Below are 144,179 nucleotides of genomic sequence, written 5' to 3' on the forward strand. Positions count from 1 at the left end.
TACGTGATCCAAACCAGAAAAAACCCAGGATCCGTTCAACAAGTATGTGAAGGATGCGAAAGTATGAGTCTGATCAGTGGAAATCACAGGCCTTACCTAGACCTAACTTGCGTTGTCCTCTAAAATATTGATCGAAACCAGGTTTAATTGACTGTTTCAGCGTGGTACCACATTACTACGTGATACAATCCAGAAACAGCCCAGGATCTAGCCATCAAGTATGAGAAATATGCGAAAGAATGAGCCTGATGAGAGCAAATCCCAGACCTAACCTAGACCTAACATGAATTATTCTCTAAAATATTGATCGAGACCAGGTTTAATCGACTGTTTCAGTGTGGTACCACATTACTACGTGATCCAAACCAGAGAAAACCGAGGATCAGTTCAACAAGTATGTGAAGAATGCGAAAGTATGAGTCTGATGAGTGAAAATCCCAGGGTTATCCTAGACCTAACATGCGTTATCCTCTAAAATATTGATCGAAACCAGGTTGAATTGACCGTTTCAGTGTGGTACCACATTACTACGTGATCCAAACCAGAAAAAACCCAGGATCCGTTCAACAAGTATGTGAAGCATGCGAAAGTATGAGTCTGATAAGTGAAAATCTCAGGTCTTACCTAGACCTAACTTGCGTTGTCCTCTAAAATAGTGATGGAAACCAGGTTTAATGAACTGTTTCAGTGTGGTACCACATTACTACGTGATCCACTCCAGAAAAAACCCAAGATCCGTTCAACAAGTATGTGAAGAATGCGAAAGTATGAGTCTGATGAGGTCAAATCCCAGACCAATCCCAGACGTAACTTGCGTTATCCCATAAAATATTGATCGAAACCACGTTTAATCGACTGTTTCAGTGTGGTACCACATTACTACGTGATCCAAACTAGAAAAAACCCAGGATCTGTTCAACAATTATGTGAAAAACGCGAAAGTATGAGCCTGATGACGGCAAATCCCAGACATATCCCAGACCTAACTTGCGTTGTCCTCTAAGATATTGATGGAAACCAGGTTTAATTGACTGTTTCAGTGCTGTACTTCATTACTACGTGATGCAATCAAGAAAAAGCCCAGGATCTAGCCATCAAGTATGAGAAATTGGCGAAAGAATGAGCCTGATGAGAGCAAATCCCAGACCTAACCTAGACCTAACATGAATTATTCTCTAAAATATTGATCGAAACCAGGTTTAATTGACTGTTTCAGTGTGGTCCCACATTACTACGTGATCCAAACCAGAAAAAACCCCGGATCCCTTCAACAAGTATGTGAAGAATGCGAAAGTATGAGTCTGATCAGTGAAAATCCCAGGCCTAACCTAGACCTAACATGAGTTATACTCTAAAATATTGACCGAAACCTGGTTTAATCGACTGTTTCAGTGTGGTACCACATTAGTATGTGATCCAAACCAGAAAATAACCCATGATCTAGCCATCAAGTATGAGAAATATGCGAAAGAATGAGCCTGATGAGAGCAAATCCCAGACCTAACCTAGACCTAACATGAATTATTCTCTAAAATATTGATCAAAACCAGGTTTAATGGACTGTTTCAGTGTGGTACCACACTACAACGTGATCCAAACCTGAAAAAACCCAGGATCTGTTCAACAAGTATGTGAAAAACGCGAAAGTATGAGCCTGATGAGGGCAAATCCCAGACATATCCGAGACCTAACTTGCGTTGTCCTCTAAGATATTGATGGAAACCAGGTTTAATTGACTGTTGCAGTGTTGTACTTCATTACTACGTGATGCAATCCAGAAAAAGCCCAGGATCTAGCCATCAAGTATGAGAAATATGCGAAAAAATGAGCCTGATGAGAGCAAATCCCAGACCTAACCTAGACCTAACATGAATTATTCTCTAAAATATTGATCGAGACCAGGTTTAATCGACTGTTTCAGTGTGGTACCACATTACTACGTGATCCAAACCAGAAAAAACCGAGGATCAGTTCAACAAGTATGTGAAGAATGCGAAAGTATGAGTCTGATGAGAGAAAATCCCAGGGTTATCCTAGACCTAACATGCGTTATCCTCTAAAATATTGATCGAAACCAGGTTTAATCGACTGTTTCAGTGTGGTATCACACTACTACGTGACCCAAACCAGAAAAAACCCATGATCTGTTCAACAAGTATGTGAAAAACGCGTAAGTATGAGCCTGATGAGGGCAAGTCCCAGACCTATCCCAGACCTAACTTGCGTTATCCTCTAAAATATTGATCGAAACCAGGTTGAATTGACCGTTTCAGTGTGGTACCACATTACTACGTGATCCAAACCAGAAAAAACCCAGGATCCGTTCAACAAGTATGTGAAGGATGCGAAAGTATAAGTCTGATCAGTGAAAATCTCAGGTCTTACCTAGACCTAACTTGCGTTGTCCTCTAAAATAGTGATGGAAACCAGGTTTAATGGACTGTTTCAGTGTGGTACCACATTACTACGTGATCCACACCAGAAAAAACCCAAGATCCGTTCAACAAGTATGTGAAGAATGCGAAAGTATGAGTCTGATGAGGTCAAATCCCAGACATATCCCAGACCTAACTTGCGTTGTCCTCTAAGATATTCATGGAAACCAGGTTTAATTGACTGTTTCAGTGTTGTACTTCATTACTACGTGATGCAATCAAGAAAAAGCCCAGGATCTAGCCATCAAGTATGAGAAATATGCGAAAGAATGAGCCTGATGAGAGCAAATCCCAGACCTAACCTAGACCTAACATGAATTATTCTCTAAAATATTGATCGAAACCAGGTTTAATTGACTGTTTCAGTGTGGTCCCGCATTACTACGTGATCCAAACCAGAAAAAACCCCGGATCCCTTCAACAAGTATGTGAAGAATGCGAAAGTATGAGTCTGATGAGTGAAAATCCCAGGCCTAACCTAGACCTAACATGAGTTATACTCTAAAATATTGATCGAAACCAGGTTTAATCGACTGTTTCAGTGTGGTACCACATTACTACGTGATCCAAACCAGCAAAAACCCAGGATCAGTTCAACAAGTATGTGAAGAATGCGAAAGTATGAGTCTGATCAGTGAAAATCCCAGGCCTAACCTAGACCTAGCTTGCGTTATCCTCTAAAATATTGATCGAAACCAGGTTTAATCGACTGTTTCAGTGTGGTACCACATTACTACGTGACCCAAACCAGAAAAATCCCATGATCTGTTCAACAAGTATGTGAAAAACGCGAAAGTATGAGCCTGATGAGGGCAAATCCCAGACCTATCCCAGACCTAACTTGCGTTATCCTCTAAAATATTGATCGAAACCAGGTTTAATTGACCGTTTCAGTGTGGTACCTCATTACTACGTGATCCAAACCAGAAAAAACCCAGGATCCGATCAACAAGTATGTGAAGGATGCGAAAGTATGAGTCTGATCAGTGGAAATCACAGGCCTTACCTAGACCTAACTTGCGTTGTCCTCTAAAATATTGATGGAAACCAGGTTTCATTGACTGTTTCAGTGTGGTACTACATTACTACGTGATGCAATCCAGAAAAAGCCCAGGATCTAGCCATCAAGTATGAGAAATATGCGAAGGAATGAGCCTGATGAGAGCAAATCCCAGACCTATCCCAGACCTAACATGAATTATTCTCTAAAATATTGATCGAAACCAGGTTTAATTGACTGTTTCAGCGTGGTACCACATTACTACGTGATACAATCCAGAAACAGCCCAGGATCTAGCCATGAAGTATGAGAAATATGCGAAAGTAAGAGCCTGACGAGGGCAAATCCCAGACCTATCCCAGACCTCACTTGCGTTGTCCTCTAAGATATTGATGGAAACCAGGTTTAATTGACTGTTTCAGTGTTGTACTTCATTACTACGTGATGCAATCCAGAAAAAGCCCAGGATCTTGTCATCAAGTATGAGAAATATGCGAAAGAATGAGCCTGATGAGAGCAAATCCCAGACCTAACCTAGACCTAACATGAATTATTCTCTAAAATATTGATCGAAACCAGGTTTAATTGACTGTTTCAGTGTGGTCCCACATTACTACGTGATCCAAACCAGAAAAAACCCAGGATCCGTTCAACAAGTATGTGAAGAATGCGAAAGTATGAGTCTGATGTGCGCAAATCCCAGACCTATCCCAGACCTAACATGCGTTATCCTCTAAAATATTTATCAAGACCAGGTTTAATTGATTGTTTCAGTGTGGACCCACATTACCACGTGATCCAAACCATAAAAAACCCAGGATCCGTTCAACAAGTATGTGAAGAATGCGAAAGTATGAGTCTGATGAGTGAAAATCCCAGACCTAACCTAGACCTAACATGCGTTATCCTCTAAAATATTTATCAAGACCAGGTTTAATGGATTGTTTCAGTGTGGTCCCACATTACTACGTGATCCAAACCTGAAAAAACCCTGGATCTGTTCAACATGTATGAGAAATATGCGAAAGAATGAGCCTGATGAGAGCAAATCCCAGACCTAACCTAGACCTAACATGCGTTATCCTCTAAAATATTTATCAAGACCAGGTTTAATTGATTGTTTCAGTGTGGACCCATATTACTACGTGATCCAAACCAGAAAAAACCCAGGATCAGTTCAACAAGTATGTGAAGAATGCGAAAGTATGAGTCTGATGAGTGAAAATCCCAGTGCTAACCTAGACCTAACATGCGTTATCCACTAAAATATTGATCGAAGCCAGGTTTAATCGACTGTTTCAGTGTGGTATCACACTACTACGTGACCCAAACCAGAAAAAACCCATGATCTGTTCAGCAAGTGTGTGAAAAACGCGAAACGGTGAGCCTGATGAGGGCAAATCTTAGACCTAACCCAGACCTAAGATGCGTTATCCTCTAAAATATTTATCCAGACCAGGTTTCATTGAATGTTTCAGTGTGGTACCACTTTACTACGTGATCCAATCCAGAAATAGCCCAGGAGCTAGCCATGAAGTATGGGAAATATGCGAAAGTAAGAGCCTGATGAGGGCAAATCCTAGACCTATCCCAGACGTAACTTGCGTTGTCCTCTAAAATACTGATCGAAACCAGGTTTAATTGACCGTTTCAGTGTGGTACCACATTACTACGTGATCCAAACCAGAAAAAACCCAGGATCCGTTCAACAAGTATGTGAAGGATGCGAAAGTATGAGTCTGATCAGTGGAAATCACAGGCCTTACCTAGACCTAACTTGCGTTGTCCTCTAAAATATTGATGGAAACCGGGTTTCATTGACTGTTTCAGTGTGGTACTACATTACTACGTGATGCAATCCAGAAAAAGCCCAGGAGCTAGCCATCAAGTATGAGAAATATGCGAAGGAATGAGCCTGATGAGAGCAAATCCCAGACCTATCCCAGACCTAACATGAATTATTCCCTAAAATATTGATCGAAACCAGGTTTAATTGACTGTTTCAGCGTGGTACCACATTACTACGTGATACAATCCAGAAACAGCCCAGGATCTAGCCATGAAGTATGAGAAATATGCGAAAGTAAGAGCCTGATGAGGGCAAATCCTAGACCTATCCCAGACGTAACTTGCGTTGTCCTCTAAAATATTGATCGAAACCAGGTTTAATTGACTGTTTCAGCGTGGTACCACATTACTACGTGATACAATCCAGAAACAGCCCAGGATCTAGCCATCAAGTATGAGAAATATGCGAAGGAATGAGCCTGATGAGAGCAAATCCCAGACCTATCCCAGACCTAACATGAATTATTCCCTAAAATATTGATCGAAACCAGGTTTAATTGACTGTTTCAGCGTGGTACCACATTACTACGTGATACAATTCAGAAACAGCCCAGGATCTAGCCATGAAGTATGAGAAATATGCGAAAGTAAGAGCCTGATGAGGGCAAATCCTAGACCTATCCCAGACGTAACTTGCGTTGTCCTTTAAAATATTGATCGAAACCAGGTTTAATTGACCGTTTCAGTGTGGTACCACATTACTACGTGATCGAAACCAGAAAAAACCCAGGATCCGTTCAACAAGTATGTGAAGGATGAGAAAGTATGAGTCTGATCAGTGGAAATCACAGGCCTTACCTAGACCTAACTTGCGTTGTCCTCTAAAATATTGATGGAAACCAGGTTTCATTGACTGTTTCAGTGTGGTACCACATTACTACGTGATCCAAACCAGAAAAAACCCCGGATCAGTTCTACAAGTATGTGAAGAATGCGAAAGTATGAGTCTGATGAGTGAAAATCCGAGGGCTAACCTAGACCTAACATGCGTTATCCTCTAAAATATTGATCCAAACCAGGTTTAATGGACTGTTTCAGTGTGGTACAACACTACTACGTGATACAAACCAGAAAAAACCCAGGATCTGTTCAACAAGTATGTGAAAAACGCGAAAGTATGAGCCTGATGAGGGCAAATCCCAGACCTATGCCAGACCTAACTTGCGTTGTCCTCTAAGATATTGATGGAAACCAGGTTTAATTTACTGTTTCAGTGTTGTACTTCATTACTACGTGATGCAATCCAGAAAAAGCCCAGGATCTGTTCAAAAAGTATGTGAAAAACGCGAAAGTATGAGCCTGATGAGGGCAAGTCCCAGACCTATCCCAGACCTAACTTGCGTTGTCCTCTAAGATATTGATGGAAACCAGGTTTAATTGACTGTTTCAGTGTTGTACTTCATTACTACGTGATACAATCCAGAAAAAGCAAAGGATCTAGCCATGAAATATGAGAAATATGCAAAAGTATGAGCCTGATGGGGGCAAATCCAAGACCTAACCCAGACCTAATATGCGTTATCCTCTAAAATATTTATCAAGACCAGGTTTAATTGAATGTTTTAGTGTGGTACCACATTACTACGTGATGCAATCGAGAAAAAGCCCAGGATCTAGCCATCAAGTTTGAGAAATATGCGAAAGAATGAGCCTGATGAGGGCAAATCCTAGACCTAACCCAGACCTAACATGCGTTATCCTCTAAAATATTTATCAAGACCAGGTTTAATTGAATGTTTTAGTGTGGTACCACATTACTACCTGATCCAAACCAGAAAATAACCCAGGATCTGTTCAACGAGTATGTGAAGTGTGCGAAAGTATGAGTCTGATGAGGTCAAATCCCAGACCTATTCCAGACCTAACTTGCGTTATCCTCTAAAATATTGATCGAAACCAGGTTTAATCGACTGTTTCAGTGTGGTACCACACTACTACGTGATACAAACCAGAAAAAACCCAGGATCTGTTCAACAAGTATGTGAAAAACGCGAAAGTATGAGCCTGATGAGGGCAAATCCCAGACCTATGCCAGACCTAACTTGCGTTGTCCTCTAAGATATTGATGGAAACCAGGTTTAATTGACTGTTTCAGTGTTGTACATTACTACGTGATACAATCCAGAAAAAGCAAAGGATCTAGCCATGAAGTATGAGAAATATGCGAAAGTATAAGCCTGATGAGGGCAAATCCTAGACCTAACCCAGACCTAACATGCGTTATCCTCTAAAATATTTATCAAGACCAGGTTTAATTGAATGTTTTAGTGTGGTACCACATTACTACGTGATCCAAACCAGAAAAAACCCAGGATCTGTTCAACGAGTATGTGAAGTGTGCGAAAGTATGAGTCTGATGAGGTCAAATCCCAGACCTATCCCAGACCTAACTTGCGTTATCCTCTAAAATATTGATCGAAACCAGGTTTAATCGACTGTTTCAGTGTGGTACCACATTACTACGTGATCCAAACCAGAAAAAACCCAGGATCAGTTCAACAAGTATGTGAAGAATGCGAGAGTATGAGTCTGATGAGGGCGAATCCCAGACCTATCCCAGACCTAACTTGCGTTATCCTCTAAAATATTGATCGAAACCAGGTTTAATTGACTGTTTCAGCGTGGTACCACATTACTACGTGATACAATGTAGAAACAGCCCAGGATCTAGCCATCAAGTATGAGAAATATGCGAAGGTATGAGCCTGATGAGGGCAAATCCTAGACTTAACCCAAACCTAACATGCGTTATCCTCTCAAATATTTATCAAGATCAGGTTTAATTGAATGTTTCAGTGTGGTACCACATTACTACGTGAACCAAACCAGAAAAAACCCAGGATCCGTTCAACAAGTATGTGAAGAATGCGAAGGTATGAGTCTGATGAGTGATAATCCCAGGGCTAACCTAGACCTAACATGCATTATCCTCTAAAATATTGATCCAAACCAGGTTTAATGGACTGTTTCAGTGTGGCACCACTTTACTACGTGATCCAAAGCAGAAAAAACCCTCGATCAGGTCGACATGTATGTTAAAACTGCGAAAGAATGCCCCTGATGAGGGCAAATCCCAGGCCTAACCTAGACCAAACATGCGTTGTCCTCTAAAATATTGATGGAAACCAGGTTTAATTGACTGTTTCAGTGTGGTACCACATTACTACGTGATCCAATCCAGAAATAGCCCAGGATCTAGCCATGAAGTATGAGAAATATGCGAAAGTATGAGCCTGATGAGGGCAAATCCTAGACCTAACCCAGACCTAACATGCGTTATCCTCTAAAATATTGATCGCAACCAGGTTTAATGGACTGTTTCAGTGTGGCACCACTTTACTACGTGATCCAAAGCAGAAAAAACCCTCGATCAGGTCGACATGTATGTTAAAACTGCGAAAGAATGCCCCTGATGAGGGCAAATCCCAGGCCTCACCTAGACCTAACATGCGTTATCCTCTAAAATATTGATCCAAACCAGGTTTAATGGACTGTTTCAGTGTGGTACAACACTACTACGTGATACAAACCAGAAAAAACCCAGGATCTGTTCAACAAGTATGTGAAAAACGCGAAAGTATGAGCCTGATGAGGGCAAATCCCAGACCTATGCCAGACCTAACTTGCGTTGTCCTCTAAGATATTGATGGAAACCAGGTTTAATTTACTGTTTCAGTGTTGTACTTCATTACTACGTGATGCAATCCAGAAAAAGCCCAGGATCTGTTCAAAAAGTATGTGAAGGATGAGAAAGTATGAGTCTGATCAGTGGAAATCACAGGCCTTACCTAGACCTAACTTGCGTTGTCCTCTAAAATATTGATGGAAACCAGGTTTCATTGACTGTTTCAGTGTGGTACCACATTACTACGTGATCCAAACCAGAAAAAACCCCGGATCAGTTCTACAAGTATGTGAAGAATGCGAAAGTATGAGTCTGATGAGTGAAAATCCGAGGGCTAACCTAGACCTAACATGCGTTATCCTCTAAAATATTGATCCAAACCAGGTTTAATGGACTGTTTCAGTGTGGTACAACACTACCACGTGATACAAACCAGAAAAAACCCAGGATCTGTTCAACAAGTATGTGAAAAACGCGAAAGTATGAGCCTGATGAGGGCAAATCCCAGACCTATGCCAGACCTAACTTGCGTTGTCCTCTAAGATATTGATGGAAACCAGGTTTAATTTACTGTTTCAGTGTTGTACTTCATTACTACGTGATGCAATCCAGAAAAAGCCCAGGATCTGTTCAAAAAGTATGTGAAAAACGCGAAAGTATGAGCCTGATGAGGGCAAGTCCCAGACCTATCCCAGACCTAACTTGCGTTGTCCTCTAAGATATTGATGGAAACCAGGTTTAATTGACTGTTTCAGTGTTGTACTTCATTACTACGTGATACAATCCAGAAAAAGCAAAGGATCTAGCCATGAAATATGAGAAATATGCAAAAGTATGAGCCTGATGGGGGCAAATCCAAGACCTAACCCAGACCTAATATGCGTTATCCTCTAAAATATTTATCAAGACCAGGTTTAATTGAATGTTTTAGTGTGGTACCACATTACTACGTGATGCAATCGAGAAAAAGCCCAGGATCTAGCCATCAAGTTTGAGAAATATGCGAAAGTATAAGCCTGATGAGGGCAAATCCTAGACCTAACCCAGACCTAACATGCGTTATCCTCTAAAATATTTATCAAGACCAGGTTTAATTGAATGTTTTAGTGTGGTACCACATTACTACGTGATCCAAACCAGAAAAAACCCAGGATCTGTTCAACGAGTATGTGAAGTGTGCGAAGGTATGAGTCTGATGAGTGATAATCCCAGGGCTAACCTAGACCTAACATGCGTTATCCTCTAAAATATTGATCCAAACCAGGTTTAATGGACTGTTTCAGTGTGGCACCACTTTACTACGTGATCCAAAGCAGAAAAAACCCTCGATCAGGTCGACATGTATGTTAAAACTGCGAAAGAATGCCCCTGATGAGGGCAAATCCCAGGCCTAACCTAGACCAAACATGCGTTGTCCTCTAAAATATTGATGGAAACCAGGTTTAATTGACTGTTTCAGTGTGGTACCACATTACTACGTGATCCAAACCAGAAAAAACCCAGGATCAGTTCAACAAGTATGTGAAGAATGCGAGAGTATGAGTCTGATGAGGGCGAATCCCAGACCTATCCCAGACCTAACTTGCGTTATCCTCTAAAATATTGATCGAAACCAGGTTTAATTGACTGTTTCAGCGTGGTACCACATTACTACGTGATACAATGTAGAAACAGCCCAGGATCTAGCCATCAAGTATGAGAAATATGCGAAGGTATGAGCCTGATGAGGGCAAATCCTAGACTTAACCCAAACCTAACATGCGTTATCCTCTCAAATATTTATCAAGATCAGGTTTAATTGAATGTTTCAGTGTGGTACCACATTACTACGTGAACCAAACCAGAAAAAACCCAGGATCCGTTCAACAAGTATGTGAAGAATGCGAAGGTATGAGTCTGATGAGTGATAATCCCAGGGCTAACCTAGACCTAACATGCGTTATCCTCTAAAATATTGATCCAAACCAGGTTTAATGGACTGTTTCAGTGTGGCACCACTTTACTACGTGATCCAAAGCAGAAAAAACCCTCGATCAGGTCGACATGTATGTTAAAACTGCGAAAGAATGCCCCTGATGAGGGCAAATCCCAGGCCTAACCTAGACCAAACATGCGTTGTCCTCTAAAATATTGATGGAAACCAGGTTTAATTGACTGTTTCAGTGTGGTACCACATTACTACGTGATCCAATCCAGAAATAGCCCAGGATCTAGCCATGAAGTATGAGAAATATGCGAAAGTATGAGCCTGATGAGGGCAAATCCTAGACCTAACCCAGACCTAACATGCGTTATCCTCTAAAATATTGATCGCAACCAGGTTTAATGGACTGTTTCAGTGTGGTACCACTTTACTACGTGATCCAAAGCTGAAAAAACCCTCGATCAGGTCCACATGTATGTTAAAACTGCAAAAGTATGACCCTGATGGGAGCAAATCCCAGGCCTAACCTAGACATAACATGTGTTGTCCTCTAAAATAAAGATGGAAACCAGGTTTAATTGACTGTTTCAGTGTTGTACTTCATTACTACGTGATGCAATCCAGAGAAAGCCCAGGATCTATCCATCAAGTATGAGAAATATGCGAAAGAATGAGCCTGATGAGAGCAAATCCCAGACCTAACCTAGACCTAACATGAATTATTCTCTAAAATATTGATCGAAACCAGGTTTTATTGACTGTTTCAGTGTTGTACATCATTACTACGTGATGCAATCCAGAAAAAGCCCAGGATCTAGCCGTCAAGTATGAGAAATATGCGAAAGAATGAGCCTGATGAGAGCAAATCCCAGACCTAACCTAGACCTCACATGAATTATTCTCTAAAATATTGATCAAAACCAGGTTTAATTGACTGTTTCAGTGTGGTACCACATTACTACGTGATCCAATCCAGAAATAGCCCAGGATCCGTTCAACAAGTATGTGAAGTATGCGAAAGTATGAGTCTCATGAGTGAAAATCCCAGACCTAACCTAGACCTAACATGCGTTATCCTCTAAAATATTGATCCAAACCAGGTTTAATGGACTGTTTCAGTGTGGTACCACACTTCTACGTGATCCACACCAGAAAAAACCCAAGATCGGTTCAACAAGTATGTGAAGAATGCGAAAGTATGAGTCTGATGAGTGAAAATCCCAGGCCTAACCTAGACCTAACATGCGTTATCCTCAATAATATTGATGGAAAGCAGGTTTAATTGAGTGTTTCAGTGTTGTACTTCATTACTACGTGATGCAATCCAGAAAAAGCCCAGGATCTGTTCAAAAAGTATGTGAAAAACGCGAAAGTATGAGCCTGATGAGGGCAAGTCCCAGACCTATCCCAGACCTAACTTGCGTTGTCCTCTAAGATATTGATGGAAACCAGGTTTAATTGACTGTTTCAGTGTTGTACTTCATTACTACGTGATACAATCCAGAAAAAGCAAAGGATCTAGCCATGAAATATGAGAAATATGCAAAAGTATGAGCCTGATGGGGGCAAATCCAAGACCTAACCCAGACCTAACATGCGTTATCCTGTAAAATATTTATCAAGACCAGGTTTAATTGAATGTTTTAGTGTGGTACCACATTACTACGTGATGCAATCGAGAAAAAGCCCAGGATCTAGCCATCAAGTTTGAGAAATATGCGAAAGAATGAGCCTGATGAGGGCAAATCCTAGACCTAACCCAGACCTAACATGCGTTATCCTCTAAAATATTTATCAAGACCAGGTTTAATTGAATGTTTTAGTGTGGTACCACATTACTACCTGATCCAAACCAGAAAATAACCCAGGATCTGTTCAACGAGTATGTGAAGTGTGCGAAAGTATGAGTCTGATGAGGTCAAATCCCAGACCTTTCCCAGACCTAACTTGCGTTATCCTCTAAAATATTGATCGAAACCAGGTTTAATCGACTGTTTCAGTGTGGTACCACACTACTACGTGATACAAACCAGAAAAAACCCAGGATCTGTTCAACAAGTATGTGAAAAACGCGAAAGTATGAGCCTGATGAGGGCAAATCCCAGACCTATGCCAGACCTAACTTGCGTTGTCCTCTAAGATATTGATGGAAACCAGGTTTAATTGACTGTTTCAGTGTTGTACATTACTACGTGATACAATCCAGAAAAAGCAAAGGATCTAGCCATGAAGTATGTGAAATATGCGAAAGTATAAGCCTGATGAGGGCAAATCCTAGACCTAACCCAGACCTAACATGCGTTATCCTCTAAAATATTTATCAAGACCAGGTTTAATTGAATGTTTTAGTGTGGTACCACATTACTACGAGATCCAAACCAGAAAAAACCCAGGATCTGTTCAACGAGTATGTGAAGTGTGCGAAAGTATGAGTCTGATGAGGTCAAATCCCAGACCTATCCCAAACCTAACTTGCGTTATCCTCTAAAATATTGATCGAAACCAGGTTTAATCGACTGTTTCAGTGTGGTACCACATTACTACGTGATCCAAACCAGCAAAAACCCAGGATCAGTTCAACAAGTATGTGAAGAATGCGAGAGTATGAGTCTGATGAGGGCAAATCCCAGACCTAACCCAGACCTAACATGCGTTATCCTCTAAAATATTTATCAAGACCAGGTTTAATTGAATGTTTTAGTGTGGTACCACATTACTACGTGAACCAAACCAGAAGAAACCCAGGATCCGTTCAACAAGTATGTGAAGAATGCGAAGGTATGAGTCTGATGAGTGATAATCCCAGGGCTAACCTAGACCTGACATGCGTTATCCTCTAAAATATTGATCCAAACCAGGTTTAATGGACTGTTTCAGTGTGGTACCACTTTACTACGTGATCCAAAGCAGAAAAAACCCTCGATCAGGTCAACAAGTATGTGAAAAACGCGAAAGTATGAGTCTGATGAGGGCGAATCCCAGACCTATCCCAGACCTAACTTGCGTTATCCTCTAAAATATTGATCGAAACCAGGTTTAATTGACTGTTTCAGCGTGGTACCACATTACTACGTGATACAATGTAGAAACAGCCCAGGATCTAGCCATCAAGTATGAGAAATATGCGAAAGTATGAGCCTGATGAGGGCAAATCCTAGACTTAACCCAAACCTAACATGCGTTATCCTCTCAAATATTTATCAAGATCAGGTTTAATTGAATGTTTCAGTGTGGTACCACATTACTACGTGAACCAAACCAGAAAAAACCCAGGATCCGTTCAACAAGTATGTGAAGAATGCGAAGGTATGAGTCTGATGAGTGATAATCCCAGGGCTAACCTAGACCTAACATGCGTTATCCTCTAAAATATTGATCCAAACCAGGTTTAATGGACTGTTTCAGTGTGGCACCACTTTACTACGTGATCCAAAGCAGAAAAAACCCTCGATCAGGTCGACATGTATGTTAAAACTGCGAAAGAATGCCCCTGATGAGGGCAAATCCCAGGCCTAACCTAGACCAAACATGCGTTGTCCTCTAAAATAGTGATGGAAACCAGGTTTAATGGACTGTTTCAGTGTGGTACCACACTACTTCGTGATCCAAACCAGACAAAACCCAGGATCTGTTCAACAAGAATGTGAAAAACGCGAAAATGTGAGCCTGATGAGGGCAAATCTTAGACCTAACCCAGACCTAAGATGCGTTATCCTCTAAAATATTTATCCAGACCAGGTTTCATTGAATGTTTCAGTGTGGTACCACTTTACTACGTGATCCAATCCAGAAATAGCCCAGGATCTAGCCATGAAGTATGAGAAATATGCGAAAGTAAAAGCCTGATGAGGGCAAATCCTAGACCTATCCCAGACCTAACTTGCGTTATCCTCTAAAATATTGATCGAAACCAGGTTTAATTGCCTGTTTCAGCGTGGTACCACATTACTACGTGATACAATCCAGAAACAGCCCAGGATCTGTTCAACATGCATGAGAAATATGCGAAAGAAAGAGCCTGATGAGAGCAAATCCCAGACCTAACCTAGACCTAACATGAATTATTCTCTAAAATATTGATCGAAACCAGGTTTAATTGACTGTTTCAGTGTGGTCCCACATTACTACGTGATCCAAACCAGAAAAAACCCAGGATCCGTTCAACAAGTATGTGAAGAATGCGAAAGTATGAGTCTGATGAGTGAAAATCCCAGGCCTAACCTAGACCTAACACGCGTTATCTTCTAAAATATTGATCGAAACCTGGTTTAATCGACTGTTTCAGTGTGGTACCACATTACTATGTGATCCAAACCAGACAAAACCCAGGATCTGTTCAACAAGAATGTGAAAAACGCGAAACTATGAGCCTGATGAGGGCAAATCTTAGACCTAACCCAGACCTAAGATGCGTTATCCTCTAAAATATTTATCCAGACCAGGTTTCATTGAATGTGTCAGTATGGTACCACTTTCCTACGTGATCCAATCCAGAGATAGCCCAGGATCTAGCCATGAAGTATGAGAAATATGCGAAAGTAGGAGCCTGATGAGGTCAAATCCCAGACCTATCCCAGACCTAACATGCGTTATCCCCTAAAATATTGATCCAAACCAGGTTTAATCGACTGTTTCAGTGTGGTACCACACTACTACGTGATCCAAACCAGAAAAAACCCAGGATCTGTTTAACAAGTATGTGAAAAACGCGAAAGTATGAGCCTGATGAGGGCAAATCCCAGACATATCCCTGACCTAACTTGCGTTGTCCTGTAAGATATTGATGGAAACCAGGTTTAATTGACTGTTTCAGTATTGTACTTCATTACTACGTGATGCAATCCAGAAAAAGCCCAGGATCTAGCCATCAAGCATGAGAAATATGCGAAAGAATGAGCCTGATGAGAGCAAATCCCAGACCTAACCTAGACCTAACATGAATTATTCTCTAAAATATTGATCGAAACCAGGTTTGATTGACTGTTTCAGTGTGGTCCCACATTACTACGTGATCCAAACCAGAAAAAACCCAGGATCCGTTCAACAAGTATGTGAAGAATGCGAAAGTATGAGTCTGATGAGTGAAAATCCCAGGGCTAACCTAGACCTAACATGCGTTATCCTCTAAAATATTGATCGAAACCAGGTTTAATCGACTGTTTCAGTGTGGTACCACATTACTACGTGATCCAAACCAGAAAAAAACCCAGGATCAGTTCAACAAGTATGTGAAGAATGCGAAAGTATGAGTCTGATCAGTGAAAATCCCAGGCCTACGCCAGACCTATCATGCGTTATCCTCTAAAATATTGAACGAAACCAGGTTTAATCGACTGTTTCAGTGTGGTACCACATTACTACGTGACCCAAACCAGAAAAAACCCATGATCTGTTCAGCAAGTATGTGAAAAACGCGAAAGTATGAGCCTGATGAGGGCAAATCCCAGACCTATCCCAGACCTAACTTGCGTTATCCTCTAAAATATTGATCGAAACCAGGTTTAATTGACCGTTTCAGTGTGGTACCTCATTACTACGTGATCCAAACCAGAAAAAACCCAGGATCCGTTCAACAAGTATGTGAAGAATGCGAAAGTATGAGTCTGATCAGTGAAAATCTCAGGCCTTACCTACACCTAACTTGCGTTGTCCTCTAAAATAGTGATGGAAACCAGGTTTAATTGACCGTTTCAGTGTGGTACCTCATTACTACGTGACCCCAACCAGAAAAAACCCAGGATCTGTTCAACAAGAATGTGAAAAACGCGAAAATGTGAGCCTGATGAGGGCAAATCTTAGACCTAACCCAGACCTAAGATGCGTTATCCTCTAAAATATTTATCCAGACCAGGTTTCATTGAATGTTTCAGTGTGGTACCACTTTACTACGTGATCCAATCCAGAAATAGCCCAGGATCTAGCCATGAAATATGAGAAATATGCGAAAGTAAGAGCCTGATGAGGGCAAATCCTAGACCTATCCCAGACCTAACTTGCGTTATCCTCTAAAATATTGATCGAAACCAGGTTTAATTGCCTGTTTCAGCGTGGTACCACATTACTACGTGATACAATCCAGAAACAGCCCAGGATCCGTTCAACAAGTATGTGAAGAATGCGAAAGTATGAGTCTGATGAGTGAAAATCCCAGGCCTAGCGTAGACCTAACATGCGTTATCCACTAAAATATTGATCCAAACCAGGTTTAATGGACTGTTTCAGTGTGGTACCACATTACTATGTGATCCAAACCAGAAAAAACCCAAGATCCGTTCAACAAGTATGTGAAGAATGCGAAAGTATGAGTCTGATGAGTGAAAATCCCAGGCCTAGCGTAGACCTAACATGCGTTATCCCCTAAAATATTGATCCAAACCAGGTTTAATGGACTGTTTCAGTGTGGTACCACATTACTACGTGATCCAAACCAGAAAAAAACCCGGGATCAGTTCAACAAGTATGTGAAGAATGCGAAAGTATGAGTCTGATCAGTGAAAATCCCAGGCCTACGCCAGACCTAACATGCGTTATCCACTAAAATATTGATCCAAACCAGGTTTAATGGACTGTTTCAGTGTGGTACCACATTACTATGTGATCCAAAGGAGAAAAAACCCTCGATCAGGTCAACATGTATGTTAAAACTGCGAAAGTATGACCCTGATGAGGGCAAATCCCAGGCCTAACCTAGACCTAACATGGGTTGTCCTCTAAAATATTGATGGAAACTTGGTTTAATTGACTGTTTCAGTGTTGTACTTCATTACTACGTGATGCAATCCAGAAACCCCAGTATCTAGCCATCAAGTATGGGAAATATGCGAAAGAATGAGCCTGATGAGAGCAAATCCCAGACCTAACCTAGACCTAACATGGATTATTCCCTAAAATATTGATCGAAACCAGGTTTAATTGACTGTTTCAGTGTGGTACCACATTACTACGTGATCCAAACCAGTAAAACCCCAGGATCCGTTCAACAAGTATGTGAATAATGCGAAAGTATGAGTCTGATGAGTGAAAATGCTCGGCCTAACCTAGACCTAACATGCGTTATCCTGAAAAATATTGATCGAAACCAGGTTTAATGGACAGTTTCAGTGTGGTACCACACTACTACGTGATCCAAACCAGCAAAAAACCCAGGATCTGTTCAACCAGTATGTGAAAAACGCGAAAGTATGAGCCTGATGAGGGCAAATCGCAGACCGATCCCAGACCTAACTTGCGTTATCCTCTAAAATATTGATCGAAACCAGGTTTAATTGACTGTTTCAGTGTGGTACCACATTACTACGTGATCCAATCCAGAAATAGCCCAGGATCTAGCCATGAGGTATGAGAAATATGCGAAAGTATGAGCCTGACGAGAGCAAATCCTAGACCTAACCCAGACCTAACATGCGTTATCCTCTAAAATATTTATCAAGACCAGGTTTAATTGATAGTTTCAGTGTGGTCCCACATTACTACGTGATCCAAACCACAAAAAACCCAGGATCCGTTCAACAAGTATGTGAAGAATGCGAAAGATTGAGTCTGATGAGTGAAAATCCCAGGCCTAACCTAGACCTAACATGCGTTATCCTCAACAATATTGATCGAAACCTGGTTTAATCGACTGTTTCAGTGTGGTACCACATTAGTATGTGATCCAAACCAGAAAATAGCCCAGGATCTATCCATGAAGTATAAGAAATATGCGAAAGTATGAGCCTGATGACGGCAAATCCTAGACCTAACCCAGACCTAACAAGCGTTATCCTCAAAAATATTTATCAAGACCAGGTTTAACTGAATGTTTCAGTGTGGTACCACATTACTACGTGATACAATCCTGAAACAGCCCAGGATCTAGCCATGAAGTATGAGAAATATGCGAAAGAATGAGCCGGATGAGAGCAAATCCCAGACCTAACCTAGACCTAACATGAATTATTCTCTAAAATATTGATCGAAACCAGGTTTAATTGACTGTTTCAGTGCTGTACTTCATTACTACCTGATGCAATCCAGAAAAAGCCCAGGATCTAGCCATCAAGTATGAGAAATATGCGAAAGAATGAGCCTGATGAGAGCAAATCCCAGACCTAACCTAGACCTAACATGCGTTATCCTCTAAAATATTGAGCGAAACCAGGTTTAATTGTCTGTTTCAGTGTGGTCCCACATTACTTCGTGATCTAAACCAGAAAAAACCCAGGATCCGTTCAACAAGTATGTGAAGAATGCGAAAGTATGAGTCTGATGAGTGAAAATTCCAGGCCTAACCTAGACCTAACATGCGTTATCCTCAAAAATATTGATCCAAACCTGGTTTAATCGACTGTTTCAGTGTGGTACCACATTACTATGTGATCCAAACCAGAAAATAACCCAGGATCTGTTCAAGGAGTATGTGAAGTGTGCGAAAGTATGAGTCTGATGAGGTCAAATCCCAGACCTATCCCAGACCTAACATGCGTTATCCTCTAAAATATTGATCGAAACTAGGTTTAATTGACCGTTTCAGTGTGGTACCTCATTACTACGTGATCCAAACCAGACAAAACCCAGGATCTAGCCATCAAGTATGAGAAATATGCGAAAGAATGAGCCTGATGAGAGCAAATCCAAGACCTAACCTAGGCCTAACATGCGTTATCCTCTAAAATATTGAGCGAAACCAGGTTTAATGGATTGTTTCAGTGTGGTACCACACTACTTCGTGATCCGAACCAGACAAAACCCAGGATCTGTTCAACAAGAATGTGAAAAACGCGAAACTCTGAGCCTGATGAGGGCAAATCTTAGACCTAACCCAGACCTAAGATGCGTTATCCTCTAAAATATTTATCCAGACCAGGTTTCATTGAATGTTTCAGTGTGGTACCACTTTACTACGTGATCCAATCCAGAGATAGCCCAGGATCTAGCCACGAAGTATGAGAAATATGCGAAAGTAGGAGCCTGATGAGGGCAAATCCTAGACCTATCCCAGACCTAACTTGCGTTATCCTCTAAAATATTGATCGAAACCAGGTTTAATTGCCTGTTTGAGCGTGGTACCACATTACTACGTGATACAATCCAGAAACAGCCCAGGATCTGTTCAACATGTATGAGAAATATGCGAAAGAAAGGGCCTGATGAGGTCAAATCCCAGACCTATCCCAGACCTAACTTGCGTTATCCTCTAAAATTTTGATCGAAACCAGGTTTAATCGACTGTTTCAGTGTGGTACCACATTATTACGTGATCCAAACCAGAAAAAACCCAGGATCCGTTCAACAAGTATGTGAAGAATGCGAAAGTATGAGTCTGATGAGTGAAAATCCCAGACCTAACCTAGACCTAACATGCGTTATCCCCTAAAATATTGATCCAAACCAGGTTTAATGGACTGTTTCAGTGTGGTACCACACTACTACGTGATCCAAACCAGAAAAAACCCAGGATCTGTTTAACAAGTATGTGAAAAACGCGAAAGTATGAGCCTGATGATTGCAAATCCCAGACATATCCCAGACCTAACTTGCGTTGTCCTCTAAGATATTGATGGAAACCAGGTTTAATTGACTGTTTCAGTGTTGTACTTCATTACTACGTGATGCAATCCAGAAAAAGCGCAGGATCTAGCCATCAAGTATGAGAAATATGCGAAAGAATGAGCCTGATGAGAGCAAATCCCAGACCAAACGTAGACCTAACATGAATTATTCTCTAAAATATTGAGTGAAACCTGGTTTAATTGACTGTTTCAGTGTGGTCCCACATTACTACGTGATCCAATCCAGAGATAGCCCAGGATCTAGCCATGAAGCATGAGAAATATGCGAACGTAAGAGCCTGATGAGGGCAAATCCTAGACCTATCCCAGACCTAACTTGCGTTATCCTCTAAAATATTGATCGAAACCAGGTTTAATTGTGTTAGGGGGAGGAGGTTTGAAAATACCTCGCCTAACGGGGGTCCGGATCTCGAGGGAAGGAACGGACGGAGAGTAAGCGATACAATTATAATTTTATTTTCGCCGGATCGCCTTATGCGACCAAGCCGTTTATTTAGTCAATAAAGGTTTGAGAATCGGCCGACGTCTGCCAGACGATCAGTGTGGTCTGTGTTGTTACCCTGAAACAGAAAGAGATACGACTAGGCGTTAAATACCTGTCGACGTGAGTCACGTCGCTTGTCTTTCTCTCTTTGGTACGCTCCTGGTCGGTGCTTGTCGCACCTAGGAGCGGGAATCTCTGCCGCCGCGATACGCAGCTAAGCTAGTGGACTGTACGTGTGTGAGCGTTCCCTTTAAACCGGGAATCGCTCGCTTTCTTCCAATTAGGGAATTTCCTCTCGGTTTTCTGTTCGACTGCAACACTTGATTGTCGCAGGAGAGGGTGCCTAGAGGGAGGTTGTAAGGCTCCAACCGTCACCCGGTCCTCGGCCCCTTACCGTCTTCGTATGCGTGTGTACGGAACACGATGCGGTGCAGTCTTTCAATGGCGTATAGGACGTCTTACTATTGAGACTGGCACCACGACGCCTTGTGAGTCGCGTTCTACGCGCAGTGACCGTACAAGACTGGCGATCAGAGAACAACGCTCTGGCATTCGCCGGAAGCTGGGCTTAGAATAACTCGTCCCACGCTCCGACTGGAAGGCGGCAAGTCCACCCAAGGTATTTACGCCAATAAGGCCCCTTTAGATGGTTGTAAGACCGTTCGATTGAATCAAGGGAGGATCGAGTCTTAATCTCGATACCTCTCGCACGACCGCTGTTTGCAGCGATACGCGGAAAATTCGGGAACTCGATGATACCAAAGAGTTTCCCGCAGTCTTTAATCGGGTCGTACTCACGACCGAATCGATTAACTGGTTTGATTCGACAACCGGAATTACACGCAGTTTACTGGGGGCAGTTTGCTTACGCAAGCTAATCCCGTAAAGCTGCGGCTATACGTCGGTTGCCCGCTTTGTGAAAATTCGAATAACTCGAACTTTCAACGTCGCGTGGGAATCAACCGCTAGAACCCGAGAATTTTCTTTATGCCTTTTTTTTCTTAATTTGTTCGAATGCTCGAATAACTCGAAGCAATTCGAATATTGTGAGGGCCTGTTGAATTTCAACGAATGCTCGAATAACTCGAAGCAATTCGGAATATGTTAAATTAGGGAAAGCGTGATCGTTTATCGATCCGCGCTTGGCAGGCTCTCGTTAGCAAGTGACGGACGAGCACGCGCTGCCGAAAAGTACGCGTAAGAGAGGGGGAATCCTCCGACGCGCGGCGCTGTCGCCGTGGCTCTCGTCCGTCTTTTTCTAACATGTAATTATCGCACCTTCTCTATGGTCGAGCGTTTAACCGAAAAGTTCGAAATCGAACGTTACTGTACTGCTCGCGTGACTTACAGAAAAACTCAAGGAGCGAGAGTTTTTCTGCTGCCTTCTGTTTCGAGTCGCGGACGCGTCGACCTAGAATGTTCTGGTCGGTCGCGTATGTTAAAAACAAAGCGGATTAACGGCTAATTACGGGTTTAAATAAATTCGAATTAACTCGATCTTTAAACATACCGCCCCCCTTGCACGGTCCGTGCAATATACATGGGGAGCCCTCTCCGCGGTCACTTCGCGATCGAAACACATAAAGAAGGTTGCAATGTTGAGAAAAAATTTTGTACTTGAAAAATTCAAGGTACTTACTCAGCGGCGAGATCGGCCCCGTCTATCCTCCAACACTTGGAGGGTGGCGAGGACAGTTTCCGCGATAGCGGTCCTGTCCGTTGTTTGGCGGTACCCGTGACGCCTATACCGGGGGCGTTGAATTGCCGGATTTACCCTTTCCCTGGGGCGGTTTCCTCCGGCTTCCGGTGCTGGTCCGCGGTTCCTTCGCCTCCGGGTGTTCCTGCACCGCTCGTTGGACCTGGGTGTCGCGGGGGTGGTGGCTGGTCCGAGGTCTGCACCTGCCGGTGGCCTCGCAGCAACGGCGGGTAGTACGGCGGTGCCCGGGTGCTCTCCCGGCGTCCTTGGGGCAGCTTCGGCGGGCCGGAATTTGAGGTCGATCAACCTCCCTCCTCTGGCCCACTTCAATTTGAAGTGGCCCCCGGGGGCCTTGCACCGGAGCCGCCTTGTTGACCATGGTACATGCGCCGGGATGGTCAAGACGTCTTGTCCTAGGTTCAACAAGAACGCTGGCGGCTGGGTGGCTGTCGGCCCAGGCAATACCTCTGGGGCGGCGGGGAGAGTTACGTCCACCAGCGTTTCTTGGGGCTCTGCAGCTCTTGATGTGCCGGAATGCGGTGGCTCCACGAGCTGCAGAAGTCGGTCGAACTGGTGATTGATATCGGGTGTCGGGGGTGACCCCACCACGGTCACTAAACTTTCGTCACTACCACTGGAGGACATGGTTTCTAATTTCTCGTGAGGCGAGAACTGGGCGAATTTGTCCGCGGGTCCCGCTTTTACGCGTGGACCCTCGCGGATCGCTCCCTTCCAGGAAATTAGTCGGATAGTAGGGTATCACTTCCCCTCTCATCCTTCTGTCTCCGACGGCGTAGGATATGTGGGAATCAACACCGTTTTGATTTCAAACGGCTGTATTCCCTGTCCTTTTCTCTGTACAACAGGATTCGGGACTTTGTTTATCCTATGCGGCTCCTTCGTCGGCCGTTGTCGAAGTTGACTCATCGACGGGCAGTCTACACAGTCGCGTAATTGGACGCGTGTATGTAGATGTGGCCGTGCGTACTTTTACCACACGCACACGTCTGTCTCGGCCTGGTAATACTTCCTCAATTCGTCCCATTTCCCACTGATTTGGGGGGAGAAGAGGATTTTGTACAAGAACCAAGTCGTTTGGTTTTAACTGCACTTGGGTGGTGCGCCACTTATAGCGGCTCTGGAGATGCGTGAGGTAATCTCGCGTCCAATGTTTCCAGAGCTGCTCATGGAATTTTTGAATGGCCCTCCATCGCGTAAGCCGCGAGAGGGTTTCCGTTTCCACGGACTCGACCGGGAGTGCATTCATCGGTCCCCCAATCAGGAAGTGGCCCGGTGTAAGAGGTGCATAATCCTCGGGACAGTCGCTGAAAGCGGCGATCGGTCGCGAATTCAAGCTCGCCTCGATCTTACAGAGTAATGTCTGCATTTCTTCGCTTGTGGGCGTAAATTCTCCGAGGATGCGTTTCAGGTGATGCTTCACCGATTTCACACCGGCTTCTTGCATACCACCAAAGTGGGGTGCACTGGGTGGATTAAACTTCCACGTAATGCCCTTTTGACCGCACTTCGTTCTCATTTCTGGTGTATGATACACCGCATTGAAGTGTGCCTTCAATTCGCGATCCGCCCCTACGAAGTTTGTTCCGTTGTCACTGAACATACAGGACGGAACTCCTCGGCGAGCGATGAACCGGTCGAAGGCGGCCAGGAACGCACTCGTCGTATAATCGTGTACGAGTTCGATGTGCACGGCTCTTGTCGCGAAACAGACGAACACAGCTATATACGCTTTATGAGCCGTTTTTCCCCGACCCGCGGAGTCGCGGACCCGAAACGGTCCAGCGTAATCGACTCCGCAGTTTGTAAAAGGTCGTGCTGCTTGGCTGCGCTCCGGTATTAAATCCTGCATGATTTGCGTGGATGTGTTCGCTTGCCATCTCACGCATCGTATGCATTGGTGGATAACCGTGCGCGCTGCGTTTCGGCACCCGATGATCCAGAATTTCTGTCTCACCGTGTACATGGTTAATTGCAAACCCCCGTGCAACGTGTCCACGTGGCATTGCCGAATTATCATGTTGGAAACATGATGTTTCGGCAGTATTATCGGGTGTTTCGTTTCCCATGTCAGCGTCGCGTTCTCCAATCTTCCGCCCACTCTCAAGACATGCTTGTCATCGAGGAAAGGGTTGAGGCCTTTCAAGGGAGACTTTGCAGGGATTCCCTTGTGCTCTTCTAAACACCGGTACTCTTCCGCAAAATGCGTACGTTGCAAGTAGCGTGCAATTCTTTCCGTTGCACGCTGCATTTCCCATGCTTCGACAACTTTTGCATCAAATGACCTCTGTTCTCCAGCCAGCGGCCTCCGGAGCCGGAGGCAATAGGCGGTGACTCGTAACAGCTTACTCCATTTGGAAAATCGGAATACGAAATCCCATTCCTTTTGTGGAGTCGCCAAGAGGGTATGCGATGCGCGTTTACCCTCCTCGGTCTCGAGAGAGGCCGGTGCTTTCGGCCAATTTTCCTCGGCTTGTCGAAGCCATTTCGGTCCAGAGATCCACAGCTCCGACTGAATGAGTTCCGCAGCTTCTACACCTCGCGAATTTAAATCTGCGGGGTTGAAGCGTGTGGGAACGTGTCTCCATTCAGCTTTCGGGAGCAAGGTCTGGATTTTTGACACGCGGTTGGCTATCACAACCTTCCATGTCGAAGCATGCTTTCTCAACCAGGCGAGTGCAATTGTAGAATCTGTCCAGCAGATTATACGGTCCATCTCTATGGGGAGGGACCGTTTCACGTGCACGACAAGCTCGGAGAGAAGTACAGCCCCGTTCAATTCCAGAACGGGGATGGATTGTGTTTTTATCGGAGCCACTCGTGTCTTTGCCATTATTAACGTGGTAAACACTTCATTGGTGTTCGTCGTCACTCGTAAATATGTGACGGCCGAGAAGGCAGCGAGCGACGCGTCGCAGAATCCGTGTAATTCCACAGAAGCTGCATTTGCTCCGTATCGGATCCATCTGGGGAATTTTAATTCCTTGAGACTGCTCCAATCCACGCAGAACGTGTTCCACGTTTTTTGCGTATCCGCGGAAATTTGATCGTCCCACTGGAGTTTCTCCAGCCATTGGGACTGCATCAAAATTTTTGCGCGAATTACGACTGGTGATAACCAGCCGAGCGGATCGAAGAGCTTCGCAATTTCCGAAAACAAGTTTCTTTTTGTCAGCGGTACCGCAGACGGTTGAAATCGTTGCAGATTAAAATAGAAATAGTCTCCGGAAGGGATCCAACGTAAACCAAGCACTTTTAGTTCGGAATCATCGAACAGAGTGAGGTCTACGGCGTGGGAGTGAGCGCTTTGGGGAATATTCTGCAATAATTGTGCCGAATTTCCAGCCCACTTTCTCAATTTAAACCCACCTCCCTGCAGGAGTTCGCAGACTTGCTTGCGAATTTTCTCGAGCAGGGATTTGTCGGGCGCTCCCATAAATACATCGTCGACGTATATATCCTTCTCGAGAATCGGAGCTGCGAGAGGGTACCTCTCTCCATCTTGCTCCTTTAATTCAAGAAGAGTACGCATCGATAAATATGGGGCGCACGCCGTACCGTATGTTACGGTATTTAATTCGAACGCTTTAAGCGGTTCGTTTGTTGACGTGCGCCAGACGATGCATTGAAAACGACGGTCCTGTGGGGCGACGAGAATTTGTCGAAACATCTTCTCGATGTCAGCCACCAACACGTACTCATACAGGCGCCATCTCGTTAAAACTGAGGTGATGTCATTTTGTAATTTTTGCCCTACGTGTAGGACGTCGTTAAGGGATCGTCCTCCGACCGTTCTGCTGGTTGCATTAAACACAACCCGCAATTTGGTCGTTGCACTTTCCGTGCGTATGACCGCTCGGTGCGGAATGTACAATCGTCCTTGGTCAACAGGCTCAATTTGAGTCATGTGACCTAATGATTCGTATTCCGCAAGGAACTCAGAGTATTCTCTGTCGAGGGTCGAATCCGCGTCGAGTTTACGCCGCAGCCTTGTTAATGCGGACAGCGCTATATGGAGCGAGCGTCCTAACGCTTCGTCCGGCCTTGAGTGATTCAAGGGCAATCGAACTATGAACCTTCCGGTCGCGTCCCGCCGTACGGTTTTTCGGAAGAGTGCTTCGCACTCTTCTTCCGCCTTCGAACGTACCGAAGTTACGGGGATTTCTTCGGTCTCCCAGAACCTTCGAATTGCGTAGTCCAGCGATTCGAGAACGGTGCAATGCAGCGTTCTTATGGTTTTCCGGGCTTCGCCTGCAGCGTTTATCGGGCCGGAAATAACCCAGCCGAACGCTGTTTCTTGGGCGATGGGACCATTGGTCGACCCACGTCGGAAACCCGCTCGAATTATCTGAGCGTAAAGGTCCGCGCCGATAAGAATTTCTATTGTTTGATCGGCTGCAGGATTCGCGTCGGCCAGCGTTAATCCTCGGAACGCATTGTAAACAAGCGCGCTCGCCGTCGGTGTGCGGTAGGTCGTGATTTTCGGCACGACGTACGCGTTTCCAGTACACACCGGTTTCGCTTCGTTTTGCGAACCGAGGTTTAAATTTACGCTATATTTTATAGCTTGCGTTTGACCGCCCCCCAAGCCCGATACCGTGGCTGGGGTTCGTATCCGCTTAAGGTTGAGGTCGTTAGCCAGCCCAGCGGAGATAAAGGACGTCTCCGATCCTTGGTCCAACAGTGCGCGAGCGATTCGTGTCGCACCGTTCTTACCGAATACGCGCACTCGTGCCGTAGCTAACATCACAGGCCTCGGTGCGCCTGTACCGAGCGCGGTACAGTGCGACGTCGAGGCCGGTTTCACGTTAGCATTCGAAGCCGAGCTTTTTTGCCTTGGCTTCGATTTGGCCGATCGCGTTGGCTGGTCACTTACACGACTTTCCTGTTTTCTGCCGTGTACGTTGCTGGGTAACGGCCTCGCACTGGCTTCCTCTCGTGTGCATTCGTAGTGCAGCAGGGAATGGTGCCTCCCACTGCACTTGTGACACACCAGAGGGCTCTGGCACTGCATTACGGTGTGTGAGGAAGCGAGGCACTGCAAACACCATTGACGACTTCGTACGTATTGACTACGTACTCTCGCCGGCAATACTTTAAAATTATGGCATTGCACTAATTGGTGTGGCCCAGCACAAAACCCGCACACTTCCGTTCGCACCGGCCTGACTCGTCCGTCGTGGTCCAAATTCGGCCCTCTTGGAATGGGAACCGGGTTGGAATTCACCACGACGTTGTGACTCCTCATGGCCTTTGAAGCGACACTCTTTTGTCGAGTGTCGATAAGCTTCGGTGCTCGAGGCTTCATTTCGGGCGCGAGGGCTGCCTCTCGCCGGTCTTCGTTCATCGAGAGCAAGGCTTGCGCATGATGGTCGATGAATTTCCTAACGTCTTCGAACGTAGGGTACTCGGTCGAGGGGCCCAACGTCCTCTGCCATTCCAACTCCAGTTTTGGAGTGAAATGTTGTTTCGCCCAGTGAGCGAGCAGCCATTCGAACAGCTGCTCGGGGGTTCCTCTTTTTCGGAGGGCAGCAATCGTCCCTGTATAATCCACAGTGATTTGTTGCATGCTGGCCAAATCGTTTAAATCGATCGGCTTCAAGTACAGCAGTTTGTCCAGCAGTTTCCCGGTTATCAAACGTGGAAGGCCGTATTTCTCTTTTAGAGTTTTCCAGGCTTCCGGGAAATTTCGTCCGACGATTTCAAATGACGAAATCGTCGCGAGAGCTGGTCCCTCCAAGCATGCGTTCAGATGAAATAATCTCTGTACGTCCGAGAGCGATGCGTTTCGGATCACACCTGAGGTGAAAAGATCCTCGAAATGTTCCCATTCTCGAGGGTCACCTCCGAATTTCGGCAATCGCTGCTTCGGGAGCTCGATTAGCATGTTGGGTGGCTGTACTTCCGTTGTCGCTGGTTTGGCTTCAGCGACTATTCGGTCGATCTCAGTGGTAACGTAATTCTGGAATTCCTGGAATTCGTTTTCCGCACTGAGGAGGTAGCCCGGCTTAAATAGCACGTAGGCTTGTCTTTTCGCGGCGGGAATCATTCTCCGCACGCTCATGTACAACGTTCGGGTATCACGCCATAGCTGCGTGGCGTATGTGAGTTTTTCCTCAAGGAGTTTCTCCGAGTACTTGGCTCTACCCATCTTTTTTAGATTAACGGTCAATGCTTTGAGACGATCGAACTCTTCGGTCAATTCCGTGAGTTGATCCTCAAGGTCGGACCGCGACAGTTCCTCTGATACCGCCATAGTGATTAATCGAGGGGCAATCAACTCGATTTAAACTCTGTCGTGGTAAACCTTCACGCACAAGAGTGTTCACTCTTTTCCCGTTCCAATCAACCTCGTTTCGATCCGGCTCGAAGGACCTTATGTTAGGGGGAGGAGGTTTGAAAATACCTCGCCTAACGGGGGTCCGGATCTCGAGGGAAGGAACGGACGGAGAGTAAGCGATACAATTATAATTTTATTTTCGCCGGATCGCCTTATGCGACCAAGCCGTTTATTTAGTCAATAAAGGTTTGAGAATCGGCCGACGTCTGCCAGACGATCAGTGTGGTCTGTGTTGTTACCCTGAAACAGAAAGAGATACGACTAGGCGTTAAATACCTGTCGACGTGAGTCACGTCGCTTGTCTTTCTCTCTTTGGTACGCTCCTGGTCGGTGCTTGTCGCACCTAGGAGCGGGAATCTCTGCCGCCGCGATACGCAGCTAAGCTAGTGGACTGTACGTGTGTGAGCGTTCCCTTTAAACCGGGAATCGCTCGCTTTCTTCCAATTAGGGAATTTCCTCTCGGTTTTCTGTTCGACTGCAACACTTGATTGTCGCAGGAGAGGGTGCCTAGAGGGAGGTTGTAAGGCTCCAACCGTCACCCGGTCCTCGGCCCCTTACCGTCTTCGTATGCGTGTGTACGGAACACGATGCGGTGCAGTCTTTCAATGGCGTATAGGACGTCTTACTATTGAGACTGGCACCACGACGCCTTGTGAGTCGCGTTCTACGCGCAGTGACCGTACAAGACTGGCGATCAGAGAACAACGCTCTGGCATTCGCCGGAAGCTGGGCTTAGAATAACTCGTCCCACGCTCCGACTGGAAGGCGGCAAGTCCACCCAAGGTATTTACGCCAATAAGGCCCCTTTAGATGGTTGTAAGACCGTTCGATTGAATCAAGGGAGGATCGAGTCTTAATCTCGATACCTCTCGCACGACCGCTGTTTGCAGCGATACGCGGAAAATTCGGGAACTCGATGATACCAAAGAGTTTCCCGCAGTCTTTAATCGGGTCGTACTCACGACCGAATCGATTAACTGGTTTGATTCGACAACCGGAATTACACGCAGTTTACTGGGGGCAGTTTGCTTACGCAAGCTAATCCCGTAAAGCTGCGGCTATACGTCGGTTGCCCGCTTTGTGAAAATTCGAATAACTCGAACTTTCAACGTCGCGTGGGAATCAACCGCTAGAACCCGAGAATTTTCTTTATGCCTTTTTTTTCTTAATTTGTTCGAATGCTCGAATAACTCGAAGCAATTCGAATATTGTGAGGGCCTGTTGAATTTCAACGAATGCTCGAATAACTCGAAGCAATTCGGAATATGTTAAATTAGGGAAAGCGTGATCGTTTATCGATCCGCGCTTGGCAGGCTCTCGTTAGCAAGTGACGGACGAGCACGCGCTGCCGAAAAGTACGCGTAAGAGAGGGGGAATCCTCCGACGCGCGGCGCTGTCGCCGTGGCTCTCGTCCGTCTTTTTCTAACATGTAATTATCGCACCTTCTCTATGGTCGAGCGTTTAACCGAAAAGTTCGAAATCGAACGTTACTGTACTGCTCGCGTGACTTACAGAAAAACTCAAGGAGCGAGAGTTTTTCTGCTGCCTTCTGTTTCGAGTCGCGGACGCGTCGACCTAGAATGTTCTGGTCGGTCGCGTATGTTAAAAACAAAGCGGATTAACGGCTAATTACGGGTTTAAATAAATTCGAATTAACTCGATCTTTAAACAAATTGCCTGTTTCAGCGTGGTACCACATTACTACGTGATACAATCCAGAAACAGCCCAGGATCTGTTCAACATGTATGAGAAATATGCGAAAGAAAGGGCCTGATGAGAGCAAATCCCAGACCTAACCTAGACCTAACATGAATTATTCTCTAAAATATTGATCGAAACCAGGTTTAATCGACTGTTTCAGTGTGGTACCACATTACTACGTGATCCAAACCAGAAAATAACCCAGGATCTGTTCAAGGAGTATGTGAAGTGTGCGAAAGTATGAGTCTGATGAGGGCAAATCCCAGACATATCCCAGACCTAACTTGCGTTGTCCTCTAAGATATTGATGGAAACCAGGTTTAATTGACTGTTTCAGTGTTGTACTTCACTACTACGTGATGCAATCCAGAAAAAGCCCAGGATCTAGCCGTCAAGTATGAGAAATATGCGAAAGAATGAGCCTGATGAGAGCAAATCCCAGACCTAACCTAGACCTAACATGAATTATTCTCTAAAATATTGATCGAAACCAGGTTTAATTGACTGTTTCAGTGTGGTCCCACATTACTACGTGATCCAAACCAGAAAAAACCCAGGATCTGTTCAACAAGTATGTGAAGAATGCAAAAGTATGAGTCTGATGAGTGAAAATCCCAGGCCTAACCTAGACCTAACATGAGTTATACTCTAAAATATTCATCGAAACCTGGTTTAATCGACTGTTTCAGTGTGGTACCGCATTACTATGTGATCCAAACCAGAAAATAACCCAGGATCTGTTCAAGGAGTATGTGAAGTGTGCGAAAGTATGTGTCTGATCAGGTCAAATCCCAGACCTATCCCAGACCTAACTTGCGTTATCCTCTAAAATTTTGATCGACACCAGGTTTAATCGACTGTTTCAGTGTGGTACCACACTACTACGTGATCCAAACCAGAAAAAACCCAGGATCTGTTCAACAAGTATGTGAAGAATGCGAAAGTATGAGTCTGATGAGTGAAAATCCCAGGCCTAACCTAGACCTAACATGAGTTATACTCTAAGATATTGATCGAAACCTGGTTTAATCGACTGTTTCAGTGTGGTACCGCATTACTATGTGATCCAAACCAGAAAATAACCCAGGATCTGTTCAACGAGTATGTGAAGTGTGCGAAAGTATGAGTCTGATGAGATCAAATCCCAGACCTATCCCAGACCTAACTTGCGTTATCCTCTAAAATTTTGATCGAAACCAGGCTTAATCGACTGTTTCAGTGTGGTACCACACTACTACGTGATCCAAACCAGAAAAAACCCAGGATCCGTCCAACAAGTATGTGAAGAATGCGAGAGTATGAGTCTGATGAGTGAAAATCCCAGGCCTAACCTAGACCTAACATGAGTTATACTCTAAGATATTGATCGAAACCTGGTTTAATCGACTGTTTCAGTGTGGTACCGCATTACTATGTTATCCAAACCAGAAAATAACCCAGGATCTGTTCAACGAGTATGTGCAGTGTGCGAAAGTATGAGTCTGATGAGGTCAAATCCCAGACCAATCCCAGACTTAACTTGCGTTATCCTCTAAAATATTGATCGAAACCAGGTTTAATCGACTGTTTCAGTGTGGTACCACATTACTACGTGATCCAAACCAGAAAATAACCCAGGATCTGTTCAAGGAGTATGTGAAGTGTGCGAAAGTATGAGTCTGATGAGGTCAAATCCCAGACGTATCCCAGACCTAACTTGCGTTATCCTCTAAAATTTTGATCGAAACCAGGTTTAATCGACTGTTTCAGTGTGGTACCACATTACTACGTGATCCAAACCAGAAAAAACCCAGGATCCGTTCAACAAGTATGTGAAGAATGCGAAAGTATGAGTCTGATGAGTGAAAATCCCAGACCTAACCTAGACCTAGCATGCGTTATCCCCTAAAATATTGATCCAAACCAGGTTTAATGGACTGTTTCAGTGTGGTACCACACTACTACGTGATCCAAACCAGAAAAAACCCAGGATCTGTTTAACAAGTATGTGAAAAACGCGAAAGTATGAGCCTGATGAGGGCAAATCCCAGACATATCCCAGACCTAACTTGCGTTGTCCTCTAAGATATTGATGGAAACCAGGTTTAATTGACTGTTTCAGTGTTGTACTTCATTACTACGTGTTGCAATCCAGAAAAAGCCCAGGATCTAGCCATCAAGTATGAGAAATATGCGAAAGAATGAGCCTGATGAGAGCAAATCCCAGACCAAACGTAGACCTAACATGAATTATTCTCTAAAATATTGAGTGAAACCAGGTTTAATTGACTGTTTCAGTGTGGTCCCACATTACTACGTGATCCAATCCAGAGATAGCCCAGGATCTAGCCATGAAGTATGAGAAATATGCGAAAGTAAGAGCCTGATGAGGGCAAATCCTAGACCTATCCCAGACCTAACTTGCGTTATCCTCTAAAATATTGATCGAAACCAGGTTTAATTGCCTGTTTCAGTGTGGTACCGCATTACTATGTGATCCAAACCAGAAAATAACCCAGGATCTGTTCAACGAGTATGTGAAGTGTGCGAAAGTATGAGTCTGATGAGATCAAATCCCAGACCTATCCCAGACCTAACTTGCGTTATCCTCTAAAATTTTGATCGAAACCAGGTCTAATCGACTGTTTCAGTGTGGTACCACATTACTACGTGATGCAAACCAGAAAAAACCCAGGATCAGTTCAACAAGTATGTGAAGAATGCGAAAGTATGAGTCTGATCAGTGAAAATCCCAGGCCTAACCTAGACCTAGCTTGCGTTATCCTCTAAAATATTGATCGAAACCAGGTTTAATCGACTGTTTCAGTGTGGTACCACATTACTACGTGTCCCAAACCAGAAGAAACCCATGATCTGTTCAACAAGTATGTGAAAAACGCGAAAGTATGAGCCTGATGAGGGCAAATCCCAGACCTATCCCAGACCTAACTTGTGTTATCCTCTAAAATATTGATCGAAACCAGGTTTAGTTGACCGTTTCAGTGTGGTACGTCATTACTACGTGATCCAAACCAGAAAAAGCCCAGGATCTAGCCATCAAGTATGAGAAATATGCGAAAGAATGAGCCTGATGAGAGCAAATCCAAGACCTAACCTAGGCCTAACATGCGTTATCCTCTAAAATATTGAGCGAAACCAGGTTTAATGGATTGTTTCAGTGTGGTACCACACTACTTCGTGATCCGAACCAGACAAAACCCAGGATCTGTTCAACAAGAATGTGAAAAACGCGAAACTCTGAGCCTGATGAGGGCAAATCTAAGACCTAACCCAGACCTAAGATGCGTTATCCTCTAAAATATTTATCCAGACCAGGTTTCATTGAATGTTTCAGTGTGGTACCACTTTACTACGTGATCCAATCCAGAGATAGCCCAGGATCTAGCCACGAAGTATGAGAAATATGCGAAAGTAGGAGCCTGATGAGGGCAAATCCTAGACCTATCCCAGACCTAACTTGCGTTATCCTCTAAAATATTGATCGAAACCAGGTTTAATTGCCTGTTTGAGCGTGGTACCACATTACTACGTGATACAATCCAGAAACAGCCCAGGATCTGTTCAACATGTATGAGAAATATGCGAAAGAAAGGGCCTGATGAGAGCAAATCCCAGACCTAACCTAGACCTAACGTGAATTATTCTCTAAAGTATTGGTCGAACCCAGGTTTAATCGACTGTTTCAGTGTGGTACCACATTACTACGTGATCCAAACCAGAAAATAACCCAGGATCTGTTCAAGGAGTATGTGAAGTGTGCGAAAGTATGAGCCTGACGAGTGAAAATCCCAGGCCTAACCTAGACCTAACACGCGTTATCCTCTAAAATATTGATCGAAACCTGGTTTAATCGACTGTTTCAGTGTGGTACCACATTACTATGTGATCCAAACCAGAAAATAACCCAGGATCTGTTCAAGGAGTATGTGAAGTGTGCGAAAGTATGAGTCTGATGAGGTCAAATCCCAGACGTATCCCAGACCTAACTTGCGTTATCCTCTAAAATTTTGATCGAAACCAGGTTTAATCGACTGTTTCAGTGTGGTACCACATTACTACGTGATCCAAACCAGAAAAAACCCAGGATCCGTTCAACAAGTATGTGAAGAATGCGAAAGTATGAGTCTGATGAGTGAAAATCCCAGACCTAACCTAGACCTAACATGCGTTATCCCCTAAAATATTGATCCAAACCAGGTTTAATGGACTGTTTCAGTGTGGTACCACACTACTACGTGATCCAAACCAGAAAAAACCCAGGATCTGTTTAACAAGTATGTGAAAAACGCGAAAGTATGAGCCTGATGAGGGCAAATCCCAGACATATCCCAGACCTAACTTGCGTTGTCCTCTAAGATATTGATGGAAACCAGGTTTAATTGACTGTTTCAGTGTTGTACTTCATTACTACGTGTTGCAATCCAGAAAAAGCCCAGGATCTAGCCATCAAGTATGAGAAATATGCGAAAGAATGAGCCTGATGAGAGCAAATCCCAGACCAAACGTAGACCTAACATGAATTATTCTCTAAAATATTCAGTGAAACCAGGTTTAATTGACTGTTTCAGTGTGGTCCCACATTACTACGTGATCCAATCCAGAGATAGCCCAGGATCTAGCCATGAAGTATGAGAAATATGCGAAAGTAAGAGCCTGATGAGGGCAAATCCTAGACCTATCCCAGACCTAACTTGCGTTATCCTCTAAAATATTGATCGAAACCAGGTTTAATTGCCTGTTTCAGCGTGGTACCACATTACTACGTGATACAATCCAGAAACAGCCCAGGATCTGTTCAACATGTATGAGAAATATGCGAAAGAAAGGGCCTGATGAGAGCAAATCCCAGACCTAACCTAGACCTAACATGAATTATTCTCTAAAATATTGATCGAAACCAGGTTTAATCGACTGTTTCAGTGTGGTACCACATTACTACGTGATCCAAACCAGAAAATAACCCAGGATCTGTTCAAGGAGTATGTGAAGTGTGCGAAAGTATGAGTCTGATGAGGGCAAATCCCAGACATATCCCAGACCTAACTTGCGTTGTCCTCTAAGATATTGATGGAAACCAGGTTTAATTGACTGTTTCAGTGTTGTACTTCACTACTACGTGATGCAATCCAGAAAAAGCCCAGGATCTAGCCGTCAAGTATGAGAAATATGCGAAAGAATGAGCCTGATGAGAGCAAATCCCAGACCTAACCTAGACCTAACATGAATTATTCTCTAAAATATTGATCGAAACCAGGTTTAATTGACTGTTTCAGTGTGGTCCCACATTACTACGTGATCCAAACGAGAAAAAACCCAGGATCTGTTCAACAAGTATGTGAAGAATGCGAAAGTATGAGTCTGATGAGTGAAAATCCCAGGCCTAACCTAGACCTAACATGAGTTATACTCTAAAATATTCATCGAAACCTGGTTTAATCGACTGTTTCAGTGTGGTACCGCATTACTATGTGATCCAAACCAGAAAATAACCCAGGATCTGTTCAAGGAGTATGTGAAGTGTGCGAAAGTATGTGTCTGATCAGGTCAAATCCCAGACCTATCCCAGACCTAACTTGCGTTATCCTCTAAAATTTTGATCGAAACCAGGTTTAATCGACTGTTTCAGTGTGGTACCACACTACTACGTGATCCAAACCAGAAAAAACCCAGGATCCGTCCAACAAGTATGTGAAGAATGCGAAAGTATGAGTCTGATGAGTGAAAATCCCAGGCCTAACCTAGACCTAACATGAGTTATACTCTAAAATATTGATCGAAACCTGGTTTAATCGACTGTTTCAGTGTGGTACCGCATTACTATGTGATCCAAACCAGAAAATAACCCAGGATCTGTTCAACGAGTATGTGAAGTGTGCGAAAGTATGAGTCTGATGAGATCAAATCCCAGACCTATCCCAGACCTAACTTGCGTTATCCTCTAAAATTTTGATCGAAACCAGGTTTAATCGACTGTTTCAGTGTGGTACCACACTACTACGTGATCCAAACCAGAAAAAACCCAGGATCCGTCCAACAAGTATGTGAAGAATGCGAGAGTATGAGTCTGATGAGTGAAAATCCCAGGCCTAACCTAGACCTAACATGAGTTATACTCTAAAATATTGATCGAAACCTGGTTTAATCGACTGTTTCAGTGTGGTACCGCATTACTATGTGATCCAAACCAGAAAATAACCCAGGATCTGTTCAAGGAGTATGTGAAGTGTGCGAAAGTATGAGTCTGATGAGGGCAAATCCCAGACATATCCCAGACCTAACTTGCGTTGTCCTCTAAGATATTGATGGAAACCAGGTTTAATTGACTGTTTCAGTGTTGTACTTCACTACTACGTGATGCAATCCAGAAAAAGCCCAGGATCTAGCCGTCAAGTATGAGAAATATGCGAAAGAATGAGCCTGATGAGAGCAAATCCCAGGCCTAACCTAGACCTAACATGAGTTATACTCTAAGATATTGATCGAAACCTGGTTTAATCGACTGTTTCAGTGTGGTACCGCATTACTATGTTATCCAAACCAGAAAATAACCCAGGATCTGTTCAACGAGTATGTGCAGTGTGCGAAAGTATGAGTCTGATGAGGTCAAATCCCAGACCAATCCCAGACTTAACTTGCGTTATCCTCTAAAATATTGATCGAAACCAGGTTTAATCGACTGTTTCAGTGTGGTACCACATTACTACGTGTTCCAAACCAGAAAAAACCCAGGATCTGTTCAACAAGTATGTGAAGAATGCGAAAGTATGTGTCTGATGAGTGAAAATCCCAGGGCTAACCTAGACCTAACATGCGTTATCCTCTAAAATATTGATCGAAACCAGGTTTAATCGACTGTTTCAGTGTGGTACCACATTACTACGTGATGCAAACCAGAAAAAACCCAGGATCAGTTCAACAAGTATGTGAAGAATGCGAAAGTATGAGTCTGATCAGTGAAAATCCCAGGCCTAACCTAGACCAAGCTTGCGTTATCCTCTAAAATATTGATCGAAACCAGGTTTAATCGACTGTTTCAGTGTGGTACCACATTACTACGTGTCCCAAACCAGAAGAAACCCATGATCTGTTCAACAAGTATGTGAAAAACGCGAAAGTATGAGCCTGATGAGGGCAAATCCCAGACCTATCCCAGACCTAACTTGTGTTATCCTCTAAAATATTGATCGAAACCAGGTTTAGTTGACCGTTTCAGTGTGGTACCTCATTACTACGTGATCCAAACCAGAAAAAACCCAGGATCCGTTCAACAAGTATGTGAAGAATGCGAAAGTATGAGTCTGATCACTGAAAATCTCAGGCCTTACCTACACCTAACTTGCGTTGTCCTCTAAAATAGTGATGGAAACCAGGTTTCATTGACTGTTTCAGTGTGGTACTACATTACTACGTGACGCAATCCAGAAAAAGCCCAGGATCTAGCCATCAAGTATGAGAAATATGCGAAAGAATGAGCCTGATGAGAGCAAATCCCAGACCTAACCTAGACCTAACATGCGTTATCCTCTAAAATATTGAGCGAAACCAGGTTTAATGGACTGTTTCAGTGTGGTACCACACTACTTCGTGATCTAAACCAGACAAAACCCAGGATCTGTTCATCAAGAATGTGAAAAACGCGAAACTGTGAGCCTGATAAGGGCAAATCTTACACCTAACCCAGACCTAAGATGCATTATCCTCTAAAATATATATCCAGGCCAGGTTTCATTGAATGTTTCAGTGTGGTACCACTTTACTACGGGATCCAATCCAGAAATAGCCCAGGATCTAGCCATGAAGTATGAGAAATATGCGACAGTAGGAGCCTGATGAGGGCATATCCTAGACCTATCCCAGACCTAACTTGCGTTATCCTCTAAAATATTGATCGAAACCAGGTTTAATTGACTGTTTCAGCGTGGTACCACATTACTACGTGATACAATCGAGAAGCAGCCCAGGATCCGTACAACAAGTATTTAAAGAATGCGAAAGTATGAGTCTGATGATTGAAAATTCCAGGCCTAACCTAGACCTAACATGCGTTATCCTCTAAAATATTGATCGAAACCTGGTTTAATCGACTGTTTCAGTGTGGTTCCACATTACTATGTGATCCAAACCAGAAAATAATCCAGGATCTGTTCAAGGAGTATGTGAAGTGTGCGAAAGTATGAGTCTGATGAGGTCAAATCCCAGACCTATCCCAGACCTAACTTGCGTTATCCTCTAAAATTTTGATCGAAACCAGGTTTAATCGACTGTTTCAGTGTGGTACCACATCACTACGTGATCCAAACCAGAAAAAACACAGGATCCGTTCAACAAGTATGTGAAGAATGCGAAAGTATGAGTCTGATGAGTGAAAATCCCAGGCCTAACCTAGACCTAACATGCGTTATCTGCAAAAATATTGATCGAAACCTGGTTTAATCGACTGTTTCAGTGTGGTACCACATTAGTATGTGATCCAAACCAGAAAATAACCCAGGATCTGTTCAACGAGTATCTGAAGTGTGCGAAAGTATGAGTCTGATGAGGTCAAATCCCAGACCTATCCCAGACCTAACTTGCGTTATCCTCTAAAATATTTATCGAAACCAGGTTTAATTGACCGTTTCAGTGTGGTACCACATTACTACGTGATCCAAACCAGAAAAAACCCAGGATCCGTTTACAAGTATGTGAAGAATGCGAAAGTATGAGTCTGATCAGTGAAAATCCCAGGCCTAACCTAGACCTAACATGAGTTATACTCTAAAATATTGATCGAAACCTGGTTTAATCGACTGTTTCAGTGTGGTACCACATTACTATGTGATCCAAACCAGAAAATAACCCAGGATCTAGCCATCAAGTCAGAGAAATATGCGAAAGAATGAGCCTGATGAGAGCAAATCCCAGACCTAACCTAGACCTAACATGAATTATTCTCTAAAATATTGATCGAGACCAGGTTTAATCGACTGTTTCAGTGTGGTACCACATTACTACGTGATCCAAACCAGAAAAAACCGAGGATCAGTTCAACAAGTATGTGAACAATGCGAAAGTATGAGTCTGATGAGTGAAAATCCCAGGGCTAACCTAGACCTAACATGCGTTATCCTCTAAAATATTGATCGAAACCAGGTTTAATCTACTGTTTCAGTGTGATACCACATTACTACGTGATCCAAACCAGAAAAAACCCAGGATCAGTTCAACAAGTATGTGAAGAATGCGAAAGTATGAGTCTGATGAGTGAAAATCCCAGTGCTAACCTAGACCTAACATGCGTTATCCACTAAAATATTGATCGAAGCCAGGTTTAATCGACTGTTTCAGTGTGGTATCACACTACTACGTGAACCAAACCAGAAAAAACCCATTATCTGTTCAACAAGTATGTGAAAAACGCGAAACTGTGAGCCTGATGAGGGCAAATCTTAGACCTAACCCAGACCTAAGATGCGTTATCCTCTAAAATATTTATCCAGACCAGGTTTCATTGAATGTTTCAGTGTGGTACCACTTTACTACGTGATCCAATCCAGAAATAGCCCAGGATCTAGCCATGAAGTATGAGAAATATGCGAAAGAATGAGCCTGATGAGAGCAAATCCCAGACCTAACCTAGACCTAACATGAATTATTCTCTAAAATATTGATCGAGACCAGGTTTAGTCGACTGTTTCAGTGTGGCACCACATTACTACGTGATCCAAACCAGAAAAAACCGAGGATCAGTTCAACAAGTATGTGAAGAATGCGAAAGTATGAGTCTGATGAGTGAAAATCCCAGGGCTAACCTAGACCTAACATGCGTTATCCTCTAAAATATTGATCGAAACCAGGTTTAATCGACTGTTTCAGTGTGGTACCGCAATACTACGTGATCCAAACCAGAAAAAACCCAGGATCAGTTCAACAAGTATGTGAAGAATGCGAAAGTATGAGTCTGATGAGTGAAAATCCCAGTGCCAACCTAGACCTAACATGCGTTATCCACTAAAATATTGATCGAAACCTGGTTTAACCGACTGTTTCAGTGTGGTACCGCATTACTACGTGATACAATCCAGAAACAGCCCAGGATCTAGCCATCAAGTATGAGAAATATGCGAAAGTATGAGCCTGATGAGGGCAAATCCTAGTCCTAAGCCAGACCTAACATGCGTTATCCTCTAAAATATTTATCAAGACCAGGTTTAATTGATTGTCTCAGTGTGGTCCCACATTACTACGTGATCCAAACCAGAAAAAACCCAGGATCTGTTCAACAAGTATGTGAAGAATGCGAAAGTATGAGTCTGATGAGGGCAAATCCCAGACCTATCCCAGACCTAACTTGCGTTATCCTCTAAAATATTTATCGAAACCAGGTTTAATTGACCGTTTCAGTGTGGTACCACATTACTACGTGATCCGAACCAGAAAAAACCCAGGATCCGTTCAACAAGTATGTGAAGAATGCGAAAGTATGAGTCTGATCAGTGAAAATCCCAGGCCTAACCTAGACCTAACGTGAGTTATACTCTAAAATATTGATCGAAATCTGGTTTAATCGAATGCTTCAGTGTGGTACCACATTACTATGTGATCCAAACCAGAAAATAACCCAGGATCTGTTCAACGAGTATGTGAAGTGTGCGAAAGTATGAGTCTGATGATGTCAAATCCCAGACCAATCCCAGACTTAACTTGCGTTATCCTCTAAAATATTGATCGAAACCAGGTTTAATCGACTGTTTCAGTGTGGTACCACATTACTACGTGATCCAAACCAGAAAAAACCCAGGATCCGTTTACAGGTATGTGAAGAATGCGAAAGTATGAGTCTGATCAGTGAAAATCCCAGGCCTAACCTAGACCTAACATGAGTTATACTCTAAAATATTGATCGAAACATGGTTTAATCGACTGTTTCAGTGTGGTACCACATTACTATGTGATCCAAACCAGAAAATAACCCAGGATCTAGCCATCAAGTCTGAGAAATATGCGAAAGAATGAGCATGATGAGAGCAAATCCCAGACCTAACCTAGACCTAACATGAATTATTCTCTAAAATATTGATCGAGACCAGGTTTAATCGACTGTTTCAGTGTGGTACCACATTACTACGTGATCCAAACCAGAAAAAACCGAGGATCAGTTCAACAAGTATGTGAAGAATGCGAAAGTATGAGTCTGATGAGTGAAAATCCCAGGGCTAACCTAGACCTAACATGCGTTATCCTCTAAAATATTGATCGAAACCAGGTTTAATCTACTGTTTCAGTGTGGTACCACATTACTACGTGATCCAAACCAGAAAAAACCCAGGATCAGTTTAACAAGTTTGTGAAGAATGCGAAAGTATGAGTCTGATGAGTGAAAATCCCAGTGCTAACCTAGACCTAACATGCGTTATCCACTAAAATATTGATCGAAGCCGGGTTTAATCGACTGTTTGAGTGTGGTATCACACTACTACGTGAACCAAACCAGAAAAAACCCATTATCTGTTCAACAAGTATGTGAAAAACGCGAAACTGTGAGCCTGATGAGGGCAAATCTTAGACCTAACCCAGACCTAAGATGCGTTATCCTCTAAAATATTTATCCAGACCAGGTTTCATTGAATGTTTCAGTGTGGTACCACTTTACTACGTGATCCAATCCAGAAATAGCACAGGATCTAGCCATGAAGTACGAGAAATATGCGAAAGAATGAGCCTGATGAGAGCAAATCCCAGACCTAACCTAGACCTACCATGAATTATTCTCTAAAATATTGATCGAGACCAGGTTTCATTGACTGTTTCAGTGTGGTACTACATTACTACGTGATGCAATCCAGAAAAAGCCCAGGATCTAGCCATCAAGTATGAGAAATATGCGAAAGAATGAGCCTAATGAGAGCAAATCCCAGACCTAACCTAGACTTAACATGAATTATTCACTAAAATATTGATCGAGACTAGGTTTAATCGACTGTTTCAGTGTGGTACCACATTACTACGTGATCCAAACCAGTAAAAACTCAGGATCAGTTCAACAAGTATGTGAAGAATGCGAAAGTATGAGACTGATGAGTGAAAATCCCAGGGCTAACCTAGACCTAACATGCGTTATCCTCTAAAATATTGATCGGAACCAGGTTTAATCGACTGTTTCAGTGTGGTACCACATTACTACGTGATCCAAACCAGAAAAAAACCCAGGATCAGTTCAACAAGTATGTGAAGAATGCGAAAGTATGAGTCTGATGAGTGAAAATCCCAGGGCTATCCTAGACCTAACATGCGTTATCCTCTAAAATATTGATCGAAACCAGGTGTAATCGACTGTTTCAGTGTGGTGTCACACTACTACGTGACCCAAACCAGAAAAAACCCATGATCTGTTCAACAAGTATGTGAAAAACGCGAAAGTATGAGCCTGATGAGGGCAAATCCCAGACCTATCCCAGACCTAACTTGCGTTATCCTCTAAAATATTGATCGAAACCAGGTTTAATTGACCGTTTCAGTGTGGTACCACATTACTACGTGATCCAAACCAGTAAAAACCCAGGATCAGTTCAACAAGTATGTGAAGAATGCGAAAGTATGAGACTGATGAGTGAAAATCCCAGGACTTACCTAGACCTAACTTGCGTTGTCCTCTATAATATTGATGGAAATCAGGTTTCAATGACTGTTTCAGTGTGGTACTACATTACTACGTGATGCAATCCAGAAAAAGCCCAGGATCTAGCCATCAAGTATGAGAAATATGCGAAAGAATGAGCCTGATGAGAGCAAATCCCAGACCTAACCTAGACCTAACTTGCGTTATCCTCTAAAATATTGATGGAAACCAGGTTTGATTGACTGTTTCAGCGTGGTACCACATTACTACGTGATACAATCCAGAAACAGCCCAGGATCTAGCCATGAAGTATGAGAAATATGCGAAAGTATGAGACTGATGAGTGAAAATCCCAGGCCTTACCTAGACATAACTTGCGTTGTCCTCTATAATATTGATGGAAACCAGGTTTCATTGACTGTTTCAGTGTGGTACTACATTACTACGTGATGCAATCCAGAAAAAGGCCAGGATCTAGCCATCAAGTGTGTGAAAAACGCGAAACTGTGAGCCTGATGAGGGCAAATCTAGGACCTAACCCAGACCTAAGATGCGTTATCCACTGAAATATTTATCCAGACCAGGTATCATTGAATGTTTCAGTGTGGTACCACTTTACTACGTGATCCACTCCAGAACTAGCCCAGGATCTAGCCATGAAGTATGAGAAATATGCGAAAGTAAGAGCCTGATGAGGGCAAATCCTAGACCTATCCCAGACCTAACTTGCGTTATCCTCTAAAATATTGATGGAAACCAGGTTTGATTGACTGTTTCAGCGTGGTACCACATTACTACGTGATACAATCCAGAAACAGCCGAGGATCTAGCCATGAAGTATGAGAAATATGCGAAAGTATGAGCCTGATGAGGGCAAATCCTAGACCTAACCCAGACCTAACATGCGTTATCCTCTAAAATATTTATGAAGACCAGGTTTAATTGATTGTTTCAGTGTGGTCCCACATTACTACGTGATCCAAACCAGAAAAAACCCAGGATCTGTTCAACATGTATGAGAAATATGCGAAAGAATGAGCCTGATGAGAGCAAATCCCAGACCTAACCCAGACCTAACATGAATTATTCTCTAAAATATTGATCGAAACCAGGTTTCATTAACTGTTTCACTGTGGTACTACATTACAACGTGATGCAATCCAGAAAGAGCCCAGGATCTGGCCATCAAGTATGAGAAATATGCGAAAGAATCAGCCTGATGAGAGCGAATCCCAGACCTAACCTAGACCTAACATGCGTTATCCTCTAAAATATTGAGCGAAACCTGGTTCAATCGACTGTTTCATTGTGGTACCACATTACTACGTGATCCAAACCAGAAAAAACCCAGGATCTGTTCAACATGTATGAGAAATATGCGAAAGAATGAGCCTGATGAGAGCAAATCCCAGACCTAACCTAGACCTAACATGAATTATTCTCTAAAATATTGATCGAAACCAGGTTACATTAACTGTTTCACTGTGGTACTACATTACAACGTGATGCAATCCAGAAAGAGCCCAGGATCTGGCCATCAAGTATGAGAAATATGCGAAAGAATCAGCCTGATGAGAGCGAATCCCAGACCTAACCTAGACCTAACATGCGTTATCCTCTAAAATATTGAGCGAAACCTGGTTCAATCGACTGTTTCATTGTGGTACCACATTACTACGTGTTCCAAACCAGAAAAAACCCAGGATCTGTTCAACGAGTATGTGAGGTGTGCGAAAGGATGAGTCTGATGAGTGCAAATCCCAGACCTATCCTTTTCCTAACATGCGTTATCCTCTATAATATTTATCAAGACCAGGTTTAATTGATTGTTTCAGTGTGGACCCACATTACTACGTGATCCAAACCAGAAAAAACTCAGGATCCGTTCAACAAGTATGTGAAGAATGCGAAAGTATGAGTCTGATGAGTGAAAATTCCAGACCTAACCTAGACCTAACATGCGTTATCCTCTAAAATATTGATCTAAACCAGGTTTAATGGAATGTTTCAGGGTGGTACGACACTACTACGTGATCCAAACCAGAAAAAACCCAGCATCTGTTCAACAAGTATGTGAAAAACGCGAAAGTATGAGCCTGATCAGGGCAAGTCCCAGACCTATCCCAGACCTAACTTGCGTTGTCCTCTAAGATATTGATGGAAACCAGGTTTAATTGACTGTTCCAGTGTTGTACTTCATTACTACGTGATGCAATCCAGAAAAAGCCCAGGATCTAGCCATCAAGTATGAGAAATATGCGAAAGAATGAGCCTGATGAGAGCAAACCTAGACCTAACCCAAACCTAACATGCGTTATCCTCTAAAATATTGATCCAAACCAGGTTTAATGGACAGCTCCAGTGTGATACCACTTTACTACGTGATCCAAAGCAGAAAAACCCTCGATCAGGTCAACATGTATGTTAAAACTGCGAAAGTATGAGTCTGATGAGAGAAAATCCCAGACCTAACCTAGACCTAACATGCGTTGTCCTCTAAAATATTGATGGAAACCAGGATTAATTGACTGTTTCAGTGTTGTACTTCATTACTACGTGATGGAATCCAGAAAAAGCCCAGGATCTAGCCATCAAGTATGAGAAATATGCGAAAGAATGAGCCTGATGAGAGCAAATCCCAGACCTAACCTAGACCTAACATGAATTATTCTCTAAAATATTCATCGAAACCAGGTTTAATTGACTGTTTCAGTGTGATCCCACATTACTACGTGATCCAAACCAGAAAAAACCCATGATCCGTTCAACAAGTATGTGAAGAATGCGAAAGTATGAGTCTGATGAGTGAAAATCCCAGACCTATCCCAGACCTAACTTGCGTTATCCTCTAAAATTTTGATCGAAACCAGGTTTAATCGACTGTTTCAGTGTGGTACCACATTACTACGTGATCCAAACCAGAAAAAACCCAGGATCCGTTCAACAAGTATGTGAAGAATGCGAAAGTATGAGTCTGATGAGTGAAAATCCCAGACCTAACCTAGACCTAACATGCGTTATCCCCTAAAATATTGATCCAAACCAGGTTTAATGGACTGTTTCAGTGTGGTACCACACTACTACGTGATCCAAACCAGAAAAAACCCATGATCCGTTCAACAAGTATGTGAAAAACGCGAAAGTATGAGCCTGATGAGGGCAAATCCCAGACCTATCCCAGACCTAACTTGCGTTATCCTCTAAAATATTGATCGAAACCAGGTTTAATTGACCGTTTCAGTGTGGTACCACATTACTACGTGATCCAAACCAGTAAAAACCCAGGATCAGTTCAACAAGTATGTGAAGAATGCGAAAGTATGAGACTGATGAGTGAAAATCCCAGGACTTACCTAGACCTAACTTGCGTTGTCCTCTATAATATTGATGGAAATCAGGTTTCATTGACTGTTTCAGTGTGGTACTACATTACTACGTGATGCAATCCAGAAAAAGCCCAGGATCTAGCCATCAAGTATGAGAAATATGCGAAAGAATGAGCCTGATGAGAGCAAATCCCAGACCTAACCTAGACCTAACTTGCGTTATCCTCTAAAATATTGATGGAAACCAGGTTTGATTGACTGTTTCAGCGTGGTACCACATTACTACGTGATACAATCCAGAAACAGCCCAGGATCTAGCCATGAAGTATGAGAAATATGCGAAAGTATGAGACTGATGAGTGAAAATCCCAGGCCTTACCTAGACATAACTTGCGTTGTCCTCTATAATATTGATGGAAACCAGGTTTCATTGACTGTTTCAGTGTGGTACTACATTACTACGTGATGCAATCCAGAAAAAGGCCAGGATCTAGCCATCAAGTGTGTGAAAAACGCGAAACTGTGAGCCTGATGAGGGCAAATCTTAGACCTAACCCAGACCTAAGATGCGTTATCCACTAAAATATTTATCCAGACCAGGTATCATTGAATGTTTCAGTGTGGTACCACTTTACTACGTGATCCACTCCAGAACTAGCCCAGGATCTAGCCATGAAGTATGAGAAATATGCGAAAGTAAGAGCCTGATGAGGGCAAATCCTAGACCTATCCCAGACCTAACTTGCGTTATCCTCTAAAATATTGATGGAAACCAGGTTTGATTGACTGTTTCAGCGTGGTACCACATTACTACGTGATACAATCCAGAAACAGCCGAGGATCTAGCCATGAAGTATGAGAAATATGCGAAAGTATGAGCCTGATGAGGGCAAATCCTAGACCTAACCCAGACCTAACATGCGTTATCCTCTAAAATATTTATCAAGACCAGGTTTAATTGATTGTTTCAGTGTGGTCCCACATTACTACGTGATCCAAACCAGAAAAAACCCAGGATCTGTTCAACATGTATGAGAAATATGCGAAAGAATGAGCCTGATGAGAGCAAATCCCAGACCTAACCTAGACCTAACATGAATTATTCTCTAAAATATTGATCGAAACCAGGTTTCATTAACTGTTTCACTGTGGTACTACATTACAACGTGATGCAATCCAGAAAGAGCCCAGGATCTGGCCATCAAGTATGAGAAATATGCGAAAGAATCAGCCTGATGAGAGCGAATCCCAGACCTAACCTAGACCTAACATGCGTTATCCTCTAAAATATTGAGCGAAACCTGGTTCAATCGACTGTTTCATTGTGGTACCACATTACTACGTGTTCCAAACCAGAAAAAACCCAGGATCTGTTCAACGAGTATGTGAGGTGTGCGAAAGGATGAGTCTGATGAGTGCAAATCCCAGACCTATCCTTTTCCTAACATGCGTTATCCTCTATAATATTTATCAAGACCAGGTTTAATTGATTGTTTCAGTGTGGACCCACATTACTACGTGATCCAAACCAGAAAAAACTCAGGATCCGTTCAACAAGTATGTGAAGAATGCGAAAGTATGAGTCTGATGAGTGAAAATTCCAGACCTAACCTAGACCTAACATGCGTTATCCTCTAAAATATTGATCTAAACCAGGTTTAATGGAATGTTTCAGTGTGGTACGACACTACTACGTGATCCAAACCAGAAAAAACCCAGCATCTGTTCAACAAGTATGTGAAAAACGCGAAAGTATGAGCCTGATCAGGGCAAGTCCCAGACCTATCCCAGACCTAACTTGCGTTGTCCTCTAAGATATTGATGGAAACCAGGTTTAATTGACTGTTTCAGTGTTGTACTTCATTACTACGTGATGCAATCCTGAAAAAGCCCAGGATCTAGCCATCAAGTATGAGAAATATGCGAAAGAATGAGCCTGATGAGAGCAAATCCCAGACCTAACCTAGACCTAACATGAATTATTCTCTAAAATATTGATCGAAACCAGGTTTAATTGACTGTTTCAGTGTGATCCCACATTACTACGTGATCCAAACCAGAAAAAACCCATGATCCGTTCAACAAGTATGTGAAGAATGCGAAAGTATGAGTCTGATGAGTGAAAATCCCAGACCTATCCCAGACCTAACTTGCGTTATCCTCTAAAATTTTGATCGAAACCAGGTTTAATCGACTGTTTCAGTGTGGTACCACATTACTACGTGATCCAACCCAGAAAAAACCCAGGATCCGTTCAACAAGAATGTGAAGAATGCGAAAGTATGAGTCTGATGAGTGAAAATCCCAGACCTAACCCAGACCTAACATGCGTTATCCCCTAAAATATTGATCCAAACCAGGTTTAATGGACTGTTTCAGTGTGGTACCACACTACTACGTGATCCAAACCAGAAAAAACCCAGGATCTGTTTAACAAGTATGTGAAAAACGCGAAGGTATGAGCCTGATGAGGCCAAATCCCAGACATATCCCAGACCTAACTTGCGTTGTCCTCTAAGATATTGATGGAAACCAGGTTTAATTGACTGTTTCAGTGTTGTACTTCATTACTACGTGATGCAATCCAGAAAAAGCCCAGGATCTAGCCATCAAGTATGAGAAATATGCGAAAGAATGAGCCTGATGAGAGCAAATCCCAGACCTATCCCAGACCTAACTTGCGTTATCCTCTAAAATATTGATCGAAACCAGGTTTAATTGACCGTTTCAGTTTGGTACCACATTACTACGTGATCCAAACCAGAAAAAACCCAGGATCCGTTCAACAGGTATGTGAAGGATGCGAAAGTATGAGTCTGATGAGTGAAAATCCCAGGGCTAACCTAGACCTAACATGCGTTATCCACTAAAATATTGATCGAAGCCAGGTTTAATCGACTGTTTCAGTGTGGTATCACACTACTACGTGAACCAAACCAGAAAAAACCCATTATCTGTTCAACAAGTATGTGAAAAACGCGAAACTGTGAGCCTGATGAGGGCAAATCTTAGACCTAACCCAGACCTAAGATGCGTTATCCTCTAAAATATTTATCCAGACCAGGTTTCATTGAATGTTTCAGTGTGGTACCACTTTACTACGTGATCCAATCCAGAAATAGCCCAGGATCTAGCCATGAAGTATGAGAAATATGCGAAAGAATGAGCCTGATGAGAGCAAATCCCAGACCTAACCTAGACCTAACATGAATTATTCTCTAAAATATTGATCGAGACCAGGTTTAGTCGACTGTTTCAGTGTGGCACCACATTACTACGTGATCCAAACCAGAAAAAACCGAGGATCAGTTCAACAAGTATGTGAAGAATGCGAAAGTATGAGTCTGATGAGTGAAAATCCCAGGGCTAACCTAGACCTAACATGCGTTATCCTCTAAAATATTGATCGAAACCAGGTTTAATCGACTGTTTCAGTGTGGTACCGCATTACTACGTGATCCAAACCAGAAAAAACCCAGGATCAGTTCAACAAGTATGTGAAGAATGCGAAAGTATGAGTCTGATGAGTGAAAATCCCAGTGCCAACCTAGACCTAACATGCGTTATCCACTAAAATATTGATCGAAACCTGGTTTAACCGACTGTTTCAGTGTGGTACCGCATTACTACGTGATACAATCCAGAAACAGCCCAGGATCTAGCCATCAAGTATGAGAAATATGCGAAAGTATGAGCCTGATGAGGGCAAATCCTAGTCCTAAGCCAGACCTAACATGCGTTATCCTCTAAAATATTTATCAAGACCAGGTTTAATTGATTGTCTCAGTGTGGTCCCACATTACTACGTGATCCAAACCAGAAAAAACCCAGGATCTGTTCAACAAGTATGTGAAGAATGCGAAAGTATGAGTCTGATGAGGGCAAATCCCAGACCTATCCCAGACCTAACTTGCGTTATCCTCTAAAATATTTATCGAAACCAGGTTTAATTGACCGTTTCAGTGTGGTACCACATTACTACGTGATCCGAACCAGAAAAAACCCAGGATCCGTTCAACAAGTATGTGAAGAATGCGAAAGTATGAGTCTGATCAGTGAAAATCCCAGGCCTAACCTAGACCTAACGTGAGTTATACTCTAAAATATTGATCGAAATCTGGTTTAATCGAATGCTTCAGTGTGGTACCACATTACTATGTGATCCAAACCAGAAAATAACCCAGGATCTGTTCAACGAGTATGTGAAGTGTGCGAAAGTATGAGTCTGATGATGTCAAATCCCAGACCAATCCCAGACTTAACTTGCGTTATCCTCTAAAATATTGATCGAAACCAGGTTTAATCGACTGTTTCAGTGTGGTACCACATTACTACGTGATCCAAACCAGAAAAAACCCAGGATCCGTTTACAGGTATGTGAAGAATGCGAAAGTATGAGTCTGATCAGTGAAAATCCCAGGCCTAACCTAGACCTAACATGAGTTATACTCTAAAATATTGATCGAAACATGGTTTAATCGACTGTTTCAGTGTGGTACCACATTACTATGTGATCCAAACCAGAAAATAACCCAGGATCTAGCCATCAAGTCTGAGAAATATGCGAAAGAATGAGCCTGATGAGAGCAAATCCCAGACCTAACCTAGACCTAACATGAATTATTCTCTAAAATATTGATCGAGACCAGGTTTAATCGACTGTTTCAGTGTGGTACCACATTACTACGTGATCCAAACCAGAAAAAACCGAGGATCAGTTCAACAAGTATGTGAAGAATGCGAAAGTATGAGTCTGATGAGTGAAAATCCCAGGGCTAACCTAGACCTAACATGCGTTATCCTCTAAAATATTGATCGAAACCAGGTTTAATCTACTGTTTCAGTGTGGTACCACATTACTACGTGATCCAAACCAGAAAAAACCCAGGATCAGTTTAACAAGTTTGTGAAGAATGCGAAAGTATGAGTCTGATGAGTGAAAATCCCAGTGCTAACCTAGACCTAACATGCGTTATCCACTAAAATATTGATCGAAGCCAGGTTTAATCGACTGTTTGAGTGTGGTATCACACTACTACGTGAACCAAACCAGAAAAAACCCATTATCTGTTCAACAAGTATGTGAAAAACGCGAAACTGTGAGCCTGATGAGGGCAAATCTTAGACCTAACCCAGACCTAAGATGCGTTATCCTCTAAAATAGTTATCCAGACCAGGTTTCATTGAATGTTTCAGTGTGGTACCACTTTACTACGTGATCCAATCCAGAAATAGCCCAGGATCTAGCCATGAAGTACGAGAAATATGCGAAAGAATGAGCCTGATGAGAGCAAATCCCAGACCTAACCTAGACCTACCATGAATTATTCTCTAAAATTTGATCGAGACCAGGTTTAGTCGACTGTTTCAGTGTGGCACCACATTACTCCGTGATCCAAACCAGAAAAAACCCAGGATCCGTTGAACAAGTATGTGAAGCATGCGAAAGTATGAGTCTGATCAGTGAAAATCACAGGCCTTACCTAGACCTAGCTTGCGTTGTCCTCTAAAATATTGATGGAAACCAGGTACCATTGACTGTTTCAGTGTGGTACTACATTACTACGTGATGCAATCCAGAAAAAGCCCAGGATCTAGCCATCAAGTATGAGTAATATGCGAAAGAATGAGCCTAATGAGAGCAAATCCCAGACCTAACCTAGACCTAACATGAATTATTCACTAAAATATTGATCGAGACTAGGTTTAATCGACTGTTTCAGTGTGGTACCACATTACTACGTGATCCAAACCAGTAAAAACCCAGGATCAGTTCAACAAGTATGTGAAGAATGCGAAAGTATGAGACTGATGAGTGAAAATCCCAGGGCTAACCTAGACCTAACATGCGTTATCCTCTAAAATATTGATCGGAACCAGGTTTAATCGACTGTTTCAGTGTGGTACCACATTACTACGTGATCCAAACCAGAAAAAAACCCAGGATCAGTTCAACAAGTATGTGAAGAATGCGAAAGTATGAGTCTGATGAGTGAAAATCCCAGGGCTATCCTAGACCTAACATGCGTTATCCTCTAAAATATTGATCGAAACCAGGTGTAATCGACTGTTTCAGTGTGGTGTCACACTACTACGTGACCCAAACCAGAAAAAACCCATGATCTGTTCAACAAGTATGTGAAAAACGCGAAAGTATGAGCCTGATGAGGGCAAATCCCAGACCTATCCCAGACCTAACTTGCGTTATCCTCTAAAATATTGATCGAAACCAGGTTTAATTGACCGTTTCAGTGTGGTACCACATTACTACGTGATCCAAACCAGTAAAAACCCAGGATCAGTTCAACAAGTATGTGAAGAATGCGAAAGTATGAGACTGATGAGTGAAAATCCCAGGACTTACCTAGACCTAACTTGCGTTGTCCTCTATAATATTGATGGAAATCAGGTTTCATTGACTGTTTCAGTGTGGTACTACATTACTACGTGATGCAATCCAGAAAAAGCCCAGGATCTAGCCATCAAGTATGAGAAATATGCGAAAGAATGAGCCTGATGAGAGCAAATCCCAGACCTAACCTAGACCTAATTTGCGTTATCCTCTAAAATATTGATGGAAACCAGGTTTGATTGACTGTTTCAGCGTGGTACCACATTACTACGTGATCCACTCCAGAACTAGCCCAGGATCTAGCCATGAAGTATGAGAAATATGCGAAAGTAAGAGCCTGATGAGGGCAAATCCTAGACCTATCCCAGACCTAACTTGCGTTATCCTCTAAAATATTGATGGAAACCAGGTTTGATTGACTGTTTCAGCGTGGTACCACATTACTGCGTGATACAATCCAGAAACAGCCGAGGATCTAGCCATGAAGTATGAGAAATATGCGAAAGTATGAGCCTGATGAGGGCAAATCCTAGACCTAACCCAGATCTAACATGCGTTATCCTCTAAAATATTTATCAAGACCAGGTTTAATTGATTGTTTCAGTGTGGTCCCACATTACTACGTGATCCAAACCAGAAAAAACCCAGGATCTGTTCAACATGTATGAGAAATATGCGAAAGAATGAGCCTGATGAGAGCAAATCCCAGACCTAACCTAGACCTAACATGAATTATTCTCTAAAATATTGATCGAAACCAGGTTACATTAACTGTTTCACTGTGGTACTACATTACAACGTGATGCAATCCAGAAAGAGCCCAGGATCTGGCCATCAAGTATGAGAAATATGCGAAAGAATCAGCCTGATGAGAGCGAATCCCAGACCTAACCTAGACCTAACATGCGTTATCCTCTAAAATATTGAGCGAAACCTGGTTCAATCGACTGTTTCATTGTGGTACCACATTACTACGTGTTCCAAACCAGAAAAAACCCAGGATCTGTTCAACGAGTATGTGAGGTGTGCGAAAGGATGAGTCTGATGAGTGCAAATCCCAGACCTATCCTTTTCCTAACATGCGTTATCCTCTATAATATTTATCAAGACCAGGTTTAATTGATTGTTTCAGTGTGGACCCACATTACTACGTGATCCAAACCAGAAAAAACTCAGGATCCGTTCAACAAGTATGTGAAGAATGCGAAAGTATGAGTCTGATGAGTGAAAATTCCAGACCTAACCTAGACCTAACATGCGTTATCCTCTAAAATATTGATCTAAACCAGGTTTAATGGAATGTTTCAGTGTGGTACGACACTACTACGTGATCCAAACCAGAAAAAACCCAGCATCTGTTCAACAAGTATGTGAAAAACGCGAAAGTATGAGCCTGATCAGGGCAAGTCCCAGACCTATCCCAGACCTAACTTGCGTTGTCCTCTAAGATATTGATGGAAACCAGGTTTAATTGACTGTTTCAGTGTTGTACTTCATTACTACGTGATGCAATCCAGAAAAAGCCCAGGATCTAGCCATCAAGTATGAGAAATATGCGAAAGAATGAGCCTGATGAGAGCAAACCTAGACCTAACCCAAACCTAACATGCGTTATCCTCTAAAATATTGATCCAAACCAGGTTTAATGGACAGCTCCAGTGTGATACCACTTTACTACGTGATCCAAAGCAGAAAAACCCTCGATCAGGTCAACATGTATGTTAAAACTGCGAAAGTATGAGTCTGATGAGAGAAAATCCCAGACCTATCCCAGACCTAACTTGTGTTATCCTCTAAAATTTTGATCGAAACCAGGTTTAATCGACTGTTTCAGTGTGGTACCACATTACTACGTGATCCAAACCAGAAAAAACCCAGGATCCGTTCAACAAGTATGTGAAGAATGCGAAAGTATGAGTCTGATGAGTGAAAATCCCAGACCTAACCTAGACCTAACATGCATTATCCCCTAAAATATTGATCCAAACCAGGTTTAATGGACTGTTTCAGTGTGGTACCACACTACTACGTGATCCAAACCAGAAAAAACCCAGGATCTGTTTAACAAGTATGTGAAAAACGCGAAAGTATGAGCCTGATGAGGGCAAATCCCAGACATATCCCAGACCTAACTTGCGTTGTCCTCTAAGATATTGATGGAAACCAGGTTTAATTGACTGTTTCAGTGTTGTACTTCATTACTACGTGATGCAATCCAGAAAAAGCCCAGGATCTAGCCATCAAGTATGAGAAATATGCGAAAGAATGAGCCTGATGAGAGCAAATCCCAGACCTATCCCAGACCTAACTTGCGTTATCCTCTAAAATATTGATCGAAACCAGGTTTAATTGACCGTTTCAGTTTGGTACCACATTACTACGTGATCCAAACCAGAAAAAACCCAGGATCCGTTCAACAGGTATGTGAAGGATGCGAAAGTATGAGTCTGATGAGTGAAAATCCCAGGGCTAACCTAGACCTAACATGCGTTATCCTCTAAAATACTGATCGGAACCAGGTTTAATCGACTGTTTTAGTGTGGTACCACTTTACTACGTGATCCAAACCAGAAAAAATCCAGGATCAGTATGTGTGTCCCATAATCCCAGATACAAGTATGTGTGTTAGAAACTAAGGGTTCTAACCGGGGTCCGGACGAGGGAAATACTAGGGAGAGTGATTGATAAGTTTTTTATTTTGTAATTTTCGCTTGGCGCTTTGCGACAAGCCTTTTATTTAATTTTAACAAAAAAAAATGAAAAAAATAAAAAAAATATAAATTACAAAAAAACGAGAATTATTTTATAATCCAGCCGGGGGTGGAGATTCACCGGCGTTGCCCCGGTTGGGATGGACCTTGGTTGCTGTAACAAAGGTTTGTTCAGATTAAATACGTGCGTACACGTATCGTAAACACGCTCGTCAGCTGTTCGCCTCGCTCTCCTAGCGGCTAGCTGTGCGCTGGGAGGGGGGAATCGGCTGTCGTTCAACGTGAATCAGTGGACTGTAAATTTGTACTTGTACGCTGATAATTATTTATGGAAACTATCAGCGATACGTTTGCCCTGAAGAGAAGAGAATTCACTCGTATCTGTCGGGGGCGACTTAGCCACGGACGGGTCACCAAATGGAGGTCGTAAAGCTCCAAATGGGTGGATCCCGTGAGCACGCTCTCCGTGCGGGTGACGTAGGAACGTCGTGCGAGGTGATTTCCTGCGACACTGTAAAATTACTGCACGGCGATCGTTTCTACCGGGGGCCGTGACAGTAAAGTGTCCTTTGCAAAAAATCCCTCGCGGGTCCAACCGCACTATAAAGCCTACCCAGCGACCGTGTTGCACGGGGACCGTATTTGGTAGGCGGCGTGACGGAAGGTGAGGCGACCTTGAACCCGAACTCCTCCGTAGGGTGTACGGTCGACTCGTACACCGACGGGTTTTTGGAGAGGGTTTTTTGGCGACCTTTGCACGAAGAGCACTCCACGAGGCGGTACCGATTCAACGGTATGACCTTTGGGAGGCTCCAAAGCCGTATAGCTTTAAAGGGATTCTGGGTGGGTGCACCCTGAGTCCCTTACGTCGCGGTCGCGGCAACGACTGCAACGTACAATCCTTCCTAGCGAAGGCGGTCGCGCCACGCGCTGCGTGTATTACGACCTCCCTTTTGTCGCAGGTAGATTGTTCTGGGAAACTCTAACCGCAGCAACGGAGAGAATTCTTTTTTATACAAGTCCGAATATTATGTGCGAGTCCGTACTTGAGGAGCGAGATCTTCTGGGATCCGCTCCCGTTGGCAGTCGGCTCGTGAATAATTACGAATATTGTCGCGGATCGACAGACGAAGACTCGGTCGCGCCTTGTCGTCGCGATGCGGCGCTGCCGAATTCAGCTGTCGATCTCTTTTCAATATATTATACGGTTCTCTCTCTCGACGCTGACGTCACGATACCGTTTAAACCGGTGCGAAGCGAATCTTCGCGTGAGGTCGGCGTACAAAAACACGTAAACGGCTGCGGTTTTAAATCGTCCGAACGTTCAACGAACCTGACGAACGCTTAACCTTCCGCAGTGTCACGTACACAAACGGATACGGGAATCGCAGCCGAGAATTTAATGTTTTCAGACTAACGCGATTTTAAATAGTTTTTTAACATATTTAAACATACCGCCCCCCCTTGCACGAATTGTGCAATACCCGGAGAACGCGGTAGTCCCGTACGGTCACTTTTTTACGCGGAGAGAGAGAACTCGCGCACTTTTAATTGTAAAAAATCAAAAGTACTTACTATTGACCAGCTGCAGCCTGTTGAAGGAATCTCATGGACGTGGTCAGCATCTGGTCCGCCATGGCGAAAGCCATGGCGATCTGACCGAACGCCGGCTGCCAGGTCCTTCTTTTTTTCTTTGCCGGGGCCGCTGGGGTCTGCGGCTGCAGGCCGCTGGTGGACGGTCCAGGGGTGGCCGGGGCGAGTTTCGCCTGTTTCCTCCGTTTCCGCTTTTGTTGCGGAGCTCGGTCGGTGGGGGCAGCCAAAGTCGACCCTGGCACTGCTGGTGGTGGCGGCGGGGTCGATTCCTCCAGTTTGTCGGCCCGCCACGCACAGGACCGCATGTGTCCGTCCTTGTCCCATCGGAGGACGTATTGGCCTCCGGGGGCCCGGTAGTGGTATTTTCGGGTTGTCGTTATAACCCTGGCCGGAATCCTGAATGAGTCGACCCCGAAATTGAGGGTCACCTCCGGTTCTCCTGGCGCCTGTACGGTGGTAGGCTCCTCTTTATTGCCTCTCGGGGATATGGGCCTTTCCCCGAGCTGCAAAATGCGCCCGAATCGCTCATCGATTTCCGGGTCCCCGGAAAAGGATACCGCACTACTCTCGCAAGATATGTTGGACGCGGTGTCACTCATGATGCTGTCGTTTAGGAACTGAGCGGTTTTCGATTCCGCGAATTCCGTTACGATTCGGGGGCGCTCGGATTATTCGTTACGCCCTACCAATAATCCAACTCAGATTGGTGGATTCGTAACCCCCACTAATCCGTTTGAACTTTCAGTGACAACGGTCAGGTGAGAATCAACACCGTTTATTTCTAGAAACGGTCGTTTCTCACCTTTCGATCACTTTCGGCCGTTGGATGTTATGGTTTTTATGTGACCTCGTCGGCGTCGCTAACCGTTGCCGACTCGGTTTCTTCCACAGGCAGCTTACACAACCGCGTAATAGGTCGCGTAAAAATGGATTTTTCCGTGCGTATTTTAACAACACGTGCATTTCCATCCCTGCCGGTGAATACCTCCTCTACTCGTCCCATTTCCCATTGATTCGGGGGGAGGAGAGGATTTTGCACTAAAACTAAGTCGTTTAGTTTTAATGTTTTTTGGGCTGTACGCCACTTATAACGATTCTGGAGGTGCGTGAGATAATCACGTGTCCAATGCCTCCAGATTTGTTCGTGGAATTTTTGAATCGCCCTCCATCGTGTCAAACGGGAGAGTTTTTCAGTTTCCACTGATTGTGTCGGAAGCGCGTTCAGCGGACTTCCGACTAAGAAATGCCCCGGTGTGAGCGGCGCGTAATCGTCCGGGCTATCACTCAAAGCGGCAATCGGTCGCGAGTTTAAACTCGCTTCGATTTAACAAAGCAATGTTTGTAACTCTTCGCTTGTGGGAGTGAATTCGCCCAGAGTCCGCTTCAGGTGAAATTTCACCGATTTCACACCGGCCTCTTGCATGCCACCGAAGTGCGGTGCACTCGGTGGGTTAAATTTCCATCTAATTCCTTTTTGACTGCATTTATTACGCATTTCTTGCGTGTTGTACACTGCTTCGAAATTTTCGCGTAATTCTCGATCTGCCCCGACAAAGTTCGTTCCATTGTCACTGAAAATGCAGGATGGAACTCCCCTTCGTGCAATGAATCGATCTAATGCTGCCAAAAAGGCACTCGTCGTATAATCGTGGACGAGTTCGATGTGGATGGCCCGTGTCGCGTAACAGACAAAAACTGCTATGTACGCTTTGTGGGCGGTTTTTCCTCGACCGGCGGAGTCGCGGACAAGAAAAGGTCCCGCATAATCCACTCCGCAGTTCGAAAATGCTCTCGCCTCGCGGCAACGCTCAGGTATTAAATCCTGCATGATTTACGTGGAGGTTTTTACCCTCCATCTAACGCATCGCATGCATCCATGGATTACCGTTCGCGCTGCATTTCGACAGCCGAGAATCCAAAATCTTTGTCTTACTGTGTACATGGTCAACTGCAATCCCCCGTGCAACGTGTCAATGTGGCACTGCCGAATTATCATCGTAGAAACGTGATGTTTCGGCAAAATTATGGGGTGCTTGGTTTCCCATGACAGTGTTGTATTTTCCAGTCTGCCTCCGACTCTCAAGACATCTTTGTCATCGAGAAAAGGGTTCAGACTTTTTAATGTTGATTTTGCTGGGATTTTTCGGTGGTTTTTCAAACACCGGTACTCCTTTGCAAAATGCGTGCGCTGGATGTAGCGGACAATTCTCTCGCTTGCGAGCTGCATCTCAGACGCGTCAACGATCTTCGCATCATACGACCTTCGCTCACCTTGCATCGGTCCCCTCAGTCGGAGACAGTATGCGGTTACGCGAAGTAGCTTATTCCAGGTCGAGAATCGAAATACAAATTCCCATTCTTTCTCCGGAATTGCTACGTGGGCGTGCACTTTGCGCTTCCCTTCTTCGGTCTCGATGGACGAAGGCGTTTTCGGCCAACAATCTTTCGATTCCGTTAGCCAACTTGGTCCTGAAATCCACAGCTTAGATTGAAGGAGTTCCGCAGCTTCCACTCCGCGCGAATTCAGATCCGCGGGATTGAAGCGGGTGGGAACGTGCCTCCATTCAGCATTCGGAAGTAACGTTTGGACCTTTGACACACGGTTGGCGATTAAAACCTTCCATGTGGAGGCGTGCTTTCTCAACCATGCCAATGCGATCGTGGAATCTGTCCAGCAGATTATTCTGTCGACCTTCAATGAAAGTGACTTCTCCACGTGCACAATAAGCTCGGCGAGCAGCACGGCGCCGTTCAATTCCAGTACAGAAATTGACTGCGTTTTAATTGGAGCCACTCGCGTTTTTGCCATTATCAATGTCGAGGAGGTGACATTGCTCATTGTGGTCACTCGTAAGTAAGTGACCGCTAAGTAGGCTGCGAGCGAAGCGTCACAAAATCCATGAATTTCCACGGAAATTGTGTCGGCTCCATAATTAATCCATCTGGGGATTTTTAGCTTATTTAAGCTGCTCCAATCCACGCAAAACGTATTCCACGTATTGAGCGTATTCGCTGAGATTTGATCATCCCACTGGATTTTTTCCAGCCATTGGGATTGCATCAGAATCTTTGCGCGAATCACGACTGGTGATAACCAGCCGAGCAGATCGAACAACTTAGCAATCTCCGAAAACAAATTCCGTTTTGTCATCGGCAAGGCAGACGGCTGAAACCGTTGCAGATTGAAATAAAAATAATCGCCGGACGGTATCCAGCGTAAACCTAATACCTTTAATTCGCTGTCATCGAACAAGGTAAGGTCGACGGCGTGGGAGTGAGCGCTTTGGGGGATATTTCGCAATAACAATGGCGAATTTCCTGCCCATTTTCGCAGCTTAAACCCACCTCTTTGTAGGAGCTCGCAAACTTGGTTGCGAATTTTCTCCAACAAAGACGTATCGGGTGCTCCCATAAAAACGTCGTCTACATAAATGTCCTGCTCGAGAATCGGGGCGGCAAGGGGGTACCTGTGCCCGTCCTGATTTTTTAACTCAAGGAGGGTTCGCATCGACAGGTATGGTGCACACGCCGTACCGTACGTTACGGTATTTAATTCGAACGCATTGAGCTGTTCGTTTTCGGGTGTGCGCCATAGGATGCATTGAAAACGACGATCCTGCGGGGCGACGAGAATCTGTCGGAACATTTTCTCAATGTCAGCCACCAACACGTATTCATACAGACGCCATCGGGTCAAGACTGACGTGATGTCGTTCTGCAATTTTGGACCTACGTGTAGGATGTCATTTAATGAACGACCGCCGGTAGTTCGGCTTGTCGCGTTAAATACGACTCTTAATTTAGTCGTTGCACTCTCGGTGCGTATGACCGCTCGATGCGGAATATAGAGTCTGGTCTCGTCAATAGGCTCTATGCGAGTCATATGACCCAGCTCCTCATATTCCTCGAGAAACGTCGTATATTCTCTTACGAGGGTCTGGTCGGTGTCCAATTTTTTCCTCAACCTCCCAAGGGCGGAGAGAGCGATTCGATAGGAGTTTCCTAACGCTTCGTCCGGTCTCGGGTAAGAAAAAGGCAATCGGACGACAAACCGTCCTGTCGCATCTCGAGCGACGGTTTTTTGGAACTGCATTTCACACTCCTCCTCCGCCTTGGTGTGTACCGAGGTCGAAGGGAGTTCTTCGACTTCCCAAAACTTGCGAATCGCCGTGTCCAGCGATTCGAGGACGTTACAGTGCAACGTCCGCAAAGTTTTGTTTTTACTGCCCTTAGCATTTATTGGGCCGGAAAGAATCCAGCCAAATGCAGTTTCTTGGGCGATTGGACCTGTACTGCTTATTCGACGGAAACCCGGTCGAATAATTTGCGCGTACAGGTCCGCACCGGTCAACACTTCAATCGGTTGACCGGAAGCTGGATTTGGATCTGCAAGCGGCAGATCCCGCAGCGCGTCGCATTTGAGTGCACCGGCCAAGGGCGAGGCGTAGCTCGTAATTTTGTGTACGATGTACGCTCTCGTCTCGACTAACGGCGCGGTATCTTGTACCGTTCCCAAATGCATCTGCACGCTGTATTTAATTTGTTGGGTTCGGCCGCCCCCCAAGCCCGTCACTGTGGCTGGGGATTTCCTCCGCGAGAATTTGAGGTCATTTGTCAAATTCGCGGAGATGAAAGACGACTCGGAACCCTGATCGATCAGTGCGCGCGCGATTCGCGACGCACCGTTCTCTCCGTACACACGCACGCTCGCCGTGGCTAACAGCACAGCCTTCGGTACGTCTGCACCGAGCGCGATACAATGTGACGTACCGGGCTGTGACGTCGTTGCCTGTGACGTCGTGGTACGAGCTGCTCGTTCGGCAGGTTGCGGCCGGCTCGATGGAGCCGTATACCGCTTTTTCGGGCGTTTGTCCGACGAAACCGTTGTCGCAGGTTTACGACTTTCGGTTTCGCTACGAAAGGTCTCAAAATGCAGCAGAGCATGATGTCTGCCCTTGCACTTCGGGCACCCCTCCTCGGATGGACAACGCGCGTTTCCATGCTGAGGTGACAAGCAGAGAATGCACCGCTGGCTATCTTTTATAAACTGATAGCGGCGGTTCGGCGTCAAGTTTCTGAATGCACCACATTTGGTCATTCTGTGCTCAAGGCCGCAAAATCCGCAGGTCACAGTTTTCTCAGCTGGACTTTCTAGAACGGAGTTGTGACTCCGTACTTTATGTTTCGGTGGGTGTTCGGTCGTAGGCTTGCTCGGACCTTCATCTAACATAGTTAGAGCCCTTGCATGCCCCTCCAGGAACTCTATCAGCTCGACATGCGAGGGATAGTCCGGGGTGAGACGTTGCGACCGTTCCCACTCAGCTTTCAGAGGCCCTTCTAAATGGCTTCGAATAGTATGGGCAAGCAGCCAGTTTCGCTGCTGTAAAATCGTGCCCGTTTTTCGAATGCCGCAAGGGCCTGTTTGAAAACGACGACGACCTGATTTAGGCTATCGAGATCATCTCTTTTAATCGTTTTCAGTTTGGTCAGTTGATTAAGCAATTTGGCGGTCACGATACGTGGTAACCCGAATTGTTCTTTCAGGGTTTTCCACGCCACTTCGAAATTCTCATCGGTAACTTCGAGGTGCGCGATCGCTGCCAACGCTTTATCCTCCAGACAGGCGTTCAGATATTGCAATCGATGCACATCTGCAAGCCTCGGATTATTTATTATGCCGGAGGTGAACAGATCCGCGAAATGTCTCCATTTACGTGGGTCACCTCCGAACTTGGGGAGCCGTTGTTTTGGAAGTTCGATAGCGACGTCATGGGGGCTGACCGACGTGGGTGCCGCTTTTGATTCAGCGGCCAGTCTGGTCAGCTCCGTGGTAACGTACGCCTGGAATTCCATATATTCCGTCTCCTTATTCTCTACGCCACCTTTTGCGAGGAAGTCGCACGTGTTGCGTTTCGCAGGGGCATATTTTCTCCGAATCGACAAGTACTGCTCAATAGCTTCCTTGTATTGTTCGGATACGGTGGCGAGCTTTGTCCTGAGGAGCTCCTCAGTGAACTGAGCTCGGCCACGTTTCTTTAAGTAAGAGATCGACCTTGACATCATGTCGAACCGGGTGATCAGGTCGTCGAGATCGCCTTCGAACTCGCTTCGACCTTCATCCTTGGCGACAGACATGGTGATCTCTAATTCGAGGATTTTACAATCTACTCGAAATTAAGTGGTTCCGTAAGCAGCGACTTACGTGAACGTACTGCAACTCTTTCCTGTTCTTTCAACCTCAATCCGGCTCGAAGGACCGTTTGTTAGAAACTAAGGGTTCTAACCGGGGTCCGGACGAGGGAAATACTAGGGAGAGTGATTGATAAGTTTTTTATTTTGTAATTTTCGCTTGTCGCTTTGCGACAAGCCTTTTATTTAATTTTAACAAAAAAAAATGAAAAAAATAAAAAAAATATAAATTACAAAAAAACGAGAATTATTTTATAATCCAGCCGGGGGTGGAGATTCACCGGCGTTGCCCCGGTTGGGATGAACCTTGGTTGCTGTAACAAAGGTTTGTTCAGATTAAATACGTGCGTACACGTATCGTAAACACGCTCGTCAGCTGTTCGCCTCGCTCTCCTAGCGGCTAGCTGTGCGCTGGGAGGGGGGAATCGGCTGTCGTTCAACGTGAATCAGTGGACTGTAAATTTGTACTTGTACGCTGATAATTATTTATTGAAACTATCAGCGATACGTTTGCCCTGAACAGAAGAGAATTCACTCGTATCTGTCGGGGGCGACTTAGCCACGGACGGGTCACCAAATGGAGGTCGTAAAGCTCCAAATGGGTGGATCCCGTGAGCACGCTCTCCGTGCGGGTGACGTAGGAACGTCGTGCGAGGTGATTTCCTGCGACACTGTAAAATTACTGCACGGCGACCGTTTCTACCGGGGACCGTGACAGTAAAGTGTCCTTTGCAAAAAATCCCTCGCGGGTCCAACCGCACTATAAAGCCTACCCGGCGACCGTGTTGCACGGGGACCGTATTTGGTAGGCGGCGTGACGGAAGGTGAGGCGACCTTGAACCCGAACTCCTCCGTAGGGTGTACGGTCGACTCGTACACCGACGGGTTTTTGGAGAGGGTTTTTTGGCGACCTTTGCACGAAGAGCACTCCACGAGGCGGTACCGATTCAACGGTATGACCTTTGGGAGGCTCCAAAGCCGTATAGCTTTAAAGGGATTCTGGGTGGGTGCACCCTGAGTCCCTTACGTCGCGGTCGCGGCAACGACTGCAACGTACAATCCTTCCTAGCGAAGGCGGTCGCGCCACGCGTTGCGTGTATTACGACCTCCCTTTTGTCGCAGGTAGATTGTTCTGGGAAACTCTAACCGCAGCAACGGAGAGAATTCTTTTTTATACAAGTCCGAATATTATGTGCGAGTCCGTACTTGAGGAGCGAGATCTTCTGGGATCCGCTTCCGTTGGCAGTCGGCTCGTGAATAATTACGAATATTGTCGCGGATCGACAGACGAAGACTCGGTCGCGCCTTGTCGTCGCGATGCGGCGCTGCCGAATTCAGCTGTCGATCTCTTTTCAATATATTATACGGTTCTCTCTCTCGACGCTGACGTCACGATACCGTTTAAACCGGTGCGAAGCGAATCTTCGCGTGAGGTCGGCGTACAAAAACACGTAAACGGCTGCGGTTTTAAATCGTCCGAACGTTCAACGAACCTGACGAACGCTTAACCTTCCGCAGTGTCACGTACACAAACGGATACGGGAATCGCAGCCGAGAATTTAATGTTTTCAGACTAACGCGATTTTAAATAGTTTTTTAACATATTTAAACAATGTGAAAAACGCGAAAGTATGAGCCTGATGAGGGCGAATCCCAGACCTATCCCAGACCTAACTTGCGTTATCCTCTAAAATATTGATCGAAACTAGTTTTAATTGACTGTTTCGGCGTGGTACCACATTACTACGTGATACAATCCAGAAACAGCCCAGGATCTAGCCATGAAGTATGAGAAATATGCGAAAGTATGAGCCTGATGAGGGCAAATCCTAGACCTAACCCAAACCTAACATGCGTTATCCTCTAAAATATTTATCAAGACCAGGTTTAGTTGAATGTTTCAGTGTGGTACCACATTACTACGTGAACCAAACCAGAGAAAACCCAGGATCCGGTCAACAACTATGTGAAGAATGCGAAAGTATGAGTCTGATGAGTGAAAATCCCAGGGCAAACCTAGACCTAACATGCGTTATCTTCTAAAATATTGATCCAAACCAGGTTTAATGGACTGTTTCAGTGTGGAACCACTTTACTACGTGAAACAAAGCAGAAAAAACCCTCGATCAGGTCAACATGTATGTTAAAACTGCGGAAGTATGACCCTGATGAGGGCAAATCCCAGGCCTAACCTAGACCTAACATGCGTTGTCCTCTAAAATATTGATGGAAACCTGGTTTAATTGACTGTTTCAGTGTTGTACTTCATTACTACGTGATGCAATCCAGAAAAAGCCCAGGATCTAGCCATCAAGTATGAGAAATATGCGAAAGAATGAGCCTGATGAGAGCAAATCCCAGACCTAACCTAGACATAACATGAATAATTCTCTAAAATATTGATCATGACCAGGTTTAATTGATTGTTTCAGTGTGGTCCCACATTGCTACGTGATCCAAACCAGAAAAAACCCAGGATCCGTTCAACAAGTATGTGAAGATTGCGAAAGTATGAGCCTGATGAGGGCAAATCCCAGACCTATCCCAGACCAAACTTGCGTTATCCTCTAAAACATTGATCGAAACCAGGTTTAATCGACTGCTTCAGTGTGGTACCACATTGCTACGTGATACAAAGCAGAAAAAACCCTCGATCAGGTCAACATGTATGTTAAAACTGCGGAAGTATGACCCTGATGAGGGCAAATCCCAGGCCTAACCTAGACCTAACATGCGCTGTCCTCTAAAATATTGATGGAAACCAGGTTTAATTGACTGTTTCAGTGTTGTACTTCATTACTACGTGATGCAATCCAGAAAAAGCCCAGGATCTAGCCATCAAGTATGAGAAATATGCGAAAGAATGAGCCTGATGAGAGCAAATCCCAGACCTAACCTAGACATAACATGAATTATTCTCTAAAATATTGATCATGACCAGGTTTAATTGATTGTTTCGGTGTGGTTCCACATTACAACGTGATCCAAACCAGAAAAAACCCAGGATCCGTTCAACAAGTATGTGAAGAATGCGAAAGTATGAGCCTGATGAGGGCAAATCCCAGACCTATCCCAGACCAAACTTGCGTTATCCTCTAAAATATTGATCGAAACCAGGTTTAATCGACTGCTTCAGTGTGGTACCACATTGCTACGTGATCCAAACCAGAAAAAACCGAGGACCAGTTCAACAAGTATGTCAAAAACGCGAAAGTATGAGCCTGATGAGGGCAAATCCCAGACCTATCCCAGACCAAACTTGCGTTATCCTCTAAAATATTGATCGAAACCAGGTTTAATCGACTGCTTCAGTGTGGTACCACATTGCTACGTGATCCAAACCAGAAAAAACCGAGGACCAGTTCAACAAGTATGTCAAAAACGCGGAAGTATGACCCTGATGAGGGCAAATCCCAGGCCTAACCTAGACCTAACATGCGTTTTCCTCTAAACTATTGATGGAAACCAGGTTTAATTGATTGTTTCCGTGTGGTCCCACATTACTACGTGATCCAAACCAGAAAAAACCCAGGATCCGTTCAACAAGTATGTGAAGAATGCGAAAGTATGAGTCTGATGAGTGAAAATCCCTGGGCTAACCTAGACCTAACACGCGTTATCCTCAAAACTATTGATCGAAACCAGGTTTAATTGATTGTTTCAGCGTGGTACGACATTACTACGTAATACAATCCAGAAACAGCCCAGGATCTAGCCATGAAGTATGAGAAATATGCGAAAGTATGAGCCTGATGAGGGCAAATCCTAGACCTAACCCAAACCTAACATGCGTTATCCTCTAAAATATTTATCAAGACCAGGTTTAATTGAGTGTTCCAGTGTGGTACCACACTACTACGTGATCCAAACCAGAAAAAACTCAGGATCCGTTCAACAAGTATGTGAAGAATGCGAAAGTATGAGTCTGAAGAGTGAAAATCCCAGGCCTAACCTAGACCTGACATGCGTTATCCTCAAAAATATTGATCGAAACCTGGTTTAATCGACTGTTTCAGTGTGGTACCACATTACTATGTGATCCAAACCAGAAAATAACCCAGGATCTGTTCAACGAGTATGTGAGGCGTGCGAAAGTATGAGTCTGATGAATGCAAATCCCAGACCTATCCCAGACCTAACATGCGTTATCCTCTAAAATATTTATCAAGACCAGGTTTAATTGAATGTTTCAGTGTGGTACCACATTACTACGTGATCCAAACCAGTAAAAACCCAGGATCCGTTCAACAAGTATGTGAAGAATGTGAAAGTATGAGTCTGATGAGTGAAAATCCCCGGCCTAACCTAGACCTAACATGTGTTATCCTAAAAAATATTGTTCGAAACCAGGTTTAATCGACTGTTTCAGTGTGGTACCACACTACCACGTGACCCAAACCGGAAGAAACCCAGGATCTAGCCATCAAGTATGAGAAATATGCGAAAGTATGAGCCTGATGAGGGCGAATCCCAGACCTATCCCAGACCTAACTTGCGTTATCCTCTAAAATATTGATCGAAATCAGGTTTAATTGACTGTTTCAGCGTGGTACCACATTACTACGTGATACAATCCAGAAACAGCCCAGGATCTAGCCATGAAGTATGAGAAATATGCGAAAGTATGAGCCTGATGAGGGCAAATCCTAGACCTAACCCAAACCTAACATGCGTTATCCTCTAAAATATTTATCAAGACCAGGTTTAGTTGAATGTTTCAGTGTGGTACCACATTACTACGTGAACCAAACCAGAGAAAACCCAGGATCCGGTCAACAAGTATGTGAAGAATGCGAAAGTATGAGTCTGATGAGTGAAAATCCCAGGGCAAACCTAGACCTAACATGCGTTATCTTCTAAAATATTGATCCAAACCAGGTTTAATGGACTGTTTCAGTGTGGAACCACTTTACTACGTGATACAAAGCAGAAAAAACCCTCGATCAGGTCAACATGTATGTTAAAACTGCGGAAGTATGACCCTGATGAGGGCAAATCCCAGGCCTAACCTAGACCTAACATGCGTTGTCCTCTAAAATATTGATGGAAACCTGGTTTAATTGACTGTTTCAGTGTTGTACTTCATTACTACGTGATGCAATCCAGAAAAAGCCCAGGATCTAGCAATCAAGTATGAGAAATATGCGAAAGAATGAGCCTGATGAGAGCAAATCCCAGACCTAACCTAGACATAACATGAATTATTCTCTAAAATATTGATCATGACCAGGTTTAATTGATTGTTTCAGTGTGGTCCCACATTACTACGTGATCCAAACCAGAAAAAACCCAGGATCCGTTCAACAAGTATGTGAAGAATGCGAAAGTATGAGCCTGATGAGGGCAAATCCCAGACCTATCCCAGACCAAACTTGCGTTATCCTCTAAAACATTGATCGAAACCAGGTTTAATCGACTGCTTCAGTGTGGTACCACATTGCTACGTGATACAAAGCAGAAAAAACCCTCGATCAGGTCAACATGTATGTTAAAACTGCGGAAGTATGACCCTGATGAGGGCAAATCCCAGGCCTAACCTAGACCTAACATGCGTTGTCCTCTAAAATATTGATGGAAACCAGGTTTAATTGACTGTTTCAGTGTTGTACTTCATTACTACGTGATGCAATCCAGAAAAAGCCCAGGATCTAGCCATCAAGTATGAGAAATATGCGAAAGAATGAGCCTGATGAGAGCAAATCCCAGACCTAACCTAGACATAACATGAATTATTCTCTAAAATATTGATCATGACCAGGTTTAATTGATTGTTTCGGTGTGGTCCCACATTACAACGTGATCCAAACCAGAAAAAACCCAGGATCCGTTCAACAAGTATGTGAAGAATGCGAAAGTATGAGCCTGATGAGGGAAAATCCCAGACCTATCCCAGACCAAACTTGCGTTATCCTCTAAAATATTGATCGAAACCAGGTTTAATCGACTGCTTCAGTGTGGTACCACATTGCTACGTGATCCAAACCAGAAAAAACCGAGGACCAGTTCAACAGGTATGTCAAAAACGCGAAAGTATGAGCCTGATGAGGGCAAATCCCAGACCTATCCCAGACCAAACTTGCGTTATCCTCTAAAATATTGATCGAAACCAGGTTTAATCGACTGCTTCAGTGTGGTACCACATTGCTACGTGATCCAAACCAGAAAAAACCGAGGACCAGTTCAACAAGTATGTCAAAAACGCGGAAGTATGACCCTGATGAGGGCAAATCCCAGGCCTAACCTAGACCTAACATGCGTTTTCCTCTAAACTATTGATGGAAACCAGGTTTAATTGATTGTTTCAGTGTGGTCCCACATTACTACGTGATCCAAACCAGAAAAAACCCAGGATCCGTTCAACAAGTATGTGAAGAATGCGAAAGTATGAGTCTGATGAGTGAAAATCCCTGGGCTAACCTAGACCTAACACGCGTTATCCTCAAAACTATTGATCGAAACCAGGTTTAATTGACTGTTTCAGCGTGGTACGACATTACTACGTGATCCAAACCAGAAAAAAACCCAGGATCTTGTCAACGAGTATGTGAAGTGTGCGAAAGTATGAGTCTCATGAGGGATAATCCCAGGCCTAACCTAGACCTAACATGCGTTGTCCTCTAAACTATTGATGGAAACCAGGTTTAATTGACTGTTTCAGTTTGGTACCACATTACTATGTGATCCAAACCAGAAAATAACCCAGGATCTGTTCAACGAGTATGTGAGGCGTGCGAAAGTATGAGTCTGATGAATGCAAATCCCAGACCTATCCCAGACCTAACATGCGTTATCCTCTAAAATATTTATCAAGACCAGGTTTAATTGAATGTTTCAGTGTGGTACCACATTACTACGTGATCCAAACCAGTAAAAACCCAGGATCCGTTCAACAAGTATGTGAAGAATGCGAAAGTATGAGTCTGATGAGTGAAAATCCCCGGCCTAACCTAGACCTAACATGCGTTATCCTAAAAAATATTGTTCGAAACCAGGTTTAATCGACTGTTTCAGTGTGGTACCACACTACCACGTGACCCAAACCGGAAGAAACCCAGGATCTAGGCATCAAGTATGAGAAATATGCGAAAGTATGAGCCTGATGAGGGCGAATCCCAGACCTATCCCAGACCTAACTTGCGTTATCCTCTAAAATATTGATCGAAATCAGGTTTAATTGACTGTTTCAGCGTGGTACCACATTACTACGTGGTACAATCCAGAAACAGCCCAGGGTCTAGCCATGAAGTATGAGAGATATGCGAAAGTATGAGCCTGATGAGGGCAAATCCAAGACCTAACCCAAACCTAACATGCGTTATCCTCTAAAATATTTATCAAGACCAGGTTTAATTGAATGTTTCAGTGTGGTACCACATTACTGCGTGAACCAAACCAGAAAAAACCCAGTATCTGTCCAACAAGTATGTGAAGAATGCGAAAGTATGAGCCTGATGAGTGAAAATCCCAGGCCTAACCTAGACCTAACATGCGTTATCCTCTAAAATATTGATCCAAACCAGGTTTAATGGACTGTTTCAGTGTGGTACCACTTTACTGCGTGATCCAAAGCAGAAAAAACCCTCGATGAGGTCAACATGTATGTTAAAACTGCGAAAGTATGACCCTGATGTGGGCACATCCCAGGCCTAACCTAGACCTAACATGCGTTGTCCTCTAAACTATTGATGGAAACCAGGTTTAATTGACTGTTTCAGTTTGGTACCACATTACTATGTGATCCAAACCAGAAAATAACCCAGGATCTGTTCACCGAGTATGTGAAGTGTGCGTAGGTATGAGTCTGATGAGGGCAAATCCCAGACCTATCCCAGACCTAACTTGCGTTATCCACTAAAATATTGATCGAAACCAGGTTTAACCGACAGTTTCAGTGTGGTACCACATTACTACGTGATCCAAACCAGAAAAAAACCCAGGATCTTGTCAACGAGTATGTGAAGTGTGCGAAAGTATGAGTCTCATGAGGGATAATCCCAGGCCTAACCTAGACCTAACATGCGTTGTCCTCTAAACTATTGATGGAAACCAGGTTTAATTGACTGTTTCAGTTTGGTACCACATTACTATGTGATCCAAACCAGAAAATAACCCAGGATCTGTTCACCGAGTATGTGAAGTGTGCGTAGGTATGAGCCTGATGAGGGCAAAACCCAGACCTATCCCAGACCTAACTTGCATTGTCTTCTAAAATAGTGTTCGAAACCAGGTTTAATCGACAGTTTCAGTGTGGTACCACATTACTACGTGATCCAAACCAGAAAAAAACCCAGGATCTTGTCAACGAGTATGTGAAGTGTGCGAAAGTATGAGTCTGATGAGGGATAATCCCAGACCTATCCCAGACCTAACTTGCGTTATCCTCTAAAATAGTGATCGAAACCAGGCTTAATTGACTGTTTTAGTTGTGGTACCACTTTACTACGTGATCCAATCCAGAAATATCCCAGGATCTATTCATGAAGTATGAGAAATATGCGAAAGTATGAGCCTGATGAGAGCAAATCCTAGACCTAACCCAGACCTAACATGGGTTGTCCTCTAAAATATTTATCAAGACCAGGTTTAATTGATTGTTTCAGTGTGGCCCCACATTACTACGTGATCCAAACCAGTAAAAACCCAGGATCCGTTCAACAAGTATGTGAAGAATGCGAAAGTATGAGTCTGATGAGGGCTAATCCCAGACCTAACCTAGACCTAACATGAATTATTCTCTAAAATATTGATCGAAACCAGGTTTAATTGACTGTTTTAGTTGTGGTACCACTTTACTACGTGATCAAAAGCAGAAAAAACCCTCGATCACGTCAACATGTATGTTAAAACTGCGAAAGTATGACCCTGATGAGGGCAAATCCCAGGCCTAACCTAGACCTAACATGCGTTGTCCTCTAAAATATTGATGGAAACCAGGTTTAATTGACTGTTTCAGTGTTGTCCTTCATTACTACGTGATGCAATCCAGAAAAAGCCCAGGATCTAGTCATCAAGTATGAGAAATATGCGAAAGTATGAGTCTGATGAGGGCTAATCGCAGACCTATCCCAGACCTAACTTGCGTTATCCTCTAAAATAGTGATCGAAACCAGGTTTAATCGACTGTTTCAGTGTGGTACCACATTGCTACGTGATCCAAACCAGAAAAAACCCAGGATCAGTTCAACAAGTATGTGAAAAACGCGAAAGTATGAGCCTGATGAGGGCAAATCCCAGACCTATCCCAGACCAAACTTGCGTTACCCTCTAAAATATTGATCGAAACCAGGTTTAATCGACTGCTTCAGTGTGGTACCACATTGCTACGTGATCCAAAGCAGAAAAAACCCTCGATCAGATCAACATGTATGTTAAAACTGCGGAAGTATGACCCTGATGAGGGCAAATCCCAGGCCTAACCTAGACCTAACATGCGTTGTCCTCTAAAATATTGATGGAAACCAGGTTTAATTGACTGTTTCAGTGTTGTACTTCATTACTACGTGATGCAATCCAGAGAAAGCCCAGGATCTAGCCATCAAGTATGAGAAATATGCGAAAGTATGAGTCTGATGAGGGCTAATCCCAGACCTATCCCAGACCTAACTTGTGTTATCCTCTAAAATAGTGATCGAAACCAGGTTTAATCGACTGTTTCAGTGTGGTACCACATTGCTACGTGATCCAAACCAGAAAAAACCCAGGATCAGTTCAACAAGTATGTGAAAAACGCGAAAGTATGAACCTGATGAGGGCGAATCCCAGACCTGTCCCAGACCTAACTTGCGTGATCCTCTAAAATATTGATCGAAACCAGTTTTAATTGACTGTTTCGGCGTGGTACCACATTACTACGTGATACAATCCAGAAACAGCCCAGGATCTAGCCATGAAGTATGAGAAATATGCGAAAGTATGAGCCTGATGAGGGCAAATCCTAGACCTAACCCAAACCTAACATGCGTTATCCTCTAAAATATTTATCAAGACCAGGTTTAATTTAATGTTTCAGTGTGGTACCACATTACTACGTGAACCAAACCAGAAAAAACCCAGGATCCGGTCAACAAGTATGTGAAGAATGCGAAAGTATGAGTCTGATGAGTGAAAATCCCTGGGCTAACCTAGACCTAACACGCGTTATCCTCAAAACTATTGATCGAAACCAGGTTTAATTGATTGTTTCAGCGTGGTACGACATTACTACGTAATACAATCCAGAAACAGCCCAGGATCTAGCCATGAAGTATGAGAAATATGCGAAAGTATGAGCCTGATGAGGGCAAATCCTAGACCTAACCCAAACCTAACATGCGTTATCCTCTAAAATATTTATCAAGACCAGGTTTAATTGAATGTTCCAGTGTGGTACCACACTACTACGTGATCCAAACCAGAAAAAACTCAGGATCCGTTCAACAAGTATGTGAAGAATGCGAAAGTATGAGTCTGAAGAGTGAAAATCCCAGGCCTAACCTAGACCTGACATGCGTTATCCTCAAAAATATTGATCGAAACCTGGTTTAATCGACTGTTTCAGTGTGGTACCACATTACTATGTGATCCAAACCAGAAAATAACCCAGGATCTGTTCAACGAGTATGTGAGGCGTGCGAAAGTATGAGTCTGATGAATGCAAATCCCAGACCTATCCCAGACCTAACATGCGTTATCCTCTAAAATATTTATCAAGACCAGGTTTAATTGAATGTTTCAGTGTGGTACCACATTACTACGTGATCCAAACCAGTAAAAACCCAGGATCCGTTCAACAAGTATGTGAAGAATGTGAAAGTATGAGTCTGATGAGTGAAAATCCCCGGCCTAACCTAGACCTAACATGTGTTATCCTAAAAAATATTGTTCGAAACCAGGTTTAATCGACTGTTTCAGTGTGGTACCACACTACCACGTGACCCAAACCGGAAGAAACCCAGGATCTAGCCATCAAGTATGAGAAATATGCGAAAGTATGAGCCTGATGAGGGCGAATCCCAGACCTATCCCAGACCTAACTTGCGTTATCCTCTAAAATATTGATCGAAATCAGGTTTAATTGACTGTTTCAGCGTGGTACCACATTACTACGTGATACAATCCAGAAACAGCCCAGGATCTAGCCATGAAGTATGAGAAATATGCGAAAGTATGAGCCTGATGAGGGCAAATCCTAGACCTAACCCAAACCTAACATGCGTTATCCTCTAAAATATTTATCAAGACCAGGTTTAGTTGAATGTTTCAGTGTGGTACCACATTACTACGTGAACCAAACCAGAGAAAACCCAGGATCCGGTCAACAAGTATGTGAAGAATGCGAAAGTATGAGTCTGATGAGTGAAAATCCCAGGGCAAACCTAGACCTAACATGCGTTATCTTCTAAAATATTGATCCAAACCAGGTTTAATGGACTGTTTCAGTGTGGAACCACTTTACTACGTGATACAAAGCAGAAAAAACCCTCGATCAGGTCAACATGTATGTTAAAACTGCGGAAGTATGACCCTGATGAGGGCAAATCCCAGGCCTAACCTAGACCTAACATGCGTTGTCCTCTAAAATATTGATGGAAACCTGGTTTAATTGACTGTTTCAGTGTTGTACTTCATTACTACGTGATGCAATCCAGAAAAAGCCCAGGATCTAGCAATCAAGTATGAGAAATATGCGAAAGAATGAGCCTGATGAGAGCAAATCCCAGACCTAACCTAGACATAACATGAATTATTCTCTAAAATATTGATCATGACCAGGTTTAATTGATTGTTTCAGTGTGGTCCCACATTACTACGTGATCCAAACCAGAAAAAACCCAGGATCCGTTCAACAAGTATGTGAAGAATGCGAAAGTATGAGCCTGATGAGGGCAAATCCCAGACCTATCCCAGACCAAACTTGCGTTATCCTCTAAAACATTGATCGAAACCAGGTTTAATCGACTGCTTCAGTGTGGTACCACATTGCTACGTGATACAAAGCAGAAAAAACCCTCGATCAGGTCAACATGTATGTTAAAACTGCGGAAGTATGACCCTGATGAGGGCAAATCCCAGGCCTAACCTAGACCTAACATGCGTTGTCCTCTAAAATATTGATGGAAACCAGGTTTAATTGACTGTTTCAGTGTTGTACTTCATTACTACGTGATGCAATCCAGAAAAAGCCCAGGATCTAGCCATCAAGTATGAGAAATATGCGAAAGAATGAGCCTGATGAGAGCAAATCCCAGACCTAACCTAGACATAACATGAATTATTCTCTAAAATATTGATCATGACCAGGTTTAATTGATTGTTTCGGTGTGGTCCCACATTACAACGTGATCCAAACCAGAAAAAACCCAGGATCCGTTCAACAAGTATGTGAAGAATGCGAAAGTATGAGCCTGATGAGGGAAAATCCCAGACCTATCCCAGACCAAACTTGCGTTATCCTCTAAAATATTGATCGAAACCAGGTTTAATCGACTGCTTCAGTGTGGTACCACATTGCTACGTGATCCAAACCAGAAAAAACCGAGGACCAGTTCAACAAGTATGTCAAAAACGCGAAAGTATGAGCCTGATGAGGGCAAATCCCAGACCTATCCCAGACCAAACTTGCGTTATCCTCTAAAATATTGATCGAAACCAGGTTTAATCGACTGCTTCAGTGTGGTACCACATTGCTACGTGATCCAAACCAGAAAAAACCGAGGACCAGTTCAACAAGTATGTCAAAAACGCGGAAGTATGACCCTGATGAGGGCAAATCCCAGGCCTAACCTAGACCTAACATGCGTTTTCCTCTAAACTATTGATGGAAACCAGGTTTAATTGATTGTTTCAGTGTGGTCCCACATTACTACGTGATCCAAACCAGAAAAAACCCAGGATCCGTTCAACAAGTATGTGAAGAATGCGAAAGTATGAGTCTGATGAGTGAAAATCCCTGGGCTAACCTAGACCTAACACGCGTTATCCTCAAAACTATTGATCGAAACCAGGTTTAATTGACTGTTTCAGCGTGGTACGACATTACTACGTGATCCAAACCAGAAAAAAACCCAGGATCTTGTCAACGAGTATGTGAAGTGTGCGAAAGTATGAGTCTCATGAGGGATAATCCCAGGCCTAACCTAGACCTAACATGCGTTGTCCTCTAAACTATTGATGGAAACCAGGTTTAATTGACTGTTTCAGTTTGGTACCACATTACTATGTGATCCAAACCAGAAAATAACCCAGGATCTGTTCAACGAGTATGTGAGGCGTGCGAAAGTATGAGTCTGATGAATGCAAATCCCAGACCTATCCCAGACCTAACATGCGTTATCCTCTAAAATATTTATCAAGACCAGGTTTAATTGAATGTTTCAGTGTGGTACCACATTACTACGTGATCCAAACCAGTAAAAACCCAGGATCCGTTCAACAAGTATGTGAAGAATGCGAAAGTATGAGTCTGATGAGTGAAAATCCCCGGCCTAACCTAGACCTAACATGCGTTATCCTAAAAAATATTGTTCGAAACCAGGTTTAATCGACTGTTTCAGTGTGGTACCACACTACCACGTGACCCAAACCGGAAGAAACCCAGGATCTAGGCATCAAGTATGAGAAATATGCGAAAGTATGAGCCTGATGAGGGCGAATCCCAGACCTATCCCAGACCTAACTTGCGTTATCCTCTAAAATATTGATCGAAATCAGGTTTAATTGACTGTTTCAGCGTGGTACCACATTACTACGTGGTACAATCCAGAAACAGCCCAGGGTCTAGCCATGAAGTATGAGAGATATGCGAAAGTATGAGCCTGATGAGGGCAAATCCAAGACCTAACCCAAACCTAACATGCGTTATCCTCTAAAATATTTATCAAGACCAGGTTTAATTGAATGTTTCAGTGTGGTACCACATTACTGCGTGAACCAAACCAGAAAAAACCCAGTATCTGTCCAACAAGTATGTGAAGAATGCGAAAGTATGAGCCTGATGAGTGAAAATCCCAGGCCTAACCTAGACCTAACATGCGTTATCCTCTAAAATATTGATCCAAACCAGGTTTAATGGACTGTTTCAGTGTGGTACCACTTTACTGCGTGATCCAAAGCAGAAAAAACCCTCGATGAGGTCAACATGTATGTTAAAACTGCGAAAGTATGACCCTGATGTGGGCACATCCCAGGCCTAACCTAGACCTAACATGCGTTGTCCTCTAAACTATTGATGGAAACCAGGTTTAATTGACTGTTTCAGTTTGGTACCACATTACTATGTGATCCAAACCAGAAAATAACCCAGGATCTGTTCACCGAGTATGTGAAGTGTGCGTAGGTATGAGTCTGATGAGGGCAAATCCCAGACCTATCCCAGACCTAACTTGCGTTATCCACTAAAATATTGATCGAAACCAGGTTTAACCGACAGTTTCAGTGTGGTACCACATTACTACGTGATCCAAACCAGAAAAAAACCCAGGATCTTGTCAACGAGTATGTGAAGTGTGCGAAAGTATGAGTCTCATGAGGGATAATCCCAGGCCTAACCTAGACCTAACATGCGTTGTCCTCTAAACTATTGATGGAAACCAGGTTTAATTGACTGTTTCAGTTTGGTACCACATTACTATGTGATCCAAACCAGAAAATAACCCAGGATCTGTTCACCGAGTATGTGAAGTGTGCGTAGGTATGAGCCTGATGAGGGCAAAACCCAGACCTATCCCAGACCTAACTTGCATTGTCTTCTAAAATAGTGTTCGAAACCAGGTTTAATCGACAGTTTCAGTGTGGTACCACATTACTACGTGATCCAAACCAGAAAAAAACCCAGGATCTTGTCAACGAGTATGTGAAGTGTGCGAAAGTATGAGTCTGATGAGGGATAATCCCAGACCTATCCCAGACCTAACTTGCGTTATCCTCTAAAATAGTGATCGAAACCAGGCTTAATTGACTGTTTTAGTTGTGGTACCACTTTACTACGTGATCCAATCCAGAAATATCCCAGGATCTATTCATGAAGTATGAGAAATATGCGAAAGTATGAGCCTGATGAGAGCAAATCCTAGACCTAACCCAGACCTAACATGGGTTGTCCTCTAAAATATTTATCAAGACCAGGTTTAATTGATTGTTTCAGTGTGGCCCCACATTACTACGTGATCCAAACCAGTAAAAACCCAGGATCCGTTCAACAAGTATGTGAAGAATGCGAAAGTATGAGTCTGATGAGGGCTAATCCCAGACCTAACCTAGACCTAACATGAATTATTCTCTAAAATATTGATCGAAACCAGGTTTAATTGACTGTTTTAGTTGTGGTACCACTTTACTACGTGATCAAAAGCAGAAAAAACCCTCGATCACGTCAACATGTATGTTAAAACTGCGAAAGTATGACCCTGATGAGGGCAAATCCCAGGCCTAACCTAGACCTAACATGCGTTGTCCTCTAAAATATTGATGGAAACCAGGTTTAATTGACTGTTTCAGTGTTGTACTTCGTTACTACGTGATGCAATCCAGAAAAAGCCCAGGATCTAGTCATCAAGTATGAGAAATATGCGAAAGTATGAGTCTGATGAGGGCTAATCGCAGACCTATCCCAGACCTAACTTGCGTTATCCTCTAAAATAGTGATCGAAACCAGGTTTAATCGACTGTTTCAGTGTGGTACCACATTGCTACGTGATCCAAACCAGAAAAAACCCAGGATCAGTTCAACAAGTATGTGAAAAACGCGAAAGTATGAGCCTGATGAGGGCAAATCCCAGACCTATCCCAGACCAAACTTGCGTTACCCTCTAAAATATTGATCGAAACCAGGTTTAATCGACTGCTTCAGTGTGGTACCACATTGCTACGTGATCCAAAGCAGAAAAAACCCTCGATCAGATCAACATGTATGTTAAAACTGCGGAAGTATGACCCTGATGAGGGCAAATCCCAGGCCTAACCTAGACCTAACATGCGTTGTCCTCTAAAATATTGATGGAAACCAGGTTTAATTGACTGTTTCAGTGTTGTACTTCATTACTACGTGATGCAATCCAGAGAAAGCCCAGGATCTAGCCATCAAGTATGAGAAATATGCGAAAGTATGAGTCTGATGAGGGCTAATCCCAGACCTATCCCAGACCTAACTTGTGTTATCCTCTAAAATAGTGATCGAAACCAGGTTTAATCGACTGTTTCAGTGTGGTACCACATTGCTACGTGATCCAAACCAGAAAAAACCCAGGATCAGTTCAACAAGTATGTGAAAAACGCGAAAGTATGAACCTGATGAGGGCGAATCCCAGACCTGTCCCAGACCTAACTTGCGTGATCCTCTAAAATATTGATCGAAACCAGTTTTAATTGACTGTTTCGGCGTGGTACCACATTACTACGTGATACAATCCAGAAACAGCCCAGGATCTAGCCATGAAGTATGAGAAATATGCGAAAGTATGAGCCTGATGAGGGCAAATCCTAGACCTAACCCAAACCTAACATGCGTTATCCTCTAAAATATTTATCAAGACCAGGTTTAATTTAATGTTTCAGTGTGGTACCACATTACTACGTGAACCAAACCAGAAAAAACCCAGGATCCGGTCAACAAGTATGTGAAGAATGCGAAAGTATGAGTCTGATGAGGGCTAATCCCAGACCTAACCTAGACCTAACATGAATTATTCTCTAAAATATTGATCGAAACCAGGTTTAATTGACTGTTTTAGTTGTGGTACCACTTTACTACGTGATCCAAAGCAGAAAAAACCCTCGATCAGGTCAACATGCATGTTAAAACTGCGAAAGTATGACCCTGATGAGGGCAAATCCCAGGCCTAACCTAGGCCTAACATGCGTTATCCTCAAAAATATTGTTCGAAACCAGGTTCAATCGACTGTTTCAGTGTGGTACCACACTACTACGTGACACAAACAGGAAAAAACCCAGGATCTGTTCAACAAGTATGTGAAAAACGCGAAAGTATGAGCCTGATGAGGGCAAATCCCAGACCTATCCCAGACCTAACTTGCGTCATCCTCAAAAATATTGATAGAAACCTGGTTTAATCGACTGTTTCAGTGTGGCACCACATTAACACGTAATCCAATCCAGAAATAGCCCAGGATCTAGCCATGAAGTATGAGAAATATGCGAAAGTATGAGCCTGACGAGGGCAAATCCTAGACCAAACCCAGACCTAACATGCGTTATCCTCTAAAATATTTATCAAGACCAGGTTTAATTGATTGTTTCAGTGTGGTCCCACATTACTACGTGATCCAAACCAGAAAAAACCCAGGATCCGTTCAACAAGTATGTGAAGAATGCGAAAGTATGAGTCCGAAGAGTGAAAATCCCAGGCCTAACCTAGACCTGACATGCGTTATCCTCCAAAATATTGATCGAAACCTGGTTTAATCGACTGTTTCAGTGTGGTACCACATTACTATGTGATCCAAACCAGCAAAAATAACCCAGGATCTGTTCAACGAGTATGTGAGGCGTCCGAAAGTATGAGTCTGATGAATGCAAATCCCAGACCTATCCCAGACCTAACATGCGTTATCCTCTAAAATATTTATCAAGACCAGGTTTAATTGAATGTTTCAGTGTGGTACCACATTACTACGTGTTCCAAACCAGTAAAAACCCAGGATCCGTTCAACAAGTATGTGAAGAATGCGAAAGTATGAGTCTGATGAGTGAAAATCCACGGCCTAACCTAGACCTAACATGCGTTATCCTAAGAAATATTGTTCGAAACCAGGTTTAATCCACTGTTTCAGTGTGGTACCACACTACCACGTGACCCAAACCGGAAGAAACCCAGGATCTAGCCATCAAGTATGAGAAATATGCGAAAGTATGAGCCTGATGAGGGCGAATCCCAGACCTATCCCAGACCTAACTTGCGTTATCCTCTAAAATATTGATCGAAATCAGGTTTAATTGACTGTTTCAGCGTGGTACCACATTACTTCGTGATACAATCCAGAAACAGCCCAGGGTCTAGCCATGAAGTATGAGAGATATGCGAAAGTATGAGCCTGATGAGGGCAAATCCAAGACCTAACCCAAACCTAACATGCGTTATCCTCTAAAATATTTATCAAGACCAGGTTTAATTGAATGTTTCAGTGTGGTACTACATTACTGCGTGAACCAAACCAGAAAAAACCCTGTATCTGTCCAACAAGTATGTGAAGAATGCGAAAGTATGAGCCTGATGAGTGAAAATCCCAGGCCTAACCTAGACCTAACATGCGTTATCCTCAAAAATATTGATCCAAACCAGGTTTAATGGACTGTTTCAGTGTGGTACCACTTTACTGCGTGATCCAAAGCAGAAAAAACCCTCGATCAGGTCAACATGTATGTTAAAACTGCGAAAGTATGACCCTGATGTGGGCAAATCCCAGGCCTAACCTAGACCTAACATGCGTTGTCCTCTAAACTATTGATGGAAACCAGGTTTAATTGACTGTTTCAGATTGGTACCACATTACTATGTGATCCAAACCAGAAAATAACCCAGGATCTGTTCACCGAGTATGTGAAGTGTGCGTAGGTATGAGTCTGATGAGGGCAAATCCCAGACCTATCCCAGACCTAACTTGCGTTATCCACTAAAATATTGATCGAGACCAGGTTTAACCGACAGTTTCAGTGTGGTACCACATTACTACGTGATCCAAACCAGAAAAAAACCCAGGATCTTGTCAACGAGTATGTGAAGTGTGCGAAAGTATGAGTCTGATGAGGGATAATCCCGGACCTATCCCAGACCTAACTTGCGTTATCCTGTAAAATAGTGATCGAAACCAGGTTTAATTGACTGTTTCAGTGTGGTACCACACTACTACATGATCCAAACCAGAAAAAAACCAGGATCTGTTCAACAAGTATGTGAAAAACGCGAAAGTATGAGCCTGATGAGGGCAAAACCCAGACCTATCCCAGACCTAACTTGCATTGTCTTCTAAAATAGTGTTCGAAACCAGGTTTAATCGACAGTTTCAGTGTGGTACCACATTACTACGTGATCCAAACCAGAAAAAAACCCAGGATCTTGTCAACGAGTATGTGAAGTGTGCGAAAGTATGAGTCTGATGAGGGATAATCCCAGACCTAACTTGCGTTATCCTCTAAAATAGTGACCGAAACCAGGTTTAATTGACTGTTTTAGTTGTGGTACCACTTTACTACGTGATCCAATCCAGAAATATCCCAGGATCTAGCCATGAAGTATGAGAAATATGCGAAAGTATGAGCCTGATGAGAGCAAATCCTAGACCTAACCCAGACCTAACATGGGTTGTCCTCTAAAATATTTATCAAGACCAGGTTTAATTGATTGCTTCAGTGTGGCCCCACATTACTACGTGATCCAAACCAGAAAAACCCAGGATCCGTTCAACAAGTATGTGAAGAATGCGAAAGTATGAGTCTGATGAGTGAAAATCCCAGGCCTAACCTAGACCTAACATGCGTTATCCTCAAAAATATTGATCCAAACAAGGTTTAATGGACTGTTTCAATGTGGTACCACTTTACTACGTGATCCAAAGCAGAAAAAACCCTCGATCACGTCAACATGTATGTTAAAACTGCGAAAGTATGACCCTGACGAGGGCAAATCCCAGGCCTAACCTAGACCTAACATGCGTTGTCCTCTAAAATATTGATGGAAACCGGGTTTAATTGACTGTTTCAGTGTTGTACTTCATTACTACGTGATGCAATCCAGAAAAAGCCCAGGATCTAGTCATCAAGTATGAGAAATATGCGAAAGTATGAGTCTGATGAGGGCTAATCCCAGACCTATCCCAGACCTAACTTGCGTTATCCTCTAAAATAGTGATCGAAACCAGGTTTAATCGACTGTTTCAGTGTGGTACCACATTGCTACGTGATCCAAACCAGAAAAAACCCAGGATCAGTTCAACAAGTATGTGAAAAACGCGAAAGTATGAGCCTGATGAGGGCGAATCCCAGACCTATCCCAGACCTAACTTGCGTGGTCCTCTAAAATATTTATCAAGATCAGGTTTAATTGAATGTTTCAGTGTGGTACCACATTACTACGTGATCCAAACCAGTAAAAACCCAGGATCCGTTCAACAAGTATGTGAAGAATGCGAAAGCATGAGTCTGATGAGTGAAAATCCCCGGCCTAACCTAGACCTAACATGCGTTATCCTAAAAAATATTGTTCGAAACCAGGTTTAATCGACTGTTTCAGTGTGGTACTTCACTACAACGTGACCCAAACCGGAAGAAACCCAGGATCTAGCCATCAAGTATGAGAAATATGCGAAAGTATGAGCCTGATGAGGGCGAATCCCAGACCTATCCCAGACCTAACTTGCGTTATCCTCTAAAATATTGATCGAAATCAGGTTTAATTGACTGTTTCAGCGTGGTACCACATTACTTCGTGATACAATCCAGAAACAGCCCAGGGTCTAGCCATGAAGTATGAGAGATATGCGAAAGTAAGAGCCTGATGAGGGCAAATCCAAGACCTAACCCAAACCTAACATGCGTTATCCTCTAAAATATTTATCAAGACCAGGTTTAATTGAATGTTTCAGTGTGGTACCACATTACTGCGTGAACCAAACCAGAAAAAACCCAGTATCTGTCCAACAAGTATGTGAAGAATGCGAAAGTATGAGCCTGATGAGTGAAAATCCCAGGCCTAACCTAGACCTAACATGCGTTATCCTCAAAAATATTGATCCAAACCAGGTTTAATGGACTGTTTCAGTGTGGTACCACTTTACTGCGTGATCCAAAGCAGAAAAAACCCTCGATCAGGTCAACATGTATGTTAAAACTGCGAAAGTATGACCCTGATGTGGGCAAATCCCAGGCCTAACCTAGACCTAACATGCGTTGTCCTCTAAACTATTGATGGAAACCAGGTTTAATTGACTGTTTCAGTGTGGTACCACATTACTACGTGATACAATCCAGAAATAGCCAAGGATCTAGCCATGAAGTATGAGAAAAATGCGAAAGTATGAGCCTGATGAGTGAAAATCCCAGACCTAACCTAGACCTAACATGCGTTATCCTCAAAAATATTGTTCGAAACCAGGTTTAATCGACTGTTTCAGTGTGGTACCACACTACTACGTGACCCAAACAGGAAAAAACCCAGGATCTGTTCAACAAGTATGTGAAAAACGCGAAAGTATGAGCCTGATGAGGGCAAATCCCAGACCTATCCCAGACCTAACTTGCGTTATCCTCAAAAATATTGATAGAAACCTGGTTTAATCGACTGTTTCAGTGTGGCACCACATTACTACGTAATCCAATCCAGAAATAGCCCAGGATCTAGCCATGAAGTATGAGAAATATGCGAAAGTATGAGCCTGACGAGGGCAAATCCTAGACCAAACCCAGACCTAACATGCGTTATCCTCTAAAATATTTATCAAGACCAGGTTTAATTGATTGTTTCAGTGTGGTCCCACATTACTACGTGATCCAAACCAGAAAAAACCCAGGATCCGTTCAACAAGTATGTGAAGAATGCGAAAGTATGAGTCTGATGAGTGAAAATCCCAGGCCTAACCTAGACCTAACATGCGTTATCCTCAAAAATATTGATCCAAACAAGGTTTAATGGACTGTATCAATGTGGTACCACTTTACTACGTGATCCAAAGCAGAAAAAACCCTCGATCACGTCAACATGTATGTTAAAACTGCGAAAGTATGACCCTGATGAGGGCAAATCCCAGGCCTAACCTAGACCTAACATGCGTTGTCCTCTAAAATATTGATGGAAACCAGGTTTAATTGACAGTTTCAGTGTTGTACTTCATTACTACGTGATGCAATCCAGAAAAAGCCCAGGATCTAGTCATCAAGTATGAGAAATATGCGAAAGTATGAGTCTGATGAGGGCTAATCCCAGACCTATCCCAGACCTAACTTGCGTTATCCTCTAAAATAGTGATCGAAACCAGGTTTAATCGACTGTTTCAGTGTGGTACCACATTGCTACGTGGTCCAAACCAGAAAAAACCCAGGATCAGTTCAACAAGTATGTGAAAAACGCAAAAGTATGAGCCTGATGAGGGCGAATCCCAGACCTATCCCAGACCTAACTTGCGTGATCCTCTAAAATATTGATCGAAACCAGTTTTAATTGACTGTTTCGGCGTGGTACCACATTACTACGTGATACAATCCAGAAACAGCCCAGGATCTAGCCATGAAGTATGAGAAATATGCGAAAGTATGAGCCTGATGAGGGCAAATCCTAGACCTAACCCAAACCTAACATGCGTTATCCTCTAAAATATTTGTCAAGACCAGGTTTAATTGAATGTTTCAGTGTGGTACCACATTACTACGTGAACCAAACCAGTAAAAACCCAGGATCCGGTCAACAAGTATGTGAAGAATGCGAAAGTATGGGTCTGATGAGTGAAAATCCCAGGGCAAACCTAGACCTACCATGCGTTATCCTCTAAAATATTGATCCAAACCAGGTTTAATGGACTGTTTCAGTGTGGTACCACTTTACTACGTGATCCAAAGCAGAAAAAACCCTCGATCAGGTCAACATGTATGTTAAAACTGCGGAAGTATGACCCTGATGAGGGTAAACCCCAAGCCTAACCTAGACCTAACATGCGTTGTCCTCTAAAATATTGATGGAAACCAGGTTTAATTGACTGTTTCAGTGTTGTACTTCATTACTACGTGATGCAATCCAGAAAAAGCCCAGGATCTAGCCATCAAGTATGAGAAATATGCGAAAGAATGAGCCTGATGAGAGCAAATCCCAGACCTAACTTAGACATAATATGGATTATTCTCTAAAATATTGATCATGACCAGGTTTAATTGATTGTTTCAGTGTGGTCCCACATTACTACGTGATCCAAACCAGAAAAAACCCAGGATCCGTTCAACAAGTATGTGAAGAATGCGAAAGTATGAGTCTGATGAGTGAAAATCCCCGGCCTAACCTAGACCTAACATGCGTTATCCTAAAAAATATTGATGGAAACCAGGTTTAATTGGCTGTTTCAGTGTTGTACTTCATTACTACGTGATGCAATCCAGAAAAAGCCCAGGATCTAGCCATCAAGTATGAGAAATATGCGAAAGAATGAGCCTGATGAGAGCAAATCCCAGACCTAACCTAGACATAACATGAATTATTCTCTAAAATATTGATCATGACCAGGTTTAATTGATTGTTTCAGTGTGGTCCCACATTACAACGTGATCCAAACCAGAAAAAACCCAGGATCCGTTCAACAAGTATGTGAAGAATGCGAAAGTATGAGCCTGATGAGGGCAAATCCCAGACCTATCCCAGACCAAACTTGCGTTATCCTCTAAAATAGTGATCGAAACCAGGTTTAATCGACTGCTTCAGTGTGGTACCACATTGCTACGTGATCCAAACCAGAAAAAACCGAGGACCAGTTCAACAAGTATGTCAAAAACGCGAAAGTATGAGCCTGATGAGGGCAAATCCCAGACCTATCCCAGACCAAACTTGCGTTATCCTCTAAAATATTGATCGAAATCAGTTTTAATTGACTGTTTCAGCGTGGTACCACATTACTACGTGATACAATCCTGAAACAGCCCAGGATCTAGCCATGAAGTATGAGAAATATGCGAAAGTATGTGCCTGATGAGTGCAAATCCTAGACCTAACCCAAACCTAACATGCGTTATCCTCTAAAATATTGATCCAAACCAGGTTTAATGGTCTGCTTCAGTGCGGTACCACTTCACTACGTGATCCAAAGCAGAAAAAACCCTCGATCAGGCCAACATGTATGTTAAAACTGCGGAAGTATGACCCTGATGAGGGCAAATCCCAGGCCTAACCTAGACCTAACATGCGTTTTCCTCTAAAATATTAATCGAAACCAGGTTTAATTGACTGTTTCAGTGTGGTACCACATTACCACGTGATCCAATCCAGAAATAGCCCAGGATCCAGCCATGAAGTATGAGAAATATGCGAAAGTATGAGCCTGATGGGGGCAAATCCTAGTCCTAACCCAGACCTAACATGCGTTATCCTCTAAAATATTTATCAAGACCAGGTTTAATTGATTGTTTCAGTGTGGTCCCACATTACTACGTGATCCAAACCAGAAAAAACCCAGGATCCGTTCAACAAGTATGTGAAGAATGCAAAAGAATGAATCTGAAGAGTGAAAATCCCAGGCCTAACCTAGACCTGACATGCGTTATCCTCAAAAATATTGATCGAAACCTGGTTTAATCGACTGTTTCAGTGTGGTACCACATTACTATGTGATCCAAACCAGAAAATAACCCAGGATCTGTTCAACGAGTATGTGAGGCGTGCGAAAGTATGAGTCTGATGAATGCAAATCCCAGACCTATCCCAGACCTAACATGCGTTATCCTCTAAAATATTTATCAAGACCAGGTTTAATTGAATGTTTCAGTGTGGTACCACATTACTACGTGATCCAAACCAGTAAAAACCCAGCATCCGTTCGACAAGTATGTGAAGAATGCGAAAGTATGAGTCTGATGAGTGAAAATCCCCGGCCTAACCTAGACCTAACATGCGTTATCCTAAAAAATATTGTTCGAAACCAGGTTTAATCGACTGTTTCAGTGTGGTACCACACTACTACGTGACCCAAACCGGAAGAAACCCAGGATCTAGCCATCAAGTATGAGAAATATGCGAAAGTATGAGCCTGATGAGGGCGAATCCCAGACCTATCCCAGACCTAACTTGCGTTATCCCCTAAAATATTGATCGAAATCAGGTTTAATTGACTGTTTCAGCGTGGTACCACATTACAACGTGATACAATCCAGAAACAGCCCAGGGTCTAGCCATGAAGTATGAGAGATATGCGAAAGTATGAGCCTGATGAGGGCAAATCCAAGACCTAACCCAAACCTAACATGAGTCATCCTCTAAAATATTTATCAAGACCAGGTTTAATTGAATGTTTCAGTGTGGTACCACATTACTGCGTGAACCAAACCAGAAAAAACCCAGTATCTGTCCAACAAGTATGTGAAGAATGCGAAAGTATGAGCCTGATGAGTGAAAATCCCAGGCCTAACCTAGACCTAACATGCGTTATCCTCAAAAATATTGATCCAAACCAGGTTTAATGGACTGTTTCAGTGTGGTACCACTTTACTGCGTGATCCAAAGCAGAAAAAACCCTCGATCAGGTCAACATGTATGTTAAAACTGCGAAAGTATGACCCTGATGTGGGCAAATCCCAGGCCTAACCTAGACCTAACATGCGTTGTCCTCTAAACTATTGATGGAAACCAGGTTTAATTGACTGTTTCAGTATGGTACCACATTACTATGTGATCCAAACCAGAAAATAACCCAGGATCTGTTCACCGAGTATGTGAAGTGTGCGTAGGTATGAGTCTGATGAGGGCAAATCCCAGACCTATCCCAGACCTAACTTGCGCTATCCACTAAAATAGTGACCGAAACCAGGTTTAATTGACTGTTTCAGTGTGGTACCACACTACTACGTGATCCAAACCAGAAAAAAACCAGGATCTGTTCAACAATTATGTGAAAAACGCGAAAGTATGAGCCTGATGAGGGCAAATCCCAGACCTATCCCAGACCAAACTTGCGTTATCCTCTAAAATATTGATCGAAATCAGTTTTAATTGACTGTTTCAGCGTGGTACCACATTACTACGTGATACAATCCTGAAACAGCCCAGGATCTAGCCATGAAGTATGAGAAATATGCGAAAGTATGTGCCTGATGAGTGCAAATCCTAGACCTAACCCAAACCTAACATGCGTTATCCTCTAAAATATTGATCCAAACCAGGTTTAATGGTCTGCTTCAGTGCGGTACCACTTCACTACGTGATCCAAAGCAGAAAAAACCCTCGATCAGGCCAACATGTATGTTAAAACTGCGGAAGTATGACCCTGATGAGGGCAAATCCCAGGCCTAACCTAGACCTAACATGCGTTTTCCTCTAAAATATTGATGGAAACCAGGTTTAATTGACTGTTTCAGTGTGGTACCACATTACCACGTGATCCAATCCAGAAATAGCCCCGGATCCAGCCATGAAGTATGAGAAATATGCGAAAGTATGAGCCTGATGGGGGCAAATCCTAGTCCTAACCCAGACCTAACATGCGTTATCCTCTAAAATAATTATCATGACCAGGTTTAATTGATTGTTTCAGTGTGGTCCCACATTACTACGTGATCCAAACCAGAAAAAACCCAGGATCCGTTCAACAAGTATGTGAAGAATGCGAAAGTATGAGTCTGATGAGTGAAAATCCCTGGGCTAACCTAGACCTAACACGCGTTATCCTCAAAACTATTGATCGAAACCAGGTTTAATTGACTGTTTCAGCGTGGTACCACATTACTACGTAATACAATCCAGAAACAGCCCAGGATCTAGCCATGAAGTATGAGAAATATGCGAAAGTATGAGCCTGATGAGGGCAAATCCTAGACCTAACCCAAACCTAACATGCGTTATCCTCTAAAATATTTATCAAGACCAGGTTTAATTGAATGTTCCAGTGTGGCATCACATTACTACGTGAACCAAACCAGAAAAAACCCAGGATCCGTGCAACAAGTATGTGAAGAATGCCAAAGTATGAGTCTGATGAGTGAAAATCCCCGGCCTAACCTAGACCTAACATGCGTTATCCTTAAAAATATTGATCGAAACCAGGTTTAATGTACTGTTTCAGTGTGGTACCACACGACTACGTGATCCAAACCAGAAAAAACCCAGGATCTGTTCAACAAGTATGTGAAAAACGCGAAAGTATGAGCCTGATGAGGGCAAATCCCAGACCTAACCTAGACCTAACTTGCGTTGTCCTCAAAAATATTGATCGAAACCTGGTTTAATCGACTGTTTCAGTGTGGTACCACATTACTACGTGATCCAAACCAGACAAAACCCAGGATCCGTTCAACAAGTATGCGAAGAATGCGAAAGTATGAGTCTGATGAGTGAAAATCCCCGGCCTAACCTAGACCTAACACGCGTTATCCTCAAAACTATTGATCCAAACCAGGTTTAATGGACTGTTTCAGTGTGGTACCACTTTACTACGTGATCCAAAGCAGAAAAAACCCTCGATCAGGTCAACATGTATGTTAAAACTGCGGAAGTATGACCCTGATGAGGGTAAACCCCAAGCCTAACCTAGACCTAACATGCGTTGTCCTCTAAAATATTGATGGAAACCAGGTTTAATTGACTGTTTCAGTGTTGTACTTCATTACTACGTGATGCAATCCAGAAAAAGCCCAGGATCTAGCCATCAAGTATGAGAAATATGCGAAAGAATGAGCCTGATGAGAGCAAATCCCAGACCTAACTTAGACATAATATGGATTATTCTCTAAAATATTGATCATGACCAGGTTTAATTGATTGTTTCAGTGTGGTCCCACATTACTACGTGATCCAAACCAGAAAAAACCCAGGATCCGTTCAACAAGTATGTGAAGAATGCGAAAGTATGAGTCTGATGAGTGAAAATCCCCGGCCTAACCTAGACCTAACATGCGTTATCCTAAAAAATATTGATGGAAACCAGGTTTAATTGGCTGTTTCAGTGTTGTACTTCATTACTACGTGATGCAATCCAGAAAAAGCCCAGGATCTAGCCATCAAGTATGAGAAATATGCGAAAGAATGAGCCTGATGAGAGCAAATCCCAGACCTAACCTAGACATAACATGAATTATTCTCTAAAATATTGATCATGACCAGGTTTAATTGATTGTTTCAGTGTGGTCCCACATTACAACGTGATCCAAACCAGAAAAAACCCAGGATCCGTTCAACAAGTATGTGAAGAATGCGAAAGTATGAGCCTGATGAGGGCAAATCCCAGACCTATCCCAGACCAAACTTGCGTTATCCTCTAAAATAGTGATCGAAACCAGGTTTAATCGACTGCTTCAGTGTGGTACCACATTGCTACGTGATCCAAACCAGAAAAAACCGAGGACCAGTTCAACAAGTATGTCAAAAACGCGAAAGTATGAGCCTGATGAGGGCAAATCCCAGACCTATCCCAGACCAAACTTGCGTTATCCTCTAAAATATTGATCGAAATCAGTTTTAATTGACTGTTTCAGCGTGGTACCACATTACTACGTGATACAATCCTGAAACAGCCCAGGATCTAGCCATGAAGTATGAGAAATATGCGAAAGTATGTGCCTGATGAGTGCAAATCCTAGACCTAACCCAAACCTAACATGCGTTATCCTCTAAAATATTGATCCAAACCAGGTTTAATGGTCTGCTTCAGTGCGGTACCACTTCACTACGTGATCCAAAGCAGAAAAAACCCTCGATCAGGCCAACATGTATGTTAAAACTGCGGAAGTATGACCCTGATGAGGGCAAATCCCAGGCCTAACCTAGACCTAACATGCGTTTTCCTCTAAAATATTAATCGAAACCAGGTTTAATTGACTGTTTCAGTGTGGTACCACATTACCACGTGATCCAATCCAGAAATAGCCCAGGATCCAGCCATGAAGTATGAGAAATATGCGAAAGTATGAGCCTGATGGGGGCAAATCCTAGTCCTAACCCAGACCTAACATGCGTTATCCTCTAAAATATTTATCAAGACCAGGTTTAATTGATTGTTTCAGTGTGGTCCCACATTACTACGTGATCCAAACCAGAAAAAACCCAGGATCCGTTCAACAAGTATGTGAAGAATGCAAAAGAATGAATCTGAAGAGTGAAAATCCCAGGCCTAACCTAGACCTGACATGCGTTATCCTCAAAAATATTGATCGAAACCTGGTTTAATCGACTGTTTCAGTGTGGTACCACATTACTATGTGATCCAAACCAGAAAATAACCCAGGATCTGTTCAACGAGTATGTGAGGCGTGCGAAAGTATGAGTCTGATGAATGCAAATCCCAGACCTATCCCAGACCTAACATGTGTTATCCTCTAAAATATTTATCAAGACCAGGTTTAATTGAATGTTTCAGTGTGGTACCACATTACTACGTGATCCAAACCAGTAAAAACCCAGCATCCGTTCGACAAGTATGTGAAGAATGCGAAAGTATGAGTCTGATGAGTGAAAATCCCCGGCCTAACCTAGACCTAACATGCGTTATCCTAAAAAATATTGTTCGAAACCAGGTTTAATCGACTGTTTCAGTGTGGTACCACACTACTACGTGACCCAAACCGGAAGAAACCCAGGATCTAGCCATCAAGTATGAGAAATATGCGAAAGTATGAGCCTGATGAGGGCGAATCCCAGACCTATCCCAGACCTAACTTGCGTTATCCCCTAAAATATTGATCGAAATCAGGTTTAATTGACTGTTTCAGCGTGGTACCACATTACAACGTGATACAATCCAGAAACAGCCCAGGGTCTAGCCATGAAGTATGAGAGATATGCGAAAGTATGAGCCTGATGAGGGCAAATCCAAGACCTAACCCAAACCTAACATGAGTCATCCTCTAAAATATTTATCAAGACCAGGTTTAATTGAATGTTTCAGTGTGGTACCACATTACTGCGTGAACCAAACCAGAAAAAACCCAGTATCTGTCCAACAAGTATGTGAAGAATGCGAAAGTATGAGCCTGATGAGTGAAAATCCCAGGCCTAACCTAGACCTAACATGCGTTATCCTCAAAAATATTGATCCAAACCAGGTTTAATGGACTGTTTCAGTGTGGTACCACTTTACTGCGTGATCCAAAGCAGAAAAAACCCTCGATCAGGTCAACATGTATGTTAAAACTGCGAAAGTATGACCCTGATGTGGGCAAATCCCAGGCCTAACCTAGACCTAACATGCGTTGTCCTCTAAACTATTGATGGAAACCAGGTTTAATTGACTGTTTCAGTATGGTACCACATTACTATGTGATCCAAACCAGAAAATAACCCAGGATCTGTTCACCGAGTATGTGAAGTGTGCGTAGGTATGAGTCTGATGAGGGCAAATCCCAGACCTATCCCAGACCTAACTTGCGTTATCCACTAAAATAGTGACCGAAACCAGGTTTAATTGACTGTTTCAGTGTGGTACCACACTACTACGTGATCCAAACCAGAAAAAAACCAGGATCTGTTCAACAATTATGTGAAAAACGCGAAAGTATGAGCCTGATGAGGGCAAATCCCAGACCTATCCCAGACCAAACTTGCGTTATCCTCTAAAATATTGATCGAAATCAGTTTTAATTGACTGTTTCAGCGTGGTACCACATTACTACGTGATACAATCCTGAAACAGCCCAGGATCTAGCCATGAAGTATGAGAAATATGCGAAAGTATGTGCCTGATGAGTGCAAATCCTAGACCTAACCCAAACCTAACATGCGTTATCCTCTAAAATATTGATCCAAACCAGGTTTAATGGTCTGCTTCAGTGCGGTACCACTTCACTACGTGATCCAAAGCAGAAAAAACCCTCGATCAGGCCAACATGTATGTTAAAACTGCGGAAGTATGACCCTGATGAGGGCAAATCCCAGGCCTAACCTAGACCTAACATGCGTTTTCCTCTAAAATATTGATGGAAACCAGGTTTAATTGACTGTTTCAGTGTGGTACCACATTACCACGTGATCCAATCCAGAAATAGCCCCGGATCCAGCCATGAAGTATGAGAAATATGCGAAAGTATGAGCCTGATGGGGGCAAATCCTAGTCCTAACCCAGACCTAACATGCGTTATCCTCTAAAATAATTATCATGACCAGGTTTAATTGATTGTTTCAGTGTGGTCCCACATTACTACGTGATCCAAACCAGAAAAAACCCAGGATCCGTTCAACAAGTATGTGAAGAATGCGAAAGTATGAGTCTGATGAGTGAAAATCCCTGGGCTAACCTAGACCTAACACGCGTTATCCTCAAAACTATTGATCGAAACCAGGTTTAATTGACTGTTTCAGCGTGGTACCACATTACTACGTAATACAATCCAGAAACAGCCCAGGATCTAGCCATGAAGTATGAGAAATATGCGAAAGTATGAGCCTGATGAGGGCAAATCCTAGACCTAACCCAAACCTAACATGCGTTATCCTCTAAAATATTTATCAAGACCAGGTTTAATTGAATGTTCCAGTGTGGTATCACATTACTACGTGAACCAAACCAGAAAAAACCCAGGATCCGTGCAACAAGTATGTGAAGAATGCCAAAGTATGAGTCTGATGAGTGAAAATCCCCGGCCTAACCTAGACCTAACATGCGTTATCCTTAAAAATATTGATCGAAACCAGGTTTAATGTACTGTTTCAGTGTGGTACCACACGACTACGTGATCCAAACCAGAAAAAACCCAGGATCTGTTCAACAAGTATGTGAAAAACGCGAAAGTATGAGCCTGATGAGGGCAAATCCCAGACCTAACCTAGACCTAACTTGCGTTGTCCTCAAAAATATTGATCGAAACCTGGTTTAATCGACTGTTTCAGTGTGGTACCACATTACTACGTGATCCAAACCAGACAAAACCCAGGATCCGTTCAACAAGTATGCGAAGAATGCGAAAGTATGAGTCTGATGAGTGAAAATCCCCGGCCTAACCTAGACCTAACATGCGTTATCCTCAAAAATATTGATATAAACCAGGTTTAATGTACTGTTTCAGTGTGGTACCACACTACTACGTGATCGAAACCAGAAAAAACCCAGGATCTGTTCAACAAGTATGTGAAAAACGCGAAAGTATGAGCCTGATGAGGGCAAATCCCAGACCTATCCCAGACCTAACTTGCGTTGTCCTCTAAGATATTGATGGAAACCAGGTTTAATTGACTGTTTCAGTGTTGTACTTCATTACTACATGATGCAATCCAGAAAAAGCCCAGGATCTAGCCATCAAGTATGAGAAATATGCGAAAGTATGAGCCTGATGAGGGCGAATCCCAGACCTATCCCAGACCTAACATGCGTTATCCTCTAAAATATTAATCGAAACCAGGTTTAATCGACTGTTTCAGTGTGGTACCACATTACTACGTGATCCTAACAAGAAAAAAACCCAGGATCTTGTCAACGAGTATGTGAAGTGTGCGAAAGTATGAGTCTGATGAGGGCTAATCCCAGACCTAACCTAGACCTAACATGAATTATTCTCTAAAATATTGATCGAAACCAGGTTTAATTGACTGTTTTAGTTGTGGTACCACTTTACTACGTGATCCAAAGCAGACAAAACCCTCGATCAGGTCAACATGCATGTTAAAACTGCGAAAGTATGAGCCTGATGAGGGCAAATCCCAGACCTATCCCAGACCTAACTTGCGTTATCCTCTAAAATAGTGATCGAAACCAGGTTTAATTGACTGTTTTAGTTGTGGTACCACTTTACTACGTGATCCAAAGCAGAAAAAACACTCGATCAGGTCAACATGCATGTTAAAACTGCGAAAGTATGACCCTGATGAGGGCAAATCCAGGCCTAACCTAGGCCTAACATACGTTATCTTCTAAAATATTGAGCGAAACCAGGTTTAATTGACTGTTTCAGTGTGGTACGACATTACTACGTGATACAATCCAGAAATAGCCCAGGATCTAGCCATGAAGTATGAGAAAAATGCGAAAGTATGAGCCTGATGAGTGAAAATCCCAGACCTAACCTAGACCTAACATGCGTTATCCTCAAAAATATTGTTCGAAACCAGGTTTAATCGACTGTTTCAGTGTGGTACCACACTACTACGTGACCCAAACAGGAAAAAACCCAGGATCTGTTCAACAAGTATGTGAAAAACGCGAAAGTATGAGCCTGATGAGGGCAAATCCCAGACCTATCCCAGACCTAACTTGCGTTATCCTCAAAAATATTGATAGAAACCTGGTTAAATCGACTGTTTCAGTGTGGTACCACATTACTACGTGATCCAATCCAGAAATAGCCCAGGATCTAGCCATGAAGTATGAGAAATATGCGAAAGTATGAGCCTGACGAGGGCAAATCCTAGACCAAACCCAGACCTAACATGCGTTATCCTCTAAAATATTTATCAAGACCAGGTTTAATTGATTGTTTCAGTGTGGTCCCACATTACTACGTGATCCAAACCAGAAAAAACCCAGGATCCGTTCAACAAGTATGTGAAGAATGCGAAAGTATGAGTCTGAAGAGTGAAAATCCAAGGCCTAACCTAGACCTGACATGCGTTATCCTAAAAAATATTGTTCGAAACCAGGTTTAATCGACTGTTTCAGTGTGGTACCACACTACTACGTGACCCAAACCGGAAGGAACCCAGGATCTAGCCATCAAGTATGAGAAATATGCGAAAGTATGAGCCTGATGAGGGCGAATCCGAGACCTATCCCAGACCTAACTTGCATTGTCTTCTAAAATAGTGTTCGAAACCAGGTTTAATCGACAGTTTCAGTGTGGTACCACATTACTACGTGATCCAAACCAGAAAAAAACCCAGGATCTTGTCAACGAGTATGTGAGGCGTGCGAAAGTATGAGTCTGATGAATGCAAATCCCAGACCTATCCCAGACCTAACATGCGTTATCCTCTAAAATATTTATCAAGACCAGGTTTAATTGAATGTTTCAGTGTGGTACCACATTACTACGTGATCCAAACCAGTAAAAACCCAGCATCCGTTCGACAAGTATGTGAAGAGTGCGAAAGTATGAGTCTGATGAGTGAAAATCCCCGGCCTAACCTAGACCTAACATGCGTTATCCTAAAAAATATTGTTCGAAACCAGGTTTAATCGACTGTTTCAGTGTGGTACCACACTACTACGTGACCCAAACCGGAAGAAACCCAGGATCTAGCCATCAAGTATGAGAAATATGCGAAAGTATGAGCCTGATGAGGGCGAATCCCAGACCTATCCCAGACCTAACTTGCGTTATCCTCTAAAATATTGATCGAAATCAGGTTTAATTGACTGTTTCAGCGTGGTACCACATTACTACGTGATACAATCCAGAATCAGCCCAGGGTCTAGCCATGAAGTATGAGAGATATGCGAAAGTATGAGCCTGATGAGGGCAAATCCAAGACCTAACCCAAACCTAACATGCGTTATCCTCTAAAATATTTATCAAGACCAGGTTTAATTGAATGTTTCAGGGTGGTACCACATTACTACGTGATCCAAACCAGAAAAAACCCAGGATCCGTTCAACAAGTACGTGAAGAATGCGAAAGTGTGAGTCTGAAGAGTGAAAATCCCAGGCCTAACCTAGACCTGACATGCGTTATCCTCAAAAATATTGATCCAAACCAGGTTTAATGGACTGTTTCAGTGTGGTACCACTTTACTGCGTGATCCAAAGCAGAAAAAACCCTCGATCAGGTCAACATGTATGTTAAAACTGCGAAAGAATGACCCTGATGAGGGCAAATCCCAGGCCTAACCTAGACCTAACATGCGTTATCTTCTAAAATATTGAGCGAAACCAGGTTTAATTGACTGTTTCAGTGTGGTACCACATTACTACGTGATCCAAACCAGAAAAAAACCAGGATCTGTTCAACAAGTATGTGAAAAACGCGAAAGTATGAGCCTGATGAGGGCAAATCCCAGACCTATCCCAGACCTAACTTGCATTGTCTTCTAAAATAGTGTTCGAAACCAGGTTTAATCGACAGTTTCAGTGTGGTACCACATTACTACGTGATCCAAACCAGAAAAAAACCCAGGATCTTGTCAACGAGTATGTGAAGTGTGCGAAAGTATGAGTCTGATGAGGGATAATCCCAGACCTATCCCAGACCTAACATGCGTTATCCTCTAAAATAGTGATCGAAACCTGGTTTAATTGACTGTTTTAGTTGTGGTACCACTTTACTACGTGATCCAAAGCAGAAAAAACCCTCGATCAGGTCAACATGCATGTTAAAACTGCGAAAGTATGACCCTGATGAGGGCAAATCCCAGGCCTAACCTAGACCTAACATGCGTTATCTTCTAAAATATTGAGCGAAACCAGGTTTAATTGACTGTTTCAGTGTGGTACCACATTACTACGTGATCCAATCCAGAAATATCCCAGGATCTAGCCATGAAGTATGAGAAATATGCGAAAGTATGAGCCTGATGAGAGCAAATCCTAGACCTAGCCCAGACTTAACATGGGTTGTCCTCTAAAATATTTATCAAGACCAGGTTTAATTGATTGTTTCAGTGTGGTCCCACATTACTACGTGATCCAAACCAGAAAAACCCATGATCCGTTCAACAAGTATGTGAAGAATGCGAAAGTATGAGTCTGATGAGTGAAAATCCCAGGCCTAACCTAGACCTAACATGGTTTATCCTCAAGAATATTGATCCAAACAAGGTTTAATGGACTGTTTCAATGTGGTACCACTTTACTACGTGATCCAAAGCAGAAAAAACCCTCGATCACGTCAACATGTATGTTAAAACTGCGAAAGTATGACCCTGATAAGGCAAATCCCAGGCCTAACCTAGGCCTAACATGCGTTATCTTCTAAAATATTGAGCGAAACCAGGTTTAATTGACTGTTTCAGTGTAGTACCACATTACTACGTGATCCAATCCAGAAATAGCCCAGGATCTAGCCATGAAGTATGAGAAATATGCGAAAGTATGAGCCTGATGGGGGCAAATCCTAGACCTAACCCAGACCTAACATACGTTGTCCTCTAAAATATTTATCAAGACCAGGTTTAATTGATTGTTTCAGTGTGGTCCCACATTACTACGTGATCCAAACCAGAAAGAACCCAGGATCCGTTCAACAAGTATGTGAAGAATGCGAAAGTGTGAGTCTGATGAGTGAAAATCTCGGGGCTAACCTAGACCTAACATGCGTTATCCTCTAAAATATTGATGCAAACCAGGTTTAATGGACTGTTTCAGTGTGGTACCACTTTACTACGTGATCCAAAGCAGAAATAGCCCAGGATCCAGCCATGAAGTATGAGAAATATGAGAAAGTATGAGCCTGATGTGGGCAAATCCTAGACCTGACCTAGACCTAACATGCGTTATCCTCAATAATATTGATCGAAACCAGGTTTAATCGACTGTTTCAGTGTGTTACCACATTACTACGTGATCCAAACCAGAAAAAAACCCAGGATCTGTTCAACGAGTATGTGAAGTGTGCGAAAGTATGAGTCTGATGAGGGCTAATCCCAGACCTACCCCAGACCTAACTTGCGTTATCCTCTAAAATATTTATCCAGGCCAGGTTTCATTGAATGTTTCAGTGTGGTACCACATTACTACGTGATCCAATCCCGAAAAAACCCAGGATCCGTTCAACAAGTATGTGAAGAATGCGAAAGTATGAGTCTGATGAGTGAAAATCCCAGACCAAACCTAGACCTAACATGCGTTATCCTCAAAAATATTGATCGAAACCTGGTTTAATCGACTGTTTCAGTGTGGTACCACATTACTATGTGATCCAAACCAGAAAATAACACAGGATCTGTTCAACGAGTATGTGAAGAAAGCGAAAGTATGAGTCTGATGAGGGCTAATCCCAGACCTATCCCAGACCTAACTTGCGTTATCCTCTAAAATATTTATCCAGACCTGGTTTCATTGAATGTTTCAGTGTGATACCACATTACTACGTGATCCAAACCAGAAAAAAACCCAGGATTTGATCAACGAGTATGTCAAGTGTGCGAAAGTATGAGTCTGATGAGGGCAAATCCCAGACCTATCCCAGACCTAACTTGCGATATCCTCTAAAATATTGATCGAAACCAGGTTTAATTGACTGTTTTATTGTGGTACCACACTACTACGGGATCAAAACCAGAAAAAACCCAGGATCTGTTCAACAAGTATGTGAAGAACGCGAAAGTATGAGCCTGATGAGGGCAAATCCCAGACCTATCCCAGACCTAACTTGCGTTATCCTCCAAAATATTTATCAAGGCCAGGTTCAATTGAATGTTTCAGTGTGGTACCACATTACTATGTGATCCAAAGCAGAAAAAACCCTCGATCAGGTCAACATGTATGTTAAAACTGCGAAAGTATGACCCTGATCAGGGCAAATCCCCGGCCTAACCTAGTCCTAACATGCGCTGTCCTCTAAAATATTGATGGAAACCAGGTTTAATTGACTGTTTCAGTGTTGTACTTCATTACTACGTGATCCACTCCAGAAAAAACCCAGGATCTGTTCAACGAGAATGTGAAGTGTGCGTAGGTATGAGTCTGATGAGTGAAAATCCCAGGCCTAACCTAGACCTAACATGCGTTGTCCTCAAAAATAGTGATCGAAACCTGGTTTAATCGACTGTTTCAGTGTGGTACCACATTACTATGTGATCCAAACCAGAAAATAACCCAGGATCTGTTCAACGAGTATGTGAAGTGTGCGAAAGTATGAGTCTGATGAGGGCAAATCCCAGACCTATCACAGACCTAACATGCGTTATCCTCTAAAATATTTATCAAGACCAGGTTTAATTGATTGTTTCAGTGTGGACCCACATTACTACGTGATCCAATCCAGAAAAAACCCAGGATCCGTTCAACAAGTATGTGAAGAATGCGAAAGTATGAGTCTGATGAGTGAAAATCCCAGACCAAACCTAGACCTAACATGCGTTATCCTCAAAAATATTGATCGAAACCTGGTTTAATCGACTGTTTCAGTGTGGTACCACATTACTATGTGATCCAAACCAGAAAATAACACAGGATCTGTTCAACGAGTATGTGAAGAAAGCGAAAGTATGAGTCTGATGAGGGCTAATCCCAGACCTATCCCAGACCTAACTTGCGTTATCCTCTAAAATATTTATCCAGACCTGGTCTCATTGAATGTTTCAGTGTGGTACCACATTACTACGTGATCCAAACCAGAAAAAAACCCAGGATTTGATCAACGAGTATGTCAAGTGTGCAAAAGTATGAGTCTGATGAGGGCAAATCCCAGACCTATCCCAGACCTAACTTGCGATATCCTCTAAAATATTGATCGAAACCAGGTTTAATTGACTGTTTTATTGTGGTACCACACTACTACGGGATCAAAACCAGAAAAAACCCAGGATCTGTTCAACAAGTATGTGAAGAACGCGAAAGTATGAGCCTGATGGGGGCAAATCCCAGACCTATCCCAGACCTAACTTGCGTTATCCTCCAAAATATTTATCAAGGCCAGGTTCAATTGAATGTTTCAGTGTGGTACCACATTACTATGTGATCCAAAGCAGAAAAAACCCTCGATCAGGTCAACATGTATGTTAAAACTGCGAAAGTATGACCCTGATCAGGGCAAATCCCCGGCCTAACCTAGTCCTAACATGCGCTGTCCTCTAAAATATTGATGGAAACCAGGTTTAATTGACTGTTTCAGTGTTGTACTTCATTACTACGTGATCCACTCCAGAAAAAACCCAGGATCTGTTCAACGAGAATGTGAAGTGTGCGTAGGTATGAGTCTGATGAGTGAAAATCCCAGGCCTAACCTAGACCTAACATGCGTTGTCCTCAAAAATAGTGATCGAAACCTGGTTTAATCGACTGTTTCAGTGTGGTACCACATTACTATGTGATCCAAACCAGAAAATAACCCAGGATCTGTTCAACGAGTATGTGAAGTGTGCGAAAGTATGAGTCTGATGAGGGCAAATCCCAGACCTATCACAGACCTAACATGCGTTATCCTCTAAAATATTTATCAAGACCAGGTTTAATTGATTGTTTCAGTGTGGACCCACATTACTACGTGATCCAAACCAGAAAAAACCCAGGATCCGTTCAACAAGTATGTGAAGAATGCGAAAGTATGAGTCTGATGAGTGAAAATCCCAGGCCTAACCTAGACCTAACATGCGTTATCCTCAAAAATATTGATCGAAACCTGGTTTAATCGACTGTTTCAGTGTGGTACCACATTACTATGTGATCCAAACCAGAAAATAACCCAGGATCTGTTCAACGAGTATGTGAAGTGTGCGAAAGTATGAGTCTGATGTGGGCAAATCCCAGACCTATCCCAGACCTAACACGCGTTATCCTCTAAAATATTTATCAAGACCAGGTTTAATTGATTGTTTCAGTGTGGACCCACATAACTACGTGATCCAAACCAGAAAAAACCCAGGATCCGTTCAACAAGTATGTGAAGAATGCGAATGTATGAGTCTGATCAGTGAAAATCTCAGGCCTTACCTAAACCTAACTTGCGTTGTCCTCTAAAATATTGATGGAAACCAGGTTTCATTGACTGTTTCAGTGTGGTACTACATTACTACGTGATGCAATCCAGAAAAAGCTCAGGATCTAGCCATCAAGTATGAGAAATATGCGAAAGAATGAGCCTGATGAGAGCAAATCCCAGACCTATCCCAGACCTAACTTGTGTTATCCTCCAAAATATTTATCAAGGCCAGGTTCAATTGAATGTTTCAGTGTGGTACCACATTACTATGTGATCCAAACCAGAAAATAATGCAGGATCTGTTCAACGAGTATGTGAAGTGTGCGAAAGTGTGAGTCTGATGAGGGCAAATCCCAGACCTATCACGGACCTAACATGCGTTATCCTCTAAAATATTTATCAAGACCAGGTTTAATTGATTGTTTCAGTGTGGACCCACATTACTACGTGAACCAAACCAGAAAAAACCTAGGATCCGTTCAACAAGTATGTGAAAAACGCGAAAGTATGAGCCTGATGAGGGCAAATCCCAGACCTGTCCCAGACCTAACTTGCGTTATCCTCTAAAATATTGATCGAAGCCAAGTTTAATCGACTGTTTCAGTGTGGAACCACATTACTACGTGATCCAAGCCAGAAAAAAACCCAGGATCTTGTCAACGAGTATGTGAAGTGTGCGAAAGTATGAGTCTGATGAGGGCTAATCCCAGACCTATCCCAGACCGAGCTTGCGTGATCCTGTAAAATATAGATCGAAACCAGGTTTAATTGACTGTTTTAGTGTGGTACCACATTACTACGTGATCCAAACCAGAAAAAACCCAGGATCTGTTTAACAAGTATGTGAAAAACGCGAAACTGTGAGCCTGATGAGGGCAAATCTTAGACCTAACCCAGACCTAAGATGCGTTATCCTCTAAAATATTTATCCAGAACAGGTTTCATTGAATGTTCCAGTGTGGTACCACTTTACTACGTGATCCAATCCAGAAATAGCCCAGGATCTAGCCACGAAGTATGAGTAATATGCGATAGTAAGAGCCTGATGAGGGCAAATCCTAGACCTATCCCAGACCTAACTTGCGTTATCCTCTAAAATATTTATCAAGACCAGGTTTAATTGAATGTTTCAGTGAGGTACCACATTACTACGTGATCCAAACCAGAAAAAACCCAGGATCCGTTCAACAAGTATGTGAAGAATGCGAAAGTATGAGCAAGATGATTGCAAATACCAGAACTAACCCAGACATAGCCAGCGTTATCCTCTAAAACACTAATCGGAACCAGCTATTATTGACTGCTTCAGTGAGGTACCTCATTACTACGTGGTCCAAACTAGAAAAAACCCAGCATCTGGCCAACAAGTATGCGAAAAAAGCGAAAGTATGTGCGAGATGATTGCAAATACCAGAACTAACCCAGACATAGCCAGCGTTATCCTCTAAAATACCATTCGGAACCAGCTTCTATTGACTGTTTCAGTGTAGTACCACATTACTACGTGATACAAACCAGAAAAAGCCCAGGATCTGGCCAACAAGTATGCGAGAAATGCGAAGGTACGAGCCAGATGAGGGCAAATCCCAGACCTAACCGAGATATAACGGGCAATATCCTCTAAAGTATTAATCGAAACTAGGTTTAATTGACTGTTTCGGTGTGGAACGTCATTATTACGTGATCCAAACCAGAAAAAACCCAGCATCTGGCCAACAAGTATGCGAAAAAAGCGAAAGTATGAGCAAGATGATTGCAAATACCAGAACTAACCCAGACATAGCCAGCGTTATCCTCTAAAACACTAATCGGAACCAGCTTTTATTGACTGTTTCAGTGAGGTACCTCATTACTACGTGGTACAAACTAGAAAAAACCCAGCATCTGGCCAACAAGTATGCGAAAAAAGCGAAAGTATGAGCAAGATGATTGCAAATACCAGAACTAACCCAGACATAGCCAGCGTTATCCACTAAAATACTATTTGGAACCAGCTTCTATTGACTGTTTCAGTGTAGTACCACATTACTACGTGATACAAACCAGAAAAAGGCCAGGATCTGGCCAACAAGTATGCGAGAAATGCGAAGGTACGAGCCAGATGAGGGCAAATCCCAGACCTAACCGAGATATAACCGGCAATATCCTCTAAAATATTAATCGAAACTAGGTTTAATTGACTGTTTCGGTGTGGAACGTCATTATTACGTGATCCAAACCAGAAAAAACCCAGCATCTGGCCAACTAGTATGCGAAAAAAACGAAAGTATGAGCAAGATGATTGCAAATACCAGAACTAACCCAGACATAGCCAGCGTTATCCTCTAAAATACTATTCGGAACCAGTTTCTATTGACTGTTTCAGTGTAGTACCACATTACTACGTGATACAAACCAGAAAATGGACAGGATCTGGCCAACAAGTATGCGAGAAATGCGAAAGTACGAACCAGATGAGGGCAAATCCCAGACCTAACCGAGACAAAACCGGCGTTATCCTCTAAAATATTAATCGCAACCAGGTTTAATTGACTGTCCAGGTGTGGAACCTCATTACTACGGGATCCAAACCAGAAAAAACCCAGCATCTGGCAAACAAGTATGCGAAAAATGCGAAAGTATGAGCCAGATGATTGCGAATACCAGAACTAACCCAGACATAACCAGCGTTATCCTCTAAAACACTAATCGGAACCGGCTTTTATTGACTGTTTCAGTGTGGTACCACATTACTACGTGATCCAAACCAGAAAAAGCCCTGGATCTGGCCAACAAGTATGCGAAAAATGCGAAAGTACGGGCCAGATGAGGGCAAATCCCAGACCTAACCGAGACATAACCAGCGTTGTCCTCTAAAATACTATTCGGAACTAGCTTCTATTGACTGTTTCAGTGTGGTACCACATTACTACGTGATACAATCCAGAAAAAGCCCAGGATCTGGCCAACAAGTATGCGAAAAATACGAAAGTACGAGCCAGATGAGGGCAAATCCCAGACCTAACCAAGACAAAACCGGCGTTATCCTCTAAAATATTAATCGCAACCAGGTTTAATTGACTGTTTCGGTGTGGAACCTCATTACTACGGGATCCAAACCAGAAAAAACCCAGGATGTTGCCAACAAATATGCGAAAAACGCGAAAGTATGAGCCAGATAATTGCAAATACCAGAACTAACCCAGACATAGCCAGCGTTATCCTCTAAAATACTATTCGGAACCAGCTTCTATTGACTGTTTCAGTGTGGTACCACATTACTACGTGATACAAACCAGAATAAGGCCAGGATATGGCCAACAAGTATGCGAAAAATGCGCAGGTACGAGCCAGATGAGGGCAAATCCCGGATCTAACCGAGATATAACCGGCGTTATCCTCTAACATATTAATCGAAACCAGGTTTAATTGGCTGCTTCGGTGTGGAACGTTATTATTACGGGATCCAAACCAGAAAAAACCCAGCATCTGGCCAACAAATATGCGAAAAACGCGAAAGTATGGGCCAGATGATTGCAAATACCAGAACTAACCCAGACATAGCCAGCGTTATCCTCTAAAATACTATTCGGAACCAGCTTCTATTGACTGTTTCAGTGTGGTACCACATAACTACGTGATCCAAATCAGCAAAAAGCCTAGGATCTGGCCAACAAGAATGCAAAAATGCGAAAGTACGGGCCAGATGAGGGCAAATCCCAGACCTAACCGAGATATAACCGGCAATATCCTCTAAAATATTAATCGAAACTAGGTTTAATTGACTGTTTCGGTGTGGAACGTCATTATTACGTGATCCAAACCAGAAAAAACCCTGCATCTGGCCAACAAGTATGCGAGAAATGCGAAAGTACGAGCCAGATGATTGCAAATACCAGAACTAACCCAGACATAACCAGCGTTATCCTCTAAAACACTAATCGGAACCAGCTTCTATTGACTGTTTCAGTGTAGTACCACATTACTACGTGATACAAACCAGAAAAAGCCCAGGATCTGGCCAACAAGTATGCGAGAAATGCGAAGGTACGAGCCAGATGAGGGCAAGTCCCAGACCTAACCGAGATATAACCGGCAATATCCTCTAAAATATTAATCGAAACTAGGTTTAATTGACTGTTTCGGTGTGGGACGTAATTATTACGTGATCCAAACCAGAAAAAACCCAGCATCTGGCCAACAAGTATGCGAAAAAAGCGAAAGTATGAGCAAGATGATTGCAAATACCAGAACTAACCCAGACATAGCCAGCGTTATCCTCCAAAATACTATTCGGAACCAGCTTCTATTGACTGTTTCAGTGTAGTACCACATTACTACGTGATACAAACCAGAAAAAGGCCAGGATCTGGCCAACAAGTATGCGAGAAATGCGAAAGTACGAACCAGATGAGGGCAAATCCCAGACCTAACCGAGACAAAACCGGCGTTATCCTCTAAAATATTAATCGCAACCAGGTTTAATTGACTGTTCAGGTGTGGAACCTCATTACTACGGGATCCAAACCAGAAAAAACCCAGCATCTGGCAAACAAGTATGCGAAAAAAGCGAAAGTATGAGCCAGATGATTGCGAATACCAGAACTAACCCAGACATAACCAGCGTTATCCTCTAAAACACTAATCGGAACCAGCTTTTATTGACCGTTTCAGTGAGGTACCTCATTACTACGTGGTCCAAACCAGAAAAAACCCAGGATCTGGCCAACAAGTATGCGAAAAATGCGAAAGTACGGGCCAGATGAGGGCCAATCCCAGACCTAACCGAGACATAACCAGCGTTGTCCTCTAAAATACTATTCGGAACTAGCTTCTATTGACTGTTTCAGTGTGGTACCACATTACTACGTGATCCAAACCAGAAAAAGCCCAGGATCTGGCCAACAAGTATGCGAAAAATGCGAAAGTACGGGCCAGATGAGGGCCAATCCCAGACCTAACCGAGACATAACCAGCGTTGTCCTCTAAAATACTATTCGGAACTAGCTTCTATTGACTGCTTCAGTGTGGTACCACATTACTACGTGATACAAACGAGAAAAAGCCCAGGATCTGGCCAACAAGTATGCGAAAAATGCGAAAGTACGAGCCAGATGAGGGCAAATCCCAGACCTAACCAAGACATAACCGGCGTTATCCTCTAAAATATTAATCGCAACCAGGTTTAATTGACTGTTTCGGTGTGGAACCTAATTACTGCGGGATCCAAACCAGAAAAAACCCAGGATCTTCCCAACAAATATAAGAAAAACGCGAAAGTATGAGCCAGATGATTGCAAATACCAGAACTAACCCAGACATAGCCAGCGTTATCCTCTAAAATACTATTCGGAACCAGCTTCTATTGACTGTCTCAGTGTGGTACCACATTACTACGTGATACAAACCAGAATAAGGCCAGGATATGGCCAACAAGTATGCGAAAAATGCGCAGGTACGAGCCAGATGAGGGCAAATCCCGGATCTAACCGAGATATAACCGGCGTTATCCTCTAACATATTAATCGAAACCAGGTTTAATTGGCTGTTTCGGTGTGGAACGTCATTATTACGGGATCCAAACCAGAAAAAACCCAGCATCTGGCCAACAAATATGCGAAAAACGCGAAAGTATGGGCCAGATGATTGCAAATACCAGAACTAACCCAGACATAGCCAGCGTTATCCTCTAAAATACTATTCGGAACCAGCTTCTATTGACTGTTTCAGTGTGGTACCACATAACTACGTGATCCAAATCAGCAAAAAGCCTAGGATCTGGCCAACAAGAATGCAAAAATGCGAAAGTACGGGCCAGATGAGGGCAAATCCCAGACCTAACCGAGATATAACCGGCGTTATCCTCTAAAATATTAATCGCAACCAGGTTTAATTGACTGTTTCGGTGTGGAACTTCATTACTACGGGATCCTAACCAGAAAAAACCCAGGATCTGGCCAATAAATATGCGAAAAACGCGAAAGTATGGGCCAGATGATTGCAAATACCAGAACTAACCCAGACATAGCCAGCGTTATCCTCTAAAATACTATTCGGAACCAGCTTCTATTGACTGTTTCAGTGTGGTACCACATAACTACGTGATCCAAATCAGCAAAAAGCCTAGGATCTGGCCAACAAGAATGCAAAAATGCGAAAGTACGGGCCAGATGAGGGCAAATCCCAGACCTAACCGAGATATAACCGGCAATATCCTCTAAAATATTAATCGAAACTAGGTTTAATTGACTGTTTCGGTGTGGAACGTCATTATTACGTGATCCAAACCAGAAAAAACCCTGCATCTGGCCAACAAGTATGCGAGAAATGCGAAAGTACGAGCCAGATGATTGCAAATACCAGAACTAACCCAGACATAACCAGCGTTATCCTCTAAAACACTAATCGGAACCAGCTTCTATTGACTGTTTCAGTGTAGTACCACATTACTACGTGATACAAACCAGAAAAAGCCCAGGATCTGGCCAACAAGTATGCGAGAAATGCGAAGGTACGAGCCAGATGAGGGCAAGTCCCAGACCTAACCGAGATATAACCGGCAATATCCTCTAAAATATTAATCGAAACTAGGTTTAATTGACTGTTTCGGTGTGGGACGTAATTATTACGTGATCCAAACCAGAAAAAACCCAGCATCTGGCCAACAAGTATGCGAAAAAAGCGAAAGTATGAGCAAGATGATTGCAAATACCAGAACTAACCCAGACATAGCCAGCGTTATCCTCCAAAATACTATTCGGAACCAGCTTCTATTGACTGTTTCAGTGTAGTACCACATTACTACGTGATACAAACCAGAAAAAGGCCAGGATCTGGCCAACAAGTATGCGAGAAATGCGAAAGTACGAACCAGATGAGGGCAAATCCCAGACCTAACCGAGACAAAACCGGCGTTATCCTCTAAAATATTAATCGCAACCAGGTTTAATTGACTGTTCAGGTGTGGAACCTCATTACTACGGGATCCAAACCAGAAAAAACCCAGCATCTGGCAAACAAGTATGCGAAAAAAGCGAAAGTATGAGCCAGATGATTGCGAATACCAGAACTAACCCAGACATAACCAGCGTTATCCTCTAAAACACTAATCGGAACCAGCTTTTATTGACCGTTTCAGTGAGGTACCTCATTACTACGTGGTCCAAACCAGAAAAAACCCAGGATCTGGCCAACAAGTATGCGAAAAATGCGAAAGTACGGGCCAGATGAGGGCCAATCCCAGACCTAACCGAGACATAACCAGCGTTGTCCTCTAAAATACTATTCGGAACTAGCTTCTATTGACTGTTTCAGTGTGGTACCACATTACTACGTGATCCAAACCAGAAAAAGCCCAGGATCTGGCCAACAAGTATGCGAAAAATGCGAAAGTACGGGCCAGATGAGGGCCAATCCCAGACCTAACCGAGACATAACCAGCGTTGTCCTCTAAAATACTATTCGGAACTAGCTTCTATTGACTGCTTCAGTGTGGTACCACATTACTACGTGATACAAACGAGAAAAAGCCCAGGATCTGGCCAACAAGTATGCGAAAAATGCGAAAGTACGAGCCAGATGAGGGCAAATCCCAGACCTAACCAAGACATAACCGGCGTTATCCTCTAAAATATTAATCGCAACCAGGTTTAATTGACTGTTTCGGTGTGGAACCTAATTACTGCGGGATCCAAACCAGAAAAAACCCAGGATCTTCCCAACAAATATAAGAAAAACGCGAAAGTATGAGCCAGATGATTGCAAATACCAGAACTAACCCAGACATAGCCAGCGTTATCCTCTAAAATACTATTCGGAACCAGCTTCTATTGACTGTCTCAGTGTGGTACCACATTACTACGTGATACAAACCAGAATAAGGCCAGGATATGGCCAACAAGTATGCGAAAAATGCGCAGGTACGAGCCAGATGAGGGCAAATCCCGGATCTAACCGAGATATAACCGGCGTTATCCTCTAACATATTAATCGAAACCAGGTTTAATTGGCTGTTTCGGTGTGGAACGTCATTATTACGGGATCCAAACCAGAAAAAACCCAGCATCTGGCCAACAAATATGCGAAAAACGCGAAAGTATGGGCCAGATGATTGCAAATACCAGAACTAACCCAGACATAGCCAGCGTTATCCTCTAAAATACTATTCGGAACCAGCTTCTATTGACTGTTTCAGTGTGGTACCACATAACTACGTGATCCAAATCAGCAAAAAGCCTAGGATCTGGCCAACAAGAATGCAAAAATGCGAAAGTACGGGCCAGATGAGGGCAAATCCCAGACCTAACCGAGATATAACCGGCGTTATCCTCTAAAATATTAATCGCAACCAGGTTTAATTGACTGTTTCGGTGTGGAACTTCATTACTACGGGATCCTAACCAGAAAAAACCCAGGATCTGGCCAATAAATATGCGAAAAACGCGAAAGTATGGGCCAGATGATTGCAAATACCAGAACTAACCCAGACATAGCCAGCGTTATCCTCTAAAATACTATTCGGAACCAGCTTCTATTGACTGTTTCAGTGTGGTACCACATAACTACGTGATCCAAATCAGCAAAAAGCCTAGGATCTGGCCAACAAGAATGCAAAAATGCGAAAGTACGGGCCAGATGAGGGCAAATCCCAGACCTAACCGAGATATAACCGGCAATATCCTCTAAAATATTAATCGAAACTAGGTTTAATTGACTGTTTCGGTGTGGAACGTCATTATTACGTGATCCAAACCAGAAAAAACCCTGCATCTGGCCAACAAGTATGCGAGAAATGCGAAAGTACGAGCCAGATGATTGCAAATACCAGAACTAACCCAGACATAACCAGCGTTATCCTCTAAAACACTAATCGGAACCAGCTTCTATTGACTGTTTCAGTGTAGTACCACATTACTACGTGATACAAACCAGAAAAAGCCCAGGATCTGGCCAACAAGTATGCGAGAAATGTGAAGGTACGAGCCAGATGAGGGCAAGTCCCAGACCTAACCGAGATATAACCGGCAATATCCTCTAAAATATTAATCGAAACTAGGTTTAATTGACTGTTTCGGTGTGGGACGTAATTATTACGTGATCCAAACCAGAAAAAACCCAGCATCTGGCCAACAAGTATGCGAAAAAAGCGAAAGTATGAGCAAGATGATTGCAAATACCAGAACTAACCCAGACATAGCCAGCGTTATCCTCCAAAATACTATTCGGAACCAGCTTCTATTGACTGTTTCAGTGTAGTACCACATTACTACGTGATACAAACCAGAAAAAGGCCAGGATCTGGCCAACAAGTATGCGAGAAATGCGAAAGTACGAACCAGATGAGGGCAAATCCCAGACCTAACCGAGACAAAACCGGCGTTATCCTCTAAAATATTAATCGCAACCAGGTTTAATTGACTGTTCAGGTGTGGAACCTCATTACTACGGGATCCAAACCAGAAAAAACCCAGCATCTGGCAAACAAGTATGCGAAAAAAGCGAAAGTATGAGCCAGATGATTGCGAATACCAGAACTAACCCAGACATAACCAGCGTTATCCTCTAAAACACTAATCGGAACCAGCTTTTATTGACCGTTTCAGTGAGGTACCTCATTACTACGTGGTCCAAACCAGAAAAAACCCAGGATCTGGCCAACAAGTATGCGAAAAATGCGAAAGTACGGGCCAGATGAGGGCCAATCCCAGACCTAACCGAGACATAACCAGCGTTGTCCTCTAAAATACTATTCGGAACTAGCTTCTATTGACTGTTTCAGTGTGGTACCACATTACTACGTGATCCAAACCAGAAAAAGCCCAGGATCTGGCCAACAAGTATGCGAAAAATGCGAAAGTACGGGCCAGATGAGGGCCAATCCCAGACCTAACCGAGACATAACCAGCGTTGTCCTCTAAAATACTATTCGGAACTAGCTTCTATTGACTGCTTCAGTGTGGTACCACATTACTACGTGATACAAACGAGAAAAAGCCCAGGATCTGGCCAACAAGTATGCGAAAAATGCGAAAGTACGAGCCAGATGAGGGCAAATCCCAGACCTAACCAAGACATAACCGGCGTTATCCTCTAAAATATTAATCGCAACCAGGTTTAATTGACTGTTTCGGTGTGGAACCTAATTACTGCGGGATCCAATCCAGAAAAAACCCAGGATCTTCCCAACAAATATAAGAAAAACGCGAAAGTATGAGCCAGATGATTGCAAATACCAGAACTAACCCAGACATAGCCAGCGTTATCCTCTAAAATACTATTCGGAACCAGCTTCTATTGACTGTCTCAGTGTGGTACCACATTACTACGTGATACAAACCAGAATAAGGCCAGGATATGGCCAACAAGTATGCGAAAAATGCGCAGGTACGAGCCAGATGAGGGCAAATCCCGGATCTAACCGAGATATAACCGGCGTTATCCTCTAACATATTAATCGAAACCAGGTTTAATTGGCTGTTTCGGTGTGGAACGTCATTATTACGGGATCCAAACCAGAAAAAACCCAGCATCTGGCCAACAAATATGCGAAAAACGCGAAAGTATGGGCCAGATGATTGCAAATACCAGAACTAACCCAGACATAGCCAGCGTTATCCTCTAAAATACTATTCGGAACCAGCTTCTATTGACTGTTTCAGTGTGGTACCACATAACTACGTGATCCAAATCAGCAAAAAGCCTAGGATCTGGCCAACAAGAATGCAAAAATGCGAAAGTACGGGCCAGATGAGGGCAAATCCCAGACCTAACCGAGATATAACCGGCGTTATCCTCTAAAATATTAATCGCAACCAGGTTTAATTGACTGTTTCGGTGTGGAACTTCATTACTACGGGATCCTAACCAGAAAAAACCCAGGATCTGGCCAATAAATATGCGAAAAACGCGAAAGTATGGGCCAGATGATTGCAAATACCAGAACTAACCCAGACATAGCCAGCGTAATCCTCTAAAATACTATTCGGAACCAGCTTCTATTGACTGTTTCAGTGTGGTACCACATTACTACGTGATACAAACCAGAATAAGGCCAGGATATGGCCAACAAGTATGCGAAAAATGCGCAGGTACGAGCCAGATGAGGGCAAATCCCGGATCTAACCGAGATATAACCGGCGTTATCCTCTAACATATTAATCGAAACCAGGTTTAATTGGCTGTTTCGGTGTGGAACGTCATTATTACGGGATCCAAACCAGAAAAAACCCAGCATCTGGCCAACAAATATGCGAAAAACGCGAAAGTATGGGCCAGATGATTGCAAATACCGGAACTAACCCAGACATAGCCAGCGTTATCCTCTAAAATACTATTCGGAACCAGCTTCTATTGACTGTTTCAGTGTGGTACCACATAACTACGTGATCCAAATCAGCAAGAAGCCTAGGATCTGGCCAACAAGAATGCAAAAATGCGAAAATACGGGCCAGATGAGGGCAAATCCCAGACCTAACCGAGATATAACCGGCGTTATCCTCTAAAATATTAATCGCAACCAGGTTTAATTGACTGTTTCGGTGTGGAACTTCATTACTACGGGATCCTAACCAGAAAAAAACCCAGGATCTGGCCAATAAATATGCGAAAAACGCGAAAGTATGGGCCAGATGATTGCAAATACCAGAACTAACCCAGACATAGCCAGCGTAATCCTCTAAAATAATATTCGGAACCAGCATCTATTGACTGTTTCAGTGTGGTACCACATTACTACGTGATCCAAATCAGCAAAAAGCCTAGGATCTGGCCAACAAGAATGCAAAAATGCGAAACTACGGGCCAGGTGAGGGCAAATCCCAGACCTAACCGAGACATAACCAGCGTTATCCTCTAAAATATTAATCGCAACCAGGTTTAATTGACTGTTTCGGTGTAATACCGCATTACTACGGGATCCTAACCAGAAAAAACCCAGCATCTGGCAAACAAGTATGCGAAAAAAGCGAAAGTATGAGCCAGATGATTGCGAATACCAGAGCTAACCCAGACATAACCAGCGTTATCCTCTAAAACACTAATCGGAACCAGCTTTTATTGACCGTTTCAGTGAGGTACCTCATTACTACGTGGTCCAAACCAGAAAAAACCCAGGATCTGGCCAACAAGTATGCGAAAAATGCGAAAGTACGGGCCAGATGAGGGCCAATCCCAGACCTAACCGAGACATAACCAGCGTTGTCCTCTAAAATACTATTCGGAACTAGCTTCCATTGACTGTTTCAGTGTGGTACCACATTACTACGTGATCCAATCCAGAAAAAGCCCAGGATCTGGCCAACAAGTATGCGAAAAATGCGAAAGTACGGGCCAGATGAGGGCCAATCCCAGACCTCACCGAGACATAACCAGCGTTGTCCTTTAAAATACTATTCGGAACTAGCTTCTATTGACTGTTTCAGTGTGGTACCACATTACTACGTGATACAAACCAGAAAAAGCCCAGGATCTGGCCAACAAGTATGCGAAAAATGCGAAAGTACGAACCAGATGAGGGCAAATCCCAGACCTAACCAAGACATAACCGGCGTTATCCTCTAAAATATTAATCGCAACCAGGTTTAATTGACTGTTTCGGTGTGGAACCTCATTACTACGGGATCCAAACCAGAAAAAACCCAGGATCTTGCCAACAAATATGCGAAAAACGCGAAAGTATGAGCCAGATGATTGCAAATACCAGAACTAAGCCAGACATAGCCAGCGTTTTCCTCTAAAATACTATTCGGAACCAGCTTCTATTGACTGTTTCAGTGTGGTACCACATTACTACGTGATACAAACCAGAATAAGGCCAGGATATGGCCAACAAGTATGCGAAAAATGCGCAGGTGCGAGCCAGATGAGGGAAAATCCCGGATCTAACCGAGATATAACCGGCGTTATCCTCTAACATATTAATCGAAACCAGGTTTAATTGGCTGTTTCGGTGTGGAACCTCATTACTACGGGATCCAAACCAGAAAAAACCCAGGATCTTGCCAACAAATATGCGAAAAACGCGAAAGTATGGGCCAGATGATTGCAAATACCAGAACTAACCCAGACATAGCCAGCGTTATCCTCTAAAATACTATTCGGAACCAGCTTCTATTGACTGTTTCAGTGTGGTACCACATAACTACGTGATCCAAATCAGCAAAAAGCCTAGGATCTGGCCAACAAGAATGCAAAAATGTGAAAGTACGGGCCAGATGAGGGCAAATCCCAGACCTAACCGAGACATAACCGGCGTTATCCTCTAAAATATTAATCGCAACCAGGTTTAATTGACTGTTTCGGTGTGGAGCCTCATTACTACGGGATCCTAACCAGAAAAAACCCAGGATCTGGCCAATAAATATGCGAAAAACGCGAAAGTATGGGCCAGATGATTGCAAATACCAGAACTAACCCAGACATAGCCAGCGTTATCCTCTAAAATACTATTCGGAACCAGCTTCTATTGACTGTTTCAGTGTGGTACCACATTACTACGTGATCCAAATCAGCAAAAAGCCTAGGATCTGGCCAACAAGAATGCAAAAATGCGAAACTACGGGCCAGGTGAGGGCAAATCCCAGACCTAAACGAGACATAACCAGCGTTATCCTCTAAAATATTAATCACAACCAGGTTTAATTGACTGTTTCGGTGTAGTACCGCAATACTACGGGATCCTAACCAGAAAAAACCCAGCATCTGGCCAATAAATATGCGAAACACGCGAAAGTATGGGCCAGATGATTGCAAATACCAGAACTAACCCAGACATAGCCAGCGATATCCTCTAAAACACTAATCGGAACCAGCTTTTATTGACCGTTTCAGTGAGGTACCTCATTACTACGTGGTCCAAACCAGAAAAAACCCAGGATCTGGCCAACAAGTATGCGAAAAATGCGAAAGTACGGGCCAGATGAGGGCCAATCCCAGACCTAACCGAGACATAACCAGCGTTGTCCTCTAAAATACTATTCGGAACTAGCTTCCATTGACTGTTTCAGTGTGGTACCACATTACTACGTGATCCAATCCAGAAAAAGCCCAGGATCTGGCCAACAAGTATGCGAAAAATGCGAAAGTACGGGCCAGATGAGGGCCAATCCCAGACCTCACCGAGACATAACCAGCGTTGTCCTTTAAAATACTATTCGGAACTAGCTTCTATTGACTGTTTCAGTGTGGTACCACATTACTACGTGATACAAACCAGAAAAAGCCCAGGATCTGGCCAACAAGTATGCGAAAAATGCGAAAGTACGAACCAGATGAGGGCAAATCCCAGACCTAACCAAGACATAACCGGCGTTATCCTCTAAAATATTAATCGCAACCAGGTTTAATTGACTGTTTCGGTGTGGAACTTCATTACTACGGGATCCTAACCAGAAAAAAACCCAGGATCTGGCCAATAAATATGCGAAAAACGCGAAAGTATGGGCCAGATGATTGCAAATACCAGAACTAACCCAGACATAGCCAGCGTAATCCTCTAAAATAATATTCGGAACCAGCATCTATTGACTGTTTCAGTGTGGTACCACATTACTACGTGATCCAAATCAGCAAAAAGCCTAGGATCTGGCCAACAAGAATGCAAAAATGCGAAACTACGGGCCAGGTGAGGGCAAATCCCAGACCTAACCGAGACATAACCAGCGTTATCCTCTAAAATATTAATCGCAACCAGGTTTAATTGACTGTTTCGGTGTAATACCGCATTACTACGGGATCCTAACCAGAAAAAACCCAGCATCTGGCAAACAAGTATGCGAAAAAAGCGAAAGTATGAGCCAGATGATTGCGAATACCAGAGCTAACCCAGACATAACCAGCGTTATCCTCTAAAACACTAATCGGAACCAGCTTTTATTGACCGTTTCAGTGAGGTACCTCATTACTACGTGGTCCAAACCAGAAAAAACCCAGGATCTGGCCAACAAGTATGCGAAAAATGCGAAAGTACGGGCCAGATGAGGGCCAATCCCAGACCTAACCGAGACATAACCAGCGTTGTCCTCTAAAATACTATTCGGAACTAGCTTCCATTGACTGTTTCAGTGTGGTACCACATTACTACGTGATCCAATCCAGAAAAAGCCCAGGATCTGGCCAACAAGTATGCGAAAAATGCGAAAGTACGGGCCAGATGAGGGCCAATCCCAGACCTCACCGAGACATAACCAGCGTTGTCCTTTAAAATACTATTCGGAACTAGCTTCTATTGACTGTTTCAGTGTGGTACCACATTACTACGTGATACAAACCAGAAAAAGCCCAGGATCTGGCCAACAAGTATGCGAAAAATGCGAAAGTACGAACCAGATGAGGGCAAATCCCAGACCTAACCAAGACATAACCGGCGTTATCCTCTAAAATATTAATCGCAACCAGGTTTAATTGACTGTTTCGGTGTGGAACCTCATTACTACGGGATCCAAACCAGAAAAAACCCAGGATCTTGCCAACAAATATGCGAAAAACGCGAAAGTATGAGCCAGATGATTGCAAATACCAGAACTAAGCCAGACATAGCCAGCGTTTTCCTCTAAAATACTATTCGGAACCAGCTTCTATTGACTGTTTCAGTGTGGTACCACATTACTACGTGATACAAACCAGAATAAGGCCAGGATATGGCCAAGAAGTATGCGAAAAATGCGCAGGTGCGAGCCAGATGAGGGAAAATCCCGGATCTAACCGAGATATAACCGGCGTTATCCTCTAACATATTAATCGAAACCAGGTTTAATTGGCTGTTTCGGTGTGGAACCTCATTACTACGGGATCCAAACCAGAAAAAACCCAGGATCTTGCCAACAAATATGCGAAAAACGCGAAAGTATGGGCCAGATGATTGCAAATACCAGAACTAACCCAGACATAGCCAGCGTTATCCTCTAAAATACTATTCGGAACCAGCTTCTATTGACTGTTTCAGTGTGGTACCACATAACTACGTGATCCAAATCAGCAAAAAGCCTAGGATCTGGCCAACAAGAATGCAAAAATGTGAAAGTACGGGCCAGATGAGGGCAAATCCCAGACCTAACCGAGACATAACCGGCGTTATCCTCTAAAATATTAATCGCAACCAGGTTTAATTGACTGTTTCGGTGTGGAGCCTCATTACTACGGGATCCTAACCAGAAAAAACCCAGGATCTGGCCAATAAATATGCGAAAAACGCGAAAGTATGGGCCAGATGATTGCAAATACCAGAACTAACCCAGACATAGCCAGCGTTATCCTCTAAAATACTATTCGGAACCAGCTTCTATTGACTGTTTCAGTGTGGTACCACATTACTACGTGATCCAAATCAGCAAAAAGCCTAGGATCTGGCCAACAAGAATGCAAAAATGCGAAACTACGGGCCAGGTGAGGGCAAATCCCAGACCTAAACGAGACATAACCAGCGTTATCCTCTAAAATATTAATCACAACCAGGTTTAATTGACTGTTTCGGTGTAGTACCGCAATACTACGGGATCCTAACCAGAAAAAACCCAGCATCTGGCCAATAAATATGCGAAACACGCGAAAGTATGGGCCAGATGATTGCAAATACCAGAACTAACCCAGACATAGCCAGCGATATCCTCTAAAACACTAATCGGAACCAGCTTTTATTGACCGTTTCAGTGAGGTACCTCATTACTACGTGGTCCAAACCAGAAAAAACCCAGGATCTGGCCAACAAGTATGCGAAAAATGCGAAAGTACGGGCCAGATGAGGGCCAATCCCAGACCTAACCGAGACATAACCAGCGTTGTCCTCTAAAATACTATTCGGAACTAGCTTCCATTGACTGTTTCAGTGTGGTACCACATTACTACGTGATCCAATCCAGAAAAAGCCCAGGATCTGGCCAACAAGTATGCGAAAAATGCGAAAGTACGGGCCAGATGAGGGCCAATCCCAGACCTCACCGAGACATAACCAGCGTTGTCCTTTAAAATACTATTCGGAACTAGCTTCTATTGACTGTTTCAGTGTGGTACCACATTACTACGTGATACAAACCAGAAAAAGCCCAGGATCTGGCCAACAAGTATGCGAAAAATGCGAAAGTACGAACCAGATGAGGGCAAATCCCAGACCTAACCAAGACATAACCGGCGTTATCCTCTAAAATATTAATCGCAACCAGGTTTAATTGACTTTTTCGGTGTGGAACCTCATTACTACGGGATCCAAACCAGAAAAAACCCAGGATCTTGCCAACAAATATGCGAAAAACGCGAAAGTATGAGCCAGATGATTGCAAATACCAGAACTAAGCCAGACATAGCCAGCGTTATCCTCTAAAATACTATTCGGAACCAGCTTCTATTGACTGTTTCAGTGTGGTACCACATTACTACGTGATACAAACCAGAATAAGGCCAGGATATGGCCAACAAGTATGCGAAAAATGCGCAGGTGCGAGCCAGATGAGGGAAAATCCCGGATCTAACCGAGATATAACCGGCGTTATCCTCTAACATATTAATCGAAACCAGGTTTAATTGGCTGTTTCGGTGTGGAACCTCATTACTACGGGATCCAAACCAGAAAAAACCCAGGATCTTGCCAACAAATATGCGAAAAACGCGAAACTATGGGCCAGATGATTGCAAATACCAGAACTAACCCAGACATAGCCAGCGTTATCCTCTAAAATACTATTCGGAACCAGCTTCTATTGACTGTTTCAGTGTGGTACCACATAACTACGTGATCCAAATCAGCAAAAAGCCTAGGATCTGGCCAACAAGAATGCAAAAATGTGAAAGTACGGGCCAGATGAGGGCAAATCCCAGACCTAACCGAGACATAACCGGCGTTATCCTCTAAAATATTAATCGCAACCAGGTTTAATTGACTGTTTCGGTGTGGAGCCTCATTACTACGGGATCCTAACCAGAAAAAACCCAGGATCTGGCCAATAAATATGCGAAAAACGCGAAAGTATGGGCCAGATGATTGCAAATACCAGAACTAACCCAGACATAGCCAGCGTTATCCTCTAAAATACTATTCGGAACCAGCTTCTATTGACTGTTTCAGTGTGGTACCACATTACTACGTGATCCAAATCAGCAAAAAGCCTAGGATCTGGCCAACAAGAATGCAAAAATGCGAAACTACGGGCCAGGTGAGGGCAAATCCCAGACCTAAACGAGACATAACCAGCGTTATCCTCTAAAATATTAATCACAACCAGGTTTAATTAACTGTTTCGGTGTAGTACCGCAATACTACGGGATCCTAACCAGAAAAAACCCAGCATCTGGCCAATAAATATGCGAAACACGCGAAAGTATGGGCCAGATGATTGCAAATACCAGAACTAACCCAGACATAGCCAGCGATATCCTCTAAAACACTAATCGGAACCAGCTTTTATTGACCGTTTCAGTGAGGTACCTCGTTACTACGTGGTCCAAACCAGAAAAAACCCAGGATCTGGCCAACAAGTATGCGAAAAATGCGAAAGTACGGGCCAGATGAGGGCCAATCCCAGACCTAACCGAGACATAACCAGCGTTGTCCTCTAAAATACTATTCGGAACTAGCTTCCATTGACTGTTTCAGTGTGGTACCTCATTACTACGTGGTCCAAACCAGAAAAAACCCAGGATCTGGCCAACAAGTATGCGAAAAATGCGAAAGTACAGGCCAGATGAGGGCCAATCCCAGACCTAACCGTGACATAACCAGCGTTGTCCTCTAAAATACTATTCGGAACTAGCTTCCATTGACTGTTTCAGTGTGGTACCACATTACTACGTGATCCAAACCAGAAAAAGCCCAGGATCTGGCCAACAAGTATGCGAAAAATGCGAAAGTACGGGCCAGATGAGGGCCAATCCCAGACCTAACCGAGATATAACCGGCGTTATCCTCTAACATATTAATCGAAACCAGGTTTAATTGGCTGTTTCGGTGTGGAACGTCATTATTACGGGATCCAAACCAGAAAAAACCCAGCATCTGGCCAACAAATATGCGAAAAACGCGAAAGTATGGGCCAGATGATTGCAAATACCAGAACTAACCCAGACATAGCCAGCGTTATCCTCTAAAATACTATTCGGAACCAGCTTCTATTGACTGTTTCAGTGTGGTACCACATAACTACGTGATCCAAATCAGCAAAAAGCCTAGGATCTGGCCAACAAGAATGCAAAAATGCGAAAGTACGGGCCAGATGAGGGCAAATCCCAGACCTAACCGAGACATAACCGGCGTTATCCTCTAAAATATTAATCGCAACCAGGTTTAATTGACTGTTTCGGTGTGGAACCTCATTACTACGGGATCCTAACCAGAAAAAACCCAGGATCTGGCCAATAAATATGCGAAAAACGCGAAAGTATGGGCCAGATGATTGCAAATACCAGAACTAACCCAGACATAGCCAGCGTTATCCTCTAAAATACTATTCGGAACCAGCTCCTATTGACTGTTTCAGTGTGGTACCACATTACTACGTGATCCAAATCAGCAAAAAGCCTAGGATCTGGCCAACAAGAATGCAAAAATGCGAAAGTACGGGCCAGGTGAGGGCAAATCCCAGACCTAAACGAGACATAACCAGCGTTATCCTCTAAAATATTAATCGCAACCAGGTTTAATTGACTGTTTCGGTGTAGTACCGTATTACTACGGGATCCTAACCAGAAAAAACCCAGCATCTGGCCAATAAATATGCGAAAAACGCGAAAGTATGGGCCAGATGATTCCAAATACCAGAACTAACCCAGACATAGCCAGCGTTATCCTCTAAAATACTATTCGGAACCAGCTTCTATTGACTGTTTCAGTGTGGTACCACATTACTACGCGATCCAAATCAGCAAAAAGCCTAGGATCTGGCCAACAAGAATGCAAAAATGCGAAACTACGGGCCAGGTGAGGGCAAATCCCAGACCTAACCGAGACATAACCAGCGTTATCCTCTAAAATATTAATCGCAACCAGGTTTAATTGACTGTTTCGGTGTGGTACCGCATTACTACGTGATACAAACCAGAAAAAGGCCAGGATCTTGCCAATAAGTATGCGAAAATTGCGAAAGTACGAGCCAGATGAGGGCAAATCCCAGACCTAACCGAGACATAACCGGCGTTATCCTCTAAAATATTAATCGCAACCGGGTTCAATTGACTGTTTCGGTGTGGAACCTCGTTACTACGGGATCCTAACCAGAAAAAAACCCAGGATCTGGCCAACAAATATGCGAAAAACGCGAAAGTATGAGCCAGATGATTGCAAATACCAGAACTAACGCGGGAATAGCCAGCGTTGTCCTCTAAAATACTATTCGGGTCCAGCTTTTATTGACTGTTTTAGTGTGGTACCACATTACTACGTGATCCAAACCAGAAAAAGCCCAGAATCTGGCCAACAAGTCCGCGAAAAATGCGAAGGTACGAGCCAGATGATTGCAAATACCAGAACTAACCGAGACATAACCTGCGTTATCCTCTAAAATTTTAATCGCAACCAGGTTTAATTGACTGTTTCAGTGTAGTACCACATTACTACGTGATCCTAACAATAGAAAAACACAGGATCTGGCCATTCAAGTATGCGAAAAATGCGAAAGTACGAGCCAGATGAGGGCAAATCCCAGAACTAACCGAGACATAACCAGCGTTATCCTCTAAAATATTAATCGCAACCAGGTTTAATTGACTGTTTCAGTGTGGTCCCACATTACTACTTGGTCCAAGCCAGAACAAGGCCAGGATCTGGCCAACAAGTATGCGAGAAATGCGAAGGTACGAGCCAGATGAGGGCAAATCCCAGACCTAACCGAGATATAACCGGCAATATCCTCTAAAATATTAATCGAAACTAGGTTTAATTGACTGTTTCGGTGTGGAACGTCATTATTACGTGATCCAAACCAGAAAAAACCCAGCATCTGGCCAACAAGTATGCGAGAAATGCGAAAGTACGAGCCAGATGATTGCAAATACCAGAACTAACCCAGACATAACCAGCGTTATCCTCTAAAACACTAATCGGAACCAGCTTCTATTGACTGTTTCAGTGTAGTACCACATTAGTACGTGATACAAACCAGAAAAAGGCGAGGATCTGGCCAACAAGTATGCGAGAAATGCGAAGGTACGAGCCAGATGAGGGCAAGTCCCAGACCTAACCGAGATATAACCGGCAATATCCTCTAAAATATTAATCGAAACTTGGTTTAATTGACTGTTTCGGTGTGGAACGTCACTATTACGTGATCCAAACCAGAAAAAACCCAGCATCTGGCCAACAAGTATGCGAGAAATGCGAAAGTACGAGCCAGATGATTGCAAATACCAGAACTAACCCAGACATAACCAGCGTTATCCTCTAAAACACTAATCGGAACCAGCTTCTATTGACTGTTTCAGTGTAGTACCACATTACTACGTGATACAAACCAGAAAAAGGCCAGGATCTGGCCAACAAGTATGCGAGAAATGCGAAAGTACGAACCAGATGAGGGCAAATCCCAGACCTAACCGAGACAAAGCCGGCGTTATCCTCTAAAATATTAATCGCAACCAGGTTTAATTGACTGTTCAGGTGTGGAACCTCATTACTACGGGATCCAAACCAGAAAAAACCCAGCATCTGGCAAACAAGTATGCGAAAAAAGCGAAAGTATGAGCCAGATGATTGTGAATACCAGAACTAACCCAGACATAACCAGCGTTATCCTCTAAAACACTAATCGGAACTAGCTTCTATTGACTGTTTCAGTGTGGTACCACATTACTACGTGATCCAAACCAGAAATGCCCAGGATCTGGCCAACAAGTATGCGAAAAATGCGAAAGTACGGGCCAGATGAGGGCCAATCCCAGACCTAACCGAGACATAACCAGCGTTGTCCTCTAAAATACTATTCGGAACTAGCTTCTATTGACTGTTTCAGTGTGGTACCACATTACTACGTGATACAAACCAGAAAAAGCCCAGGATCTGGCCAACAAGTATGCGAAAAATGCGAAAGTACGAGCCAGATGAGGGCAAATCCCAGACCTAACCAAGACATAACCGGCGTTATCCTCTAAAATATTAATCGCAACCAGGTTTAATTGACTGTTTCGGTGTGGAACCTCATTACTACGGGATCCAAACCAGAAAAAACCCAGGATCTTCCCAACAAATATGCGAAAAACGCGAAAGTATGAGCCAGATGATTGCAAATACCAGAACTAACCCAGACATAGCCAGCGTTATCCTCTAAAATACTATTCGGAACCAGCTTCTATTGACTGTTTCGGTGTGGTACCACATAACTACGTGATCCAAATCAGCAAAAAGCCTAGGATCTGGCCAACAAGAATGCAAAAATGCGAAAGTACGGGCCAGATGAGGTCAAATCCCAGACCTAACCGAGACATAACCGGCGTTATCCTCTAAAATATTAATCGCAACCAGGTTTAATTGACTGTTTCGGTGTGGAACCTCATTACTACGGGATCCTAACCAGAAAAAACCCAGGATCTGTTCAACGAGTATGTGAAGTGTGCGAAAGTGTGAGTCTGATGAGTGAAAATCTCGGGGCTAACCTAGACCTAACATGCGTTATCCTCTAAAATATTGATGCAAACCAGGTTTAATGGACTGTCTCAGTGTGGTACCACTTTACTACGTGATCCAAAGCAGAAATAGCCCAGGATCCAGCCATGAAGTATGAGAAATATGAGAAAGTATGAGCCTGATGAGGGCAAATCCTAGACCTGACCTAGACCTAACATGCGTTATCCTCAATAATACTGATCGAAACCAGGTTTAATCGACTGTTTCAGTGTGTTACCACATTACTACGTGATCCAAACCAGAAAAAAACCCAGGATCTGTTCAACGAGTATGTGAAGTGTGCGAAAGTATGGGTCTGATGAGGGCTAATCCCAGACCTACCCCAGACCTAACTTGCGTTATCCTCTAAAATATTTATCCAGACCAGGTTTCATTGAATGTTTCAGTGTGGTACCACATTACTACGTGATCCAATCCAGAAAAAACCCAGGATCCGTTCAACAAGTATGTGAAGAATGCGAAAGTATGAGTCTGATGAGTGAAAATCCCAGACCAAACCTAGACCTAACATGCGTTATCCTCAAAAATATTGATCGAAACCTGGTTTAATCGACTGTTTCAGTGTGGTACCACATTACTATGTGATCCAAACCAGAAAATAACACAGGATCTGTTCAACGAGTATGTGAAGAAAGCGAAAGTATGAGTCTGATGAGGGCTAATCCCAGACCTATCCCAGACCTAACTTGCGTTATCCTCTAAAATATTTATCCAGACCTGGTTTCATTGAATGTTTCAGTGTGGTACCACATTACTACGTGATCCAAACCAGAAAAAAACCCAGGATTTGATCAACGAGTATGTCAAGTGTGCAAAAGTATGAGTCTGATGAGGGCAAATCCCAGACCTATCCCAGACCTAACTTGCGATATCCTCTAAAATATTGATCGAAACCAGGTTTAATTGACTGTTTTATTGTGGTACCACACTACTACGGGATCAAAACCAGAAAAAACCCAGGATCTGTTCAACAAGTATGTGAAGAACGCGAAAGTATGAGCCTGATGGGGGCAAATCCCAGACCTATCCCAGACCTAACTTGCGTTATCCTCCAAAATATTTATCAAGGCCAGGTTCAATTGAATGTTTCAGTGTGGTACCACATTACTATGTGATCCAAAGCAGAAAAAACCCTCGATCAGGTCAACATGTATGTTAAAACTGCGAAAGTATGACCCTGATCAGGGCAAATCCCCGGCCTAACCTAGTCCTAACATGCGCTGTCCTCTAAAATATTGATGGAAACCAGGTTTAATTGACTGTTTCAGTGTTGTACTTCATTACTACGTGATCCACTCCAGAAAAAACCCAGGATCTGTTCAACGAGAATGTGAAGTGTGCGTAGGTATGAGTCTGATGAGTGAAAATCCCAGGCCTAACCTAGACCTAACATGCGTTGTCCTCAAAAATAGTGATCGAAACCTGGTTTAATCGACTGTTTCAGTGTGGTACCACATTACTATGTGATCCAAACCAGAAAATAACCCAGGATCTGTTCAACGAGTATGTGAAGTGTGCGAAAGTATGAGTCTGATGAGGGCAAATCCCAGACCTATCACAGACCTAACATGCGTTATCCTCTAAAATATTTATCAAGACCAGGTTTAATTGATTGTTTCAGTGTGGACCCACATTACTACGTGATCCAAACCAGAAAAAACCCAGGATCCGTTCAACAAGTATGTGAAGAATGCGAAAGTATGAGTCTGATGAGTGAAAATCCCAGGCCTAACCTAGACCTAACATGCGTTATCCTCAAAAATATTGATCGAAACCTGGTTTAATCGACTGTTTCAGTTTGGTACCACATTACTATGTGATCCAAACCAGAAAATAACCCAGGATCTGTTCAACGAGTATGTGAAGTGTGCGAAAGTATGAGTCTGATGTGGGCAAATCCCAGACCTATCCCAGACCTAACACGCGTTATCCTCTAAAATATTTATCAAGACCAGGTTTAATTGATTGTTTCAGTGTGGACCCACATAACTACGTGATCCAAACCAGAAAAAACCCAGGATCCGTTCAACAAGTATGTGAAGAATGCGAATGTATGAGTCTGATCAGTGAAAATCTCAGGCCTTACCTAAACCTAACTTGCGTTGTCCTCTAAAATATTGATGGAAACCAGGTTTCATTGACTGTTTCAGTGTGGTACTACATTACTACGTGATGCAATCCAGAAAAAGCTCAGGATCTAGCCATCAAGTATGAGAAATATGCGAAAGAATGAGCCTGATGAGAGCAAATCCCAGACCTATCCCAGACCTAACTTGTGTTATCCTCCAAAATATTTATCAAGGCCAGGTTCAATTGAATGTTTCAGTGTGGTACCACATTACTATGTGATCCAAACCAGAAAATAATGCAGGATCTGTTCAACGAGTATGTGAAGTGTGCGAAAGTGTGAGTCTGATGAGGGCAAATCCCAGACCTATCACGGACCTAACATGCGTTATCCTCTAAAATATTTATCAAGACCAGGTTTAATTGATTGTTTCAGTGTGGACCCACATTACTACGTGAACCAAACCAGAAAAAAACCTAGGATCCGTTCAACAAGTATGTGAAAAACGCGAAAGTATGAGCCTGATGAGGGCAAATCCCAGACCTGTCCCAGACCTAACTTGCGTTATCCTCTAAAATATTGATCGAAGCCAAGTTTAATCGACTGTTTCAGTGTGGAACCACATTACTACGTGATCCAAGCCAGAAAAAAACCCAGGATCTTGTCAACGAGTATGTGAAGTGTGCGAAAGTATGAGTCTGATGAGGGCTAATCCCAGACCTATCCCAGACCGAGCTTGCGTGATCCTGTAAAATATAGATCGAAACCAGGTTTAATTGACTGTTTTAGTGTGGTACCACATTACTACGTGATCCAAACCAGAAAAAACCCAGGATCTGTTTAACAAGTATGTGAAAAACGCGAAACTGTGAGCCTGATGAGGGCAAATCTTAGACCTAACCCAGACCTAAGATGCGTTATCCTCTAAAATATTTATCCAGAACAGGTTTCATTGAATGTTCCAGTGTGGTACCACTTTACTACGTGATCCAATCCAGAAATAGCCCAGGATCTAGCCACGAAGTATGAGTAATATGCGATAGTAAGAGCCTGATGAGGGCAAATCCTAGACCTATCCCAGACCTAACTTGCGTTATCCTCTAAAATATTTATCAAGACCAGGTTTAATTGAATGTTTCAGTGAGGTACCACATTACTACGTGATCCAAACCAGAAAAAACCCAGGATCCGTTCAACAAGTATGTGAAGAATGCGAAAGTATGAGCAAGATGATTGCAAATACCAGAACTAACCCAGACATAGCCAGCGTTATCCTCTAAAACACTAATCGGAACCAGCTATTATTGACTGCTTCAGTGAGGTACCTCATTACTACGTGGTCCAAACTAGAAAAAACCCAGCATCTGGCCAACAAGTATGCGAAAAAAGCGAAAGTATGTGCGAGATGATTGCAAATACCAGAACTAACCCAGACATAGCCAGCGTTATCCTCTAAAATACCATTCGGAACCAGCTTCTATTGACTGTTTCAGTGTAGTACCACATTACTACGTGATACAAACCAGAAAAAGCCCAGGATCTGGCCAACAAGTATGCGAGAAATGCGAAGGTACGAGCCAGATGAGGGCAAATCCCAGACCTAACCGAGATATAACGGGCAATATCCTCTAAAGTATTAATCGAAACTAGGTTTAATTGACTGTTTCGGTGTGGAACGTCATTATTACGTGATCCAAACCAGAAAAAACCCAGCATCTGGCCAACAAGTATGCGAAAAAAGCGAAAGTATGAGCAAGATGATTGCAAATACCAGAACTAACCCAGACATAGCCAGCGTTATCCTCTAAAACACTAATCGGAACCAGCTTTTATTGACTGTTTCAGTGAGGTACCTCATTACTACGTGGTACAAACTAGAAAAAACCCAGCATCTGGCCAACAAGTATGCGAAAAAAGCGAAAGTATGAGCAAGATGATTGCAAATACCAGAACTAACCCAGACATAGCCAGCGTTATCCACTAAAATACTATTCGGAACCAGCTTCTATTGACTGTTTCAGTGTAGTACCACATTACTACGTGATACAAACCAGAAAAAGGCCAGGATCTGGCCAACAAGTATGCGAGAAATGCGAAGGTACGAGCCAGATGAGGGCAAATCCCAGACCTAACCGAGATATAACCGGCAATATCCTCTAAAATATTAATCGAAACTAGGTTTAATTGACTGTTTCGGTGTGGAACGTCATTATTACGTGATCCAAACCAGAAAAAACCCAGCATCTGGCCAACTAGTATGCGAAAAAAACGAAAGTATGAGCAAGATGATTGCAAATACCAGAACTAACCCAGACATAGCCAGCGTTATCCTCTAAAATACTATTCGGAACCAGTTTCTATTGACTGTTTCAGTGTAGTACCACATTACTACGTGATACAAACCAGAAAATGGACAGGATCTGGCCAACAAGTATGCGAGAAATGCGAAAGTACGAACCAGATGAGGGCAAATCCCAGACCTAACCGAGACAAAACCGGCGTTATCCTCTAAAATATTAATCGCAACCAGGTTTAATTGACTGTCCAGGTGTGGAACCTCATTACTACGGGATCCAAACCAGAAAAAACCCAGCATCTGGCAAACAAGTATGCGAAAAATGCGAAAGTATGAGCCAGATGATTGCGAATACCAGAACTAACCCAGACATAACCAGCGTTATCCTCTAAAACACTAATCGGAACCGGCTTTTATTGACTGTTTCAGTGTGGTACCACATTACTACGTGATCCAAACCAGAAAAAGCCCAGGATCTGGCCAACAAGTATGCGAAAAATGCGAAAGTACGGGCCAGATGAGGGCAAATCCCAGACCTAACCGAGACATAACCAGCGTTGTCCTCTAAAATACTATTCGGAACTAGCTTCTATTGACTGTTTCAGTGTGGTACCACATTACTACGTGATACAATCCAGAAAAAGCCCAGGATCTGGCCAACAAGTATGCGAAAAATACGAAAGTACGAGCCAGATGAGGGCAAATCCCAGACCTAACCAAGACAAAACCGGCGTTATCCTCTAAAATATTAATCGCAACCAGGTTTAATTGACTGTTTCGGTGTGGAACCTCATTACTACGGGATCCAAACCAGAAAAAACCCAGGATGTTGCCAACAAATATGCGAAAAACGCGAAAGTATGAGCCAGATAATTGCAAATACCAGAACTAACCCAGACATAGCCAGCGTTATCCTCTAAAATACTATTCGGAACCAGCTTCTATTGACTGTTTCAGTGTGGTACCACATTACTACGTGATAGAAACCAGAATAAGGCCAGGATATGGCCAACAAGTATGCGAAAAATGCGCAGGTACGAGCCAGATGAGGGCAAATCCCGGATCTAACCGAGATATAACCGGCGTTATCCTCTAACATATTAATCGAAACCAGGTTTAATTGGCTGCTTCGGTGTGGAACGTTATTATTACGGGATCCAAACCAGAAAAAACCCAGCATCTGGCCAACAAATATGCGAAAAACGCGAAAGTATGGGCCAGATGATTGCAAATACCAGAACTAACCCAGACATAGCCAGCGTTATCCTCTAAAATACTATTCGGAACCAGCTTCTATTGACTGTTTCAGTGTGGTACCACATAACTACGTGATCCAAATCAGCAAAAAGCCTAGGATCTGGCCAACAAGAATGCAAAAATGCGAAAGTACGGGCCAGATGAGGGCAAATCCCAGACCTAACCGAGATATAACCGGCAATATCCTCTAAAATATTAATCGAAACTAGGTTTAATTGACTGTTTCGGTGTGGAACGTCATTATTACGTGATCCAAACCAGAAAAAACCCAGCATCTGGCCAACAAGTATGCGAAAAAAGCGAAAGTATGAGCAAGATGATTGCAAATACCAGAACTAACCCAGACATAGCCAGCGTTATCCTCTAAAATACTATTCGGAACCAGCTTCTATTGACTGTTTCAGTGTAGTACCACATTACTACGTGATACAAACCAGAAAAAGGCCAGGATCTGGCCAACAAGTATGCGAGAAATGCGAAAGTACGAACCAGATGAGGGCAAATCCCAGACCTAACCGAGACAAAACCGGCGTTATCCTCTAAAATATTAATCGCAACCAGGTTTAATTGACTGTTCAGGTGTGGAACCTCATTACTACGGGATCCAAACCAGAAAAAACCCAGCATCTGGCAAACAAGTATGCGAAAAAAGCGAAAGTATGAGCCAGATGATTGCGAATACCAGAACTAACCCAGACATAACCAGCGTTATCCTCTAAAACACTAATCGGAACCAGCTTTTATTGACCGTTTCAGTGAGGTACCTCATTACTACGTGGTCCAAACCAGAAAAAACCCAGGATCTGGCCAACAAGTATGCGAAAAATGCGAAAGTACGGGCCAGATGAGGGCCAATCCCAGACCTAACCGAGACATAACCAGCGTTGTCCTCTAAAATACTATTCGGAACTAGCTTCTATTGACTGTTTCAGTGTGGTACCACATTACTACGTGATCCAAACCAGAAAAAGCCCAGGATCTGGCCAACAAGTATGCGAAAAATGCGAAAGTACGGGCCAGATGAGGGCCAATCCCAGACCTAACCGAGACATAACCAGCGTTGTCCTCTAAAATACTATTCGGAACTAGCTTCTATTGACTGCTTCAGTGTGGTACCACATTACTACGTGATACAAACGAGAAAAAGCCCAGGATCTGGCCAACAAGTATGCGAAAAATGCGAAAGTACGAGCCAGATGAGGGCAAATCCCAGACCTAACCAAGACATAACCGGCGTTATCCTCTAAAATATTAATCGCAACCAGGTTTAATTGACTGTTTCGGTGTGGAACCTAATTACTACGGGATCCAAACCAGAAAAAACCCAGGATCTTCCCAACAAATATGAGAAAAACGCGAAAGTATGAGCCAGATGATTGCAAATACCAGAACTAACCCAGACATAGCCAGCGTTATCCTCTAAAATACTATTCGGAACCAGCTTCTATTGACTGTTTCAGTGTGGTACCACATTACTACGTGATACAAACCAGAATAAGGCCAGGATATGGCCAACAAGTATGCGAAAAATGCGCAGGTACGAGCCAGATGAGGGCAAATCCCGGATCTAACCGAGATATAACCGGCGTTATCCTCTAACATATTAATCGAAACCAGGTTTAATTGGCTGTTTCGGTGTGGAACGCCATTATTACGGGATCCAAACCAGAAAAAACCCAGCATCTGGCCAACAAATATGCGAAAAACGCGAAAGTATGGGCCAGATGATTGCAAATACCAGAACTATCCCAGACATAGCCAGCGTTATCCTCTAAAATACTATTCGGAACCAGCTTCTATTGACTGTTTCAGTGTGGTACCACATAACTACGTGATCCAAATCAGCAAAAAGCCTAGGATCTGGCCAACAAGAATGCAAAAATGCGAAAGTACGGGCCAGATGAGGGCAAATCCCAGACCTAACCGAGATATAACCGGCGTTATCCTCTAAAATATTAATCGCAACCAGGTTTAATTGACTGTTTCGGTGTGGAACTTCATTACTACGGGATCCTAACCAGAAAAAACCCAGGATCTGGCCAATAAATATGCGAAAAACGCGAAAGTATGGGCCAGATGATTGCAAATACCAGAACTAACCCAGACATAGCCAGCGTAATCCTCTAAAATACTATTCGGAACCAGCTTCTATTGACTGTTTCAGTGTGGTACCACATTACTACGTGATACAAACCAGAATAAGGCCAGGATATGGCCAACAAGTATGCGAAAAATGCGCAGGTACGAGCCAGATGAGGGCAAATCCCGGATCTAACCGAGATATAACCGGCGTTATCCTCTAACATATTAATCGAAACCAGGTTTAATTGGCTGTTTCGGTGTGGAACGTCATTATTACGGGATCCAAACCAGAAAAAACCCAGCATCTGGCCAACAAATATGCGAAAAACGCGAAAGTATGGGCCAGATGATTGCAAATACCAGAACTAACCCAGACATAGCCAGCGTTATCCTCTAAAATACTATTCGGAACCAGCTTCTATTGACTGTTTCAGTGTGGTACCACATAACTACGTGATCCAAATCAGCAAAAAGCCTAGGATCTGGCCAACAAGAATGCAAAAATGCGAAAGTACGGGCCAGATGAGGGCAAATCCCAGACCTAACCGAGATATAACCGGCGTTATCCTCTAAAATATTAATCGCAACCAGGTTTAATTGACTGTTTCGGTGTGGAACTTCATTACTACGGGATCCTAACCAGAAAAAACCCAGGATCTGGCCAATAAATATGCGAAAAACGCGAAAGTATGGGCCAGATGATTGCAAATACCAGAACTAACCCAGACATAGCCAGCGTAATCCTCTAAAATAATATTCGGAACCAGCATCTATTGACTGTTTCAGTGTGGTACCACATTACTACGTGATCCAAATCAGCAAAAAGCCTAGGATCTGGCCAACAAGAATGCAAAAATGCGAAACTACGGGCCAGGTGAGGGCAAATCCCAGACCTAACCGAGACATAACCAGCGTTATCCTCTAAAATATTAATCGCAACCAGGTTTAATTGACTGTTTCGGTGTAATACCGCATTACTACGGGATCCTAACCAGAAAAAACCCAGCATCTGGCAAACAAGTATGCGAAAAAAGCGAAAGTATGAGCCAGATGATTGCGAATACCAGAGCTAACCCAGACATAACCAGCGTTATCCTCTAAAACACTAATCGGAACCAGCTTTTATTGACCGTTTCAGTGAGGTACCTCATTACTACGTGGTCCAAACCAGAAAAAACCCAGGATCTGGCCAACAAGTATGCGAAAAATGCGAAAGTACGGGCCAGATGAGGGCCAATCCCAGACCTAACCGAGACATAACCAGCGTTGTCCTCTAAAGTACTATTCGGAACTAGCTTCCATTGACTGTTTCAGTGTGGTACCACATTACTACGTGATCCAAACCAGAAAAAGCCCAGGATCTGGCCAACAAGTATGCGAAAAATGCGAAAGTACGGGCCAGATGAGGGCCAATCCCAGACCTCACCGAGACATAACCAGCGTTGTCCTTTAAAATACTATTCGGAACTAGCTTCTATTGACTGTTTCAGTGTGGTACCACATTACTACGTGATACAAACCAGAAAAAGCCCAGGATCTGGCCAACAAGTATGCGAAAAATGCGAAAGTACGAACCAGATGAGGGCAAATCCCAGACCTAACCAAGACATAACCGGTGTTATCCTCTAACATATTAATCGAAACCAGGTTTAATTGGCTGTTTCGGTGTGGAACCTCATTACTACGGGATCCAAACCAGAAAAAACCCAGGATCTTGCCAACAAATATGCGAAAAACGCGAAAGTATGGGCCAGATGATTGCAAATACCAGAACTAACCCAGACATAGCCAGCGTTATCCTCTAAAATACTATTCGGAACCAGCTTCTATTGACTGTTTCAGTGTGGTACCACATAACTACGTGATCCAAATCAGCAAAAAGCCTAGGATCTGGCCAACAAGAATGCAAAAATGTGAAAGTACGGGCCAGATGAGGGCAAATCCCAGACCTAACCGAGACATAACCGGCGTTATCCTCTAAAATATTAATCGCAACCAGGTTTAATTGACTGTTTCGGTGTGGAGCCTCATTACTACGGGATCCTAACCAGAAAAAACCCAGGATCTGGCCAATAAATATGCGAAAAACGCGAAAGTATGGGCCAGATGATTGCAAATACCAGAACTAACCCAGACATAGCCAGCGTTATCCTCTAAAATACTATTCGGAACCAGCTTCTATTGACTGTTTCAGTGTGGTACCACATTACTACGTGATCCAAATCAGCAAAAAGCCTAGGATCTGGCCAACAAGAATGCAAAAATGCGAAACTACGGGCCAGGTGAGGGCAAATCCCAGACCTAAACGAGACATAACCAGCGTTATCCTCTAAAATATTAATCACAACCAGGTTTAATTGACTGTTTCGGTGTAGTACCGCAATACTACGGGATCCTAACCAGAAAAAACCCAGCATCTGGCCAATAAATATGCGAAACACGCGAAAGTATGGGCCAGATGATTGCAAATACCAGAACTAACCCAGACATAGCCAGCGTTATCCTCTAAAACACTAATCGGAACCAGCTTTTATTGACCGTTTCAGTGAGGTACCTCATTACTACGTGGTCCAAACCAGAAAAAACCCAGGATCTGGCCAACAAGTATGCGAAAAATGCGAAAGTACGGGCCAGATGAGGGCCAATCCCAGACCTAACCGAGACATAACCAGCGTTGTCCTCTAAAATACTATTCGGAACTAGCTTCCATTGACTGTTTCAGTGTGGTACCTCATTACTACGTGGTCCAAACCAGAAAAAACCCAGGATCTGGCCAACAAGTATGCGAAAAATGCGAAAGTACAGGCCAGATGAGGGCCAATCCCAGACCTAACCGTGACATAACCAGCGTTGTCCTCTAAAATACTATTCGGAACTAGCTTCCATTGACTGTTTCAGTGTGGTACCACATTACTACGTGATCCAAACCAGAAAAAGCCCAGGATCTGGCCAACAAGTTTGCGAAAAATGCGAAAGTACGGGCCAGATGAGGGCCAATCCCAGACCTAACCGAGATATAACCGGCGTTATCCTCTAACATATTAATCGAAACCAGGTTTAATTGGCTGTTTCGGTGTGGAACGTCATTATTACGGGATCCAAACCAGAAAAAACCCAGCATCTGGCCAACAAATATGCGAAAAACGCGAAAGTATGGGCCAGATGATTGCAAATACCAGAACTAACCCAGACATAGCCAGCGTTATCCTCTAAAATACTATTCGGAACCAGCTTCTATTGACTGTTTCAGTGTGGTACCACATAACTACGTGATCCAAATCAGCAAAAAGCCTAGGATCTGGCCAACAAGAATGCAAAAATGCGAAAGTACGGGCCAGATGAGGGCAAATCCCAGACCTAACCGAGACATAACCGGCGTTATCCTCTAAAATATTAATCGCAACCAGGTTTAATTGACTGTTTCGGTGTGGAACCTCATTACTACGGGATCCTAACCAGAAAAAACCCAGGATCTGGCCAATAAATATGCGAAAAACGCGAAAGTATGGGCCAGATGATTGCAAATACCAGAACTAACCCAGACATAGCCAGCGTTATCCTCTAAAATACTATTCGGAACCAGCTCCTATTGACTGTTTCAGTGTGGTACCACATTACTACGTGATCCAAATCAGCAAAAAGCCTAGGATCTGGCCAACAAGTATGCAAAAATGCGAAAGTACGGGCCAGGTGAGGGCAAATCCCAGACCTAAACGAGACATAACCAGCGTTATCCTCTAAAATATTAATCGCAACCAGGTTTAATTGACTGTTTCGGTGTAGTACCGTATTACTACGGGATCCTAACCAGAAAAAACCCAGCATCTGGCCAATAAATATGCGAAAAACGCGAAAGTATGGGCCAGATGATTCCAAATACCAGAACTAACCCAGACATAGCCAGCGTTATCCTCTAAAATACTATTCGGAACCAGCTTCTATTGACTGTTTCAGTGTGGTACCACATTACTACGCGATCCAAATCAGCAAATAGCCTAGGATCTGGCCAACAAGAATGCAAAAATGCGAAACTACGGGCCAGGTGAGGGCAAATCCCAGACCTAACCGAGACATAACCAGCGTTATCCTCTAAAATATTAATCGCAACCAGGTTTAATTGACTGTTTCGGTGTAGTACCGCATTACTACGTGATACAAACCAGAAAAAGGCCAGGATCTTGCCAATAAGTATGCGAAAATTGCGAAAGTACGAGCCAGATGAGGGCAAATCCCAGACCTAACCGAGACATAACCGGCGTTATCCTCTAAAATATTAATCGCAACCGGGTTCAATTGACTGTTTCGGTGTGGAACCTCGTTACTACGGGATCCTAACCAGAAAAAAACCCAGGATCTGGCCAACAAATATGCGAAAAACGCGAAAGTATGAGCCAGATGATTGCAAATACCAGAACTAACGCGGGAATAGCCAGCGTTGTCCTCTAAAATACTATTCGGGTCCAGCTTTTATTGACTGTTTTAGTGTGGTACCACATTACTACGTGATCCAAACCAGAAAAAGCCCAGAATCTGGCCAACAAGTATGCGAAAAATGCGAAAGTACGGGCCAGATGAGGGCCAATCCCAGACCTCACCGAGACATAACCAGCGTTGTCCTTTAAAATACTATTCGGAACTAGCTTCTATTGACTGTTTCAGTGTGGTACCACATTACTACGTGATACAAACCAGAAAAAGCCCAGGATCTGGCCAACAAGTATGCGAAAAATGCGAAAGTACGAACCAGATGAGGGCAAATCCCAGACCTAACCAAGACATAACCGGCGTTATCCTCTAAAATATTAATCGCAACCAGGTTTAATTGACTGTTTCGGTGTGGAACCTCATTACTACGGGATCCAAACCAGAAAAAACCCAGGATCTTCCCAACAAATATGCGAAAAACGCGAAAGTATGAGCCAGATGATTGCAAATACCAGAACTAAGCCAGACATAGCCAGCGTTATCCTCTAAAATACTATTCGGAACCAGCTTCTATTGACTGCTTCAGTGTGGTACCACATTACTACGTGATACAAACCAGAATAAGGCCAGGATATGGCCAACAAGTATGCGAAAAATGCGCAGGTGCGAGCCAGATGAGGGAAAATCCCGGATCTAACCGAGATATAACCGGCGTTATCCTCTAACATATTAATCGAAACCAGGTTTAATTGGCTGTTTCGGTGTGGAACCTCATTACTACGGGATCCAAACCAGAAAAAACCCAGGATCTTGCCAACAAATATGCGAAAAACGCGAAAGTATGGGCCAGATGATTGCAAATACCAGAACTAACCCAGACATAGCCAGCGTTATCCTCTAAAATACTATTCGGAACCAGCTTCTATTGACTGTTTCAGTGTGGTACCACATTACTACGTGATCCAAATCAGCAAAAAGCCTAGGATCTGGCCAACAAGAATGCAAAAATGCGAAACTACGGGCCAGGTGAGGGCAAATCCCAGACCTAAACGAGACATAACCAGCGTTATCCTCTAAAATATTAATCACAACCAGGTTTAATTGACTGTTTCGGTGTAGTACCGCAATACTACGGGATCCTAACCAGAAAAAACCCAGCATCTGGCCAATAAATATGCGAAACACGCGAAAGTATGGGCCAGATGATTGCAAATACCAGAACTAACCCAGACATAGCCAGCGTTATCCTCTAAAACACTAATCGGAACCAGCTTTTATTGACCGTTTCAGTGAGGTACCTCATTACTACGTGGTCCAAACCAGAAAAAACCCAGGATCTGGCCAACAAGTATGCGAAAAATGCGAAAGTACAGGCCAGATGAGGGCCAATCCCAGACCTAACCGTGACATAACCAGCGTTGTCCTCTAAAATACTATTCGGAACTAGCTTCCATTGACTGTTTCAGTGTGGTACCACATTACTACGTGATCCAAACCAGAAAAAGCCCAGGATCTGGCCAACAAGTATGCGAAAAATGCGAAAGTACGGGCCAGATGAGGGCCAATCCCAGACCTAACCGAGATATAACCGGCGTTATCCTCTAACATATTAATCGAAACCAGGTTTAATTGGCTGTTTCGGTGTGGAACGTCATTATTACGGGATCCAAACCAGAAAAAACCCAGCATCTGGCCAACAAATATGCGAAAAACGCGAAAGTATGGGCCAGATGATTGCAAATACCAGAACTAACCCAGACATAGCCAGCGTTATCCTCTAAAATACTATTCGGGTCCAGCTTTTATTGACTGTTTTAGTGTGGTACCACATTACTACGTGATCCAAACCAGAAAAAGCCCAGAATCTGGCCAACAAGTATGCGAAAAATGCGAAAGTACGGGCCAGATGAGGGCCAATCCCAGACCTCACCGAGACATAACCAGCGTTGTCCTTTAAAATACTATTCGGAACTAGCTTCTATTGACTGTTTCAGTGTGGTACCACATTACTACGTGATACAAACCAGAAAAAGCCCAGGATCTGGCCAACAAGTATGCGAAAAATGCGAAAGTACGAACCAGATGAGGGCAAATCCCAGACCTAACCAAGACATAACCGGCGTTATCCTCTAAAATATTAATCGCAACCAGGTTTAATTGACTGTTTCGGTGTGGAACCTCATTACTACGGGATCCAAACCAGAAAAAACCCAGGATCTTCCCAACAAATATGCGAAAAACGCGAAAGTATGAGCCAGATGATTGCAAATACCAGAACTAAGCCAGACATAGCCAGCGTTATCCTCTAAAATACTATTCGGAACCAGCTTCTATTGACTGCTTCAGTGTGGTACCACATTACTACGTGATACAAACCAGAATAAGGCCAGGATATGGCCAACAAGTATGCGAAAAATGCGCAGGTGCGAGCCAGATGAGGGAAAATCCCGGATCTAACCGAGATATAACCGGCGTTATCCTCTAACATATTAATCGAAACCAGGTTTAATTGGCTGTTTCGGTGTGGAACCTCATTACTACGGGATCCAAACCAGAAAAAACCCAGCATCTGGCCAATAAATATGCGAAACACGCGAAAGTATGGGCCAGATGATTGCAAATACCAGAACTAACCCAGACATAGCCAGCGTTATCCTCTAAAACACTAATCGGAACCAGCTTTTATTGACCGTTTCAGTGAGGTACCTCATTACTACGTGGTCCAAACCAGAAAAAACCCAGGATCTGGCCAACAAGTATGCGAAAAATGCGAAAGTACAGGCCAGATGAGGGCCAATCCCAGACCTAACCGTGACATAACCAGCGTTGTCCTCTAAAATACTATTCGGAACTAGCTTCCATTGACTGTTTCAGTGTGGTACCACATTACTACGTGATCCAAACCAGAAAAAGCCCAGGATCTGGCCAACAAGTATGCGAAAAATGCGAAAGTACGGGCCAGATGAGGGCCAATCCCAGACCTAACCGAGATATAACCGGCGTTATCCTCTAACATATTAATCGAAACCAGGTTTAATTGGCTGTTTCGGTGTGGAACGTCATTATTACGGGATCCAAACCAGAAAAAACCCAGCATCTGGCCAACAAATATGCGAAAAACGCGAAAGTATGGGCCAGATGATTGCAAATACCAGAACTAACCCAGACATAGCCAGCGTTATCCTCTAAAATACTATTCGGAACCAGCTTCTATTGACTGTTTCAGTGTGGTACCACATAACTACGTGATCCAAATCAGCAAAAAGCCTAGGATCTGGCCAACAAGAATGCAAAAATGCGAAAGTACGGGCCAGATGAGGGCAAATCCCAGACCTAACCGAGACATAACCGGCTTTATCCTCTAAAATATTAATCGCAACCAGGTTTAATTGACTGTTTCGGTGTCGAACCTCATTACTACGGGATCCTAACCAGAAAAAACCCAGGATCTGGCCAATAAATATGCGAAAAACGCGAAAGTATGGGCCAGATGATTGCAAATACCAGAACTAACCCAGACATAGCCAGCGTTATCCTCTAAAATACTATTCGGAACCAGCTCCTATTGACTGTTTCAGTGTGGTACCACATTACTACGTGATCCAAATCAGCAAAAAGCCTAGGATCTGGCCAACAAGAATGCAAAAATGCGAAAGTACGGGCCAGGTGAGGGCAAATCCCAGACCTAAACGAGACATAACCAGCGTTATCCTCTAAAATATTAATCGCAACCAGGTTTAATTGACTGTTTCGGTGTAGTACCGTATTACTACGGGATCCTAACCAGAAAAAACCCAGCATCTGGCCAATAAATATGCGAAAAACGCGAAAGTATGGGCCAGATGATTCCAAATACCAGAACTAACCCAGACATAGCCAGCGTTATCCTCTAAAATACTATTCGGAACCAGCTTCTATTGACTGTTTCAGTGTGGTACCACATTACTACGCGATCCAAATCAGCAAAAAGCCTAGGATCTGGCCAACAAGAATGCAAAAATGCGAAACTACGGGCCAGGTGAGGGCAAATCCCAGACCTAACCGAGACATAACCAGCGTTATCCTCTAAAATATTAATCGCAACCAGGTTTAATTGACTGTTTCGGTGTAGTACCGCATTACTACGTGATACAAACCAGAAAAAGGCCAGGATCTTGCCAATAAGTATGCGAAAATTGCGAAAGTACGAGCCAGATGAGGGCAAATCCCAGACCTAACCGAGACATAACCGGCGTTATCCTCTAAAATATTAATCGCAACCGGGTTCAATTGACTGTTTCGGTGTGGAACCTCGTTACTACGGGATCCTAACCAGAAAAAAACCCAGGATCTGGCCAACAAATATGCGAAAAACGCGAAAGTATGAGCCAGATGATTGCAAATACCAGAACTAACGCGGGAATAGCCAGCGTTGTCCTCTAAAATACTATTCGGGTCCAGCTTTTATTGACTGTTTTAGTGTGGTACCACATTACTACGTGATCCAAACCAGAAAAAGCCCAGAATCTGGCCAACAAGTCCGCGAAAAATGCGAAGGTACGAGCCAGATGATTGCAAATACCAGAACTAACCGAGACATAACCTGCGTTATCCTCTAAAATTTTAATCGCAACCAGGTTTAATTGACTGTTTCAGTGTAGTACCACATTACTACGTGATCCTAACAATAGAAAAACACAGGATCTGGCCATTCAAGTATGCGAAAAATGCGAAAGTACGAGCCAGATGAGGGCAAATCCCAGAACTAACCGAGACATAACCAGCGTTATCCTCTAAAATATTAATCGCAACCAGGTTTAATTGACTGTTTCAGTGTGGTCCCACATTACTACTTGGTCCAAGCCAGAACAAGGCCAGGATCTGGCCAACAAGTATGCGAGAAATGCGAAGGTACGAGCCAGATGAGGGCAAATCCCAGACCTAACCGAGGTATAACCGGCAATATCCTCTAAAATATTAATCGAAACTAGGTTTAATTGACTGTTTCGGTGTGGAACGTCATTATTACGTGATCCAAACCAGAAAAAACCCAGCATCTGGCCAACAAGTATGCGAGAAATGCGAAAGTACGAGCCAGATGATTGCAAATACCAGAACTAACCCAGACATAACCAGCGTTATCCTCTAAAACACTAATCGGAACCAGCTTCTATTGACTGTTTCAGTGTAGTACCACATTAGTACGTGATACAAACCAGAAAAAGGCGAGGATCTGGCCAACAAGTATGCGAGAAATGCGAAGGTACGAGCCAGATGAGGGCAAGTCCCAGACCTAACCGAGATATAACCGGCAATATCCTCTAAAATATTAATCGAAACTAGGTTTAATTGACTGTTTCGGTGTGGAACGTCACTATTACGTGATCCAAACCAGAAAAAACCCAGCATCTGGCCAACAAGTATGCGAGAAATGCGAAAGTACGAGCCAGATGATTGCAAATACCAGAACTAACCCAGACATAACCAGCGTTATCCTCTAAAACACTAATCGGAACCAGCTTCTATTGACTGTTTCAGTGTAGTACCACATTACTACGTGATACAAACCAGAAAAAGGCCAGGATCTGGCCAACAAGTATGCGAGAAATGCGAAAGTACGAACCAGATGAGGGCAAATCCCAGACCTAACCGAGACAAAGCCGGCGTTATCCTCTAAAATATTAATCGCAACCAGGTTTAATTGACTGTTCAGGTGTGGAACCTCATTACTACGGGATCCAAACCAGAAAAAACCCAGCATCTGGCAAACAAGTATGCGAAAAAAGCGAAAGTATGAGCCAGATGATTGTGAATACCAGAACTAACCCAGACATAACCAGCGTTATCCTCTAAAACACTAATCGGAACCAGCTTTTATTGACCGTTTCAGTGAGGTACCTCATTACTACGTGGTCCAAACCAGAAAAAACCCAGGATCTGGCCAACAAGTATGCGAAAAATGCGAAAGTACGGGCCAGATGAGGGCCAATCCCAGACCTAACCGAGACATAACCAGCGTTGTCCTCTAAAATACTATTCGGAACTAGCTTCTATTGACTGTTTCAGTGTGGTTCCACATAACTACGTGATCCAAATCAGCAAAAAGCCTAGGATCGTGCCAACAAGAATGCAAAAATGCGAAACTACGGGCCAGGTGAGGGCAAATCCCAGACCTAACCGAGACATAACCAACGTTATCCTCTAAAATATTAATCGCAACCAGGTTTAATTGACTGTTTCGGTGTAGTACCGCATTACTACGGGATCCTAACCAGAAAAAACCCAGCATCTGGCAAACAAGTATGCGAAAAAAGCGAAAGAATGAGCCAGATGATTGCGAATATCAGAACTAACCCAGACATAACCAGCGTTATCCTCTAAAACACTAATCGGAACCAGCTTTTATTGACCGTTTCAGTGAGGTACCTCATTACTACGTGGTCCAAACCAGAAAAAGCCTAGGGTCTGGCCAACAAGTATGCGAAAAATGCGAAAGTACGGGCCAGATGAGGGCCAATCCCAGACCTAACCGAGACATAACCAGCGTTGTCCTCTAAAATACTATTCGGAACTAGCTTCTATTGACTGTTTCAGTGTGGTACCACATTACTACGTGATCCAAACCAGAAATGCCCAGGATCTGGCCAACAAGTATGCGAAAAATGCGAAAGTACGGGCCAGATGAGGGCCAATCCCAGACCTAACCGAGACATAACCAGCGTTGTCCTCTAAAATACTATTCGGAACTAGCTTCTATTGACTGTTTCAGTGTGGTACCACATTACTACGTGATACAAACCAGAAAAAGCCCAGGATCTGGCCAACAAGTATGCGAAAAATGCGAAAGTACGAGCCAGATGAGGGCAAATCCCAGACCTAACCAAGACATAACCGGCGTTATCCTCTAAAATATTAATCGCAACCAGGTTTAATT

This window comes from Colletes latitarsis, unplaced genomic scaffold (genome assembly GCF_051014445.1).
Source record: "Colletes latitarsis isolate SP2378_abdomen unplaced genomic scaffold, iyColLati1 scaffold0006, whole genome shotgun sequence".
In the NCBI taxonomy this organism is placed as follows: domain Eukaryota; kingdom Metazoa; phylum Arthropoda; class Insecta; order Hymenoptera; family Colletidae; genus Colletes; species Colletes latitarsis.